This window comes from Apostichopus japonicus, chromosome 19, assembly GCF_037975245.1.
Source record: "Apostichopus japonicus isolate 1M-3 chromosome 19, ASM3797524v1, whole genome shotgun sequence".
NCBI lineage: Eukaryota > Metazoa > Echinodermata > Holothuroidea > Aspidochirotida > Stichopodidae > Apostichopus > Apostichopus japonicus.
This window is the reverse complement of record NC_092579.1, coordinates 26,548,834-26,693,012: the sequence shown is the minus strand read 5'-3', so window position 1 is coordinate 26,693,012 and position 144,179 is coordinate 26,548,834. Positions and strand designations below refer to the sequence as shown.

Here is a 144,179-nt window from a genome sequence, read left to right as displayed (position 1 = left end):
AATTAATCAATTGTTTCAATACAATACAACTCACTGATGTATGGTGTTGTCTCCTTCTTCAGCATCATAACTACTGTGTTTATATCTTCGGCATCAATCATTTTGTCTATATAAAAGAAAAATATGTAATGACAACCTAGACCAGTAGAAATATCATGGCTTGCTTGCACTACTGATCATTATTTTGCATGAAATGATAGTTAGTGTGAACTTCTCATTGTTTACCAACAATTAATCACATAATTAAATTAGTAAGGGATGAGTTTGCATATGATCAACCACCAATAGAAATGACTTCCTTGCCAAAAATGAGCTATTAGCCACAAAAGTTGTTAATTAATTAACTTTTACTAGAAAGTGCAAATTGTTCAAATCTGCATTGTTGATAAAGTAATGATAATAATCATATTTACATGGGTTCAATCCAAATGGAAAAAATAAAATAATGTTATAGCCATACAGGAATTAACATTCTAGTTTAGCAAATTTAACAAAATGGTAAAATATTCTCCAATATGATAATTTCTCACTGGTACATGTTAACACCTACAGTAATCCACCAAGAAAATTTGGTAAAAAAACCACAATTATTAAATGTAACAGTCAATGTTATGTTTTTGGACTAATTGGAATTAGAATGGAATGATCCACACTACACAAATACAACTTTATGAAATGTAACAAAACATTCCCCCAATTATTGGCATGTAGAAATCTTGTATTGGTCCATAAAATTTGTTTTTACATTTATGTTTGAGTTATAATAAAGTTTTCAAATTTTGGTAAGGTCAATTTATGTTGTACAGCAGCACATTCCATGCTTGATGAAATTTTACCTACTTTATAGTTGTGTATATATTGAAAACTTAATTCATAATTAATTTATGGTATGAGTACCAACAATCCAACATAACATGGCATATTGGCTCATTTAACTATATAACTATATAACATAATATAAGATTCCATTATAAGACATACACACACATAATCACACACAAACATGCAGACTTCACTATGTCTGATCAAACCTCTCACCTCTAATCTAGGATTTTAACTTTCTTGCTGGTCTCTTCGCACGAGTCCCTTGAACGATGATCTTTGAGCTTTGCATGGTGATTGTCACACTGAAAATAAACAAGGTTTGAAGTTATAATGATGTATTCATAGTTTTAAACAGCTATGGACAACTTTTCTGGGAGTCATCCTGTTCCAAAGTTTTATCTCTCCCTACCCCTCCTCCACACCCATACCCACCATTCCCCAATAGCCTCCTTTACTCTCTTCTGCCCCCTCCCATACAAGATGACATGGAAAACTTGTAATATTGGACTCATAGACTGCTTCATTAGCACTACTATGCCAAGAGTTTTAAAATGTCTTTGAATCCTAATTGTCACAAGCAGTTGACAAACTGTCCATACTTATCATGCCTTATCGATAACATAATGGCAATCCAATATTTGCAAATATTTAAGTACAATCACAAACAACATTAGCAATGGCAATACATCCAGGCCAGCCAAGTTGGTGTGAGCAACAAAAGTCAAAATTATGTTTCAACTAGATTCTCGACTCTGATATTCTTGTCCCGGCCTTCACTCTGATTCTGACATGGCTTGGACTCAGGACATGTTGACTTGGACTTGATTTTGGACAAGTGAACCTGGCTAGAGCCCTGCTATATGCCTCACTATTTGTTGCTCACAATGCTCAGATCATATTAATTAGGTCACATGGGTCAATACTATATTTTTGAAATTTTAAACGGTAAATCTGAACTTCTTCAAATTGGCTGGCCTGGAGATACTGCTACTGAAGTTGCGATTTTACTTAGATATTTGTAAAACATTAGATTGCCTTAATTGTAGTTGTATAAACAATGATGAACCATATATAAAAGTGCTTTTCCAATGTAACAGCATGTTGGGCAAGGAAATGACAGCTAAAAAGGAAAGAGAACAGAATTAAAAATTACAGGACAAACATGAAATTATAACCACAAAAATTAAAAATTACAGAAACACATTCAACATTAATCAATAAGAAAAGCCACTGTAAGCTTGGATAAAAACAGTTCAGCACTGCAAGCAACAATTCCTGCTTTCCTGAAATGATGCAAGTGAAAGATAGTATAATTGACCCATGACCAGGAATTCCGATTCACAGCCTGACTGGACAAGCATAGCCAATGTTAGCTCACACATATAGTCTGTATGAAAAAATAATCAGAAATGCCTGCATGCACATAGCCACAACCAAAGATGTACAAATCATCAAACAAGAACATGAATAAGTAAATTCTGCTTAGGCGTACCTGACATTTATATAGGCTATCATTAATAAGAGAATGCTGAACTTGGTCTGTCATTCCTCCATAACCTGAATTTTCGAGACTCACAAAACACACATCATTTCTATTCATAGCAGACATAACTCAAGTATCCATAGGACACAGTCTGCCCTTTTACAGATGTCATGAAAATCCCTTTCTAACCCCTCTACTTCACCAATTTCTGGAAGGACCACTTTCATAATGCCACAAATGAGCTTTCTGCCAAAGTCTAACTGGACATACAATATATGGCCAAAAGGCTAGGTAATTAGACTACTGATGAACAGGACACTCTTGTCAAAATGCAAACATTCTACAGCCTCTGATATGGCAAGGTTCATCCTTGGCTTGCACAATGACAGACTGACTACCCATATCAAAGACATTCATTCCTACAATCTGACCAAGGATAATAAACCATACTCACTGTCTCAGACTGGAACTGTTTGTAAGTTGATCCTTAACTGCTCCAGCCATCTGTGAGTCTACCTAGGTCCCCATCTATCAGTCCTGAGACAAAAGACACACCCCTTCACAGACCATACTTTGCTATAATCAATTAATTCATTTTTCATTTCTATTTTATGTCTTTTTGAAACACATCAGTTCAACAATGTTTAATGCTTTGAGGATGAATTTGGAATTATGTCAACATACATCACACTTTTTACAAAATATTTAACCAAGGCAAGTGATGAATTTGATTTGGTATCCACCATGTTGTACGATATCAATATTTAAGCAGGTAATCATTTAAACACTTTAAGATGGCAGCAAAATGAATTGATTAGCTGCAAACTCTCCTGAGTCCTGTCCATGACAAAATCACTGCAATATGCCATATATTCAAGTCACAATTCATTTTCTGAATACTTTATTTCAACATACTTCCATCTATTTCTATCTTTGCAGGTTTTCCTTGGAGTGTGTCATCACTTAAATTCTTTACTCTTGTCGCTATCAAAATCTGAGTAACTACTGTACAGTATAGGATTGAACCTCTGTGGAGATACAAATAAATTAAAACATGGTTACTATCTTAGAAACTTACATGATGGGTTATTCAATACATTATGGGTCCAAAAGTGTGGCATTTTGATAAGATATTTACTTTCAAAATTCAACAAAAGTACTGTGAGTAAATATTATGACACAAAAATAGTATTTTTATTGCATGTGCTACCAAGACACCAAGCTCACTATCTCCAAGTTAATAAAAGTCTTCAGTCTCAAAACCTGGTTTAGCTTCACCTTTTTATAACATTTCATACTATTAGTATTATCTCAACACAAATTTGTTACAGTACTTGGCTATCAAAGATTTCAATAACTATCTGGGTTGAAACTGAAATTTCTTTACTTTTCCAGGATTTTCCACTGGACAAATCAAAGTTATCAACTGCCGAATAAAGTTACTGACTGACTGGAGTCACATCACACAATATGAAACATGGTCTAGCCACTTAAAGTACTGCATCTTTAGATCAAACAGGAGAGACCTTGTGAACTGTAAGGGTTTTTTTTAACAGGAGACCTTTTGAACTGTGAAGGGTTATATCTGAAAGTACCTTGGAATAAAAGTACTTTTGATTAAGGGCAGAAGTATAGGATGCTACTACAATTGCATGCTGATTGAGCAGAAAAGGAGAGAGCTAGATGCTGTCATTCAAATTGGAAGAAGAATGTGAGTTCCTTAATAAAAAAAGGCAGTAATTTTACTTGTCAAAATATTAGAACTTTACTTCTATTACATTGTGTGACTATGATACTTTACACAAACATTTGCTACTTACATTTGTCCTCACTAGTACTTAAGCTGCAATCTTTGGCCTTTGTCCTTCACCTGGTGTTGCCTGGCTACATGGTGTGCAAGGTAGAGGACATGCTTCTCACAACTGACACACTGTATTGCACATCTATTCTCCATATTTGCCTATAGGAGAATATACGAGAATAAAAAAGATTGCTGTATCAAAGATTATATGAGATTCTGTATGAAAGATTGTATAAACATTTTGCCTGTGAGTCAAGAAAAGTATCTCAATGGGACATAATTAAAGTAATCGTGTGTTGAAGCCGTGAAGCCTTGAGAAAAGTGAGGCAAAGAGCCAGATCATTTATAAGTCGTCATACATACATTGTCCATTCGACTTTGAAAACGGAATTTGATTTTAATTTTTCGAAAGAGTAGGTGTACTTTTCACAAGAGAGACGTGTTATGGTGACCAGATCAGAGAAGTAAGTACTTTACTCCTGACTTATAAGAACCAACTTTGAAACATTTTCTCGCCTCTTACGAGCAAGTGGAGTGCTTGATGCAACTTTTAATGTCTGGAAAGTGTCATTTCCGTTATCAGAGAAGCATATGGCAAACATTTTCTTGCTTGTATTATTTTAGTGCTCCACTCAGATAGTGTCATAGTTGTCCCAGGAAAATGCAGTGAAGAAGCAACCCTCCCTCCACCTTTCACCCTACTCCCCTCCCCCTATCCACACACCTACTTTTGTGTAATATTTCCATATTAGTCTGTGCATGCAGTTTTCAGTTAAATGTTAATGTTGCAAAGTGGGTAGTAGATTATGCAGGATAACAGACCCCACCTTATGAAGTGAGAGTGCAAACAATTTGATGCATATCTACATTCAGTCACATATTGTCATCAATAGGCCTAGATGAGATGTTATCACGAGTAGTGGCTTGAGTGTTTTGTATTGCCTACAAAGCTTTGTCCAAACATGGTAAGTAAATATCATTAGGCCTTTAAATCATAGTTGAGTAAATTTATGCAAATTGCCTGTAATTAAATTACTATCCAGAACATACCTGGCTATAGGCTTTGGCCTACCCTGGCCTACCTCAAGAGTCAAGACTCAGATTACTGGCTAGGCATTTAGCCCGGTCATACTAATTAGCGTCAACAGGCCGATTTCCCGACAACTCAAGCAAACAAGTGTAAAATACCATCAAATACAATGGTTGTAATCAAAGTGTATCTGGAAACACGTTTAAAACTGACTGAAAGTATTGTGCATACATATTTTTCACGGCAAAAAAATGTGTTTTTTGTAAAAACAGTCAACTTTCTCCATCTGTAGAATTGGACGACGTGATGCTATTGCGCCTGCTCTGATTAGCCTGCTTTACTGCTTAGGCCCTATACCCTTTTGCCACACTTACTTGTACTTTGTTGGGAATATGTTGCAAATGGAGAATGCGTTTGAATATTTGTACAATTCTAGTAAATATATTAATAGACTGAAATATTGTAGGCTTCGTTTAATATGACCTAGACAAACCTACGTTAGAATCTTACTCTTCACTTCAGTAGACCATGGGCAAGGTAGGATATGTAAATGTCATCTTCAGTTATTCTGGCATGTGGATCTATCGTTAGGGATAAAGTTTTAAGTAAAATGAGGTGGTTTTAATTGCTGTAATTAGGCTTAAGTCATTTCGCATCCAAAAGGACAGCCGTATAGCTGGTCTAGGCCTAGGGGCCTACAGTAGGCTAACTAGCCTACATCCAACTTTCCGAGGTCCAGTGAATAACAATACAGCACTACTCACTAGATCATTACATGGGCAGACGACACTACTAAAGTAATTATATTCCTATGTAAATGCTTCTGTTATCGCTTCTTAAATATTACCTGTGAAGCTGAAGTCCACTGCCACATTTTTGGCGAAATGCGGCACACGATATCACCATCTGGAGTGATTTATGTAAACTTTATCACTTTAGTTAGGTCAAAGGCATAGTGTTTGTACTTCGCGCTGGTACTTTCTAATTTATGCACAGGGGAGCGATAGCTCCCACTAGTCTATGGAACGCGAAAAGGGAAAACTTATTTCGTTGCTAGGTTTCACGGAATTTTAGACATCAACGTGAGTTTGAGCAACAGCATGGTAAAACAGCAGCAACAACTTTAGTTCAGGCATGGAGCTATAAAGCTCCATGGTTCAGGCAACAACAAAGTTAGATTAGACAACGAAATCAGTTTGCCCTTTTCGTGCGTGGACGCGCGAAAAGGGCAAACTGATTTCGTTGTCTAAACTTACGTTGTTGCCATCGGCGCTGTACAACAATTGCTTTACCACGTGGGCTTCATATGACTACTATACGCAGGGTATGGTTCTTACGAAGATCAAGAGAGGACATGGTAAAAAAAAATACGTACGTACGTAATATTTATTACGTACAGCAGCAACAAAATATTACGTACGTACGTAATATTTATTACGTACGTACGTAATATTTATAACGTACGTACGTAATAAAAAGTAGATAGTAAGAAGTGGCGGTTCGCGGTACGTACATACTGTAACATATTTGTCAACATGCAAGATACGTACACCACAGAAGTCAAGCCTATAACTATAAAATGCCGAAGACAGACAATTGGTACGTTCGTTCGCCTAACACCACAGGAATGTCTGTGCTTAGGCTTGCCACAATATAAAAATCTCTACATCCACAATGTATGAATGTTTCATGCGATGCAAGAAAAGGCTACTCAGAATGCGTCTGAGATGTCTTTCGACTAACTATTATCCTATGCATTGCTGTCAAAGTAATAAAGGATTTCCTTCTGGCTAAACCCCAAATTAAAGTACATACGAACAAGTTCATCCCTCTCCATCTTTGTTATGAAGATGTATCACCCGCAGTATATAACGTAGGCTCGCTTACGTTAGACAAGTGTTAACATAGGCTATATCACTAAACACGTACGTATACGTAGGCCTACATTCGTAATAATTATTAAATACGTACGTGATAATCCCTACATTAAGTACGTAGTAATTATTACGTACGTACGTAGTAATTATCACGTACGTACGTAGTAATTATGACATACGTACGTAGTAATATCACGTACGTACGTGATATTATTACGTACGTACGTGGTATTATCACGTACGTACGTAATAATTTTTTTAACCATGTCCTCTCTAGATCTTCGTAGGTTATTGCTGCATGGGTTTAGGAAAACAGTCCTGTGGACAAGGCCGTATGGCAAGCCGTTTTACTTTTTATTCAATATTTAATGATATCTTTAATTATTTGATGATATCATTAAATCAATTGTTGATATCAAGAATTCGAATTGTTGATATCATTAAATCAATTAATGATATCATTAATTCGGTTCATTTCTTGATATCAATAATTCATTTAATGATATCATTAAATGAATTAGTGATATCAAGAAATGATTTAAAGATATCTTTAAATGTATTTGTGATATGTACATATCACTAATTCGAATTAGTGATATGTACATATCACTTATTCGATTTAATGATATCAACAAATATGACGTCATATTTACTGATATCACTAATTCGAATTAGTGATATGTACATATCATTAATTCGAATTAGTGATATCATGAAATATGACGTCATATTTACTGATATCACTAATTCGAATTAATGATATGTACATATCACTAATTCGAATTAGTGATATGTACATATCATCAATTCGAATTATTAATTAATTCTTACTGACTATTTCGTAATTGGTCAGTAAATTAACGACGCGTATGTATATACAGCGCAAGTCGAATTTCGCGCGAAATGCCCATACTTTCTTATCACGTGATTGGGCAATTACGTTAGTTTAGACAAGTTTAGACAACAACGTAAGCTTAGACAACAACGTAAGTTTAGACAACAATTTAAGTTTGAGCAACAACATGATAAAACAGCAGCAACAACTTTAGTTTAGACAGCGAAATATGGTTGTCCTTTTCGCGTTCCATAGAAATATGGTTGCCCTTTTCGCGTTCTATATATCTGTGGTGACCGGACAACTCCCCCCTGGACAATTACCCCCCGGAAAATTACCCCCCAGACAACTTCCCCCTGGACAATTACCCCCCGGACAATTCCCACCCAGACAATTCCCACCCCGGACAGTTCCCACCCCAGACAATTCCCCCCAGACAATTCCCATCCCGGACGACTTCCCCCCGGACAATTACCCCCCGGTCAATAACCTTCCCGGACAATTTCCCCCCGGACTATTCCCCCCCCCCCTGGACAATTTCCCCCGGACAATTGCTATGGCGCGAGAAAGCGGAATATATACATACAAATATATATATGCTGTACTTGCGAAATACATACATGGTTAACTTCAAAAATACATTTTAGACATATTTGTTTACACATATATATTCCCTGAAAATTATATTTATTCCCTTAAAGTATATATTTATATATTCTCCAGGCGTACAGAAAGTATTTTCTTAATAACAAATATGTATTCTGTGCAAAAATATATATTCTCTTATAGTAAATATTCTGTCAAAAATATATATTCTCTAACACAAAAAATATTTTTTCTCTGCCAAGAATATATTTATTCTCTAAGAGAAAAAAAAGGTATTCTCTAAAGAAATATATATATCCTTTTCAAAAAGTATGTAAATTCTCTGACCGAAAAATATTTTTCTCTAACAAAATATATAAATTCTGTGACAGAAAATATATATATTCTATAGAAAAAGTTTTTGTTTGTACAAAAATAAATTTTTATTCTTTGTAGGAAATATTTTCTCTAATAACAAATTTCTATTCTGTGCAAAAAATATATTCTGTAAGAAAAATATATATGTTAAACAAAGTACGGTGCTCTGTAAGTGCCAACTGAGATGTTTTGTTGTTCAGTAACTTCAGTGACCAGCTTATTCATCATATTGCTGTTTTCTTCACATCCACTTTCTTTCCGTTGATGTATAGAGTCCTTGCAGAAGTGCAACAAATTATTGAAAGACTGTGGTTAGAGAAAAGCAAATAGTGGAATATATGCTAAGTCTTAGCCTAGTGTAAGTAATAAGTATGCTGTTTAGAGTAGTCTAACGTTAACATCACACTACCAACTATCCTACTAACGCGCTATATCTGGACGCAATGATTGCAGTACTGCTGCTATACGTATATGTTACCTATGTTATACCAGGGAGCTGCTACTCTAACAGCTCCCTGGTTATATAATATGTTAATGGGACTGTTAAGCCGGCTAGATACAGTAGGCTATGCTGTTGATCGTATCGTCGTAATATCATATGCAATGTGATGTCGCAAAACCACTAACTTTGAACTGCATTTCGGTTCTGAGCAAGAAAGTGCATTGTACTTGCACACTTATTGCCAATATAATGAATAAGCTGTTCACTGAAGTTACTGAAATACCAACATCTCAGCTGGAACTTACAGAGCTCCGTACTTTGTTCAGCATATATATATTTCTTACAGAATATACTTTTTGCACAGAATAGAAAGGCCTACCTGACATGTCAATAAAACATTGTATCCTAATTCACAAGTCAGTAATATGAGGCATAGCTTCGGCTTTTGTCCACAAACTTTCAGTTCTGTAACCAAATTGTTGACCCTTATTATGGCCAGCAAGAAAAGACGAAACTTTGAATTCATCGGGGGTGTTGAAGAAATTGGGAGGGTGGCTGATCATTGTAGTACTTTGCTGCTAAATGATCAGAACAACCCAGATTGCTTGAAGAAAATTGGAGTTTACAGTTTGTGAGTTTTAGATTCTACGGATGCCCATAAGCTCATTTCCAATGCCAATAGCCCCCTATTCGTACGAGGCGTAACGCACATGTTATCTGATAGGCTGGTCGGTGGGAGATACTGTAGCTTATAAACAAGGTTTCCACAACTTGACGTCTGGCGACTCAAAATGACCTTTGATCTCAATAAAAAATTGTAATGAACGTGTAACAACTACATACTAAATATGAGATTCGTTCAACATTCCCTTCTTGAGATATCGTGTTTACAAGGTTTACACTATTTGACCCCTGGTGAACCCAAATGACCTTTGACCTCCACATTAAACTAGAGGCTTTTGCTCCTAAATGTGGTCCCCTACTCACGAACTTAAATATGATATTGGTTTAAGCTTACATCCTTGAGATATCGTCTTTACAAGGTTTTTACTATTTGGCCCCTGGTGACTCAAAATGATCTTTGACCTACCCACAAAACAAAAGGGTTCTTCTACCCAATGTGTTACTCATATACACGAATATTAGATTGGTCAAAGCTTCACTTCCTGAGATATCGTATTTACAAGCGATGCGTTACACCCCCCCCCCCCCAACACACACGCATACACACTCTCCGCCCGCATGAATGCATAGGTTAGATTGTCATCGAAACCAAAACTGAAATCTCTTGTTGCACACCCTCATTTTTACTGGAATAATAGCCTTAACCCCGCCTACATCGGCTGTCAATCAATCGTCGAAATTTCCGAGGAAGGGGATTGTCCGGGGGGAAATTGTCCGGGGGAAAATTGTCCGGGGGCAATTGTCATGGGTGGGAATTGTCCGGAGTGGGAATTGTCCGGGGGGCAATTGTCAGGGTTGGCAATTGTTCGGGTGGGAATTGTCCGTGGGGCAATTGTCAGGGTTGGGAATTGTCCAGGGGGCAATTGTCCGAGGGGGAATCGTCCGGGGGGTAATCGTCCGGGGGGAAATCGTCCAGGGGGGAATTGTCCGGGAACCATATCTGTAGTTAGTAAGAATTGACCATAGAAATTGAAATATGACTTGACCATAGAAATTGAACTAGGAAGAACGCTGACACAGAGTATCGCTTTTGAAAAAGTGAGGGCGCTTTGCGTTGTACGGCAAAGAGCCAGATTATTTGTAAGTCTTAGTACATTGTGCATTCAGTGACTTTGAAATTGAATTTGGTTTTACCCGTTTTTTCTCTCGAAAAAGGAGGTGTACTATTCACAACAGAGATATGTTATGGCGACCAGAGTGGTTAGTACTATACTCCTGACTTAAGAACCAACTTTGAAAAAAATCCGTCTCTGATGACTCGAGCAAGTGGAATGTTTATGAAACTTTTAATGTCTGCAAAGTGTCATTTCCGGTATCTGAGAGGCACATGGCAAAATATGTTCTTGCTTGTATTATTTTAGGGCTCCATTCAGAGAGTGTCATAGTTTTCCATGGAAAATGCAGAGAAAAAGCAACATACCTGCCCAGAACATACCTGGCTAGGCTGAGTTGGCTTTTGCCTACCTCAAAATATGTTGCAAATGAATGATGTTTTTGAAATATTTGTACAATTCTAGATATGTAAATAGACTGAAATATTCTAGGCTTCAGTTATGACCAAGGCTAACCTAAGTTAGGGCAAGGCTACGTATATAGGCATAAGTTAAGCAAACCCTATTTTCCTAGTTTTGAATTGTTATAGTGACATCGTAAGCGTCATCCCTTCGTATTCTGGCATGTGGATCTACCGTAAGGGATACAGTTTTAAGTAAAATGAGTTGGTGATAATTGTTGACATTAGGCTGAAGTCATATCGCATCCGAAAGGACAGCCGTAGCCGGATTAGGGGCCTAGGCTAAATATAGCAAGGGTCCACTGAATAACAATACAGCAACTGAGAAGACGACACTAGTAAAGTAATTACATTCCTATGTAATTGCTTCTACTATCGCTTCCTAACAATTACCTGTGTAACTGAAGTCCACTACCCCTTTTTTTGACGATTTTGGCACCCAAATGCGGCACACTATATCACCATTTCGAGTGATTTATGCCAACTTTATCACTATAGTTATGTCAAAGACGTAGTGTTTGTATTACGCGCCGGTACTTTCTTGCCATTAGAGTTCCTTTCTCTATAATGGAACTCTGCTTGCCGTAAAAGCAAAGCGCCACCAGTTGGACGGCGTTGCATCCACAGTCTCTCTCTGCTGAGTCGTACTAGGTCAGGACGGCTACCTAACGATTCAATCCCCTGTAGGGACATGTCATTAATGGTATGGTTGGGAAGGTCCAACCGGGGTCTCGGTCTTCATAGTGTTGACTGGATTGGCTGGTTATGCGACCATGGAACCGCTTCTTGAGGGTGGTTTTGGTTTCACCAACATATTGGATACCGCAAACTCTACACGAGATCAGATAGATGACATTAGAGGTGGTTCAAAGTGATGTGACCCTTAATCTTGTGTGTGAGTTGGGGTGCGGTGGCTGGTGATAAAATTGGATGCAACAATCGATGCATCTCGATGCATACATAATACGATCACATTTGAAATTACCGTGCTGAATGGGTGTTGGATTAGAACTTAGACAAGGGCGGCGGAACGGGGGGGGGGAGGGGGCACATGGGGAACGTGCCCCCACTTTTCCTCAGGTTAAAACTGTGTCCTTTTTATATAACAATTGTAGCGAAACCCACGTCGAATGAAATATTTCGGGAAGCTTTAAATGTTTACTAGCACAAGGCTTCAAACATTCTGGTGAGTGCCATTATGCATATTCAATTTTCCAAAAAATCCTAAATGCATTTCCGAAAATGCATTGCTGATATTACATTATGACTTTGTAATAAGCAGAAGCCATTTATAGCCTACTATGAATAATGAGTATAGTTTTAATATCCCATAACCTTCCCCATCCTTTCGTATTTTGACATAATTCATTTGCTTTCATGCATGTATCGAATGCGTGTGCAGGGACTTGGACTTTGTAATGATTTCACCTCATTTTGTCTCGAAATAAAACTTGTTCCTGTATCCCAATTTGCACATTGGGTATTGAAGTGCTTGTATGCATTTTTTCCATGAAGGGGGGGGGGGGGACGTTGATGGGGTGATGTGTATTCGCAATAAGATAATATAATAAGAGTTATAAAGGGTACCAAATAACAGGCTGCATCAATCCATTCGAATTTCTCAGAGGAGCTTGTCGTTGCAATATCTTCCCACTTTGACCTTCACTGCCAATGCAAATGATCTGGATAGGGAGCGGAGTTCCTTTAAATAGTATGTAAGTAGCACCTGGGAGCACGTCACATGATCCTTCGTGGTTGGTACCTTTTCGTACTGTGGAGTGATCCCTCCAGGTCATCTTAAAAGACTCGCCCATATGGAAAGCCGTTTTAACATTTAATAAGGAATTTCAGATATCTCGAAATAATTTCAGATATCTCAAATTAAATTACAGATATCTCCAATTTATTTAAGATATCTACAAATAATTGCAGATATCTTAAAATCAATTTCAGATATCTCGAAATACCAGGGAATTTCAGATATCTGAAATTGAATTCGAGATATCTCGAATTCAATTTCAGATATCTCGAATTCAATTTCAGATATCTCGAATTCAATTTCAGATATCTGAAATAGAATTTTGGATATCTCGAATTCAATTTCAGATATCTCGAATTCAATTTCAGATATCTGAAATAAAATTTCAGATATCTCGAATTCATTTTCAGATATCTCGAATTCAATTTCAGATATCTCGAATTCAATTTCAAATATCTGAAATAGAATTTTAGATATCTCGAATTCAATTTCAAATATCTCGAATTCAATTACAGATATCTGAAAATTCCCGATTAAATGTTAAAATGGCTTTCCATACGTGTCATTTTAACATTTAATCGGGAATTTATGCATATGCATTTCAGATATCTGGAATTCAATTGCAGATATCTCGAATTCAATTTCAGATATCTCGAATTAGAATTTCAGATATCTTGAATTCAATTTCAGATATCTCGAATTCAATTTCAGATATCTCGAATTCAATTTCAGATATCTGAAATAGAATTTCAGATATCTCGAATTCAATTTCAGATATCTCGAATTCAATTTCAGATATCTCGAATTCAATTTCAGATATCTGAATTAGAATTTCAGATATCTCGAAATCTATTTTAGATATCTCGAATTCAATTTCAGATATCTCGAATTCAATTTCAGATATCTAAATTAGAATTTCAGATATCTCGAAATCTATTTTAGATATCTCGAAATCTATTTTAGATATCTGAAATACGAAACAATTTCAGATATCTAAAATTCCCGATTAAATGTTAAAATGGCTTTCCATACGCCCAAACCGAGTGCGGCCATCTGAAACTTGCAAATGACGTTTTGTGCGTGTCGCTACAAAATGCAGACAGTAATGAAACGTGATACCTTGTTATCTTTTAACTGAACCTGAGATGTCCACAAGCGCGTAGCCAAGGGGGGGGCGAAGGGGGCAGCCCCCCCCCCCCCCCTTGAGCATATTCAAAAAAAAATTTTTTAATGTTTTTATGATATCGCTAGTATTTTCAAAAGAGAAAATGCTAAGATGCAACTAAAAAGGCCTGGGAAGTGCCATTTCCAGCGATCTGGGAGGCATTTTCAGCCAAAATTTTCTTGTACGTTTCGCGCCAACCATGGTGGCGCTACGCTTAGATAGTTTGCAATGCCGAACCTAAAGTCCCCCCCCCCCCTTGGCAAATTCCTGGCTACGCGCCTGGATGTCCATTGCTGTTATGACGGGCAATCAGTCTCAAATCGTGGGAGATCGACATACACCAATTTTCTTCGACTTATACCAGTTTCCAGCAGCTTAAATAATTTTCTACCGATTTAAATCGACATGTACCAGTTTAATTCTACATATCATCGATTTAAATCGACATTTACCAATTTAAATCGATGATAAGTAAAATAAATCGGTATATGTCAATTTAAATCGATATATACCAGTTTACCTGCTATACGAAACTGTTTTGTGGTGAATGCTGGAGGTACGCATGATCACATGTTGTTCACATGGAGTAGACCTGACGAGCTTTGTGCCACAGACCAGTGGCGGCGGAACCGGGTGGGCTTGGGGGGGGGGGGGCTCAGCCCCCCAATGAAAAAGTTGAGGGGGCAAATGCATGATAAGCCCCCCAATATTTACCAAGGCTCCGAAACGTGCATCTGCCCATTTTTCAATGCATACTTGTCGATCTGTCCGATGCACACGTATACTATATAGGTGTAATAATTTAAGTAATTGCTGGGGGACCCTCGGCCCGTCCCCTGGCTATAGACCAAATTGTCACCCCAACCGCGTCTTCATGCCCCGTGAAAAGTGGAAGCAGTGAGTGTGAGTACCGGTAAGCGTAACACAACTTCGTCTTAGGCCAATGACTTGCCTCATTTCAGCCAGTTCTCCAACATCCCCTTACGTAGTGGCGGAGCGTCCATATATACAGTCAGGGGCGGATGCCCCCCCCCCCATGACGGACTCAAATGGACTGCTGGCGCCCTTTTCAGCTTTTCACTACTTTTCACTTATTCGCGATTATTGACTATTTTATTGCGCTCTCATATACCTATTGACATTTGTCATATTCTGTTGGTGTAATTTTCCGACAAAATGGCGACGAAACCTATTTATTCTCCGTTTATCTGCAAATTAACAAGGCCCGGAAAAGGTCATTTCCTGCAATCTAGGGAGTATCTTTACTCAAAAATTTTCTGTACGCTCCGCGCCAACCTGTGGTGGCGCTCCGCTTAGATAGTGTCGAAAGCGCCCCTACAGACCATTCCTGCCCCCCTGACCAATACTCCTAGCTCCGCCACTGCCCTTACTACACTCAAAAACGTCTTTGCGAGTACACTGCGAGTAATAGCTACTCTCTTAAAACACCATCGAATATACAAATTACAATGTTTTTACAGACTTTTTTACGTGCAATCTGAGAAATTGCAGGCTTGAGACCCATATTTTAGGACTAGGTATTCGCAGCATAAAACACTCGGGAAGTGCCGTTTCCGGCCATCTGGGGCTTTGAATAAACCCAAAATTTTCTTGTACGCTCCGCGCCAACCGATGGTGGCGCTCCGCTTAGATAGTCTCCACACATTAGCCCCCCCTTATACCAGTTTCTGCAACTCAAATTGACATATACCTATTTAAATCGACATATCATCGATTTAGCTCATTAAACATATTCAAAATCCCGATTTCGGTAATGATTGACATAATACATGCTATTGATCTTAGGAATACATCCTATGACGTCATTGAAATATGAATATATCATAGAAATTGATAGACCGATGTTTCATGCTCTGAAAGACTACGGTGGCTTAATATGGACATTGGAACAAAAATTATTTTCGACGCTTAAATAATTGTTGTCAATTTTGATTTACCGATGAAGCGTGGTTGTGGGAACGGGTCGATTTTAGACCGTGGCAGGTCGATTACGTAATCACAAAAACTCTCCTAGCTGTAGCGTGCTATAATTGCAGCCAATAAAGCAGATCATCTCAGTGGCGTAGGAAGGTACTTTTGACTACATAGTGACAAACTACGCGCCATTTTCTGAAAGCGCCTGGGTATTCGAGGCTATATGTATGTCAGTAGGGCCTGGGATTTGTATCCCTCCTGACACTGTGCTAGCCGGCGACCCAACTTTTCAACGAATGATCGTAAAGACCAGCGGCGACCCATAGCAAGGGCGTAGGAACCGGGGGGGCTGGGGGCGCCAGCCCCCCCCAGTGAAAAATATGGGGGGCGGAAGTATCATTCCGCCCCCCGCTCAGCAAGTCAGAAAACCCCTTTTTCATTTCCAAATCCGGAAAAAAATCTCATTTGGAGCACCAAATTGCATCTAAGGCCAGGTGAAAATGCAAAATTATTTACAAAATGGAGTGGGTGTTGAAGTGTGCTATATTGCACCAAATTGCATCTGAGGCCACCTGGAAATGCAAAAAAAATCCAAAGGGGAGGGGGACACCCCTCCCCTTAGACCCCTCCCCAGGCCGGCCATCAGTCTTCAGCCCCCCACTCAAAAGTACCTTCCTACGCCACTGATCCATAGCCAACGTCAGACACAAAAGCTTCCTTGCCCGCATTACAATGTAGTTATACTGTTTATACAGAAAGGCTCTACATGTATTACACATTAATACACTGTATCGTGTACTCTCCAATTATTGCAGAAATACAAAAACGGCAAGAATTATAGAGAATGAAAACCCTGTTAGAACCGTTACAAATGCAATATCATAATGATGTGAACTGCCAACAAGGCAGATCACGGGCGGGGTAGTTTTAGACTTGAATCAGGCCCTAAGCCTGGGCCTATAGCCTAACCTTAAGACATCCTCGAAAACAGCTCAAAGTGCTGGGATAGTATAGGGAATAACGTAGCTCCAAGGCCTACAGCTGGTCCAGCCTAAGTTTGCACAGTAGACCCTCTCACTGTGTCGACTGTTTCATAGCTCCCAACTCTTGCGAGGGCAAATGCTGGTCCATGCCACGAATCGCCGTCCTGGGGGAGGGGTTTATCGGGAGAGGGTGCCTCCCTCCCCTTTTGATTTTTTTTTGGAATCCTGGTGATGCCTACATGTAAAATGGTGGCACTTAGAAAGACCTTTGTCACCCAAAATTTTATGAGAAATATGCATTTTGTATCATGCTTGTGTATATATATATCTAATTGATAAGATTGGAGTTCCAGCTACTCTGCCTATGTTAAATAAATGGTCTCTATCACCATCTTACCAATGCAAACTTAAGAAACTTGTATTGCCATGTTCAAGTTAGTAGATGCAAGCAGTGGCGGCGGAACCGGGGGGGCCTTGGGGGGGGGGGGTGGGCTCAGCCCCCCAATGAAAAAGTTGAGGGGGCAAATGCATGATAAGCCCCCCCCCCCAATATTTACCAAGGCTCCGAAACGTGCATCTGCCCATTTTTCAATGCATACTTGTCGATCTGTCCGATGCACACGTATACTCAGTGGCGTAGCTAGGATTTTTTGAGTGGGGGGCCATGGGGGGGCTGTTCTTTCTAGTGGGGGGGCCGGAGGTTACTATCTAAGCGGAGCGCCACCATGGTTGGCGCGGAGCGTACAGAGAAAATTTGAGATTTCAGCACCCCCCAGATCGCAGGAGATGGCACCTGTGAGGCAAAATAGCAACCAAAAAGATGTGCAACTTTGGTGACAGAAATGCAAAAAAAGTTTTTTCTCTTTCATGCTGACTGGCCTTGCCAACTCAACCAGACTTTTAACTTGAGGGAAGTTGGCATCATTTGCAGGAATTTCAGAATTCCCAATATTTTATATCTCTACCAGTAGTGGAAAATCCTGTTTCGACAGTTTCGTGGCCATAAAAAAGTTGTTTTGTGGAATATTCAATGACATATATTCATTTGACTCGAGGCAATATATGAATACCTGCAGGGGCGGCGATCTGTTTCAAATATTGGGGGGGGGGGGACATCTGCTTGGATGCAGGCGAATTACTGTCAAAGCGGAGCGCCACCATTGGTTGGCGCGCAGTGTACAAGAAAATTTCTGGTTTTGATAGCCCCCCAGATGACCGGAAATGGCACTTCTCGGGCTTTAAAATGACCAACCAGATGTACACTTTTGCCTGAGAACCAAGTTTTTCCTAATAGTTTTTTTTTTCATTCATAACCTTTTGTCAAGATTGTCACCAGTCACACATCATGTTCGACCTCATTGCATTTGTAGGTAATTCTACGTAACGCCCCACAATACCCGTCAGCCCCACTTTTCAAGGTTTTAAGCCCATTATTTGTTCAGAATTTGAATAATAAATTCACTTCAAAACATACCCATAATGTTGCACTAAATTTCATCTATGGACAACCAATATAGAAAACCCCCCTCAACCACTAACAGACAGGTCAAAATTGTACGAGTGTAGAGGGAAGTATACTATGATGAAGAATGTTGGTCAAGGGATTTTCGAAATTTCAGACACAGTTAAATTATTGGTGTACAAATATTAAAACCTCTTATAACGGCTACTATAAAACTTCGATATCATAGAAAATACCAAAAAAATATGCTCGAGGGGGAGGGCGGTCTCCACCCCTTCACCCCCCCCTCCCTTGGCTACGCACCTGCGGTTAGAAATCTTGTAGGAAACAGGCCAAATGGAAACCCAGTGTACCCATATCGATGTGGATCCTATGTATGATTGTACGTACTTACACTCATACACAAGATGCAAACCAAATTTCATTACGGATGCGGTCCGTCTAGCTATTCATTTCGAGAAAAAAAAGTAAAAACTACTTTCGGTCATATATAGTAACAAATTGTGACACGGTTAGACAGGCGCTTTGCGAGGAATTTGCCAAGGGAGGGGCAAAGCTTGTACCCAGACTTTCTAAGCGTAGCGCCACTATAAGTTGGCGCGAAGCGCAAAAGAAAATTTTGGCCGAAAATGCCTCCCAGATCGCTGGAAATGGCACTTTACAGGCCTTGTAAGTTGCATCTAAGCATTTTCTATTTTGAAATTACTAGCGATATCATAAAAAAATACAAAACATATGCTTAAAAAAACACTATGCCACCAAATATTGGGGGGGATATAAGATACTATATCCCCCCACCTAAAATATTGGGGGGACATGTCCCCCCCCGTCCCCCCCCATGATCGCCGCCCATGAATACCTGATACCTCGGCTCAGAACAAACGGAGCCAATCTTTTGATAGATTGTTGCGCTAGGTGGAAGCACTGAACATATTTTCAGCAGATATCGCTATCACGCAGCACAACAAGGTTCGTGGTGTATGGTCGCAATCGTCGCATCGACCATTGCCATGCCATGCTGTGTGACCATTCTCATGATTACTACAGATATTGTATTATTCTTATTCTGCCAGATGCAGACGAGAAAATTGTGTAACTCTGTTTCATATTTCTCTATTTATTGAACAAAAAATATTAGCGAATCGCACTGATGAGTGTTTTTTTTTTAACCCATTCCCAGTGGGGGGGCCAGTGGGGGGGCCAGCCGATTTCATGGGGGGGCCTCGGCCCCCCCAGGCCCCCCCGTAGCTACGCCACTGCGTATACTATACAGGTGTAATAATTTTAGTAAATGCTGAGGGGACCCTCGGCCCGTCCCTTGGCTATAGACCACATTGTCACCCCAACCGCGTCTTCACACCCCGTGAAAAGTGGAAGCAGTGAGTGTGAGTACCGGTAAGTGCAACACAAGTTCGTCTTAGGCCAATGACTTGCTCATTTCAGCCAGTTCTCCAACATCCCCTGAAGGATATATCCTTCTAATGGTAGCACATTTCCCATGGATATATCCTTCAGGGACATTTCCTTCTAACTGGAGATGTATCTTTCGTAGGGTATGTCCTTCTAAAGTGCCCTTAAGTGTGAAAACTGGGTGCTCATTTCATTTGTGCATTGCATATGGAAAGTTTCGTGGGATTCCTTTCATCAACTACAATCACCACGATTGTCACAGCGGGAGGTTTTTTTCTTATGACATTTATTTAATTATTACATTTAATTGCAAGTAGTAATTTACTACACTCAAAAACGTCTTTGCGAGTACACTACTAGTATGACTACGAGTAGCTACTCTCTTAAAACACCACCGAATATACAAATTTCAATGTTTTTACAGATTTTTACATGCAATCTGAGAAATTGCAGGCTTGAGACCCATATTTTAGGGCTAGGTATTCGCAGCATAAAACACTCGGGAAGTGCCGTTTCCGGCCATCTGGGGGTTTGAAAAACCAAAATTTACTTGTACGCTCCGCGCCAACCGATGGTGGCGCTCCGCTTAGATAGTCTCCACACATTAGCCTCCCCAATAATTTTCCCGTTCTGCCGCGCCTGGATGCAAGGTTCAATGTGTGCTGATGAGATCCCCAATAACTACCGATAGTATCACATACCGTAGGTCTGTTTGTTTCGATGGCGGCTCAACGCCATAAATAATAACAAAATTAACACAGATTTCGAAGACTGCAATAAACTGATTTGTACGATTTTATTTTATTATTATTTCATATGTACATTTGGTGTGGAGATTTTGATCAATTTGGACACAACTAGTGACCCAGTTCATAAATCCAGTTCAAGCTAATTGCCATCCCTTAAATTACCAAATAAAGTGTACACACATATGTACATATACTGTTCATATGTGAATCTAGTCAACAAAGACCTTTTGTTTGAAACTTCAGACAATAAGAATGTAACATAGGGGCTATGTAAATACGGGATTATTAACTACATACATGAGAATAGTACAAAATTATTTATATCGTTATTCGGCTCGTTTTCTACAGAAAATATACTTTCAATATGTACCATATCCATCTTTCATAAAAAATTTAAAATGTAGCCATACTATAACTATAAATGGCATCAGGGAACCCTCCGTAAAAATAAACGAATCCATTTGATTACAGCATCAAATCTTAAGTGCTGTACCAGTACCGTACCCTAGGCTATAATAATATACAGTCCCAGGCAAAGATGGATTAAACTGGATATACTCCCTGCGGTTTTGGCTCAAAATGTATTAAATCGTTATAATTATTATATCAAAATGAGGTGACATACATGTAGTAAAATTTTTTCATGAGAAACTACACAATCATTTCCTACACAATTACACAATTATTACACTATTATTACACTGACTACACAATTATTCAAGGAATAATAAATAACAAAAATTTCAAAATAACTTTTGGACCGCAACATGCTGAGCCCAAGTAATGTTAGATATTTGGTGTATCCTAGGTACAAATTACTACATGAAAAGTTGATACGATAATACAATATATAGGTCTAGGCCAGTATGTCAATTCATCGGAATGTTATTCGAACTAGGAACACAGAAACCAGAAATAAACATGTTTTCTTTTCTTTATTTCAAAGAGTAACACGTAGATATTTTTTATCACTTCCGGGATTCCCGGGAATGATACCGAAAGGAATGTAATAACCGGTTGTTTTCCCACTCCCGGTAGTATTTACACATTGCACTGCGATAGGGATTAGTCAAAACCCGGATCAGGATACCGGGATTCACTTTACTACCAGGATCCCGCACAACCCTAACAATGGGCAATAGCTTTACAAAAATTAAGAAGGCTTTAAAGCAACTTCATCCATTGCAAAAGTGTTGTAAGACTTGCCATATGCATAACTTCATACACAAAATAGTTCTAGTAGCAAAAATATATATATTAGAATAATTTTAAAAGATGAAAAAGTAGCACATAACACAACTAGTGAAAAAAATGGCACACACAGGTAGGCAATAAATGGTGACAAATAGTAGTTAACTGAAAATTACACATTGATGTTTCATCACTTGACATTGCTCGAAAAATCTCCATTACATATCTCTACATAACTACTGCACTCTCACTGTTGTAATTCAAGCTGGTGAGGTGCTGTCTTACTAATAACTTGTTAAATACACAGATCGTGAAATCTTTTTCCCTTACAATTAACAAACAACCAACATTTTAAAAGTATTACATGTAAACACCCAACATGATAGCAATTATCAAACAAAACAGATACGATACTGTAGGTCGAATTTGCCTTTTACAACATTGGAAAGTATAGAAGGTGCAACATCCTACACATAGGGACTATCTCTACTGCAGTACTATCAATTATATGGACACTGCTGAGCCCTAAAGTACTTACCCACTGCCACCCCCTCAAATTACTACTTATGACATGGTACTGACATTGAACTGTTCAAATGTGAAGTAGGCTTAAAACCATGTTGAATGTCACTGAAGAAGATGATCATGACATTATTAATGACAAAGATTGGACTCCCTCTGTAGTATGTATTGTTTGGCTTTCAGTCACATATTGGCACATGAGTGAAAGAACGGGGTATTTCAAGGTGGGAGAATTATTTTCCCAACAAAGGTGGTTTAATCGTATCCTAACATTGTACTCTGCCCAATGAAAGTAGTGTTAAACATGAACAGGTGTTTCATTCCAGGTTGTGGATCCATGAATATGTCAAGCTTACATAATGTTTGTACAAAACCCAGAAGATTTTGTAGCTCTAGTTTCATCGAATTACTTTATAACTGACTGACAATTGAAGTAGGCTTTCTATGTTTGACATCCTTCATTTGAATAGAGAAGTATACATCCTTAAAGTACAGTATGTATCAGGGCGGCACCGGCTTTGCTTTGCAGATATATGTCTGTGTGTGTATGCAATACACAAAAATAACAGACTTAAGAACCCAGTACACTGCTATTATAATTACCAACATACAGTATTCAGGCAAACATGCAATTAGGTCATACATGAACATTCATGCAGTACTTGATCAACATCTAATTTTGAGTCCATATACTCAAACAATTCAAACCTGTGATTAAACTTACAAGAGTGAATCTGCATCACGTCTCAAGACCACTCAAAAGCTTGTATTCGTCTTAATTTAACAAGTTAAGCTTGCACAGGTTATTCTTTTTTTAAACATATAGCAAACATTTTTACCCTTCTGGTTGTGTGGTTGTGTGATCTAATTTTTCTGGTTGTGTGATCTAATTTTTTCTACTTGTGTGAACTATTTGTTTGTGCTTTTTTCACCATCTTGCCTTATTTCTGGGCTTGAGGGACCATTACGTACTTTATCTAAACTAGCTAGGACTTGTCACTTAACTATTGCTGATATAAGTGTTTAGTTGTGCCTTATGTAGTGCATCAGACAGGGAGCCATGTTTTGGTTGTACATTTGTCCTTTTCGGCGTTCGTTGCTGTACAAGGACATGCTACATTATAATAGATACGAACACAAAAAACATGAAAGCTCTGTAGTTTCAAATGTAGAGTTATAACCGGAGATGCTGCTTTGAAGACATGGTTGAGGGAAACAACCTTAAGGTGCTGCACCGTCCTTTTTGTTTTGTAGTTATTTGACATAATCTTGAATATGCTAAGTGAGAGAAGAAATAATAAACCCCTCAGCCACCAGAGCAAGCAGTGGTAGTAATTAGCACTCTCTCCTGCTTATTTATTGCCTGAGTATGCTCACAAATGATGTCAGAAGTGGGATCCATGCAGAACAACTATATGGCATAAACGAGATTAATTAAGGAAGGTGGCAGTATGTCGTCCAGGGCTCTTAAGGATCTCCATCAGCAGTTAGATGCGCTGGCTGCAGAACTGGCCAGAACAAAGGTAGGAAAAATAGAAGTGCCACAATTGGTTTTTGCTTTTTGCTTTTCGGGGCCCCTCGTCGGTTGCACTCTGATCAAGGAAGGAATTTTGAATCAGCGTTAATTCAACAGCTATGTCAGATTCACAACATTACCAAAACGAGAACTACTCCTTATTACCCAGCGGGTAATGGCCAAGCAGAACGTTTTAACAGAACCCTACATTATCTTTTGAAAACACTTCCACCCTCTAAGAAGAAACGCTGGTCTGAGTAGCTACCAGGAGTTTTGCATGCCTACAACTGCACTCCTCATGCCTCAACTGGGTTTTCCCCATTTTATTTGATGTATGGTAGGGAGCCTGTATTACCTGTAGATTTCTTGTTAAATCAAACCACACTCTCAAACCGCAGATTCAGTGGATGAGTGGATTTTTGCACATAATTAAACCCTCCAGATGGCCCACAAGAAAGCAGGGGAGACGCTAAAACATCAGGCTGCAGCACGTCAACGACACTCTGACAAACGTGCTGAGGAAAAACCACTGACAGTTGGTACCAATGTCTACACAAAAGCCATCCCGAGATTTAAGTTGGACTAACGGTATAGTTGACAAGATGTCAGAGGTAGACCAACTAAAACTAGAACTGGTTTCGGTGAAAGAGGCCTTAGAGAAGGAACAGACAAAATCCTTGAAGGCTGCATCCGAGGTTGAGGCTCTAAAGAAGAAAGCTACCAAATCGGATGGTGAAACTAGTGGAGATGGTGCTGCATCTCCTGGTCAGCGTATGGTGTACGTATCAGCTGACCGAAGAATAGAAAGGTTTCGTGAAAGACCTCAACGGCCTACAGACCCCAGGATTGAAGAGTGGATTCGGGATATTAAAGGGCAGATAGCTGCTAGGCGAATGACAAAAAGGGAGCAGGCCAACTACATAGTAGATCATCTTGGGGGGAAAAGCCAGGAGAGAAATCGCAGGCCGTGGAGATGCTGCACTGGAGAATCCAGAGCTTATCTTCAGCCTTTTGTCTAAGGTTTTTGGAGAAGGGGAAAGCATTGCTCAGCTGCAACAGCATTTCTTCTGGTACCGGCAAAAAGAAGATGAAGACTTGGTGACATGTTCTCTGGAGTTGGTAGATCTATATGATCGTATTGTGCTGAAAGATCCGTCATTCCAATCCGGTAGGGAAACAAATCTGAAAGGGAGACTCGCTGAAGCTACAAGGGATGAAGGGCTAAAAAGGGAACTGCAGAATGTTAACCTAGAAAGGTCGGGAAATGGATTTCTTTGAGGCGAGACATAAGGCTCTTGAATGGTTCGGAATGGCAAAACAAGTTAGTAAGACGACAAGGTATGGAACTGCGGAGGAAGTCAAAGCGGAAAAACCTCTGGCTGAATTAGTAGAGCGGCAACGCGCTCAAATCATTGCCCAACAAAAGCAGATTGAGGAGTTAATTAAGGCAGTACAAGCCCAGAGCCAATTCTCTCTAAGAATGGATAGAGGGCCAAGACGATGCTTCCAGGGTGATGAAATTGGTCATTTTAATAGGGAATGCCCTCGTAGACAAAGACAAAACCTGTATGGCATAAAGAAGAGTAGGACAACACCATACCACCCAGCTGGGAATGGAGGCTGTGAAAGGTTTTAACCGTTTACTAATCAACATGGTCTGCTCACTTCCTGATGAGAAAAAATGGCCGGGACTGATTTGGAGGCAGTTGAAAGATATGACACAGCAGATCTTGACAATTTCCTTTTGGGTTTTATGCCGGACTACGAAAAGAGTGTGGATCGCTATATGCGAAGAAATCAATGCAGGCTATACATTTTGGCCTACACCGTTACTTTCAGACTACGAAGGAGTTCAAAGAGAGTAACCGTATGTATAAGGCTGGTAAAGTTGAAGAAGAGTAGGAAAGGATTCGTAAAGTACAAGAGAGCTGTTAGCAAAGAGGACATTACAAAAATTCTGGATTCACTCAACATTTCCACACCTGAACAAGGTATTTGTAGATATTATGATTTACTTTGCCAATCGTGGCAGGGAGAACTTGCGCTACATCCAATTTTGAACGGGGGGGGGGGGGTATAAAACAAATAATGAATGGTTATGAGTGCAATAGTGCAAATATTTCATTCGTTGAAAGATTTGGAATGGAACATTCCATAATTTGGAATGGAACATAATTTGGAATGGAACATTCCATCTTTCAACTCATGAAATATTTGCACTATTGCACTCATAACCATTCATTATTTGTATACTTTTTTGTTTAAAGACATTCATACTACCATTTATTGTATTATGTTCAACTATACTGATGTCGTGGAAGATCTGATGTCGTGGAATACTTGATGTCATCAGCAGGCTACCTCACCAGAACAGACTTTTATATTAAGTGTATTTACTTTAACATTTGGGTGCGCACCTCACGACTGTAAGTTATTTTATGTAATTCTTTGACTGGACCCAGATCAGCTGTATATTGTTTGTTATTGATTATTATAATTTCTTTTGTTCCAATCCAGCTAAGTTTTCCATTTTTTGTATGTGTATTACTCTGTGTTTGGTCTTCACGCTAAACCCAGAGTTCTCTGATCAAGAACATTTATTTTCAGTGGCTAACAGCCTTACATATATATAATTTACTGACAATACCGATCATTTTGTTTACTGAAAATACCGATCATTTTGTTTATGACTTCTACCTTTATTCAGGCTGCCAAAATGATCTGCTTTGGAAAGCCAGCATCTTGGATTGGCACTGATAAACCTTCAACTGAGGAAAGTCAGAATGAAGAACAAGTAGAAACACAGGGTGATCAACTGGCAAAGAGGCTTTGGACAAAGAAATTCCAGTTGAGGTAAACTACCAAGAGGAAATTAAAGAACTTGAAAAAACATTGACAGACCTCATTACAGAATCAAACAAATGATATACCACACTACTTTCAAAGTATAACAACTTAGAAAGAAAATTCAAAGAAATGAAGAAAAAACAGACCAGATCCCTTGGAGGCGGTCCCAGTGAATATAATGGACAGAACTCCTGTCCGAGTGCCTCTGGGAGAGCTGGACCAAAACACACCACCACCACACCCTTCCGAGTCACCGGTTTCCGAGCCTATTAAGATGTCCTTGTCTGTTTTTGCAAACAACCCCAATGAGGTTGGGAGAAGATTGGCTTAGTTGTACTTTACAAGTGAAGAGAGAGCAGAACGCAACTGCAACGGGATTGGAAAACCAGCTCTCCCTCAGGACAAGCTCGCAAAATTGCGCCAAGACCTGTTTTCAATTTTACAAACTCCCCTCAAGCAACATGAAGCGGTTTGGAAGCAAGTGACGAAAGCCCTGGACGCCGAAATGAGGTCCCGTACAGGAAGAAAAAGCTGATGCTTGTTTGATTGAGTTTCATATTTATATATTTTTTCAATAAATTATATCATAATTGTTTTTTTTTCCTCTTTTTTTTTCTAAAATATACTTTCCCAAATGTAACATATTGTACTCATTCTACAGTATTGTATTTTACACCACCCTTTAGCAACCACAATATGTCCTGTTGTAACTACCAACCTACCCTAAGAAGCCTGGGGCTGTGGTCACTCTTAGGAATGTTTGTGTATGACATATGACACATGTTAGTAGAAGTAATTCATTGCCGCTTGCTCGTATTTGAACACATGCTTTTAGAAAATCATTACTCGAGCTCCCATAGCTTTATTTTGCACATAAGACAGCCTGCATCAATAAACAACCTTTTTCCGAGGGGTTACATGGACTTTTTTTTTTTGTCTTCAAAGATTTGTTTACATTCAAAAAACGGTCGTTTTTGACCTTTTTCTTCAAAGAAATTGTGAGAACAGTGAAAACCTTCAATCAACTAACCCTTTCGACTACAACTAGCTAAGACATACAAGGACTCAAATCAGGAGCCTCACAGGCATATGTAGAGAGATGGCTCTGTATTTGGGGAAAATATATCAAAAATAACGTTTTTCGGTCTATGTTAGGGCCAAAAAACGGTCAATTTTCCGAAAATATTTCTCATGAATGCCTCACCCTACAGAAAAGATTTTTAGCTCTCCAGAAGCGCCACACTGAACTTCAGTTCTACATAGAAACAATTTAGCAATAGCGCCTCCACTTTGTGAGTAATCCTTAGCAATTCAACTCAAGCATTTTTATGCAATAGAATTTCGGTCAACCACAGTTGAAATGCTCCCTGTAGTTAGGGTAAATGCTATCACTCACGTAATATTTAGCACTATTTAGCACATATTATCATGGCTAAATACTTCTAAGAGGCGCTAGACCTTCTTTTTATGGGCAATTTGACCATCCAGCCGTTAGAGGAAGAAGATTCTGACGATGAAATCCTGATATGGTAAGCCACACTGACACGCACACTGTATCATGTATTGTGTATACATGTACTGTCGTAGCGCAATTGGTATATATGACTAACCGTTATGCTTGACTACCATTGAATTACATAATCCATGTAGGTCAAGTAGTTTGGAGGGAGGGTGGAAAAACCAGTCATATTCCTCACACTCAAACATCAAATTATATTTTACTTATGAAATAACATGTCTTGAACTCATCAAACTATCAAAAGTCCAGCAGATTTCATCAAAATAATTTCAAATGGGCAAAAAAAAGTGCAGTGTATGTATCATAACCTCATTTGCATATTTACATATCTAATTATCTCAATTATAAAAAAAAATTATAAAAATTAAAACCTCATTTCAATACCTATCTGTCAATACTTGGGTCCCTATTGACAAAAATGAACAGATTTTAAGTAATTACAATGTGTAAATATTTTTCCCCCAGGGGGACAATTATATGATCACAATTGGGAATGAAGGAGTTAAGAACAATGAGTGCGTATATGAGAGACTCTGAATACAGAAGTCAAAGCTATAACAACTCCTCTTTGAATCATCTCTTGTATAATTATCATCAAGAATATTACATGGTGTCAGAAGTGAAAAGTTTTCCGTATTTTAAGAATTTTCTAATTTTTGTTACTGGAAATTACAAAATATGGATCAGCTGAGACAACCAGGCAAGTCGAGCCTTCAAGGAAATCTTGCAGAAAACTGGAGGAAATGGAAGCAAATGTTTCTACTATTTGTTTCTGCAAGTGGTATTGCCGCTAAAACAGATGAAGTAAAGAGCGCAGCATTACTTCATATTGCCGGGGAGGATGCAGTTGAGATCTACAACTCATTCCAATGGCAGGAAGCAGGAGATGAACATAAACAGTTTAATAAAGTAATGGAGAAATCTGAGGAGTCCTGTGCGCTCAGGAAGTACATAACGTGGGAACGCCACATATTCAATACTAGAAACCAAAATCCACATGGCACAATCGACCATTACGTGACGGAATTACGTAACAAAGCGAAAAGTTGCGAATTTGGAACCTCAACGGAAGGACTAATTCGTGACAGGATCGTGTGCGGGGTCAGTGATGACCAGATCCGTCGACGTCTTCTCCGTGAAGAGGACCTGACATTAAAGAAAGCTGTTGACATTTGCCGTGCAAGTCAAGCTACAATGCACCAAATGAAGTCGTTTACAGCGGACACAGAAAAGAACTTACAAACGGTAAGAACTTTTGCAAATTCTAATAAGCTAAGAAACAAAAAGTCTCAGAAGCAGGCACAGTCATGTTTTAAATGTGGCAGGGCGTGGACTCAGAATCATGATTGTCCAGCGAAAGGGCTATCATGTAGAAACTGTGGAAAAATGAATCATTTTGCAGTAGTTTGTAGAAGCAAGCAAGAAAATGCACCAAAGCAAAAACCAAAAGAAGTCAGAGTAGTCAAATCCCAGGGGAGAGATCTAGATTCTGACCGAAAAATTGATGATTTTTTTTTATTGGAATGACAAAGAACAATTTCATCACACACAAAGAAAAATTGGAAGTAACACTCAAGCTTGAGGATAAGCCAGAGCAATGATGAAAAGTTATTGTTCCAATCAAGATTTGATTGCTGTTGAAGTTTGTTACCTACAGGAACTGTTATTCCTCATACGTTAGGACACATGGAAATGTTGATGGAGCTACAGTAACCAGCAATCAGCAGAAAATCACCAAACTGACGCTGAAGCTTTTGAGGATCATGCTCTGTATGTGGAAGTAACAGTCATAGTGAAGGGGGGAAGTTTTGAAAATGTCAAAACTTATGGAACAATATATGGGCTTTGTTCATGCTAAATTCAGGACAGAAAAACTGAAAAAATACTGCTTGCAAGGTTTGGGCCCAAAATCACATTTTGGCGCCCCCAAAAAAGAAACAGATGTGAGTTGATTTACTCAGACTTTCTTCCAAAGGGAGCTTTGCTGGAAAAAATTATGGATTCAAGTTCAATGAGCGAAGGTGCAGATTGTACTGAAATGAGATCAACAATTCCAGGACAAAGAATACAAGTAGAGGAGACAAAAGATCTCTACCATGCTGCTCAAATTTTACGAGGAGTATGATGGATATTGGTGATGGACTGCAGTGGCCAAAATGTGGCCAAATGCGGAGAACTGGCAGGACTAAATGACAGCTCCGTCTGGCATCATATAAGGACCTAAGTCGACAAGTTCAGAGGGATGAGGAAGATGTCTCAAGAGTGACGGATACCATTGCAGGTTTTGCAAATCCGTTCACTGAAGATTGCAACCAATTAATGCATCTTACAGCAGGATATGTCCCTCCTCCAGAAGTTCATTTGTTGAGTGCGAAAGCCATTGATGAGGAAAGGTTTTTAAAATTTGTTAATGCATAGGCTCTTGACAAACAATACAGACTTTTATTCTACACCGAAGCTTTCGAAATTGAAAACTTTCAACAGCATAAAGAAAGTGGTAAAAAGTGTCTCCCAAAGTTAATGTCCAGGAAGATCGCAATCTCTTCAGCTAGATATTGGTCATCAATAACAAGCTCCAACGGAAAGTCAATCTTCAGGATATGTTCACCTACACTCTTGGAACCTATCCGTATTCCCTCGCCACACCTGGAGGATGTTTGGTAAAGACATGCAAGTCAAAACTTCTCCAACTCCTAGAAAAGGACCATGCACCAGTGGAAGTCAAAAGTGTAGCTGAAAAGAATCCTGTTTGGATATTTGATGCAATGGCTGTGTTACAGCAACTTGTTAATTGTGATGCTTCTACATTTGGTGAGTTTGCAGAGAAAGTCCTAAGCATGATTCAATCCATCCACAAAACAGCAGCAAGAACAGAACTGGAGGTGCCTTTTAAAGATTGTTCGAGCTGTACGTTTCCTACTAAGGCAAGGTCTTGCACACCGTGGACACGAAGTAAAGGAGGGCAACTCAACCAGTTACTCCTGATGCAAGCGATGGAAGACCAGGAACTGAAAGATTGGCTAGAACAAGACACAAACGTGACCCACCACCAGTGTGTAGAAGATATGCATCAACTTTTTGCCCACCAGATACTACAGACCATCATTGAAAATATCAGTCGATCTGTAATATTTGCAGTTATTGTCGATGGCACGCAAGATATAAGTGGTGTTGAACAGGAATGTGTGCATACGCTACGTGGATGATTTCCTCCAAGAACAAAAGGGGTTCATTGGGTTTCATAAGCTAGAAGAAAACCACTGGCAGAGCAATTTCATCTATGATATTCGATGTCATGCTGAGACTAGGAATCAACAAGGATAACCTTCGTGGCCAAACCTACGACGGCGCAGTCAACATGGACGGAAAGTACAATGGGGCACAAGCACTGATCCGGGAAATATGTCCGCTAGCCCTTCATTTCAGATGTGCCGCACTGCCCGCACATATACTTAATTTGGTTGCTGAACGCACATGTGCAGCTGACATTTTTGTGAGGGATGCTCTTGACTGGCTGAATGAACTTGGCAAACTTTACATGCAAAGTGGCAAATACACGACAAAGTTTCAGCACATTGCCACTGACCATGAACAAGCATCTCCAAGTCCAGCAACTTTAAAACTATTATGTCCAACACGGTTTCTTTGTAGGCGCAAGGCTATTATATTACATCTGCTGTAAGTCAGTACCCAGCTATATTGGAAAGTTTGCTTGAAATGGGACAGTCGGACAGGTCCAACACAGCAGTCAGAGCACTTAGTCTCTATGAGAAGACCTTATCCGGAAGGACTTACTTGGGACTTTCAGTAGCTGCCACTATTGTAGCACCACTGGAGCAACTAAACAAGATAATGCAGGCTCAAAAACAGTCGATATCCGGTATAATGGAATGTTCAGAACTGGTAATGGCAACGTACCAGTATCTCCGAACTGAGGATTCGTTCACTGCGATCTTCTCGGAAACAGAGGCGAGGATAACAGAGTATGGGCTTAAACCTCTGAAGTTACCTCGAGTCAGGGCACCCTCAAAGCGACTGTCTGGACCAGCTCCGAGCCACCAAGCTGAGAATGCAGAGGCTCACTATAGGACGAGTTGTTTTGCTGTTGTTGATATAGCCATGACCCAGATTAGGGAGAGATTTAGCAGAACATCTGATAATGGCTTGGGGGGTGTATGAATGCATGCAAGACATTAAACATGAGATGGACAAAGACCTGGTTGATATGTATTCTGAACTTAATTATGAGACACTGGACACTCAACTTAAGATATTCATTAAGAATTTCAAGCCAAATACATTATTTGATGTTCGCGCATCTCTATGTGGAATGTCACCAGAAATGAGATCCCTTTTTCCACAGGTTGTGCAGCTTCTAAGACTGCTACCGGTTTGCCCTGTGTCCTCATGTGAGGCAGAACGCTCATTCAGTGACCTCAGACGTATAAAAACTGGCTGAGGAGTACACTGACTAGGGGGAGATTAAACTGGGTTGCCGTGTGCAATGAACACAAACATCGTATGGAAGACATTGATATTACATTGGTAGCGAGAGAATTTGTGAGCATGAACAATGCTAGAAAACATGCATTTGGAAGGTTTTAGAAAAGATCCCATTTCTGGTGTGTTGGGAAAGACTTGGGATGATGTATTACCTATTGACGAAACTCTGTCCTCTATTGCTTGAACATTATTCAGCTTTTAATTGTTTAACCTGCCTTTGTTCTAGTGAAACTTATTATATTATATTATTATTGAGTGCACCAAATCGCTTGGCTTCCAGGGGCTTTGCCACCAGACCCCAACAGGTGATCTGGACAGCCCTCTTAACCCATGGGCGGCGATCACCCATGTCTTTAAAAGAGGCCCGCCCGAGTTGTAATAACCAATGTATTTACAGTTTTTATGTGTTTTCCAAAAGGCCTGTCAAAATCGCAATTAGTTCCCTAGCCGGACCACTTTCCTGACACTGGGACTACTTTCTGGGTCCCCCTGACGCCCGCTACGACATAGAGCCCCATGACGCGGAGGGGCACCAGCATATGGCATCCTACGGCTGCAAAGGGAAGAGCCGTCAGAATCCAAAAAGTCCTGGCAAGAAACCAATATATAAGTACAAATTCATTTGACATTTCCCACATAGGCCACAACAGCCTATGTGCAGAGGTGTCCCATCTCTCAGCAGAATCACGCAGTGTCAACAACAGTAGGAAGTCTTGCAGGTTTTGATGGCATTTGCATGGTGACCACCCTCATTGCTGGCTTGAGTGATACAGTGATAGCTTAATGAAAGGTTAATGTGTACAGTATCACTCAAATTTGATGAAGAATTAGCAGCACCTAGTTTAGATTTAGAATAGGCTTAGCCTAACACAGTAATCTGGAACTGGCAAGCATGCCATTATGTCAGATCAGGAGTGGATGGGCTGATGGCATAAAGAAACATTTGGGAAGCACACCTCAGCCACAACGAGTGGCACAAGGGGAAGCAGAGAGTGGACAGGTGCCTACACCATCAGTAAGCCAGGGGCACCAGCATATGGTATTATATTGTTATTATATTGTATTATTACATTTCTAAAATTTACTTGCTTGTTTTCTGAAGCAACACAATTTGGATTTGGAGACTTAAAAATTGCATTCTTCAAGTTATTTGATTGCAAGATTTAATTAACCATCATTGAGATTTATTAAATTGTTTCTTGTTAAGTATAGTTAGTAAATTGATATGTAATTCAAATACAGCCATTGAGCCCTTACATGAATATCAAGTCATATTGATAGAGCTAATCAAAACAGATCTTAGTCGGGAAATTGCAACCTTGTGCTCCCAAAATGTACCAGTGACTAAGTTTTTGATTGGAGATGACATCTTTAAAGAGCTCAAGGATATTGTAGATGCTAATAAAATGGCTGCCAAAGTAATGCCCAAGTATGGGGAGAGTTCTCGTCGGGGCAGAGGAGGCCTCAGAGGAAGAGGCCATTTTTTAGCCAGAGGCAAGAATATTATTTTGGTAGAAACAAATTCAAGTTATTTTCATTGGCAGAGATAAGGAAAGTTTTCAAGTTTCCAATGCCTCCAAGTTGATCTGTTGTTTAAAGCTTGTTATTATAAATTATCAACATCTGTTTTAAAATTTAAATTTAAACTTTATGGATGCTGACATTACCAACGTACAGTACCTTAAATGATAATTTTCAATCAGAAGTTGTAAAATTAGTGTACAATGTGTAGTAGTACTTAGGCTCAAGTTAGGCAAATGGCTGACAAAAGAGGGGAGGTCAAGGTCTACCATCCTGGTAAATGTAATCCAATGAAGGCAATTCTTACATTACAATGACTTCTATATGTAATTACATATATAAAGCAAACCCCAAGAAGGAGCACAATGGGAGGCAGAAATGTCAGGTGCCTACACCAACAGTAAGGCAGGGGCACCAGCATATGGCATCCTACGCACAATGCCACCCACGACAGCAAAGGGAAGAGCCGTCAGAATCCAAAACGTCCTGGCAAGAAACCAAATGTATAAATACATATCCATTTGACATTTCCCACAACAGCCTATGTGCAGAGGTGTCACATCTCTCAGCAGTGTTAGGATGCACTTGGGCTTTGTCCTCGTGCATCGCTTGCATTAAACCCGAGCATTGATTATTCTATAGATAACCTCACTCTAGACAGTGAAATAATCCATAAATATTGTACGGGTTATTTTTATTTTGTAAGGGGTGACTAAGGGGGATCACTTCTACCGTCCTTAATCTTGTAGACACTATATAAACGCATGTTTTTAAACATTAAGTAACTAACTAACTTTATGCTTTTTTTTATATCAGAACTGCTTCAAAAGTCCCTGTACAGTTCGGTACATGATTGAGAACAATGAAACTCAGAAACAGCAAAGAATCCAGTAAGAATGTTCTGGATCAAATTGAGCAGAGTGAGGCTTCATGTTCCACTGCTACTTCTTTATATTTGTGTCTTCAGTGAAGCACTTAAACGGTACCACGTAACTTATGGATCCAGGAAAAGGGTTTTCTTATGTTGTGCAAGTGATGTAGAACCAGAAATCAAATCTCAATTTGGGATAAAGAAATTTCGGCTTCAGGTCTTTGATAAAGACTTTGATGACTGGGTGGACATTGAGGGTGGTAGAGAAGAAGAGCAGATGGAAGATAATGCAGTTAAATTGAAAGTGATTGATGACAGAGATGAAGGTGAGTATAAATGCTTTTTGTACAGGATTGCAAAAAGATTGTTGTCCAGAAAAATTTGCCTATCAGCGACATGTTTATTACCATTTCATGAAGGAGCCTTATTTGCATAATGTGATGTGTGTCATGAAGGAGCCTTATTTGCATAATGTGATGTGTGTACCCATTTGGAACTTACTGGTAATTGGGCAGTTCCAAGGATAATATATGCACAAGTAAAAGCAGAGAGAAATGTATTAGGAATGCACACGCCCAAAAGAACAGATTAAAAAGGTTGAAGAGCAGTCCCACAAAGTATAAGCAGTTCCGTGAAAGAGAAACATTGCGTTCAATAAATTTACAGGATGCATCGCAGTGAGGAGGAACAAGAGGCAAAGGATAGAGAGAATGCCAGAATAAGGATGCAGAGAATGAGGCAGCGGAGGAAAGATGATGGTCTTGCTCCGACTACAGCATCAAAAAAGAAAACTCGCTCTGGCACAACCCAGCAGCAGGAAAAATGGCGGGAGTATCAAAGGCAGTACAGACGCTCACTGTCGAGCCAGAAGAAAAGGCGAATAAATGAACAGCGGCGACAACGACATGCCTTAATGACACAACAAACAACACCATCTGCTGAACCAGCATCTTCTAAGACCAATGCAGCTCAGAGGAAAGCACTATCACGATCGTGGACAGTGGCGCCGAAGTGTCCAGATCAATTTGCTGAAGTACTTGATGGTATGATTCGGAAGTCCACTCCGCGGAAAAGAGCAGCACTCAGAGGGAAAGGTATCCCTAGCCCTAGCAGTAGGAAGAGGATAGATTTTCTGGAGTAAACTTCGTTGAAAGTAGTCCTCGATGACATCTGAAATAGCAGAAAGAATCGGGACATTCAGTTGAGGCGTCTTCTGTACAGGTCGGTCTGTATCAAGCGAAGGATAAAGAAAACAACTGCTAGATGCCAGTTGGGGCTCAGCTGGGCCTTTTTAAGCAGTCCAGGCCCGCACACAAGCCATAGACTACCGGAAGAAAAGAAGAGACTCAGTCAGCCCAGACACACTGGCTAAACTGCTGGATTTTTATGCACACACGGCAAGAGAGATGCCGATGGCGCGATAGCTCTGGGTGGTCAGTCAGTGAAGGTTATGGACTGCACCATGAAAACCGCCTACTCTTGAGTTCAAATCAGAAGTGTTCTATCATCCGCTACATGATGTTGTCACAGCGGTCCGGCCACCAGATCTAGCTCCCCAATCAATGACTCATTATGTCTTTGCAGAGGATGATTTAATGAGAGTGCGAGCAGCATTTGTGGGGAAATGCATGCTCAGATAAATCCCATGCTCCCTCACAAGAGCATACCATTTTGAAGGAGGAAACATGATTATTATTAATTTACTAATTAAAGTATATTGTTCATTGCTTCTCTAACCTAACTGACATGCATTCTTTTATTATGTTTTGTTATATTTTAGCACTAGCTTAGAGGCCATAGACAACAGCTACTTCAGCTGTGTAGTTCTGATGACACACCAGAAAGATTCAGTCTGTTAATGCATGTAACATTGATGCATTAACATGTAATGCAATGCATGTACATGATGTTGTCACAGCGGTCCTTTTTACCACAAGGACTCAAGAGGGAAAAGTGCAGGCTTTATCAAGCTTCTCCATTCCAAAACCTTTGTTGACTTCATCCACTTCATGGTTGACATTGTGAACATACTGGCAAGATTGTCATTGCTCTTTCAAAAAGCAGACCTCAGCTATGCACAGCTGCCAAAGCTGGTCAAAGACACTGTAGCATCAATCAGCAAGGTACCCACACAGTAAGCATATAGATTATCCAAAAAGAATATGTAATGCTTGTAACTATAAATAAAAATATTTTCAAATATTTTTGGCCATTAAGTGAGAACACAGCATCATTTTTTTGTTGTCCGCAATTGGTAGCCTTGGGCCGACTCTCAGAGAATTTAGACGCAAAGTGGGTGAAGATGGACAATTCCATGGCATTGAATTGGATGGACCAGTTATGGAAAATTGTGTGATTGACTCAGTAGCAACAAGATTGCAAGAGTGCATTTCAAACAGATTTGATGTTGCCCACAATGAACCACAAGTAGCAGCTATGGCCAAGATTATCGACTTCAAGTTGTGGCCCATAGTGGAGGAAGAGGGTAAGCTTTTTATTTTAGCATCAGATAAGTTCATGTCTAAAAGATAATTTCAATCTCTTTAAAAATTTGGACTTATTAGATAGAATGTAACTTTGATACTTTAACCATCACAAAACTGCTTTGTTTAATTTTAGATTTTGGCAATGAAGAATTGGCTCTCCTCGTGGACTATCACGGTATAATGCTCCAGAATTGTGGAAATCCTGGCATGGTTGAGGTTGAATGGGCTGGAATCAGGAGCAGTATTTACAATCAGTATGTATCATTAATCATCCATCACTTTCAAAAAAGGACAAGTTCTACCCATAGATGATTTGAGCTTAACCATACATTAATATGCATTCTCATTTTACCTCTTCACACAGCTTCAAACCAGTACACACCACAACTTTGGATCAGGTAAACAACAGGTTCAGAGAGGATGGCCCCAACTTACTGTTCTTGGTGGGCCTCCTACTAACAATTCCTTCTCACTCTGTGGAATGTGAAAGAGGGTTTAGTCAGATGAAGAGGATAAAGACAGATTTGATGAACAGGCTCTCCAGCAGTACCCTCACCAGCTTATTAAGAATATTTCTAGAAAGTCCCAGAGAATCAGAATTTGACCCCTTTGACCCCTATCCATTACTGGAACAGCAGTGCCAGACGAGCACGCCGCCCCTTTCAACTGTGATATGGCAGCAGGCAGCAGCTCACCAGTGGGGACACTGAAAGTGATGATGAGGTTCTTGAGCAATGATGAGAGCGAGGGATGAACATAATTAATAATACCTGTACATAAGAACGGAAGGGGAAGGGAACTGAGAGGGAATGTCGTTTATGGTTAATGACATTTTTGTTGTAAGCTGCAAATAACTCTGATTTGTTGTTTTTTCACAGCTTTTTTCCGTTTTGTGCCTTATCTTTACTGCTATGTCTTAGACTAATTTGCCAAGTTCCCTGTCTTCAATATGGGGCTCTAAGTTAGAAGATGTTGTAAATAAAGTGATGAAGTTGAATGAAATGTATCTTTAATGTAATGTCAGACCCAGAATGGAACACACACATTAATATAATACAAGAATAAATGAGGAAGCACCTCCCACCTCAAAAAGAGACCCCAAGGGGACGCCTACACCACCAGTACCACCAAGGGGCACCACGATATGGCAATCAGTGTTATGAGGCCACACCTGGCAGAATAACAGTACAGCCTTTAGAGTGTTCATCTGTCTTCATACTGATGGGACACTGGGGATTATAACCTCTAATCGAACCCAAAAGGGTGGAACATCCCTAACATATGCTCGAATAGGCAATTATTTATTTACAATATATTATGCGCTTTTCATGGCTGACCTTGGTTTTATTTGTGGCAAACTTGTTTACGTTAGTTTCGTTAATTTATTGATTGATGTTTCTTCTGATTTTGCTTTGTCCACTTTATTCCTCTTATTACTCTGTATGTATCATACACTTGTTCTTCTTGAGATATTACTCCAGATACATGTTAAAGTGCTTTGAGATATTCGTTTTTATCTAAAGCACTTTACAAATACATATTTTTATTTATTAGTCTTAACCTTATTTTTTCATAAGTTTCATTAATTTATTGATTAAATTTCTGATTATGCTGAGACTGCTTTATTCCTTTTATTTAATCTTATTTATTTATTGTATATTTTTAATTCTTAAGATTTTACTCTCGTCCCATGTAAAGGTGCTTCGAGATATGTTTAATGTCAAGCAGTACATAAATATATATATTATCATCATTATTATCACCAGATGTAACAGATGACTTTAGTGACTTCCGCATTATTTCTATTACTATTCTTTGCTCAAAGACCAATGTTATCCACTCACAAACACCACCGTTCGCCAGAGAATACCAATTGGACAAGTTCTAAGACTGACATTGACAAAATAATGACCGACCCTGATTCTGAAAACATTGACTCCACGGATAAACTGGATGCTATTTCTACAAATCTCTCCTGTGCAGTCTATAACCAAAATGGACCTCTCAAAAAGCGAAAAGAGGAAAGTCTCTGATAAATAATATTCTACTCATCAAAGCCAAAAAAAAAGCTAAGGAGAGACTTCTGCATTAGCAAAGACCTCAGATTAAAGACAATAAATTAATTGATTAATTAATTAAGAAAGAAAGAATTTATCTTATTCTTCAGCAGGCAACCAATAAGTTTTAGACCACTCAAGCAAGATAGATCCGCAAGTTTTTTGGAAGAAAATAAAAATGTCTCTTTAAAGCCAAGCCAAGATCCAGACCCTGGTAATTAAACCAGCTATCTCATTGACAGTAAACGAATTGTTCACCCATAATCAAATTGATCTCCTCGTTAAGATCGTCATTAGCATATCTTTGATATAACTACAGGTCCAAATCATGACAGTGCCTTCAAACACTACACTGATAATTTTATAAACTCCAACCTGTTGTACTTTACTCCCAATTTTAATGACACAATTATTCATGATCACCACGCAACTGCCATTATCTGAATTAATGACTGGAATCTAGCACCTAGCTGACACAAAACATAATACCTCTCCGAGTCACGACCGCAATAGTCACTGTATTTTATGATTAAGCAATGCCCTACTCGCTTCACCAGTAACACCATCAGACTATTGCATGTCCTCACAAAGTGGGATTTTTTCTTCCCCCCTGGATGAGGGTTTTTGCTATTCCTCTTCCCATTCTAACCACAGACCGGGCAGCTGGTCGATCAGGTTTGGGGCGAGAAGTGAACCCCCCCCCCCCCTTGTAGTCTCAAGTCCAAACCGCAATGAAACTTATTGATTTAGTTAGTTTAATGTTAAAATGACGATTTTTATTATATAATAATTTTCTCGATATTATTCTCTATTTCTTTATTTTGATTGTTTTAAATTGTAAATACATTAATTGTTTATAACCATATACAAGCTTTTGTGTATCTAAACTTCATCCTTGTAATTGTAAGAGAAGCGAGTCAGTTTTGATACGTCACAAGGTGCATGATCATGTGCCTAACCCAGTAACTTGGTGCAGACAACCCACCACCTCCAAAGACAAATGTCCCCTGGGTGGAAGTTCTGAACCTTTCTTATGCTACTGCAAGGCAGGGAACAATGGAGGTCTTGGCTCCTTTGTATTCAGTTAACAGTGTTAGTGTACACACTGTGGGGCTTTCATGAATGGCTGAAGTGTGCCCAATGTAGCATTTTTTATCAAACAGTACAGCGTGCCATATCTCAACTAGGACGAAAGTCTGTCTACAGACAAATATCAAAAGCGGAGCCGATGCTTAGCACTGTACATAGATTAGATGAGGACGTCCTCCCGCTACAAGAGCATACAACTACTGGTATGTAACTAGTACATGAAACACAAGCGTATAGGACGAGAGCATCGGTAGGCATGAGACACTTCTGGTAATTGCAGTGGAAGAAACTTCCACATTTTAACAAGAACTGACAATATCCTGAGGTATTTCATAGAGCTGTTTGGCATGTAGCTTCACCTATGAATTCTACCGTGGTACACTCTGTACACTAATATGGTAGGGTACAATTGGTAATTAACTCGTTTGTACGGTTCAAACTCTAAATACTGAACCAGGCGAGAATCACATCATCTATTAAAGACTGAGTTACCCGGAAATGATTTCTGTAAGGTCACACACCAGGCTGCAGACATGTCTCACCTCACCATCTTTTCACACACCTTTCTTACTCTCCTGAGTTACTATGGTAACCTGGATACCAAACTCTTCTTCCAGTTCTTCTAACTCCTCCAGGCACCTCTCTCTTCTTTCTCTGATTCGCCTTATGATCCTCTCCTTCTCTCTGAGATAGGCTCTTAGCCCCGTCTGCAACAAAATATATAGTTAAATCAGAATGTAAGAAGTTTTGAGTACTCAGTTCATGGCAATAGACATCTGCTTATTCACCAGAAACAGCTATTATCATAAAATTGTCCTGATATCTACCATGAGATACTGGTATCATGTTTAAATGGTTTCCAGACTGCTGGTGACCCAGATGACCTTTGACCTCTACCCAAAAGCAATTGAGTTTTTCTATTTAATATAATGCATCCGCATGCCACTTATAAAAAATTCTCCATGCTTCCTAACTTGAGATATAGTGTTTACAAGGTTTTCAGTGTTTGACATCTGGTAACCTCAGATGACCTTTAACCTCCACATTAAACTATACACTTCGTTCTCAATATGATTCATGCACATGCCAAGTATAACAAGATTTCCACAATTTGACCCCTGGTAATGCCAAATGACCTTTGATCTTCCACCTAAAATAATAAGGATTTTGAACTCAACGTGTCACAACTACATACTAAATATAATATTAGTCCAAGCTTTCCTTCATGAGATATCGTGTTTACATGTTTTCACAATTTGACCTCTGGTGGCCCCAAATGACATTTGACCTCCCCGAAAACAATAGGGTTCTTCTACTCAATGTGGTATTCCTACACACCAAATATGAAATTGGTCCAATTTTCCATTCTTGAGATATCATGTTTACAAGCAATGTGTCACACACACACTCATCCGCCTGTATGACTACAAAGGTTTTGATTATCATCGAAACCAAAGAGCAGGATCTGTAACATTCTTGTCCTGAGAAACCCCTGGTGTGATGAAGTCTATCCTGGTTCTCCTCACAAATCGTATCCAGAGTTTCCAATATCTCTCACTACTTTTTCGCTTGGAAAAGTTGCCTCAATTATTTGAAATTGTGAGCATAGCCATATGGCAAGGAATCACAAAGCCAACTTTTTTTTGTATTTTTTTTTAAGTCTCCTTACATTGTTAGGTTCAAATATTAGACACAAGCATTATTTCTCAACAGAAACAGTGGTGTAGTGGTAAGTGTCTGTACCTAAAGAGCTCTATGTCTAGGGTTCAAACCCCAGTGAAGGCAGTTTTTCTTTTTCTATTCTTATACCTCTTTCTTTCCATCATGAACTTTAAATATGAGAAATGAGCATTATTTCTCAACAGTTACAGTGGTGCAGTGGTAGTGCTCTGTGCCTGGAGAGCAAGACAAACTCCTTGTCTTTGGTTCAAAACCCAGTGAAGGCAGTTTTCCTCTTTCTATTCTTATAACTCTTTCTTTCCATCATGAACTTTAAATATTACAAACAAGCATTATTTCTCAACAGTTACAGTGGCGCAGTGGTTAGTGTCTGTACCTGGAGAGCAAGACAAACTCCTTGTCTTGGGTTCAAACCCCAGTGGATGCATGTCAATGCTTCAAGTCCAGCCAAAGCCTTTTACTTTTCTGTTTTTTGGAGGGCGTGGAAGTATAAAGGTAAGAAACGAAGTTGATTCATTGGGAACCTTGTCAGGGGGAGGGGTGCCGGCCAATTCCCTTGTCCGCTTGGAACCTTGTCAGGGGGAAGGGGTGCCAGCCAATTCCCCTGGCCGCTTGAGAACCATGTCAGGGGGAGGGGAGCCGGCCAATTCCCCTGGCCGCTTGAGAACCTTGTCAGGGGGAGGGGAGCCGGCCAATTCCCCTGGCCGCTTGGGAACCTTGTCAGGGGGAGGGGTGCTGGCGAAGTCCTTTTGCAGCAAGCACTCACCCTGGACTTGAACCAAGCCGATCAGAAATGTCTAATCGCCTACGGTACAACCAATTACAAATTTATGCATTATTTATGCATTAGTTTGCTCAAGAAAGTTTATGGTAAATTCTGTTGTCTGTTATGAGATTATTTTCATTGGAAAATTTTGGGATCTGTCCAATATCATGTTTACAAGGCTTTCACAGTTTGACCTGTTGTCCCCAAAAGGAGCTCCACCAAATCAATAGGCTTCTTTTATTTATTTACACCTTCATACAAAATATGAGAACTGCCCAAGCTTCCATATTGAGATATCATGTTTACAAGGTTTTCACAATTTGACCTCTGATGACCCCAAATGACCTCCACCAAAAACAATAAGCTTCTTGCACTCAATGTGGTACTTTTACACAGCAAACATGAGGTCTGCCCATGCTTCCCTCAAGATATCGAGTTTACAATTTTTTCAGTTCAACCCGTCGACCCCAAATGACCTTTGACCTCCACCAAAAACAATAGGCTTCTTGTACTTATTGTGGTACTTGTACACACCAAATATGAAGTTGGCCCACCAACCTTCCCTTTGTGAGATATCATGTTTACAAGCTGGGCGTCACACACACATACACCATCATGAATGCAAAGGTAACGATTATCATCGAAACCAAGTTGTTCTTATTATATTTATTTGTTTTCTATCCGCCACGTTAATCGAAATTATACTGTATGGTAATGCTCAACTTCATTGTTATTTAATTTCTGCTATTTTTGAAATGGATACGTTATTTGCATATTATTGTACAGTTGCAATAAACGGAGAATAAAAAAAATAATATCATCGATACCCAAAATTAGTCAAATGTTCCCTTGATACTTATCTTTTCCAATTTCCATGTTTACAAACTCTTGTGTTGATAAAAAACACATAGTGGCTTTTGTGGATATGCACATGTTTAATTTCAAATCAAATGAGGGACTATCAGTACTACAGATCTCTGCACAGGGACAAAGCTATGCAGCAGATGGCAACTGAATGGTTGACTATCTGGCTAAATCCTCTGTACTATACTAATAAAGTCTCAACTTTGACTTTCAAAACCCTTTACAAATTCTACAATTTCAAGTACACACACAGCTAATCAAGAGATTTCAATATGGTAATGTCTTGTCTTACCTTATTATTTCACACATGGTCGTTATAACACAACTATTACGTCTAATAAATCACATTATAAAATATTAAATAGGAATTAAAGTTCAGGCAAGTTATACGCAACAGGTTACTTCTTCCTGGTTCAAACCACAGGCAAGATAATTGTAAATAACGAATACAAGCTGAGACAAATGTACAAAATTAAAAAAAGGCTGAATACACTATCAGTCCTCCCCAACCTCTCTCCTCTTCTCTTCTGTTTCATTCGTCTCTCTTAAAAATATCAGACTTTGATCACTTTAAGTAGACACAAACCCTACCATAAACTTTAGCTGATATGACAGACCTTTGCAAAATAACAGCTTCCCCTAAACAGCTGACAATAATAATCGACTCTATTTGAGAGATACGTTAGTTCAAACTTCATGTCTGGGAGCCTGTCGTTTTGGAAATCTATGTCATTGTGACACTACTACAATCTGAAACCCATTTTATAAAGCACATGTGGCTGGATGTCATATTTAGACTTCACCAAGTCTTCACCCCTTCTTTCTTTTAGTTCCATGGTATCTCCCAAATGGAATTAACAGTTTCCTTTGACTGTTTGTTCAAGACAGTTATCTCTATTACACAGTACTATAGCAAATGGTTGGGTTTGTGTCTACTTAAAGCTTTTTAAACATTTTCCTACCAAGTCCGAAGTAGTCTCTGTTTCCATCTTTAGTCTGAGAAAAAGAAAAAGTAAGCAAATGTAAGTTTTGTGGAAAACTGTAAAAATGAAAGAAGCAATATATATGCTCTGATCAAATATCTGTGTAAATCTAAATTTATGACCTTTGTAAGTTCTTGTTGGCATTTCGCAATCCTAACAAGATATTACATAATGCTAACAGTAAGCACATTAATGCTCCTGGTAACCTGATTCAATACACTTAAGCATAAATAAAATGCTAGCCGGCTAAATTTGTTGATTAACATCGGGCAGACTGTACAGCTATTGTCACAGAGCCGAAAGTGGCATAAAGAGAGTTCTCACAACTTTACAGCTTTGTATATCAGAGGATGATACTACATTAGCTACACTCCTTATAAAAATTTGGGGAAAGAAAAATACATCATTCATAATGGTACACATTTCTTTCAACATTATTAACCCCACATAGCAAATCTTTCAAACTTTGCTTCAAAATATTCCTGGCTGCAACCAACATCTCGACCCGACTGGATGTCTGGGTACATAGCAGCTTCACTCACCTATTGCACTGTGATAGAGTCTCCTTAACTGATGCTTGCAGCTTGTTGATATCATGTTGGTATTGCACGACGATACTGGTTCCATCTTCATTGCCAATTCCTGTGTATATGTTGAACAGGAACATAATGTTACACTTCAACATTTCCAAACGAACTGACAAATATTGACCATATTACATTGGAACCTTTTTTTGCCGTTTTTTTTTCACCATGGAAACTTGCACTACAATAACAATACGATTTAATGTCATGGTGTAATCAAACTTAATTCATAAAACATAACTCATGTTATGGTCTATCAGGTACACATTTGTATTAACATGGCTTCTCAGAAAGTAAGTCGACTATTGTTCAACTCATCCAACCCAAACTCAGACTGCTACCTGCACAGAATGACAGTTTGGTTATTTTTGTGATGTAAGAAAAGCCCACAAATAAACCAACATAACAATTATAACTTTTTTTTTTTTTAAACTTGTGTTTCAGTATGTCTCTTCTTTTCATTCTCTATCATGAGTCTATCATGCATATAACATGGGACCATAATGCATCTAACATGGGACCATCTATCATAGGACCATTATGCATCTAACATGGGACTAGGGCTGTGTCATTCCGGTTAATTCACTAACCGGTTAACCATTTCTATTAACCGAACGGTTAACGTTTAAACGTAACTCAGATTATAATTCCGAAAGAGCGCCCCCACTTTTAATGCGGAAGTACATTCTCAAAATGGCGCAACGAGTATCGTTTTCTCGTATCGTGCATGTCAAGAATTTGATTGTATTTACTTAGTTTTGACGATCGTTACATTTAAAAAGACTAATCGTACGTTTTCATGAAGTTTTTAACATATGTTTGTTTCATTTTTCGGTTCATCGGTAATTGTGACAGATTTTTGGAGCAGATATTTCTTTGCTAATTGCGTAGCCCCTACTGTAATAGCGTGGGCATTGTATGGTCATTCTAGGCTTATATTACTAGGCCTACTTAATATTGGCATTGTGTATTGTTCGCGATCATATGGCGTGTAAGACTACAAGACATTACCAGCTAGGCCAAGGTTAGGAAAGTCGGTTGTTAGGAAGAGATTACTACACGAGTGTAGGGCTAGGCCTACGCAATTACAAGTACAACAATGGGTCACAAATATATTGAATTTGTGTATTGTGGTGGGTTCGGCAGAGGGTAGGGTGGGGGGTTGCTTTTGGATTTGTAGGTCTATGGAGTGACTGGAGTGGTAAGGGACTTATCGAGAGGGGGAGGAAACATATTTTAAGGACGCAGAGAGTTGTGAAGAAATAAAAAGAAGGAAAAAATTCAAGGAGTTTGTTAATGTCAACATGTTGATATAGCATTTTGCAACTGTTTATCAAAGTACAAGAATTATGAAAGAATGTAAAGTAAACTTTGAAAAGTAAAGAAAGTTTGCTGATAGACATATCTGATAAAATAATTATAAGCTGATTTTTTTTTTAACTAAATGAAATGCAAGAATTAAATTAAATATTCACTGGAGGTTGAGTACTAAGATAAGACAAGGTGGTGAAAACATGCAAACAGTGATTTAACCATATAAACAGCATTTACACAAAAAATTCTATAAATTTTTGTTCAAAAAAACTAAAATATTTACATTGGCAGGTAATAAACAGCTTCTTTTTGAGTTTACAATGTTCCCAGCAATGGAAAAAATCCTCTCACTCGGGACTGACGTTGATGGTGTTCCTATAAACCTTTGAGCTAGGGTGGAAAGAATAGGAAAATTTGAGTGGTATTGCTTCCACCAAAGGTTAGGGTTGGAGTTGTGGCTGGGAGTTGAGAGGCCGATGTAGTGGGCGAGCTCCCTCTCGTCAACCTCTTCACATTGGGGTGTCTGGTCGTTGTCGTCATCACCCAACAAGAAGTCCATCGCGCTCCTTTGTGTATCTGAAGCGTTGCTGCTTCGGCGTCGCTTCTTGGTGGCGGGTTGCTGCTCAGAGATGAGTTCTTTCATTTTGTCTTTTACCATGACTTGCTCTTCCTTTGAAAGGAACTTCAGGCATTTGTACCGAGGGTCCAGGAACGAGGCCAGCTGGGCTCTGCTGACTTCCCCACTTGGTGTGAACCTGTTGAATATAAAAAAATAATGAAATGTTTATGTTGTACAAAGAAAAGCTAAAGTTGTAATGGGGGAAAAATTGTGGCAGGTTAGTGATACGCTGGCAGATGAACACCATCCAAGAAACTGCGTTGGCGATAGGTGATCTGTTGGAAATAAACAATTTTTTTTTATTCTCACCAGCTCACCTTCAGTTGATCGATCACCATGGAGATCCGAGTTCCTCCGTTGGGCATAATTAATCTGTAGGAAAGAAAATTTTTTTTTTCACATGCTCACCTTTTTTTCAAGTCACTTGACGTAGTAATCTTAAAGGCATTCACTGCAGGAATGTCCTCAACATCCACTTTGAGGTGCCTCTTCACTAATCCGCTGACTATTGGCAGGATACTGGAGAGGGAAGTGTTTTGCTCGGATGACAAAACAGTCGTTGCAATCTGCAAAATAAAAAAAAACAAAATTATAAATCATTTACTCTTTTGTTGTGTTAAAATTGACTGTAAGAACTTGGTTTACAGATTGTAAAAAAAAATAGTTAAAATAACTGAATTTGTAATTCAATTATAATTAACATAAAATACGGTCAAGTTTTCTGATATTTTTTTTATGTAGAATGTCATTAATAATTTCTGGAAGGGGGGGGGATGGGGGTCATGCAATCAATGTTCAAAATGCTACAAAATTAATAATTATAAAAAATCCAGTTTCGTTTAACCAAAGTTGCAAAATAATTCAAATTTATAAAACCTATAAAATCCTATTTACAAAATGTTAAAAAAAATAGTTGAAATAATTGAGTTTACAATTTAATTATATTTAACATAAAAAATGGTCAATTTTTCTGATATTTTTTTCAGTAGAATGTCCTTAATAATTTCTGGGAGGGGGGGGATGGGGGTCATGCAATCAATGTACAAAATGCTACAAAAAAAATATAAAAAATCCAGTTTCGTTTAACCAAAGTTGCAAAATAATTCAAATTTATAAAACCTATAAAATCCTATAGATGCAATTTTTTTCTTTAAGTCAAGAAAAAGTACCACTTATGAGTGTTGGAACTCTGTTAGGAGATGTTTGTCAGACTAAGCATATTATAAAGTATTTGGGAAGGGGAAAAATCAATGCAAAAAATATTACCTGTAGTGGTTCCAGGCAAACCAACAGCTCCTCCGCAATCCTCCAGTCTTCATCCCGAATTTCTAAACTCCTCGCATTAGTTAAAGGAGTGAAGTGACGGTCACTGAGCATAGCACAGACTGCCCAACGCTGTTCTATAAGTCTTTTCAGCATTTCAAAAACTGAGTTCCAACGGGTGCAAACACTCTGAATAAGTTTGTGCTTAGGCAAACCCAACTGTTCTTGCTTAACTTCCAAAGCCTTTGTAGCATTAACACTCTTTCGAAAATGTGAAACAAGTTTCTTCCCACAAGCAATCAAACGTCCGATTTGAGGATGAGCTTTAAATCCATTGTTAACACATAACTGTAGGGTGTGTCCAGCACACGCAACGTCGTCCACTCCTAGGGATTCCCCTAAATGTTCGACATTACTGGCGTTGTCGTGGACGATCGCATCAAGTTTATCTTCCAACCCCCATTCCTCGACGATCCTGGACATCTGTGTGGTGAGGGCGTCTGCAGTGTGGCGTACCACTGTGTCCTGGCCACCCTCTTGATTCACAACCGGTGTAGTGTCTAGGACATAGCTCCGATTAACCCAGTCCCCATCTAAACCATGTGCTGTGACGGTCATGTAGCCCTCTGATGATCTAGAGGTCCAACAGTCTGTTGTGACGGACACGAAGGCAATCTTCTCCAAATCAGTCTCCAAAGTCGCCTTCTTTTCCTCATACTTTGCTTTCAATAACGCTGAAATGGTCTTCCTTGATGGTATCACATAGCTTGGCTCGATGGCTTTCATGAGGGCACGAAATCCATCTCCTTCGATGAAGCTGACTGGTAGCGCATCCTTGGCTACCATTTCGACGACTAGGTTGTTGAGCCTCTCAGCTTTCTTCGGGTTGCAGACAGTTCGGTTGATGAAAGCGTCCATAGTTGATGACGGTGCCTTCTCTGCAACCTGATGCCTGAATTTCAGATGATTGGTCATTGACCCAGTCGAACCTCCTAGGTACTTCAATAAGGTGCCGCAGATCTTGCACTTCACCGACGACTGCCCTGACTTCTCGAAAGAGTTCCATACTTTGGAAGGCATGTTGAGATATTCTTGAATGTAGTTGAGCTTGAGAGTATTGACTTGCAATGAGAACCTCAAAATTCGTGCCTGTTTTTATCCTTCCTACAACCTTTCATCTTCCTCCGACATCATTAGAAATCTTTGAAAGGTTACCGCTTTCTAAGGGTGTTTCAGACTTCGTAATTAATTGATAAAAGAGAACCTCGTATACGTTTCGAACGTTCGAAAAGATTACCGATTACGAAGAGTATTTCAGACTTGGTGGTCAATTACTTATCAGACTTTGTAGACAATTAAAATGGTGTTGAGATAATTACGGAGGTTTCGAGATTATAGTGAAAATGATCACAAAATTTGAAAGGATTAGATTTAGTCTCGTCGCATTGTCGAACGGGGTAACAAAAGGCGCTACACGGGTCGCTTACCGCTTGGTAATCCCTTCAATCGTACCGCCGATCTTAAAAATCTTTTGTATGGATGCGTGATAAAGTTTGCCATTGTTACGTGATTTTCGGCAAGCAACTGCTGCGGTCTATTTCGGGAACAATGTGATGTGAAGACGCGCCGTAGCGACTGTGTAATTGGCATTACAAAAACGGTTAAACTTATACGATGTACGGCGGACGTTTATCCGGCCGTTCGGTCGGTTAACCGTTTAACCGTTACAGCCCTACATGGGACCATCATGCATCTAACATGGGACCATCATGCATCTATCATAGGACCATCATGCATCTAACATTAGAACCATCAACATCTATCATGGGACCATCATGAATATATCATGGGACAACCACAAAGGTTCCTATCATGGTTTGCATTCCAGTATAATTTTATCTAATCTTATGTCTTATTTGTAGTAAACTTTATGCAAAAAATAGCTCTTTCTTTTTTTTTATTTCCTTTTGCCCTATACAAGTTATGAAAGAGGAAAGATAATGCTTATATGGTTACTGGCTAAACTTATATTAATTGTACCAGTCAAATGAAGTCAATTTTAAAGGTTCTTCAGTTTTCACTAGTAGCAAGAAGGACCGCAGTGATCGTCTACCACACGTTGCTATATCATGCCATACATGCACAGATATTATGAGAATGCAACCATGGATTGAAAGGTAAACAACAAAATGTATCAGAATTTTACCTTGAAGTAACCTTTCCAGGTCTTCAATTTCTTTCTTTATAACATATTTGGTTCTGTTGCGATGATAATCACTGGAAGAAAAAAAAAACAGAAATCATAAAGTTTAAACCACAAACATTGGACATGTTATCTTTAAAAACAGACTTTTTTACCAGGATTTCTGTTCGAGTTTAAAACAAACAAAAGTAAACTTTAGGAAAAAATAAAAGTAAACCAACAGAACACAAAAGTGCAACTAACATCATGTGTCATTGTCTCTCAGAGTCAATGCACCCCATAACTTCCCCAAACAGAATTTTACGTTGATTTTATATTCATCTAATATGATTTTTAACCAGATGTAAGGACTGACAAAATATCAACGAGCCATCATAAACTACAGTAGCTGTTTTTACAATTCACCAATGAGAAGTAATGAAGTCCCCCATGGGAATCTGGCAACACAAACATTTTCTCCTCTAGAGAGAAAATAACTGGTGGACATTTGAATGTCTGTTTTCGTTATGTGGTTGGCTGCACACATGCGAGGAAGACAAGAATAAGAAAATGGGATCCAAAGGCTTTGAAGAATCAATTCTCCTTTCAAGAAAGCCCCAATGGATTGCTTCCTTTGAAGAATCCAACAAGAAATATTCCAGTAGCACATGTTTTGCTTGTTGGATCAGCCTCTTTTGAACTTTCTGTCACAAGCAAATCCTCTACTTTCAATTTTTCAAAGCTTTGTAAATTTGGTTTCTAACATTCAGAGGTAAATAAATGAAACAAAGTATGGAACATTTGATGAAAGAAATATTCAGCATACCTACTAAACACTACTTAGCGAATCTACACACAAGGTTAAACATGGTTGAACTCTGTTAAACAATGGTTCCAAAATTCTTATATCAATTTTATTAGCATTTATATATACACAGAATGCAATATTATGGCTGCTACACAGTATTTACCTGCCATCATATAGCAGCTTCCCATTCTCTCCGTATATTCTCTGTATCTCTGTCGGTTCGTCCACTCTTTTATGATTGCAGACATGGTCAGCCGAATGTGGTCGGTTCTTCAACTGAAAAGATGAGAGGGATTCAAGCACTTGATATAATTTAATTTAATATAATTTAATATAAACAGTTGAAAATTATGTCCACTTTTTTTTTTAAAACAACTTCTTTTAAAGTGTAACTAATAAAGTATATATACTGTCAGATGGTAACAATTCATCTTCTATTTCACCTTTGATATTGCATCCATACACAGAGGTATGGTGGAATGTTGTATAGATGGTGATTTATTTAGATAAACATAGCATTAATGTGGCAAACTCTTGGAATGCAAATTCAATGGTTACTCACCCTTTCTTCATTCATGAATTGGTGTTTTTTTGTGTTTTATAAAAGCTAGAGTGAACAATAGCCCATGAAGATTGACATAAGTCAAGAGCTAATATTTAGGCTGTCAGGCACTTTAAGAGAAATCCACATGGGCCAATCAGTGGTTCACAGCAGCTTAGGAACTACTGACGGGTGGGGGGTTGCTGGCCCCCTCATCCCAGAAGCACACCTAAGCGGTGCGGTTGGAGGTATGCACTATACATGACCTAAACTGAAAGCATCCAGAGATTTCAGAACAGTTCGGGCATCCAGATGGCAGATGAACACCTCTCGGTCAAGGATTGGGTGATCAGTGCCTATAAAATACACCACCCACTCCCTTTCTATTGTTTATTGTTTAGAGCTAGTAACGAGAGATAAGACATTATATCATACCTCTATCCACCTAGTATGCCGTATTTACATACATATTCTACGTTAAGTTCGGTAACCCTTGATTTGCGTGATATTTTATTAATCAGCACTATTCTACTGTACCTAATTAACAGGAAAATCCTGAAATTACTTGTACCTGAAGTCACAGATTTTTCATTGCTTTTATCCTGGCAAGCTTTTACTTTGTGACAAATACTTATACTAGCTTCAGAAATTTTTGAACTTGATGACAAGATCAGAAGTAATGTACATTGGACTCACTCTCAGCCTCAGAAAGTAAATCAAATCGAAGCTCAAGCTTCTTAGAAGAAATCAGCTTTGAAATAGGATGTTACAGAATAATGGCTACTTTTTTCATCAATAACTATCATAATTACTCAATTAAATGGTCAATTACTGTGTTAATAACATGTCTGCTGCTTGCAGCTTGTTGGAGGCAGTGAAACTTTATTTTCACTTTATTTTTATTAACTTTATTTTTTATAGAATATGTAGAAGTTAAATCTCACCACGTCATAATGGAATAACTTCTTGGGATCCTGTGAAATGGAAAAATATGAAATTAGGACCTTTTTCAATCCAATTTACCAAGTGACAAATTTGTTACTTGAAGTTAAGTTCTCTACTGATGGTGCTCCATTTCATTGAATCTTTTTTATCAAACACCACACAAAGATAAAAGTGGGGTTTCTAAGCCATCACAAAATATAAACATGTCTAACTACAAAGGTAAAGGAATCACAAGCTCTGCTAATTATATTTACACAGCATGATAATGCTCGTACTCAGAAACACTCAAACAAAATGCTACGTTATTGGTTGGATACATTACCAGTACACAATAGATCTTCAAACAACTTCAGAGGGCAAGTAAGCCTATTACTTATCAAACCAAATAAGTATCACTTAGCCTAGAGACTAACCGTTCCACCCTTCATAAGTTCATAACGTATGAAAGTTTGAAACTTGGCTTTATCATTTATATATGCATTGTGGCTGAAGATGGAATTAGCTGTTATCAATTATCTTTAACCTTCCAGGCTTTTAGGATGGTAGCATCAGATTTGTGGCTAATTTGATGCAAAAAGCAGAGCTGTAAGGGACATACTGTTGACGATCGAGACTACAGCACGAGTAAATTACTAACATTGGAGATAATAAGATTATCTGAGGCCATCATTGAGTAAAAATCTCAAGATGAGCTTGCGCAAGCTTTAAGAAACGTGATGATGGTTGAGACCGGTAAAAGGAGGATTTTAAAATCTGAGATAAGGATTTATTAGATTAGAGGCCATCACTGATTTCAATCTGATCATGAGAGTATGAGAGCCCTTCTACAATATTGGCATGAAGACAATGCAAATCAATGCTACAGTAGTATGTGTTTCATGAAGGAAACCAGCAACCTACCAGATTCAATCAGGTTTACTAGTGTCTGTTACAAACTCTATCAAGTTTTTCTTCTACTGAATAAGGTTCAAATATCTTAAAACTAAGCCCAACAGTTTAATGACAATGACTACTTCAATGATATAAAGCCAGTATCAACACAAATTGCTATGCAAGAAGGTCAATGTTTAAATGTTGCTGAAGACGATGTTCGTAAAGAATTTGCTGGCCTGAGTGCTGCAAAGGCTGCTGGTCCAGACCAGCTTAGTCCCCGGGTATTGAAATACTGCACCAATCAGCTGGCCTACATTTTTACGTTTAGTTTTAACCTTTCATTTAGACAGAAAACAATTCCCGCATTGTTGAAACAGTCATGTATCATTCCTGTGCCAAAGAAGGCAAACATCACATGCATGAATGACCTCCGGCCTGTGGCCCGGACTTCTGTTGCGATGAAATCCTGCGAGCGCATTGTGTTAAGGTACATAAAACCCTTAGTGAGTGAACACCTTGATCCGCTGCAATTTGCTTATCGTGCAAAGCGCAATACTGAGGACGCAATTCTTTATTGCTTAGAGAAAGTGTATTCCCATCTGGAAAAGTCAAATGCAGGTCATTCTGCTAGAATTACATATTTTGACTTTTCCTCTGCATTCAACACGATCCAACCACATGTTTTGGTACATAAGTTGCTAAACATGAACGTCCCGCATAACCTGGTCACATGGTTATTCAATTATCTCACTAATCGGTCGCTGTATGTTAGGATCAACCAGTCCAACTGTGTGTCCAACACATTAGTTTCGAGCACTGGTGCACCACAGGGAACTGTTCTTGCCCCGTTTTTATTCACTGTTTATACTTCAGATGCTAGATCATCACATGACAGCTGCCCTCTAATTAAATTTGCTGATGATACTGCATTAGTGGGTTTGATTACAAGAGATGATGGAGGTGAATATTTGTCTCAAATAAATTGGTTTGTAGACTACTGTGATCAAAATTTCCTTGAGCTTAACGTGGAGAAGACAAAGGAAATGGTGATTGATTTTAGGAAAGGAGATCATGAACCTCCTCCTGTTGTTATCAAAGACCTGGCTGTAAACCGTGTCTCGTCCTATAAGTACCTTGGCGTAGTTTTGGATGATCAGCTGAATTGGCATGACCACATTGATTATTTGGTAAGACGGATCAATCCAAGACTCTATTGCTTGCGGAACATGAACACCTTCAACATCAGTAGAAACATTCTTTCTATTTTCTACAATTCTGTGATTTTCAGTGTGTGGTCATATTGCATTAATCGTTGTGGAGGTAATGTCAATGGTACCGACAGAAAACGAATAGATTCTATTATAAGCCAGTCAGTGAATACCTCATATCATCTTCACCTTCAAAGTAAACTTGCTGGGGCTCTCAACAACAGTAGCCACCCTCTACACATTAATTTGGAAAGTGCAATAATACCCCGCAGTGGGCGGATGAGACTACCCCGTGCCGTTACGAATCGTTACAAATCCTCCTTTATCCCTCGTTGTATTAAACTTCATAATGAATCTTTTACTCGTTAGGTCAGTAATCTTGCTCATTGTGCAATCCAATGTTTCACAACTATCTCTGGTGCTGTTTTACTGTATTTTGTATTTTACCATTTTTACATATCTTGCCAGCTTTGTTTTAAGTCTTATGTCTTAGTATTTGAGAGTCTGATATATTTTGTGTGTATTTTATGTACTGTACGTATGTTTTATATTGTGAGCAATCAATTGCCCAGCTTGGGATGTAATAAAGAGAATCTGAATCTGAATCAAAGCTGTCCACATATGTGTAGCTGTTTCTTACACACCAACCGTAGTATTTTATGAGGACAGAAATTTCTGAGTCTTCAAGACTGTTTTGTTGTAACACCAAATGTGAAAACTACATTATTCTGTTCAGTCCCAGTTTTCATATGCAAAGCAGGCTAGGCAAATCTGCTATGATGAAAGTGTGGAAGTATGCAAAGCAGGATAGGCTTAGTGCATATGATGAAAGTGTGGAAGTATGCAAAGCAGGATAGGCTTAGTGCATATGATGAAAGTGTGGAAGGATGCAAAGCAGGATAGGCTTAGTGCATCTGATGAAAGTGTGGAAGGATGCAAAGCAGGCTAGGCTAAGTGCATCTGCTATGATGAAAGTGTGGAAGGACCACACATGTAGGTCTGGGACAAGTGTTGATATTTGCCATATAAGAAACACACTCTTTGACAAGATTTGTACCTTATGTTGCAACGTTATGAAACTCACTAACAAAACAATTTTCTATAATTGTACATATACCAGAGATAGCCATTTTCAGCAAAAGACAAATGAAGTCAAATATTATTATTTGCTGTTCAATCTTGAACACAATTTTAATGGTGAGAAAATTTACACAGCAAACAAAACTGCATGATTTAACACAGGTATTTCTCTTCAAATTACCAAATAAGAATTCTTTTTTTGGTACAGATGTGTGATAAAAACAAGTCACTTACGAATGGTTTCTGTTCTTTGATCGTCTTTGTATATCGAAGTCGATCCGCGGCATCTTGGACGGGAGGAACCACTGGTAAATCATCATAATTCGTCATGGATGGCAAGAATACTAAACAAGTGTCTGGATCTATTCCAATCCTAGCAGTGAAGTAAAAACACAAATGAACCAATTTATCCTGCCGTAACAACAAACAACAGATCTTAATTATGTGTTCACAAACACCACACCCTTACTAAAACTCATCTTGATATTTAAAAAAAAATGTTTTAGTCCATATTGCAAGTTTTGGGAAATGCTCCTTTAAGCGCCTCTGAGGTTCCTCAGTTAAAGTGACTGAACTGTGTAGTCTAATGCACAGACCATTATATATATATATTCCACAGATGCAACACAGCGATACGTGGGAAAACAAAGACTTTTACAGGGCTCCCCAAATGTCACATTTACAAGGTGTTACAGATTTGACAAGCAACAATGGTGTTGAATGTTATCCAAGGGTGCCCTACTATTAGTTCAGAGAACATGTTTTGGTTGAGTTGTTACTATTTATTAATCATTTTTTTTTGCAGCCCTAGTTATAAGGCTATGTTTAGGCTTGTAAGGCTACACCTTAAGCCTCACCTCTGTGACAGAAGCAAAGTATGATGGTTAAATTTTGCAAACAAATAGAACTAAAGTATTAAAAATTCAATCTATGGAAGGCATTAGCCTCAAATGAAAAGTGTGCTGCTCTTGGCTTGATGTAAAGCTTTGAGACCAGACTGACAAATCGAGACTAAATTGTTGAAACTACAATAAATTAAGCTCTGAATTTGACAGTAAATTACAGATTATAAAGATGACCTTAAGGTTTGCACAATCCAATTCTCAGAGAACTAGACTACAAATTAGACCACCAAACCCTAAATAAATTTATGTTTTCAGGACAGGAAGTATATCGTCTTTTCTATTTTCTTTTCGTACAGGGAAACCTGGAAGGTATGTTCACTATATTTAGAAAGCCCACTCAAAATTCTGTTCGTTCACAATAACCACTGCCGTGAAGAAAATTTACGAGGAATTGTGTTAATTTCCATATAATACACTTACTGCAGGTCATTGGAGGTTTGAAGTTGATAATTGTGGGTAATTTTCTAATGGCTAAGAGCTCTGTATTGAATTTCTCTCGCTTACCAACTACACACAGCTGGAATACTGTAGTAGAGTAATAGGATGCTCTGAATCACAAACAGTTTATACAAGTTTGTCAAGGTACAGCATAATGTTTAGTTACAGCTCATGGTCAGGTGTAGGACTGTGCAGGCATTAGCTAAATTTAATCCATTATAAAAAGTCACTATATTGGCCTCAAATGGTAGCATCTTAAAGCAAAACATGTGAAAACTTTCCAAATGTACTTTCCCAGAGGTTATGACCCTCCAAAATATTTTAAGTGGTGTTAATTTTGCCAACGACATCTCAGTCAGGTATAAAAAGGATTTGAATTTGAATTCACAGAAGTTTCAGCATGGGTGACCATTAGTTTGTTTTCTAGCATATTTTGTTGGGGTGGAGGGGGGATGAAACAATGACGTTTACCAAGAACCATTTAAATTCATTTCATTTCCCTATGAATTTCTTTTTTCTTTCAGAACAGTTGACATGTATTGGGTCTCCCCACATTACTACACAATATATACATTAAAATGTTACATAGAACAGTTATACTTACAAGCTTTGATCAACATTGGGTGTGAGCCACGGCTTCAAGGCTGCAATACCAACAGGAACTTCAAAACTTTGACCACTGTTGTTGTGCCTGTGTTCTTGTGATGATTTCACAGCCAGATTAGACTTTGATGTTTCTCCTTCAAGTTCAGATGAAACTGACAAGGTAGACTTGTTTGTAGCTTCTTTCTTTTCACTAGCTGTGTTAATTCCGAGGTTGAGACTAACATTCTGACCGGTCAATAGTCTTAAAAACTTTCCCGAGGGTGGTTTTGAAGTGTTTGTCTTCTCGCAGGAGTACGCCGCTGACCTTGGTCGTTCTCTCAGACCGTCTTTCTGAACATTCTTCCATAATCTCTCTTTGGCACTCTGAACTCGTCTCCTATTTAAAGGACTCCCTCTGTTCTGGGAGGTACCGCCAGGTGGTTTGGGTTCAAAGAGAAGCTGTCCAACTTTGAGGTTAGAAGTTGCTGACATGGTTGGCAAAGCATTTTCTGGAAGATGAAAACCAGCTATAATGAAAGCAAAGAATAAGTTTCGGTTTACACACATGATGATTCCATCATAATTATTATGCGAGCACTGAGTTTGCTTGCTCTAATGTGTTTGAATATATACATCTCTCTTTTCGATAAGGGTTCAGAGAGTTATGAGGCAGGCATGTAATTGTCACACACATTCCTGCTACAGGGACTGCCAGTCAACGTCCACATCCACCTTTCACCATCTCATAACTTACCCAAATACTGAGGTAGGTGAAGGCACCCCTTTCATCATCACTATAGTGCACCTAGTGTATGGTGAACAAAGTTGTTTCAAAAACATGGAAAGAATAAAACTTAGCACAATTCCTAACCTTCCAAAACTTACTTGTTTGAATATTTGCTTTGCTCCATGCTTACGTGTCTCCTCACAACCTTAGCACCTCGTTCTACCATGCCTATGAAGTCCTGGTAAAGTAATAACACTGTGCGCCCTCTATGACCGGACCCCCCGGTCACTGTCCTTCCTTCTCATTCTACCATTCAAAGTGTCTCACACAGATTTTCTTGTGGAAAAGTTTTTCCTTGGACTTCGTCTTTGGTATTTCGCGATGGTTGGAAGTTTTCTTTCCTTGGATTCCAAGGAGTGTTTACAGTCTTTCTACAGCCCGATAAGTATCCTTTTTATTGAAAGGGAGGGTTTTTGGGGACTGTTTTCCTAGAGCGTTTCCGCCCTTAAGTTTTCTTTTGCGGGGGAAGCAGTTCCGGAACTGCTTAGCTTGTTTCCCGTCATTTTCCCACGCAACAGACATATCGTTGTATTTTCATGTTTCATATTCATGTTTTTTTTTATTTTTCCTTCATTATTCTCTCTCCCCTATCGCTCTCTTGTGTTCTTTTTCAACTTGTGCTTTGTTTAGTTTTGTTTAGTCCACTTTCGTAGCGTATTCTGTAGGCCGCGAGCCCATAGTGGGTGCTTTGCTAGGTAATGTTATGTATCTCTACTCCCTGTTAGCTTACTTCCCTCCCCTTGTTATCTCCCGTTCTCTTGTTAGTTTACGTTTGTTTAGTTAAGCTTTGAGAGTTAGTCTTTCTCAAATTCGGGGTTTTTCAGTACCTGTCCCTGGGCGCCTAGAGGATCAGGCAAGGCCTGGCACCTACTTGCCGATGAGACAACGACTACTCCTCCACCCGATCGTCGTTTGCTCTCCAGCCCTAGGAGTGCCCACATCATCTTGGCAATTCCGCAGGTGGGGGGAAACTTGCAAACTTCACCCAGCAATGGGAATTCATAGGCAGGGACAAGCGGGTGTTGGACACAGTCAAACATGGTTACAACATAGAATTCTCCTTCAGCCCGCCTTTCAGGGGTGGAGTAAGGCAGATGCCTACACCCACAGACCCAGTCAAACGTTTAACAAGATTTTGGCCCTGCTGGCCAAGAAGGCAATTGCTCTTCCGGTCCTCATTCTTTCCGACAAAAAAACGTCCCATTCTAAACCTAAAACCCCTGAACTCAAAATATATCAGGCCAAAACACTCCCGCATGGAAACCTGAAATCTAGTTTTACCCCTGCTCGGAAAGGGCATGTGGGCAGCGACCGTAGACTTACGGGACGCTTACCTTCACAGGAAAGAGTCCCTACCAACTCCAACCCAGACGATTCAGTTCCTTGGGGCGATATTGGATTTTTCCGCCGGGATTCCCGGACCCTCAGAAGAGAGGATCAATTCAGTCAGGACAACCATGCAGCAAATCATCTCGCACCAGGAGTCACCAACTGTACCAACACTGACGTGGCTCAGAGTCCTGGGGCTCATGGCTGTTGTTACTCATCCCTAGAACTGCACCTTCTGAATCCACAAACCCCAGAGATCCAGACAATACAACACCGATCCACAGGTCAGAGGAGATAACCCAACACCTCCGATGGTGGCTCGACTCGGACAATTGGAGTCAGGGGATACCCTTCTCACCGGAGCTGCCAATGACGTCGGATGGGGGGCTCATTGGAGCAACCGCACTGCCTGGGGGACGTGGTCCCCAACAAAGGAAACATTCCACATCAACATTCTGGAGATGATGGCAGTCATCAGTGCCCTGGAGACCTTCCACGATCATGTACAGGGCAAGATGACCACGATATATTCACAGACCAGCGTCGGAAATACACGGGGGCAAAGGGCAATTCGCCCTCTTGAGGGCTAAAGAAGCGATCGATAGCACAATTGCCAGAGCGAAAACTATTTTAAAATATAAGAAAAATCGCCACCGGTAATATCAAAGGGGTCCGTGCATAATTTGACATAATTCTTCATTTGTTAACATTTACTGACTTAACCAAGATTCTTAAATATAAGGTTATAAATAATTTGTTTGCCCCAAGTTTTCCTTCTTAACACAACTTTTACCAGTTCCGTGAATTCCAAATTCATTGTTAGGCTGGGTCATTGTATAGCCCAATGATATACATACTGTAGTATCGAACGTGCCTGATACAAGACCTACTGTACGTCACAGCTTCATACTGTACGTAATGTGAAGCCATCACAATGAAAATTGGCAACAAAAAATTCTGGGAAACAGCGTGCATTCCACCTCCCACTTCACGAAGCGTTTATAAACATACAGCGGAACCATTTAAATTCTACTTTGAACAGTTTGAGCTTACGAAGTACGTAATGTGTTTTGAGGGCATTCATAAATATCTTGTGTTCATATATTAACCAATTAAAAAGTTTAGTGAACATCGATATCATGGGCAGGCAACCCCTTCACAGCTATACTGTAGTACTAGCTTCACTGTGTCATACACTAACAACAGCAGGATAATATTTAGGTTCATTAACACAAAAAATTGTTTCGTGTCAGAATACCATTGCACTAAAGGTGACCAAACACCCATACTGGAAAGTACTTTGACCATACGCCAAAGAAATACGCCAAGGTGGATATGGTTTCGGTCTGTATTTGTACACCACACTATCTAAGTGGAGCGAAACCATCGGTTGGTGCGGAGCGTACAAAAAAAAAATTTGATCAATAATGCCTCCCAGACCGCAGGAAATGGCACTTCCCGGACCATATAACTTACATCTGTAATTGTATATTTGGAGGTTTCGTGTAATGAAAATTTGGGTGAAATCATCATGCGTAATGGGGATAGTAATATATGAGTACCACCCTGGAACACATCACATGACCCTCCATGCATGATACGCACGTACGGCGTATTTACTATATGAAAGTTTCTCCAGATTTATTAAACTCGATGTTCTGAACCATGTTGCGTCACTTGCACTGTTGCGGCTGAATTTTCTTCCACGCTTACGCGATACGCCACGCCAACTGTCGTACTTTTCTCTGGGGCAAGGAATGTACGCCGTACGCCAAATTTATTGGCGTACATTTCCATGCGCCAAAGATCTTTGTGTGAAAGGTCGTACTTTCCAGTATGGCCAAACACATTCTAAAGAATTTCTTGTGGCATGTTCTACTGTACATGCCATCAGAGATAATTTGGAAAATTAGAGCACTGTTAAATATTCCCCTCTTCACCTTACTACTAAATTGTACTGGCTAAGATGTTAGAGTTACATATTCTTATTCATAACAGCAAAAGCAAAACTAAAAAATCCCCAAAATAGACTTTATTAAAACCTCTAACCAACCACAGCAAATTGTTGGAAACTCGGAATGGCAATGATTCACAGCAAAGCTTCGGCATTATTTTGGCCCAAGATACGTTATACATCTTGCTAGTGTAGCATATAGTCTAAAGTCAGCATATTATGTTGTCATATTTTACAGTAGGCAATGAAACAAACGTTCGGTTTGCCTATACCTACAAACACATGCGTAGGCTCAGATGTGGGCTTACACTATTTAAAGAAGGCTTGCATTATTAGTTATTACCATAGAAATAAAGAGAGGTCTTTGGTTATTACTAGTATATTTAGTCCTAGGCAGGCTAGCCATGACTAACACCGGCCCGAGGCTAGGCCTAGCAACGTAATTCGTTAGGCCGTCTCCGCGTGTGTTGCCGAAACCGTTAAATTGTGTATTTACTTGTTATCCTATTTATATTACGTTAAGCCATTTTACCTTCGATTTGAACTATTTCACTGCTAATGACACTGTTCTAGAACTAGAAAACTTTGGTTCTGAATTCCTGCGGCTGAACTGACACAACAGTAACGTCACTGCTTCTTCTTCTACGCGAAAAGCGTACAAGCTACACGCTGAGACTGGAGTCACTGGACCATACGCGTATGGCAAGCCAATTGCTCATTTAATCGAAAAACATGGATTATCGCTGATAAACATGGTTTTTCGGCGATAAACATGTTTTTTTTCAATCGAAAAACATGGTTTATCGGTCACAAACTGTGTTTTCAAGCGATAAACATGGTTTATCTGTGACAATCCATGTTTATCTGCGATAATCCATGTTTTTCGAGCGATAAACATGTTTTTTTGAGCGATAAACATGGTTTTTTCGAGAGAAAAACATGGATTATCGAAAAAAACTTGGAATATCTAATGAAAATCCCTGTTTATCTTTCGATAAACCATGTTTCTCAGAAAAACCATGTTTATCTGCCGATAATCATGGTTTTCGGTGAAAAACCATGTTTATCGGTCGATAAACATGGTTTTTCGGTCGATAAACATGGTTTTTCGAGTGATAAACATGGTTTATCGGTCGATAAACATGGTGTTTCGACCGAAAATCCATGATTCTCGATTTATTGAGCATTTGGCTTGCCATATGCACCTCGACTTCGGCCGCGTATATGGCAAGCCAATAAATCGAAAAACATGGATTATCGGTCGAAAAAACATGTTTATCGACTGATAAACTATGTTTTTCGATCGAAAAAACATGTTTATCGACCGATAAATATGGATTTTCGATTGATAAACACGGTTTATCGGAGAGAATCCATGTTTATCGCTTGAGAAACATGGATTATCACTGAAAAACATGGTTTTCGGCGATAAACATGGTTTTTCAGTCGAAAAACATGGTTTATCGGTCACAAAGTGTGTTTTCAAGGGGACAAACTAAAACGAATGACAGCGAATGACAATTGACTTTGTACAGGGTTAATTATCATTTGCGAATGACAGCGAATGACAACGAATGACAGCAAATGACAAATAGAATGACAACGAAGGACAGTATTGAGAAGAGATGGAATGATTAACTGAGTGGAGTAAATGCGGTTATTGGTTTTCTGCGCAAAAATGATTTGAGGAAAATCGCATTTGACGTGGTTGCAGGGTTTTGGTGTAATTTACGGATAGAAACCACAGGGAAAGTTTTTGTGTGAGAATGCGCTTGAGTGCTGTGCTTTTTACCTCTGTAGATTTATACAGAAAGATAACTGAAGCCGTTTCAAGATTATAGTATTGTTAGTTTCTAACAATTAATATCGGAAAAATGACGTTAAATTTACTTTTTCTACAATTTCGCTTACTATAAGGTGTGTTTTTATCTTGTCCGTACTTTACTAGATCTAGATACCCACGAAGTCTGAACTGTGATATCCGGTTGAGGCAAATGTCTGTGCTGTCATTACTGTCATTCGTTTTAGTCAACGCAATTTTTTAGTGTGTACAACATATTGTCATTCGTTTTGTGTAACGCAATTGTCATTCGTCTGTTTTTACCTCCTTGGTTTTAGTAACACCCTTTTCAAGCGATAAACATGGTTTATCTGTGCAATCCATGTTTATCTGCGATAATCCATGTTTTTCAAGCGATAAACATGTTTTTTCGAGCGATAAACATGGTTTTTCGCCGGTAAACCATGTTTATCGCCGATAAACCATGTTTATCACCGATAAACCATGTTTATCGCGTAAAAACATAGCTACGGTCCCGCACAATCCGCACCTGGACAAGTGCGCAATAATAATCGGCAACGCACAGGCTTAGTACACCGTCATCGATCTGACACTGATCTCACGACACAAGCTAAATCCGCTAAGTACTTCAGAAATCCGCAACCTCAGCAATAATCATGGAGGTTATTCAACCCTCGGTAAGTTCAAATGTCGATTATTGTCAGCCTGGCGTGAACAAGTGCAAGAGTTTTTTTCTAAATCGGTGTACGCTTTTAGTTTTCATGTTACTAGGCCTAGTTAACATAACTTAATTTAGGCCTAGGCATAGCTTATATAAATGCATGCTTAGTAGATTAGGGTCCATACGGACCCTAACGTGTAATGTTTAGCGTTATTGGGAGAGTAGGGTTGAAGGGTTAGGCCCTCATAAGGGCGAATTCACCAATAAATCTGCTCAGAGTTTCTAATACTACAGGGGCGTCAGAGCCGGTAGCCGGACCAATATTCACGGCGCAAAAAAGAAAAAGAAAAAAAAAGTAGAACTAAGAAAAAAATGGCATAAAATAAAGAACCAAAATGAAACTTCAAAATGTGTTTCAGAAGATTAGTCGGGTGGCAGGGGTCTTGTTTTCAAGCTCGGGAAGTGCCATTTCCTGCAATCTGGGAGACATTTTTTCAAAATTTTCTCCATTACGCTACGCGCCAACCATAGTGGCGCATAGCGTAGTTTGACCTACCAAACGTCCCCCCGATAATTATGATAGATGGCCATGCACACTCTGATCTGCCGTACCAATCCCAAATAGCTTCCGACGCCCCTGTACTATTGCTTTAGTAGTGCAGAGTTTGCAGACCATGAATACGATGTCCAGACAAAGAAGTTTTGCAATATCCTTATGAGATGATCTGGCCGGCCGTTCAAGGTAAAACCGTAAAAGAGGGTCTGGGACAGTGGGATGTAGGAAGGGTAGATCTGATATAGGGTTGGACTCCTGACATTATGGATTGATGAACCATTGCTTTCGACTGAAGGCTCGAAGCGATGGACCTGCCTACTTAAGGCTAGAAAGAAGCCTACCTACAGTGATCTTCTTACTGAGAGGGATAGAGTGATATTACAAATCTGTGCTAGCCTACTGTATCTTTTAAACCATAGGACAGTGAAGATCGATAGCCTGGAGGACTTCCAGCAAAGCATACAGAGGGCCATCTCTGGGCTGGAAGATATAAAAAAAATTAGGAATTCCAGTGGTGCAGCTGGATCCTCACGACGAGCAATCAAAGAGAAGAGGGGACCAAAGATGAGGGTAGTCACCAATAAATGGTACCATTTGCCTGCTGGGTCGCCTGTTCCCAATTTTAAAACTGGGCAGGAGCATTTGTTAGCACATAAGAGGGATGGCTATGGTAAGTTGAGACCATATAGGGGGAGATGACCTATCAGTATTCTCACAAATTTTTTTTTTTGGTATGCTTAAGATAAGATCACTAAGGGTAGCACCTTGGTCTGCAAGTGTATGTGGGATATATAATAAAGCAAAGGTCACCCCCTTTGACTTTCAAAAGTGATGAATTTTATATTTGCTAGTCTTGCTGTTAGATATACCGTGCAGTATATGTAGACCAATATTTTGGGTAACTTCCCATACAGTAGGCTATAGACATCTTATTTCGTGCTGCAGCTTCTAATTTTGTAGTTTCAGGCGACTGTAAAAAATCTGACATAGTGACATGCATGAACTTCTGGTCAAATTGGGTGGTTGAAAAAATGGATTCATTTCGATAGCATTGTAAGTGCATCACCCCCTACTGACAGGGGCTAGCCAGGATTTCAAAAGTTGTAGGCACGACTATCTGAGCGGAGCGTCACCATCATTTGGCGCAGAGCGTACAAGAAAATTTTTGGTTTTACAAACCCCCCAGATGGCCGGAAACCGCCCTTCCCGAGTGTTCATTCTGACAAAGTTGGATCCTAGTCTTTTTCGGCGGGTAGAATGTTGAATGAAACGGCATGCCAAGTCACCCTAAGTAAGCCATATTCTTCCGTTCATTTCAATAGTTTTTCCTGTCTAGACTCTTAAACTCATCCAGCAAGCTTATGGATTTGAATTATGGGTCAAAAAAAGTGTAGGCCCGGGCCTACAGTGCTACATACTGGCTACGCCCCTGACTGAGGGTGCATTCCTAGAATGGTTCTAGATATTGCTCCTATATGCATGGAGGAATTATTCACTGATTCCTGAGTTTCATATTTCCTGTACATAGTTTTATTGGAATATGTTCCATACATTTTGTACATGTCTTGTCTTTCAGGGTTCCCACCTTCACATTTGTGTGAGAATGGGGAAGGCATCCCAGTGGCCATTCAAGTAGACATGTCGACCCAACAATTTAAAACCAAGGCATACGAACTCTTTCCTAAGTTGAGGGGAGAGTTCCAATGCTTTAAATTAAACAGACAAAAGGAACTTGTTGCACTGGAACCAAATCACCCAGCTGCCCTTTGCCCCGGGAATTCTAAGGCTAGGTTCAGGGGAATTATTTTTGTGAAAGAGAGACAAGAGGGGAGTTATTTGTGATCATCTTTATTTACATGTTTGACTTTTTAGGTCAATGTGAAGGCAAATTTATGTCAAGTGAACTGTTCAAAACTGTAAAACATTAAATGAAAAACATGCATGTTTTTTGACAGGGCTATTCAAGTCAAGCAATTGTCAGTTCAGATGGGGCAGCTTCAAGCGCATTTGGCAGACATTCGCATCCAAGAGTAAGTATTGCAGTTGGCACCTATAGGTTGTTATGTAATGTTTTTTGTTTATTTATTGTTACTTGCCATGAAGGAATTCAATATTCACTGCTCATATATACAGTACAGGAAAATCAAGTTTTCGAGATGCTCTTAAATAAGCTGCCACCACTGAGCCCCTTGGACTAATGGAAAGAGTTGTTGACAATAACAGGATTAAACCAAGTTTTTTAATGTATTAAATTCGAATTGTGTTTTCAATGACAGGATCCCTGGCTATACCAATTAAAATCACTAATTTTAAATCACTCTCTGAAAGATTCTTACACCTTTATGTCTAAAGGAAGGCTGTTTGTTAAAATTCCTTTTAATCATGTGATTTAAGAAATCACCATGGTTTTTGAGGTTGTGGAAACAACATGTACGCAGTATATTACAGCTGCTAAAGTAATCCATGTGTTGACAAGGTTTTAAAGATTTTGACCGATGCCGACCATTTCCTGTCTACATCGTTATTTCACAACATCAATATTGGTTAGGTATACCAAAGGACATTAACAGACTATCCAAAGTGCACAGGGAAACACAGTAAATCTCCGACATCAGGGGGGTGTTACATAAGCACCTTAATTGTGCCAACAAATAAAATTGCTCAACAATAAATATCTCTTTGCATTCTTTGCTGTAGGAGCACCCTCTTGTGGACGTAGAGAGTGATGAGGGTTCAGATCTGGTAAGAAATATTGTACTTCACAATATGGTGAATTACTATGCAGTATTTCCAAGGCAGTTACTATAAAGTATTCATGTTCAGCAGCATTGATTATTTTGGTTTTCTTAAAAAATTACCAACTCATGGTAGTGCTATGCTTAGGTGGTTTGCCTACAAGCTTGGCCCCTTCCTTGGCAAATTCCTGGCTAAGCAACTGTCTAACCGTGTCACAATTTGTTTCTAAATATCACCAAAAAACAAGTTGTTTTGACTTTTCGAAATGAATTAGCTAGACGGATCGCACCCGTTAAATGAAATTTGGTTTGCCGATAAAAAAGGAAAATATAGGGCTGTAGCAACCAGTATATATATGTATATATACAAAATACCAAGAAGCGTGGGAACAATTTTGGGGATGAAAGTTGCTACGCGCCGGCACCTAAGCAAATGTTCCCCCCCCCCCAATATTTGAAGCTAATAGCCTAACTGCATTTAATATAAAGGTTTACAAAGTCCAATGGCTAAGCAAAGGCAAACCTACCGTTGAAATGCAGAATTTATCAGGAGATACAACCCTGAGCACACCATGAACAGTTTCACACCGGTAACAGGGGCCATATTTTGTTGTTCCTAATTATGGATAGGACAAGGCCCTTACGAAGTTTGCGTACGGCTCGCCCACATGCGGCTTTGGAACCAAAGATTTATCATGCAACATAACTTGGAGGGAAGACTTCCCTCCACTTTGTACTTTTGTGGCAAACAAATAAATAAATAACATGTAGAGTTTTGGAAGTAGTTCCGGTAAATTTTCATCAGTCGCCAAAAATAACAACATGAATTATTGCCGATTAACTAAGCTTATCGGTCGATAAACATGGTTTATCGCCGATAAACATGGATTTTCGACAAATAAACATGGTTTATCGCCTATAAACATGGATTTTCGAAAGAAATTTACATGGATTATCAAAAAAACTTGGAATATCTAATGAAAATCCCTGTTTATCATTTGATAAACCATGTTTCTCAGAAAAACCATGTTTATCTGCCGATAATCATGGTTTTTCGGTGAAAAACCATGTTTATCGGTCGATAAACATGTTTTTTTCGGTCGATAAACATGGTTTTTCGACCAAAAATCCATGTTTATCGATTTATTGAGCATTTGGCTTGCCATAGGCGTACAGTGATAGCTGTCTTTCATTGTCCGTCGGTCCGTTATCGTGCGTTGGTTCTTACCTAGAAGTTAGCAATGCAGTAAGTTTCTTCTTCCATTGCAATAACACTATAGGCCTAACACCTATGCACCCAGGAGGTGCCAGTGGTAACTCCCGTAGCCCTTTCAATTACCTTTTCTTAACCAGAATTTACCGAAAGCACAGAAGTATGAGTGGAATGATTCCACCAAGCTCAGAGTAATGTAAGCGGTACACTACCCAGGCTTAATTCAAACTATTAAAGTTTGACCTTGTGTCAATTGCCTGTAAATTAATACGCAGATTATTCAGGCTGCATACCTTTTCATTATCACATAGTGAATATACATATTAGTGACAATCAATGAATACTTATTAGTTACATTAGGTAGCAACCGTAGCATACGAGAAGAATATAACAGTTTCAATTTCAATGGTGAATGATTGGGAGCCAGTTGGGACAATTGCCTAATGCTAATACCTCTCTCAACTGTACCCCAACATCATGCTCTCAAAGCACTGGTATATACAAACAGTTCCCAACCTTGATCTGATAGAAACATGATATATTCATACTGCTCGTACTGACAATACGAGTGCTCTGGAGCGGGACTTATAACACTACAGTATGGACATATTTGCCCCAACTGGGTGAAATGTCATCTCACTTGTTAAATATGGAGCATGTTAATTTGCATATTAAAGTCTTAAACGCAATATAGACCGACATATATTTAGTCAGTCTCCGTCGCAATCGCCCCAGCAATCACACGGTCAACCAAACTTCCACGGCACCATGCACCCTCTACCTCTGTCCTTCTTCCCTGCAATTTGGTGTTGCTGGTCCATATAGTTTCAACTTTCCATGCTTTTCAAGAGACGATGACACGGCTGCATTAATATCGGAATTTAAACTTGACGTTATAGCTGACCGAGATTTATAAAGCAAGCGATCATATGCCTTTAGAGCAAAGCCATAGAGTTAATTGTCCTATATAAACCAAATTGGCTTCCTTAATTAGATTTATCATGGTATTTACTTTTATCCTATGGCCTACCACGCGACCTACTTTAGAAGCTATCAAGTGCTTCCAATATGACCGTTATCCTATACCGATGCTATGTCAAATAAAATGTCATTAGCTTGAAGACTCAAATTCCAAATTGGTTCGATGGGTAATAGGTTAATGTTCAATTCATCAGCGATTCTCTTTTCCAGAAATAATAATGCCGTATTTGGTTTCACAGTTTCTTAAAAAGTTTTACAATGATATCTTAAAGTGTACTTTGATCGATATTTTAAATCACAAGAGATCGCTCTGCGTTTAATAGATGGACACAGCATTCGCTTCACATGACATCAGTGGTATCTTTATGGTAGGGCCTACATACTGAAACCGCTTTATATCATACAAGCATGCATGTGCATCTTTTATATCAATGACGAAAGTAGGTTGCCTTGCTTTGACTGTATAATGTCGTACTTAACAGGTCATCAGTATTAAGAACATTAATAAATGTTCCTTCAAAATATTCATTCAACCTACGTAAATAGTGTGCAATACACAATTCAAAGTGCTTTTCTATAGCATCGCGTGCATTACGAACTGCACAATCACGGTTCATAGCATTTCTGCACGAGCAATCAACATACACTAGGGATGAACGAAGAAAGCCTGCAGCCTGCACGCAGAGATTACAGTCACCCTGCATATATACACCCACTCAAACACGCATACATACATACATACATACATACATACATACACACATACATACACGCGCATACATACATACATACACGCATACATACATACATACATACATACACACACGCATACATACACACATACACGCATACATACACACGTACATACACGCATACATACATACATACATACACATATATATATATATATATATATGAGAAGTATTCAATGTACTCGGCGTATAGTTTTGTCACGCAAGGCGCCCCATAGTATTGACATCAGTAGTAGTACGTGTCAATTTAGATGTAGCACACACAGACATTCCAACTCACACGCATTTGGTTAGTGACACACGCATTTCTAGCCCTTCACACGCTCACACGCTATGTGCACTTTATCACACGCAATCCACAAACAATCTCCGAAAAACCGTCCTGAAAGATGCTAATAAGGCTACATCTCTACAACACAAAGCAACTTTGAGTACTTAAACTTATAAGAGTAGTCCATTTGCCGTGGTGGTGGAGGAAAACGCCGGGTGGGAGAGGTGTTGGTGCTAGAGATTGAGAAGTGCGCTTCAATTTCCGATATCAATGTTCAATTATGTTAGCAAGTGATTACTTTCATCGATTCAAGAAAAGTCTTTGTTGAGAATTGTCATGCTTGTTGATTCAATAATATATATATGATGATGAAATTCTCAATTTAAAAATACTCAGAGAAACTGAAAAAGAATGCATCTAGGCATTCAAAAATATGAACAATTTTCCAAAGGGGAGGGGGACACCCCCTCCCTTAGACCCCTCCCCCACTTCCGTTGATCACACTCATATATTTTCCTCAATGTTGGAAAGTCTGCACACATGAATTTAGTAGTAGTAGTAGTAGTAGCCTACATGTCAAATTAGTAGTGGGACTAGTACATGTCAAATTAGTAGTAGTAGTACATGCCAAATTAGTAGTAGTACCTGTCAAATTAGTAGTAGTACATGTCAAATAAGTAGTAGTACATGTCAAATAAGTAGTAGTACCTGTCAAATAAGTAGTAGTACATGACAATTTAGTAGTAGTACATGACAAATTAGTAGTAGTACCTGTCAAATTAGTAGTAGTACATGTCAAATAAGTAGTAGTACCTGTCAAATAAGTAGTAGTACATGCCAAATTAGTAGTAGTACCTGTCAAATTAGTAGTAGTACCTGTCAAATAAGTAGTAGTACATGTCAAATAAGTAGTAGTACATGTCAAATAAGTAGTAGTACCTGTCAAATAAGTAGTAGTACATGCCAAATTAGTAGTAGTACCTGTCAAATTAGTAGTAGTACCTGTCAAATTAGTAGTAGTACATGTCAAATAAGTAGTAGTACCTGTCAAATAAGTAGTAGTACATGACAAATTAGTAGTAGTAGTAGTACATGTCAAATAAGTAGTAGTACATGACAAATTAGTAGTAGTACATGTCAAATTAGTAGTAGTAGAAGTACATGTCAAATAAGTAGTAGTACATGACAATTTAGTAGTAGTGCATGACAATTTAGTAGTAGTACATGTCAAATTAGTAGTAGTAGAAGTACATGTCAAATAAGTAGTAGTACATGACAATTTAGTAGTAGTACCTGTCAAATTAGTAGTAGTACCTGTCAAATAAGTAGTAGTACATGACAAATTAGTAGTAGTAGTAGTACATGTCAAATAAGTAGTAGTACATGACAAATTAGTAGTAGTAGTAGTACCTGTCAAATAAGTAGTAGTACATGACAAATTAGTAGTAGTAGTAGTACATGTCAAATAAGTAGTAGTACATGACAAATTAGTAGTAGTACCTGTCAAATTAGTAGTAGTACCTGTCAAATTAGTAGTAGTACATGTCAAATAAGTAGTAGTACCTGTCAAATAAGTAGTAGTACATGCCAAATTAGTAGTAGTACCTGTCAAATTAGTAGTAGTAGAAGTACATGTCAAATAAGTAGTAGTACATGACAATTTAGTAGTAGTGCATGACAATTTAGTAGTAGTACATGTCAAATTAGTAGTAGTAGAAGTACATGTCAAATAAGTAGTAGTACATGACAATTTAGTAGTAGTACCTGTCAAATTAGTAGTAGTACCTGTCAAATAAGTAGTAGTACATGACAAATTAGTAGTAGTAGTAGTACCTGTCAAATAAGTAGTAGTACATGACAAATTAGTAGTAGTAGTAGTACATGTCAAATAAGTAGTAGTACATGACAAATTAGTAGTAGTACCTGTCAAATTAGTAGTAGTACCTGTCAAATTAGTAGTAGTACATGTCAAATAAGTAGTAGTACCTGTCAAATAAGTAGTAGTACATGACAAATTAGTAGTAGTAGTAGTACATGTCAAATAAGTAGTAGTACATGACAAATTAGTAGTAGTACATGTCAAATTAGTAGTAGTAGAAGTACATGTCAAATAAGTAGTAGTACATGACAATTTAGTAGTAGTGCATGACAATTTAGTAGTAGTACATGTCAAATTAGTAGTAGTAGAAGTACATGTCAAATAAGTAGTAGTACATGACAATTTAGTAGTAGTACCTGTCAAATTAGTAGTAGTACATGTCAAATAAGTAGTAGTACCTGTCAAATAAGTAGTAGTACATGAAAAATTAGTAGTAGTAGTAGTACATGTCAAATAAGTAGTAGTACATGACAAATTAGTAGTAGTAGTAGTACATGTCAAATAAGTAGTAGTACATGACAAATTAGTAGTAGTACATGACAATTTAGTAGTAGTACATGTCAAATTAGTAGTAGTAGAAGTACATGTCAAATAAGTAGTAGTACATGACAATTTAGTAGTAGTGCATGACAATTTAGTAGTAGTACATGTCAAATTAGTAGTAGTAGAAGTACATGTCAAATAAGTAGTAGTACATGACAATTTAGTAGTAGTACATGTCAAATTAGTACACTTCAAATTAGTAGAAGTACATGCCACTAGTAGTAGTATATGCTACTGTGGTCCTCCTTTTTTTTGGTCTTTTTGTGGTCCATCAGTCAAATCTTCGACCGCTGCATCTCTATGGTTGACTGACTTCAGGCGCGTAGCCAAGGGGGGGGGCGAAGGGGGCAGCCGCCCCCCCCTTGAGCATATTTTTAATTTTTTTTTTTAATGTTTTTATGATATCGGTAGTATTTTCAAAAGAGAAAATGCTAAAATGCAACTTACAAGGCCTGGGAAGTGCCATTGCCAGCGATCTGGGAGGCATTTACAGCCAAAATTTTCTTGTACGCTTCGCGCCAACCATGGTGGCGCTCCGCTTAGATAGTTTGCAATGCCGAATCTACAGTTTCGCCCCTCCCTTGGCAAATTCCTGGCTACGCGCCTGACTGACTTTGATGAATAACCAAACAAGAAACGTCCATATTAATGAGGTATGCAAGGCACGCAAGCTAGAGCACGCGGCAAAAGTTTGGTTGTGTCAGAACCGTATGGCTTTCATGAAGACGTTAATGTGTTAACTTTTGGACTGCGTGTGCTGATATGCTGTGAATGTTAGTAAAATATTCCAAATTGAACATTGAAATATGTATTGCTAGTCATGCAGACGTCAAAGTGAACTTTAAACCCGAACTTGGAAAAAATAATACTTAGCCCTTTCTTTATCTTACTTAATGAGTAAAACAAAAACTGATATTTTTTGGGTACACTTGACAAGTCATATCTCACAAGAAATGGTTGCTCACATTTATTTTCCGACTCAACAGTGTACTTTTCACAAACGCTGGTAATTTATGGTTTTAATACACTTAATGATTAGACCCCAAAATACCAAAACTTTGCGCTGCTGTGGCTTGAAAACTCCCCATATTGATTAGAATTTATCCTTTCAAACATTTCTGATGGCAATCACACCAACTGTATTATTGGGAGGCATCTTTTTTTAATGTCAATATGGGAATTTGACTTAATGTCAAAAGGTCAAAAGGTGGAGTAGAACAACAAGGTGGTGTTTTTTTTTCATAACTCGATGTTTTGTCTCGGTTGTTATAAATCTATCCGGCTACTGTATACGTGGCAGAAATAGCAGCATTTTATTGCATGTGTCCATGCGATTTGCAGTGAAAGGGCGGAGGGGGGGGGGGGGGTGGGGTGCAGGGACAATGATGCAAGGGACAAGAGAAGTAGGGTTTCAGGAGCTTTTGTATCCTTCCAGAATTTTGGAGGTTTTCATAGACATTCCTGTAATTTCTAATGCAAATAGCTCTTTCAAATTTTCTACTGCCCTTTTCCCTAAGTTGTCAAGTTTAGAGGATAAATCTGTTCTTCGTCTGGACAAGGATCATATATCTTTCCGCAGGTAGGCGTAGTCCCTCCATATATGATGGGCTGTAATTGTTGTACTCCCCTATCCTTACTCCTGTGAGTCCTGTCACTGTACCTGGCCCAAATCCCTACCTTTCTCACCCCTCTGGAATCCATTTAACATTCAACTGTTAGACCACTCTGCTACTACTGTAGTTGAACATTACAGTGGATTAATTGCACACGTGAATAATCAAAATAGAATATTTTGGAAAACAAAAGTTGATAATAAGTAGTTTATTATATAAACAGTATCAGTAAATGGAGCAACAATACGCTGTAACAGAAACCAACAGGGTAGGATGCATAGATTATATATATTATATATTGAAAGTTTTTATTTAATGCAGTTTGGTGCCTTAAATCAGCAATTGTAGTTTTTACCTAAGTACCCAGTTTATTAATGTACTCTCATTAAGAATCCGGAGGGGCACAGCCACTATTTCGAGGGAAAGAATTAGAAATTGTCTTTGATTTTCATTGAGATAGCAGGGGCACTACTGCAACTTTGTAGTATTACTTGGAAAATAAGGCTATTTACATACACTTGTGAAAAGGCACCAAGTGGCATGGTTTCCAGAGTGAGAAAAAACATGTAGAATTGACAGAATTTTAAGAGCAACTTTTCTTACAGTGGTTTTTTAAAACTGTACATCAAAACCTTAACATTTGCCGCAGCTGCTCAATATTTACTGGCTCTTGGCGCAAATTTCGCTGGAGTTTTGGACAGTCTTAGAGCCATGACTTAGTTGTAGGATGATCAAGAGGGCACCTAAGGCATTGAAAGGGTTAAAAGGCATACCGCAGTTGTTGCTATCGGTGATGGATGATTTTTGAGCTCATTACTGCAAGAGGTATTTGCCATCGACCTGCTTCTTACATTCATTGAGTGTGTTTTGTTTTTTCTTCTTTCACCCTCTGTCTGTCTACTGTACATTGTTGGTTCTCTTTTCTTTCATCTTCCGCTGCAGTTTATTCTCCCTATAGAAAATTTAGGAGATACGGCTCAGTCCGAGTACAAGCATGGCTCCTCTCTGAACACGGAGTCCAGTGGTAGCGATAGTTACAGGGACATTTTAACCAGTCATAAGTAAGTTTCACTCTCTAAACATGTTTTATTTGAAGCAAGGTTTTGTCAGCTGGCAACATATTATCTATGTTTTATTCTTTTGTAAAACAATTCAAAATAAGAAACTGACTGGGAAAAGTAAATGCAATGTACTTTATTGAGACAAGTTATTGGATAATCTGAAAGTTGTCGTTTTGAAAATTTGTATCTCGGCAAAACGTCAATTTTCAGATTTTTCTAATTTTGACGAGTTGTCGTATCTCAACAAAACGTCAATTTTCAGATTTTTTTCATTTTGACGACTTGTTATATTTCAGCTAAACGTTAAAATTCAGATTTTTTTCATTTTGACGACTTGTCGTATCTCGGCAAAACGTCAATTTTCAAAATTTTGTCATTTTGACGACTTGTTGTATCTCGGCAAAACGTCAATTTTCAGAATTTTGTCATTTTGACGACTTGTTTTATCTCAGCAAAACGTCAATTTTCAGAATTTTGTCATTTTGACGACTTGCTATATCTCGGCAAAACGTCAATTTTCAGAATTTTGTTATTTTGACGACTTGTTGTATCTCGGCAAAACGTAAATTTTCAGAAATTTGTCATTTTGACGACTTGTTGTATCTCGGCAAAACGTAAATTTTCAGAATTTTGTCATTTTGACGACTTGTTGTATCTCGGCAAATTTAATAATTTTGTCGTTTTGACAATTGTTAAACTCGGCAAAACATCATTTTTTTGAATTTTGTCATTTTGACGAGTTTGTTTCTCTTTCATCACCATGTCCCTTCTACGCTTCCGTTATTTCTTGCTGTAAAGCAGAACTGCTTGTGACTTTGTGTTGAGTTTGTTTTGATCTCATCTCCCTTCATGTAATGAAGAGGGAGATGAGATATTGTACTTCACCCCACCTCAAAAATGTGAGTGAGTAAGTGTGTGTGAGTGTGTCTGTGTGCATGAGTGAGTGAGCAAAATTAAGTATGTCGCAAACTCCTCCTAGACCCCAAGTCCTGTCAAGTTCAAGCTTGGTGGGTGGGTGCCTGACCATGTTGTGATTGATGACGTCAAAGAGGTCGAAGGTCAAGAAATCTAAAAATTGGTTTTTAGCCATTTTCTGCATGCCAACTTGTTAGACAAAGGCATTAAACCACATTATATGTAGAGAATAAAGAGACAAAGTTTAAAACAAGACAGATTTAGCTGTATAGGCTTGTAGTTAACAGGTCAATTGAGTTAAAGTTAAAATTGGTCTAAATTGTGCAAAAGAGTGTGTCCTAAACTGGTAGTCCGATCATGGTTCAAACTTGGTGGGTAGGTGCCTGACCATGTACTGTAAACTTGATTCTTTGGTGATTGTCTAAATGTCATAGGTGGAAGGTCAAATACCCAGAAAGTGTAGCCATTTTCTGCTTGTCAGTATGTTGGAAAAAGTCATTAAACCACAAAATATGTAGACTATAATGGGACAAATTTTAAATAAGAACTTATGCAGTTGTTAAGGGTCAAGGTCAAAGTTCATTGTAGATCCATTCCATCATAGAAGAGATGAGTACCATAGATTGCCATCTTGTAATTATGTTTTAATCGTAATAGATGCTAAGATCCCATAACAAGGAAGTTTATTAGGCAAGTTTCAGGAAAGATATGATTGATAAAGATGGCTACCTTCAAGGTATGCAAAGAGTTAAGATGACTAATGAAGCAATCCATGACAGAATGAAGGTGAGATGACAAAACTATTAATTAATGGATCATTCAACTGTCAATTTGAGTATAGTTTCATTAGTTTAATGTAAGTTTAATTGCTTTGTTCAAGGGCTGTCCTAACATGTTAGTGTTTAATATCATCAGATGCAAGGTTAAATTGCGACTAACATGCAACATCATGTAACATGTTGAAGATTTCAAGTTTCATTGCTTACACTACATTTCTTGTTTAATAAGAATGCTGAGTGAAACTACCCACTGCTGTAGGTGATGAAACATTTGGTGTTTAATCCGCAAGCTCCAACTCATTCATTGGGGCTTAAATTTCAACTCCTACCCAGATCCCAACGAAGAGAGTAAGTGACGTCTGCTCTGGTAACGCGACAATAGCATAAGAGACGGTGGTATGAACAGACCTTATGGGGAAAAAGTTAACACGTCATTTAATGAAAGTGAAAATATTCCCTACCTTGGTGGGGTGGAATTCATTTCCCCTGTGGGTCGTATAACAAAAGAGAAATCTGTAAGCAATGATGATTTTTAATGCATCTTTGCGTGATTGATTACTAATCCATCTTTGCTTGATTGATTATTAATCCATATTTGCATGATTGATTATTAATCCATCTTTGCGTGATTGATTATTATACAAATATTGAATGGTTATTTTATTAACCACTCTCATTCCATATAATATTATACATATAATGAATGGTTATGAGTGCAATAGTGCAAATATTTCATGAGTTGAAAGATGGAATGTTCCATTCAACGAGGCGCAGCCGAGTTGAATAATTACATCTTTCAACGAATGAAATATTTGCACTATTGCACGAATGGAAACCATTCATTATTTGTTTTATACGACATATTATATTAATATGGGTAAAATGCACTCATGCAACAGATTGTTTTGAACAGACATGTTTCTCTGCTTTCTAACCATTGAAAAAAGTACTACCAAAAAAGTATAACTCATGGTCCTATTTCATAGAGTGGAATAGAGCGGATTTTGCATGCAATCAACGAGCAATTGACCAATCAAATGACCAGAATAAAATTAGGTGTTGTATAATAACCCATATTTGCATGATTGATTATTAATCCATTTTTCTGCTTAGATGTTGAAGGACAGCGTAGTAAAGTCAGAGGATTCCGTGAAGAGACTGGTAGCAGAGATCAAGATGCTAGATCAAAGGGTCATTCAATTTCATAAAGCCGTACAGAAGGAGGAAGAGCCAGGTACATTTTCAAGTTTCTTCCTTTTGGGTTTGGTACATTGAGAGTACAAGATGGATATGATGCTCGCATTGTATAAAATTATTGGTAGCAGTATGCTGGAGACAATGGGTTGTAGGACTATTGTTTGCGAGCGGGTCACAGATATGGTCATGTGCGAAGAAAGTTGGAATGAATTTCAAAACTTAAACCGATGAGTCTGTCTTGTGTAGAAAGATTTACTTCGCTGCTAAATAAACCAGAAAGCGTTTAGCAGGAGTGTCAAGCATAAATCAGGGACGTTGAAATTTGGTTAAAATGTTCTATTTATGGTAGTTCGCAAGCGAAGATGTTACCTAACTTATATGGAATTGATACCAAGTTTTTGTATTGAATGAGTGCAGTTGTTAAATTTTTTGTCCCCGCCATCCCCATCCCACCCCCCGAAAGAAGTATCCCTAACCATGATGGAATATCACTTAGTAATATTCAGTCTTACCGAAGGCGATGGAGTACAACAGAGTTGAGGAGAGTGGAATTTTAAAGAATACATCAAGTTTATTTCCTTCGTCCTCAGATTTAGTGTAAAGTTTTTTTTTTGGTGAATATTGTAAGGATAACAAGCTCGTTCCCTTTTTCCTAGAACTGAATAAGTATTCAAGCAAAGCAAATTGCTCTTTTGTTTGTATTGAATGAGTGCAGTTTTTAAATTTTTTGTCCCCGCCATCCCCACCCCACCCCACCCCCGGAAAGAAGTATCCCTAACCGTGATGGAATATCACTTAGTAATATTCAGTCTTACCGAAGGCGATGGAGTACAACAGAGTTGAGGAGAGTGGAATTTTCCGAACGAATAAAGTGTCACTGTTCCCCTGACCAACACGGGAATAGTGCTAACTTTGTTAATTAAGGCGAGGATAACAGCTAGGTACTTGACTCCATAAAGAACTGGGACATGTGGGTGTATAAAACAGAAAAATATAGTTATAACCGACTGAAACACCCGTTCATATAGAACTCGGACAAGTGGGTGTATAGAACAGAAAAATATAGTGATACAATTACCAACTAAAACACCCGTTCATAAAGAACTCGGACGAGTGGGTGCATACAGTAGAACAGAAAAATATAGTGATACAATTACCAACTGAAACACCCGTTCATAAAGAACTCGGACGAGTGGTTGCATACAGTAGAACAGAAAAATATAGTGATACAATTACCAACTGAAACACCCGTTCATAAAGAACACGGACAAGTGGGTGTATACAAGGGCGTAGGAACGGGGGGGGCTGGGGGGGCGCCAGCCCCCCAGTGAAAAATGTGGAGGGGCGGAAGTATCATTCCGCCCCCCCGGATCGCAAGTCAGAAAACCCCTTTTTCATTTCCAAATGAGAAAAAAAATCTCATTTGGAGCACCAAATTGCATCTAAGGCCAGGGGAAAATACAAAATTAAGTTTACAAAATGGAGTGGGTGTTGAAGTGTGCTATATTGCACCAAATTGCATCTGAGGCCACCTGAAAATGCAAAAAAATCCAAAGGGGAGGGGGACACCCCCTCCCCTTAGACCCCTCCCCAGGCCGGCCATCAGTCTTCAGCCCCCCCTCTCAAAAGTACCTTCCTACGCCACTGGGTGTATACAGCAGAACAGAAAAATATAGTGATACAATTACCAACTGAAACACCCGTTCATATAGAACTCGGACAAGTGGGTGTATAGAACAGAAAAATATAGTGATACAATTACCAACTGAAACACCCGTTCATAAAGAACTTGGACGAGTGGGTGCATACAGTAGAACAGAAAAATATAGTGATACAATTACCAACTGAAACACCCGTTCATAAAGAACACGGACAAGTGGGTGCATACAGTAGAACAGAAAAATATAGTGATACAATTACCAACTGAAACACCCGTTCATTTAGAACTCGGACATGTGGGTGTATAGAACAGAAAAATATAGTGATACAATTACCGACTGAAACACCGGGCCCTTCACGTAAATCACACCCTTCACATAAATCACAAATTAGGGAATGATTGAATTATAACATTAGGAAATTCTAGAAATTAAGAAACTTGATCTCTTTTCACATCTTCTGATACTTAAAGTTCAAATGACAATTTCAATCCAAAAGTTCGGTAAGCTTCAGGTCACTGTTTCACCAACTCCCGTCTTTTGGGCCACTTTCTCTTTAGGCCAGCGCCCCTTGTCTCTCTTGCTCCACTGATGATGGTCAAGAACTGCAGGGTACAAAATACGTTAACTAGGATTTTGTCTATACATGCTCTGGAATTATCCCGAGGGAATTTGTAATACGAACCCTAACCACAGTGAATCTTCCTGCAGATGTGAATTTCCCTTTGGGATATTGAAAACGCATAACACCTAATAACATGAATAATAACATAAACCCACCACCAAGTCCTAAATAATCACAAGGCTCCCAATTCTATAATGCCCCCACTAACTGCTCCAATACAACACTTACTATGTACATACTATCTCTACCCTTAGGGCAGCTTCAATGGCCAGGATTATTCTAGAACATAATCTCTGTATCTAAAATATCATGCCATACCCCAAGACACAATTCTCCTCTCTAAAGTGATCCCTGATTGCATTATCTTGTAACACATATTACTAAGTATTATTGACATATCCCCTAGGCTAGAGCCAAAGTTACCTAGGTCAGGATACGAACCCCCACAATAACAGGGACTCTTCAATAAGCAATGAATAGAATAAACACATTCTAATACCTTGAAACACCAGTCTCCACATGTTTTTAGCAAGGATAAATAATGTGACTTACTTCACTGGGCTTTGACTTGCTCCAGCTCTCCAGGTACAGACTGGCGCGGCCACCATACATCCATACAGAACCGGTTACTGGTCAAATTAACTCAGGTGGTGACAATAAATAACATATGCATTTTTGCGTATAAAATGTTGGCCTCGCAGGCTAAGCTTCAAGCATCTCAACAAGCCTGAATACAACTTAGTGCCCTCACAGGGTCTTACCACAACAGCAATAATAACCACACACCACGCCCACAGAGGACACAGCCACTCTGGTACAACTGTACCTTTCAAACCATGGGAGTCAAGTGAGGAATATTCTCCAACTCTGAAATGAATGCATACCATGTACTGCTCAAAACAATACATAACACAAAACAAGACACAAACAAGACAAATATATGCAGGACACAAAGGGATAAAGCTACTACCTTCAAGGCAGGTTCAATCTAGCTTTTGCCATTCAGAGTCACTCAAGTGATACATAAGGCAATACAATAGGGACTAGTATCTGCTGTGACATAAAGAATACATCAAGTTTATTTACTTCGTCCTCAGATTTAGTGTAAAGTTTTTTTTTTGGGGTGAATATTGTAAGGATAACAAGCTCCTTCCTTTTTTCCTAGAACAAAAACAATCAAAAACTTTTTGTTTAACACCTTTTTTTTTTACATTTTATAATAATATTCTGCAACTACTGTAGTTGATACAACAATACTAGACATTTTACTAGTAGATGGGTTATAAATGAAAAAAAAAAATTGACTTTTCTGACATTACATAAGTTAGGGAAATCATGTAATGTTCTTACATCTCTGTCTGTGGCTCTGACCCCCTCCCACCAAGAAATCCCCCACCCCCTCCCATCACCCAAAGCAATCCGTTTTCGCCCTTAAAATTATTGGCCATCGTTGACTCATTTGAGTCTTCAAATGTAACATGCATGATCTACACTTTATGCAGAGTATGGTACTTTCGTCTACATGGCTTGTGTATTCCTATCTAGTAATTTTCTTTCATACTCTTTTATGGACAGAACCACCTATGGTGTCCACCATGGAACAGCTCCCCGAGAGACCTCCAGAAGACTTAAATTTGGAAGAGACTTGGGAAGATGACGAAACATCAGACAGAGACAATAAATTGGAATCCCAAACCCCTGTAGCCGATTCAGATCCCTTCTCTAGTCTCATTATGGACATAAAAGCCTCCATCTCACCCCCGAGTTAAGTACGGTCTGACTCTTACCAGATCAGGAAAGGCTTACAAGACGATAACCTCCTGAAGGCAGAAGAAGACAGAAAAGTTTGTTCCAATTCTGGTAGCGATTCGCCGAACGCTTCATCAATCCAAAGAGACAAGCCGATTGAAGTTTCCTCCAAAGGGATTAGAAATAGGACTAAAGTTGAAGAAGAATCGGAAAGTGATTCGATCCATTTCAGGATCACAAACTTTTTGAGCCACTGATGTTGCAGCTTCTTAAAAGATATATTTATTATTATTATTTGTTTCATCACATAGTATTACAAGGTGAACAAGACAATATAAGTACAAATAAGTAAAAAATGTGAAAGGAAGTCAACTAAGAAACCCTTTTGGGCTTAATCGAATAGAGTACTCCCTATCTATATATACATATATATATATATATATATATATATATATATATATATATATATATATATATAATATATATAATATATATATATATATATATATATATATATATATATATATATATATATATATATATATATGTAAGCTTTTCTACTTCTTTTTTTTGTATCACCATGTGTGTAAATATTGAAGCACTAAGATATGCAGTTTTTTTTTCCTTGAAATAGCAAGAGATAAAATGGAGAACACTGTTATGAAAGCTGTACTTAAAACACTTGAAAAACTGCTTTCCTAAATTTTAAGGAACAGTTTGGCAAAAAATTTTTCTGGGGAAATCTATCTTTATTTCATGCATAGTCTTGAATACTTCTGCAATACCATAAGACCATCTCTGCCCTGCACCTAAAAATACCGGGTTTTTTTTATCTCTTGCATGTTCTCAAAAGTGCTCTTCTCAAGGGTATCATGTTGAAAATTTTCTCAGATTTTCAGATGGAAATTATGAAAGGTTTTTCGTTAAGGATGGTCATGTGATGATGCTAAAAGATAATCTAATGCATAAAGAGTCTGTAAATCCAGAAGAGAGGAATTAATAAGTATCCTATGCCAGGAATCTTTGATTGATTCCTTGCCAAAATGCAAAAGGGAATGTAGGTGTGTATGTATGCAGGTAAACGTATGTATATGTGATGTTCCAACTTGTAAACTGGATGACTCACCAAGCATATCTTGCATGAATTTCAGGAAAATTAGGATGTAAATTTACGGCACTGAATTCTTTGGCTGCTCCAGTTATTGAGCGGAGTCAAAGGTCAATTGAGGTCATCAGCGGCCAAAATACAAAAACCTTGTAGTCGAGTTTAGTTAACATCTGTAGCATCGGTAAAATGTCATAATTAGGTGGTAGGTCCCCTCACTGAGCATTACACTTTGAGCAGTTCTGTTAAGAGGTCAAATGTAAATTGGAGTCAGCTGCCAAAAGTCTGAAATCCTTGTCGACATAGCTTCAAAATCAAAGCTGCGATTATCCTCATGCTCAGAAATGTACAAGAACTGAATGTTCTATGAAGAGGTCAAAGGTCACCTTGATCAGGCGCGTATCCAGGGGCATTGGGGGCACGTGCCTCCCGGGTAAGAAAAAGAGGAGAGAAAAACAAGAGAGAAGAAAAAAGGGAAAGAGAGGGGAAAGAAGATGAGGAAGGAAGGGACAAGAAAAAGAAGAAATAGAGGAAAAGGAGAGAAGGAGGGAGTAGAAAACACGGCAAGCAACCAGGAAGAGAAAAAAGGAACAGTGACATAATTACAGAGCTGATCCCTATTATATACATTGGGTAGCCAGTGACGGATCCATGATTTCAGAAGGGGGCGTGCGCCTCACCCTACCCCTTACACCGACAACTCCATTTTAACATTTTCATATTTCCTCTCTCACTAGTGTATATATATATATATATATATATATATATATATATATATATATATATAAACAATTGTACAATTGTGCTATGAAACCAACTGTGGCTGGTCTCGAACTCGACCGAGTCATCGGAAACATCATGCATTTCGGTATTAGACCAGGATCTATATGCGAACTGCACTAGACATATGCCCTTCGATGCAACACTGCCATCCAGAGATAAAATGTTATACTCCGACCTGAATGCTAATTTTTACCCTAAACCTAGTACCGTAACTCATACAATGAATCTAAAAATAAATTACGCATGTGATTGGAGAATTGAGCACATCTCCTGTGAATATCATGTAGTGCATGGGGGAGGGGGGGCAGGCGAACGCACCTATCACTTCCTGAGATTGTTCCAATCTGAATGAAAACGCCCCACGCCCCCCCCCCCACAACCCCTACGCCCACCCCTCTTATCGCTTCCCGATGAGTTACAAAACTTAATTAATAACCTTCACCCGTTGTACCAAAACCTTGACAAAATCCGGCAACACACCACTTCATCGATAACGAGTCTAGTGATCGGGCTGTGTATTAGTGACGTCTAGAGGCCGTGCACTGACCTAAATGGAGTGTGACCACTCCCGATTTTGCAATTTCCCAAGATCAGGCCCGAAAAATCCCAAGAAATACCAAAAGCACTGTACTGTATGGATTTCCAGCAATATCCAGCGATATGTAGGGATGAAAATCCCAAGATCTTACCTAAACTGAAGGCCGCAGATAGAGAATCGAAACTTTCAGTGTGTACTGAACTTGAAACTGAAATAGTGAGAAAAAAAACAAGGTAATGTAACTCATTAATTATTAAAAGGTGGCAGAGCTGCTTTTCTTGCTCAAATTGATCAAAGAATATGTCCATGTGCTCATACATAGAGCATCTGTATGTCTTTATTTCACATGAAGACTGTTCTCTCTGGGTATTGAAACATTTTGGAATATAAATTCTACATTTTTTAGTCCTTAAAAGATCTTAATTCTTTTGATTGCCTAGTTGCTAAAGTAATGGTCAAGACAACGTTTCCTGAATCTGCATAGCTCATGTCGCGGAGCGGTTGAAAACTATTAATATACAACAACCAGTTAAAACAACAGTAACAGGCAGTATTTTATCACCCTCCGTTCCATTTTTGAAGAAAAAATTACGATTAAAACATTGAACACTTAGTCGCTTAGCATACAACTTCCGAGGAAACAACACCGTAAAACTGGAGAACATATATGAATAAGAAAGGTTTGATATAACTGCTTTGAAATCACGTATGACTGGCAAGATGCGTCGAGCGCCCTCTATCGGCCTCTTTTTTAGTCAGTTTTGCAACTTCAGAGGAACAATAGAAACCCGAAAAACTTTTAGGACGAACAAAGGATTCTCAAACCTTTGTTCTGCCTAAAAGATTAGCAGAAAGTTTGGTTTATTGTAGAATTGTGTGTATGCGGAATTAGCCCGATTAATACGGGGAAAGGTGCGATTATCTATAATTATTTCGAAAATCATACCTAAGGCTGGGAGGAGACTAATTGGTCGATAGTTTTGAATTTTGGTGCGGTCAGTGGCGTAGGAAGGTACTTTTGAGTAAGGGGGGCTGATGGCCGGCCTGGGGGAGCGGTTTCAGGGGAGGGGGACACCCCCTCCCCTCTGGGATTTTTTTTTTTTTTTGCATTTCCAGGTGGCCTCAGATATAGCACACTTCAACACCCACTCCATTTTGTAAAGAATTTTGCATTTTCACCTGGCCTTATAGATGCAATTTGGTGCTCCAAATGAGATTTTTTTCTCATTTGGAAATGAAAAAGGGGTATTCTGAGTTGCGAAGTGGGGGGGGGGGGCGGAATGATACTTCCGCCCCAGCCCTCCCGGTTCCTACGCCTTTGGGTGCGGTCTTTACTTGGTTTCGGTATTAAAATCTTTTTGGCGGATTTTTCCATGGGGTTGGGAAATAATGGGTTAGGAAAATATGAGGGTTAATGAATATCGGCTGGGAGTTTTTAAGCGTGTGGTCATTTATGTTGTCAAGACCAGTGGAGGATGCATTTGTTAGTGGCACTATACCAATTGTTTATATCTATTTTTTTGAGTAGAGGGATGTTTTCGTTGAGACATCTTAAGGGGTTGGGGTTAAAGCTGGTTGCATTACTGATAATTGTACGGTCTATTTCGTGTTTACAGCTGATATCGTATGGGGGCCATCGAAGATGTTGAATATACTTTTAAAATACGACTCAATTAGCTTTATTTGGTCTTGGGTTTTTGTGATGAGGTTACCTACGTTATCTCTAATGCCTTGGTCTGTTTTACCTGTGTTTGGGGTTGTAATGGGGTAAATGATTTCTGTTTTTATTTTCCAAAAGTGTTTCGGGTTTTTATCATTAATGATTGAATCGCAGTTGTTTTGGACCTGGTTTTGTTCATCCGCCAATATTTGTCTGTTTATTGCTATTTAAGTTGGTTAATTTGGGTTTTTAGAGTTGGGTCTCGGGAGATGATTAAGTTCTACGTAGGCGACGTCTGAGTTTCATAAGTGAAGTCATATTCATCACTGTTTTGTACAATGACATTGTCACTAAACTGAAAGAAAATAACACTTATCATATCTCTTTTCTTTCTTCAGGGAGTCTTCTACATTGTTAAGCTATTGTATGCTTTATAGAGGACTTCCTTTCACATTGTATGTTTGCACGTGAAAAAAATAAATCAAATCAAATAAATAAATAATAATTATTTCTAAACAGGAACAGTGGTTAGTGCTATGTATAGAAAGTAAGACAAACTCTTTGTCTAGAATTCAACTCCAAGAGGATTTATTGACTTGGTATTTCTTTTCCTCATTTTGCAGTTAAAATATTAGAAAAGCCTATCATTTCTCAATTAACAGTTACTGTGGCGCAGTTGTTATGTTCTATAATTTTGCATATTTATTATTGTTTTGTACAAAGAAATTGTCAATAAACTGAAAAAAAATGAGACAAACTCCTTGTCTTGAGTTCAAACACCATAGGATGCATTTGATTTTACTATTTATTTGCCTCCTAATGTTGTGAAGTTTAAATATTAGAAACGAGCATTAATTCTTAAAAGTTGTAGTGGCGCAGTTGGTAGTGCTCTGTAACTGAGAGAGACAGACAAACTCCATGTCTCCGGTTCGAAACCCAGACAGAGCATTTTGAATTTTTGCTCTTTTACTGATTTCTTTCTGGACTTTAAGTTTAAATATTAGAAACGAGCATTAATTCTCAACAGTTCTAGTGGCACAGTTGGTAGTGCTCTGGACTGGAGAGGGTCAAACAAACTCCATGTCTCCGGTTCGATTCCCAGACAGAGCATTTTGATTTTCTTCTCTTTTCCTTCTTCCATTCTGGACTTTGAAGTTTAAATATTAGAAACGAGCATTAATTCTTAAAAGTTCTAGTGGCGCAGTTGGTAGTGCTCTGGACTGGAGAACTCCATGTCTCCGGTTCGAAACCCAGACAGAGCATTTTGAATTTTTGCTCTTTTACTGATTTCTTTCTGGACTTTGAAGTTTAAATATTGGAAACGAGCATTAATTCTCAACAGTTCTAGTGACGCAGTTGGTAGTGCTCTGGACTGGAGACACAGACGAACGCCATGTCTCCGGTTCGAAACCCAGACAGAGCATTTTGAATTTTTGCTCTTTTACTGATTTCTTTCTGGACTTTGAAGTTTAAATATTAGAAACGAGCATTAATTCTCAACAGTTCTGGTGGCGCAATTGGTTGTTCTCTGGACTGGAGAGAGACAGACAATCTCCATGTCTCCGGTTCGATTCCCAGTCAGAGCCTTTTTATTTTCTGCTCTTTTCCTGATTCCATTTTGAGTTCTGAAGTTTAAATATTAGAAACGAGCATTAATTCTCATCAGTTCTAGTGGCGCAGTTGGTAGTGCTCTGGACTGGAGAGAGACAGACAATCTCCATGTCTCCGGTTCGATCCCCAGACAGAGCATTTTTATTTTCTGCTCTTTTCCTGATTCCATTCTGGACTCTGAAGTTTAAATATTAGAAACGAGCATTAATTCTCAACAGTTCTGGTGGTGCAATTGGTTGTTCTCTGGACTGGAGAGAGACAGACAATCTCCATGTCTCCGGTTCGATTCCCAGTCAGAGCCTTTTTATTTTCTGCTCTTTTCCTGATTCCATTTTGAGTTCTGAAGTTTAAATATTAGAAACGAGCATTAATTCTCATCAGTTCTAGTGGCGCAGTTGGTAGTGCTCTGGACTGGAGAGAGACAGACAATCTCCATGTCTCCAGTTCGATCCCCAGCCAGAGCATTTTTATTTTCTGCTCTTTTCCTGATTCCATTCTGGACTCTGAAGTTTAAATATTAGAAACGAGCATTAATTCTCAACAGTTCTGGTGGCGCAATTGGTTGTTCTCTGGACTGGAGAGAGACAGACAATCTCCATGTCTCCGGTTCGATTCCCAGCCAGAGCCTTTTTATTTTCTGCTCTTTTCCTGATTCCATTTTGAGTTCTGAAGTTTAAATATTAGAAACGAGCATTAATTCTCAACAGTTCTAGTGGCGCAGTTGGTAGTGCTCTGGACTGGAGAGAGACAGACAAACTCCATGTCTCCGGTTCGATTCCCAGACAGAGCATTTTGATTTTCTGTTCTTTTCCTGATTCTATTCTGGACTCTGAAGTTTAAATATTAGAAACGAGCATTAATTCTCAACAGTTCTAGTGGCGCAGTTGGTAGTGCTCTGGACTGCAGAGAGACAGACAAACTCCATGTCTCCGGTTCGATTCCCACACAGAGCATTTTGATTTTCTTCTCTTTTCCTTCTTCCATTCTGGACTTTGAAGTTTAAATATTAGAAACGAGCATTAATTCTCAACAGTTCTAGTGGCGCAGTTGGTAGTGCTCTGGACTGCAGAGAGACAGACAAACTCCATGTCTCCGGTTCGATCCCCAGACAGAGCATCATGTCTGCGGTTAATGTCCAGACAGAGCCTTTTACTTTTCTGTTCTTTGGAGGGAGTGGAAGTATAAATATAAGAAACGAAGTTTTTCCAGAGGGAACCGAAATGGTGTAATTGGTTATTCCATCGTTCAGTAAGCGATTGGTTTGGATTGCATCGGTTCAAGTCCCAGGTGAGTATTCGCAAAAGGAGTTCTGACAAGTGGATAAGGTGAATCCCGAAGGCGGGAGGTCCCCCTCCTCCTGACAGGTGGACAAGGTGAGTACTGAAGGTGAGAGGGGCGAAGGTGAGAGGGGGTGAGGGTGCGGACAAGGTGAGGTCGCCACCCCCCTCCCCCTGACAAGGTAAAGGCGCGGACAAGTGGAGTTCGCCGCCACCCCTCCCCCTGACAAGGTTCAACGCAGACAAGGTGAGTTCGCCACCACCCCTCCCCCCTGACTAGCTAATCGGGGGGTGAGGGAGTAGTGGAGAAAATGTTTTACAAAAAAGACTAAGTCCAAACAGCAGGATCTTTAAATATTTGTAAAGCTTTTGTAACCAGAGCCCCATCTAATGGTCTAGTGGTAAAGACTTTTGCTTTTGCATCTCAAGGTCCCTGGCTCAAACTCAACCTCTGCTTTTCCTTTTACAACACTCAAGTAAAAGGAAGAAAGAAAAAAAAAGAGTGATACTTGGAAATAACTTCTTTTTTTTTAATGACAAATCAGTTCATGGGCAGGATATACCTTCATCCCTCCCACCAATGTTAATACCCTTCAACTACCTGTCCAGAAACAGGTTATCCCTTATCAAATTATTATGCAAATACTAATCAAAACATGCAATACATCTTTCATAAACATTCTTAGTGATACCTGCATCTACTATTGAGATGGTTGGGTGACAACAGACAGTTTCTATAATGTTTCTATTATTTATAATATCAGCCTGGAGGGCAGTTATTTAATGATGCTAAGCAGTCACATATACATATGGGATAAGCCCTATGGCCTTTTTACTTCAAACCAGGTGGCTATCCAATTCACACCAGTACATTCTTTTTGGACATTTTTTTTTAAACATTTGGAAGACCATTTTCACATGAGGGGAAAAAGAATGGATTTCTCCTAGATAAAAATAAAAACCCCATCTTACTTTAGCCAGACAGTGCTTGGATCCATAGGTTTGCTTGACAACAAGTTCCCAATAAAAAGGAGGTGGCCTTCCATGGCTGCTTGAGTTTACAATACCGTGGCACCTCTGATACCAACAATATCATTTTCTTTAACTTTCATTTATTAACTAAACCTGATTTTGAATTAGTTTTAGACAACTCTTAATTTTTACATTTTTGCCCTCCAGTTTGAAAAAGGAAACGATACTACCATAGCACAAACAACATAAATGTGGAAAGGTTGCTCCCTTTCATTGCCAACTCAATCCCCCCCGACGACTACCACACCCCCAATAGTGCATTATTGGCAATTTCTTTAAACATAACCTTATCAGTAAACCTGTGCTACTGCAAACTGAAAATTCAATTAAAAGATTCTCCCTCTTCACTTTCAACACTTTCATTTCTCCTTCTCGATCCTCCCCCCATCACTGGTCCTTCCAACTACCATCCATAACTCCTGCCAATATCAAATTCAGTCACCTTAACATCCCCATAAAGTGTCAGTCGGTCGAGCACCACAATGTTTGTAGACCAAGAAATCATCAACCTAAACCCATTTTTAAAACTTTATAGCCCCATAAAATAAAGATGCTGTTTTTTTCTTCTTTTCCTCTAAATGAGATAAACACACAAACACCAAATCCAAAATATATAAAATTCCAATTCCCATTTTGACTATTCTTCAATTTTTTTTTTGCCAAGCCACGTTAAAAAAGTGAGTGTTTTTCTTTTTGGCCTTCCCCCATCTTTGTGTTCAGAAAAAAAAAAAATCAAATAAAACTTAAATAAAAGATGATGACAGCACATGCAGGAGAAGAGTGAGAGCCCTCCCAAATACTACCGGCTTATGTATACAAAAGACCTCACGGAAGCAGATTAAGGGTGAAGGAGTTACACCGATTTGAAGTTCCAAATAACCTGGACTAGTCCATTTGACCTGACATGTGTCATTCCTGTGGTCTTATGATGGATGTTTACGAAATGTGATATATCAATCTGTGGGTGCCTCACCTGAATGCACCCGGAACCACGACATGCAATACATGCAGATATAATCATGTAACTGTATAATGCCAACACATACATACTGTAACAACGAAGACCAAAGAAGAGAGTAAAAAAACATGGTTGGTAAAGGCTATCACTCCTATTCGCCTGCTGACATTCACACTGGGGATCGCATTTGATCCCGGAGAGACGCTATCTTTTGATCCTTTTTCCGACATCGTGGCAAATCGAGAGTTACTTTTCACCTCCGCTCCACCATCCATGCAGGAACCCACCCAGACCCCCCTGCGCGGCCAATTTATTCTGTTCCAGTTTCTCGTCCAAGGAGGGTAACTCCATATGGTTCAGAGCTACGTCAAAGAGGAGCGGTTTGCACGGTGACGGCTTAAAGTCCGGTGGGAATGCCAGGAAGTTGGGCTTGGGCGGCCAGGTCCGGCTGGTTGGCGTTGTACCGGTCCAGCCTTTCCACCAGCGGTCGATTGTCCTTCAGACCGAGTTGCGCCATTCCTTTGCTGATGGAAGGTTCGTTGGAATCTGAAAATTAACGCAAAGAGGTTCTCGGTAAGCCATGGCCTTTTTTTTTAAGTATTCTTGGGTGGAGGGTATTTTCTATGGGTGAGAGTAGTGGGAGGGTGGGGGAAGTCAATTCAATTAATTGTGAGAAATGTCTTTCAATTAGGAACCACATAAGGCCTATTCTCATCTTTGTAGTAAGTTTGTCAGCTTGAGCTACCTGACAGTTCATAAGTAGGGGGGTATATTTGAGTGGAATTTGAGATTTGAATCCCTGAATAGAGAAAATTTACAAAAACTTGATAATTTGCAGTCATTTTTTGTTGTTGCTGTCACAAACAGAAATGGTTACCCACTTTCTGTTATTTTTAGAAAGCAGAGACTGGTTCAATCGCAGTCTACAAGGCCAGATAAACTCTTTTTATTTTGGCTTTCAATTTCTTTATTGACAAATTTCGATAGTACAAAAAAACGGCATTTTTGATCGGGCTTTTGATACTTCCTTGTGATCCCTGGACATCATACATTCAGCTACGAGCAAAAATAACTGTTGTCTTTCCTGTCCACCACAATACTCCTATTGTAATATTTTCAGACCCTAAGGGTTAATAGGTCTCCCCCTGCTTCCAACCGAATGAATCTTTTCACTCATTGTTTAACCAAAGAGAAAAATTTGGGAAAGAAAACAACAGATTATTAATATAAAGGCCAGATTTCTCTGAATCATTGTCTATGCTCTGATGGAAAACATTTGTTCCGGTAGCAGGGTTCAATTCCCAGGTTCCAAATGGACACGGCAGTTTAATCTGCATTTTCCTGACGATCAGACCCAAAAGAGAACATCGATATGTCTCTCCACCGTTATCCCAAAGAAGAAACCTTTCAGAAACTCAAGGGTACTAAAGGGATTTCTTCCTTTTAAATTAACCAGGGTCCTACACAAAATTAACAGGGTAGTAGCATGATGGTCTCTGCCTGATTGCCCCTCCCCCAACCCAATTTCTTTTCTTAATTTTTTGGTATTCATCCTTTCATATATAGTCCATCTTGCATTTTGCCTTTTGAAAAACAAGAATCCTTATCTTCATCCAAAGCAGCAAAAAGTTTATTTCCAAACACAGAAAATTGATTATTATTATTATTATTATGATTATTATTATATTATTATAAGTACATACCTAGAATGGAGGCTACCTGAGCAGAGTACTTCAAGCCGTTGATATCTTGCGCAAGAGTGTCCAATTCCTCTACCTCCACCTATCGATTAAATGAAACCAAAATCTAATCATGATGTCTTCCACATTAAGTTTTTTAGGGAGTGTCACTACCCGACAAGCCCTATAGGGTTTTTTAGTACACTTCCTTTCACAAGTTTTGTTTCTTATCTCCTTCTATGTCATATGTCATACTTATGTTGTGATAGAACAAAAATAAATAAATGAAATGAAATAAATGAAATTTGTTACCTTTTTTTTTAATTTGAGTAAAAGTTTTGTTTTTGTTGTTGTTGATATGGAATCAAAAGGAGTTTAACCCCTGGTCGACCTGGCGAGAGGTCCTACGGGGGATAATAAGTTTGTTTTTATAGAATAGACATTTTTTTTTTTTTTTTTTTCTTGGAAAAGTTGTCTATGTTCAGTCAGGGAATTGCTGGTAAATGATGTCTTATATATTTACATTGGACAGGATAGCCATAATCATACCCGAGGTCGGAGTCGAAGAGCAAATGAGGAGAGGAATTTTTTAAGTACTGAGGATTGTGGAGATGGAGTGGTTTCTATTGTTTGGGTAGGGAGTGGTTGTGGTTTCTATTGTTTGGTAAGGGAGTGGTTGCTACTTTATGTTTTAATCAATCGGTCATTGTTGGAGTTGTTTGTTTTGTTCTGTATATATAAGTATACTTGGAGTCGGGGGCCTAGACCCATTTAGGAAAGGATTTTATTTAATGGAATGAGACTTTAAGTGGTAACAATTGTGAATACAGAAAGGGTTTGGTTTTTGGGTAGTGAGTTGTTGAGACTTTGTATTTCAGGGGGAGGTCTTCAATCAAAGGGTCGTTCTCGAGGTTGTTTTTGTATAACTTGGTGTTGAATTCTTCAAGTCGGGTGAAAGTAGATTTTGTGTTTCCTGCACTGAGAACGTACAAAGTAGCAATAGGGATTTTGAGTGCGAGTCGATAAGCTGTGGTGTGGATTCTGTTTAAAATTTGTTTATTGGGATTAGAGATGGTAAGCAGGGAGATGCTCCCGTAACTGAGAATCGGTTTTACTTTGGATTTATAGATTTGGATAATGGTTTTCGGAGGGAAGTTATATTTGTGTAAGAGGATTTTAATGGATTTAAGTTGGGACCAGCAGCGTCCTGCAGTTCTGTTACAATGTAGATTAAACGATAATTTGCTATCGAAAGTGGTACCGAGGAAGGTTGCATTAGGAGTAGCAGTGATCAAGGTGTTGAAAAGATTAATTTTGGAAATATGGTTATGGTATTTTGAGTTTATTATGGAGAAATTGGCTAAGTTAGATTTGGAGGGATTTATTTTTGTTCTCCACATCGAGCACCAATTTTCGAGATGTGTAATTGCTTTTTTAATATTTAGTTCCATCATATAGATATTTTTACTGGTGCTCCAAATGGCTATGTCGTCAGTGTACTGACTATAGTTGCATTTAGATAGAGGATGTTCAAATCATTAACAAATAGGGTGTAGGGGAGGGGGCTGAGAACAGCGCCCTGTGGGGTACCTGCACGAAGTGGAATAGGTTTTGATTGTTGGTTTTTGTAGCATATTTTCTAATTGCGCTCACTAAGGAAAGAGGAAAGAAGTCTGGTGTAATTGGAGAGGAGATTAAAGTTAAGTAGTTTAATTCTTATGCCGTTGTGCCAAGTTTTGTCGAAAGCCTTTTCGGCATCAAAGAAGAGGGCAGTGGTATCATATTTTTTTATGAAGCTGATGCAATTTTCTTTGGAAAGGCGGAAAGTTTGGTTTATTGTAGATTTGTGTGCGCGGAATTAGCCTGATTGATACGGGCAAAGTGATTATTTTGCTCTAGGTAGGTTCTGGTGCAGCTATCTATAATTCTTTCGAAAATCTTACCTAAGGCTGGTAGGAGACTAATTGGTCGATAGTTTTTAATTTTGGTGTGTCTTTACTTAGTTTCGGTATTAAAATCATTTTGGCGGATTTCCACAGTCTAAGGAGTTCGTTAAATCATGGGAAAATATGAGAATTAATGAATATCGGAGGCCGACGGAGGGGAATCTTTTAGCATTAGGTCATTTATGTTGTCAAGACCAGGGAAGAAGGCATTTTTGCATATTTAGTGGCACTATACCAATCGTTTATATCTATTTCTTTGAGTAGAGGGATGTTTTTGTTGAGACATTCTTAGAAGTTGGGGATAAAGCTGGTTGCATTACAGATAATTGTACGGTCTATTTCGTGTTGGAATCTGTTATCGTATGGAGGGCCATCTAAGATATTGAATATAGTTTTCTAGTAGGATTCAATAAGCTTTATTTGGTCTTGAGTTTTTGTGATCAGGTTACCTACTTTATCTCTAAGGCATTGGTCTGTTTTACCTGTGTTTGGGGTTGTAATGGGTTTATGATATTTTTAAAATTTTCCAAAAGTGTTTTGGGTTTTTGTCATTAATGATTGAATCGCATTTGTTTTGGACTCGGTTTTGGTCGACCGCCGATATTTGTCTATTTATTTGTTTTTTAAGTTGGTTAATTTTGGATTTTTAGAGTTGGATCTGGGGAGATCACATAGGTTCTATGTAGGCGAACGTCTGAGTTAATTAGTGTAAGAATATTCCTATTTAGTTTTCGATTTCTCTTTTGTTTTTAAGGGGCAGTGTTTTTTGAAGGTATTGAAGATATGTTGGGCAATGCTGTCACAATATATGCCGATGTAATTTAGCTTGTTGTTGTGGTAATTGGGGATAGTGTAATTTTTTACGAGTTCCCTTTTAAATGATGTCCAGTCTGTTTTATTGTAATTATACGTTAATTTGTTATTTTGGATGCGACTAAGGTTTATGTCTAGCTCAAAAAGGAGTGGAAATTGGTCACTGATTAGGTCATCTTCTAGGATTTGAATCAAATGAGTTTTAGTTGCAAGGTGGTTTGAGGTTATGGCGTAGTCAAGTAGTTCAGTATTGTTTATTGGGTTTATCCTAGTTTTGGTATTTTGTTAATTATTGTTAAGTTGTGTTTATCACATATTTCTAAAAGGGATATGCCTTTTTCAGATATTTTGGTGCTACCAAAAATGATGTGGTGGGCATTTAGATCTCCTAGTAGTATTGTATTTTTATTAGAACTTTTTTTTATTGTGGATATGGGCTCATTTGGGGACTATAAAAGCTAATAATGTGGAGAGGTTTATTGTCTCTTTCGAGTACAATTTCAATTGTTTGATTGTTTGTTTAGGTTGGGTTTGGGAGGAGGGTGGCTTTGAGGTTTTTTTTTTTCAGCAATAAGTACTCCTCCCATGGAGCGAGAGATATCGTGTCTGAAAGTTTGGTAACCAGGGATGCTAAGGTGGGAATTTATATTTAGTTTAGTTTCGTTTAACGAAATGATATCCGGGGAGTGGTTGGTGAATATACTAAGTAGGAGGCTTAATTTTGGAAGGATAATGTTGATGTTTAGGTGGAGGAACTTGACCGAAGGAGGGAGTGTGCTTGTCATGTAGGTGATTGAGGAGAGCTAAATATTGAAGGTTGGTGGAGACGTTCCATAGTTACAGTTTCTGGGATATTTAATTTTAGGTGTTTTAGTGCTAACACGGTGGCGTAACTGGCAAGGTCGTCGGATTTAATATTAATGTCGGCTTTTTGGAAGGTGTATTGTACTAATTCAATTACAAAGGTTGCGATATTAAGTTTTTCTTCAGTGGCGATTTTATTTGTTATTTCAATTTTAGGGGTAGATTTGGTTACATTTGCATAGGTTCTTTGTTCTTGTTGTTTGTTATTAGCTTCAGTTTTAGCTTCTTTAAATTTTGGGCATCCTTTGTAAAGGGCGGCATGAGTCCCTGAGCAATTGGCACATTTTGTGTTTTCTTTTGGTTTGGGACAGTCTTTAACTCTGTGGTTTTCACCACATCTGAGACATCTGGTTTGATTTTTGCAAGTATGGTGGGTGTGTCCAAAAAGTTGACATTTGAAACATTGAGTGATTTGGGGGGGGTTCGTGGTATTCTTCTGTTTTGTGTTTAGAGTATCCTAAGTAGAAACCTTGTTTGATTAGGGATTGTTGAGGCTCTTGTTCTTCAAATGTTATTTTACTTTCCAAGTTGTATTGTTTGTGGCATGACTAATGAGTCTTTTAGTTTGTATTGGGGTGTATTCTTGGTCTTTGAGTTCTTGTTCAATATCTTTGATTTGAATTTCAGTGTTTATGCCACAGGCTACTACGGAGAAGTTTCTTTGTCATACTTTTTGGGGGATTCTTGGTTTGGGGTTGCCTAGTTTAGTCTTTTGAGTCCATGGTCTAAGGAGGATATTTGCAGATTTAGGGTCATGGGGGTGATTAGGATGTCGTTACTACGAAGACGGTTTATATTTGAGATCATGGCATTTGGTTTTTCTTCATTGATTAGTTTAGCAAGTGTTATTGGGTTTTTTGATAGTTCTGGTAAGATTCCTGATACAATGATTGTTGGAGCGGACTTTTTGGTGGTTGGTTTGGAGTTAGGAGATGGGTTTATTTCAACAGAGTTTGGACGTTGTCTTTTTCTGCTATTTTTGTACAGGGATCCAGTCATTAATGTCTATGTCAAAATCAGAGAGGTTTAGGTTTTTGACTAGGGGGGCGGTTATAGGTGGGTAAGGGGTTGTCATACTGGCAAAACAGCCCCTCCCTACGGGTTTTAAATGGCTTCTATACAATGAAATTGATCATAGACTTCACTTACCAGAAAGAATTAGTCTCCAGCCTAAGACGGCGGACCGACTGAATAGGCACTCCTTTTGAAGAGACACACTATGAATCGAAAGTGTACTCGGTAGCGTTGTGTCGGTATCCAAGGACGCGTACGTTTTGTAAATGGCGGGTAAGTAATACAGTGAAGGATGATGGGGTGGCGCTATGTCAAAAAGCTAACTGTTGACCAACATAATCCTCAGATCCCTAATGAAAGGAGAGGAATGCAAAAGAAATTAGCCAGTTTTCTTCAGAGTAAGTCTCGTACATTTAGCACAAAAGATTAAACACTAATTAGCAACTAATTCCAACAAAGTTTAGGCTGTGATTGAAACTTTACTGGTGGAAACATAAGTAAATATATATTACATTTTTGGGAACCTTTCTTTCTTATGACTAACCTTGACTGTATATTGCAGCTTTCCAGCTTAGCTGGTGTTTTTCCATCAAATCAGCTCATCTTTGAGTTTTCTGATCTTGACAACAATCAACTGTCTTTTTAATTTACCACAACCCAGACCACACTAATTGGCAACTCTTTCCAACAATCTAAGGCAACAATCCTCAATTTAAGACAACCAAATTACTAATTACAAAATGATTCCAACAAACTAAGGCACCAGGTCTCATTAATTTAGCACAAAACCGACCACACTAGTTAGCAACTCATATCAATAAACTAAGGCAAAACTTATAAATTTAATACAAACACACCACACTAATTACCAACAAATTATCACAGCACTCCTCTTCAATTAGGCACAAACAGACCATACTAATTAGCTACTCATTCCACCAAACTAAGGCACAATGTCTCTTTAATTTATCACGGAACAGACCACACCAAATACCGACTGGTTCCAACAGGCTAAGGCACAGTATCTTGTAGGTTTAGCACAAAAACAGACAACACCAAATACCGACTGGTTCCAACAGGCTAAGGCACCGTGTCTCGTACATTTAGCACTGATCTTGACAGCAATCAACTGTTGAGAGGACAAGAATGATGTTCATGATACTGGCTCACACTGATGTTTCTCTTGAATCTTACTTTTTCTCCAAGTACTCTTAAATCACCTCAAGATAACACTTCCAGATCTCTCTGTAGACGACAGGCTTGAAGGATCTTCTTATATTTGGTGGAGTTTATGATCTTTCAACCACTTGTTCTAAACCTGATCCAGCTTCATTACAGACATCAAGCCAAGACTCACAATTTTCCTTCCATATTCTTCTTTCACCTGAGACAGTACTGTAAAAGATCAGAAGATTTCATATACTGGAAAGCAGATAGACATTGCAACTGGACTCATTTTTATACACTCCCTCCCTTCCTCCCCTCCCTCCCCCTGACTACCTAAACAACCCTGACTGCTGCCTCATTGATATAACTATGTATAAAGAAATGTATATCATTGTGGTTTAATGGCAGAAATAAACCAAACGAATACCAGAGCTTAAATATTTCTGTGTTACTATAGTAAACTGCATACCCAAACGGAAGCATTACAGAATCTTCAATTCTCAGACCTTCAGCAGGATGTTACAGTCACGGTTCATGGAGTCTTCTTGTGAATCAGTGTGGCCAATGCAATGCTGTAAAGACAAATATAAAAGCAATATGTATATATATATACCTATGGTGTGAAATAAATTTTAGTAGTTTTATTAGTAGTTTAAGATCATCTTCCAGTTTGCATATGCAGATACCTTTCCGATGAATGTTTACAAACATGAATAAACTATACCTCTTTTTGTTACTAAGTGCCTGTTTAATTCGGACACTTGCAATATATGACTTATTAATGAACCTTACTAGACATTGCTATCAAACCTACATATGGAGTACTTCATAAAATGCCAAAACTTCCTTTGATGTACATTGTTCACTATAATGGTCAAGCCAATAGTAAGGAATGAATTCAACACAATTTTGAGAACATTTCATCAGCCAAACGATTTTGAGAGCATGTACTAGTTTAAACAAACTTAGCAAGCACATTCATGAAGAACTGGAAAATTGAAAAATTTCTGATATAAACATCAGTCTTGAAACAAGAAACTTGGCAAGTGAAATAAGGACCGACACTTAAGCTACAACATGTACACTTAGCAAAGATGAAAACTGGCTTTTCAGCCTTACACAAGTACCAACAACATATTGGTATATTCATGGTAAACCCTCATGTGCTTCCATGACTTCTAGCACCTGTGTTATAATATCAACAAGGACAGAGATACTATATATTGTACTTATCTCTCAATACTCTTAATATGTGTTTACCATGAGTTGTGTTCCTCACAACTTTCAATGTTTTCAAATTAAAAAGCAAATTAAAGACAATTATTCAACAATGAGAGGTCGCCTTAGCAAAGTTTGAATTCGGTTTAATAATAATCGAAGTTTCAGTGAAACAGTTCTGCCAACCATAAAATCATGCCTTAGGCATCAAAAAAAGTCTATGATCTGAAAAAGATATGCCAAGAGTTGGACCAATACTGTTAAGCCTAGCTTCAGGTCAAAATTATGCTAGTTGATCAAATTAATACATGTATCAATTTAGTTGCCTACGCTACAGTAGGTAACATCAGCTTGCATGGAGAGTTTTCTCCATACTTGAACCATCACCAACATCAATTAGACCACAGAGCTAGGCCTAATTGCTTGAGAATTTCATTTTACAAAGTACCGTTGCTTGTATAAGAAGCCTAGGATAGGCTAGTTCGTCCTCATCTCTATCTAGCCTCCGCTTTGATAGGCTAGCCTAGGTTTTCCCATTTTCATTTGGTGGTAGGCCTAGCCTGGGGCCATTTCTTCCCTCCCCTAACAACGTTATCTTCCTCCCACTAAAAAGTTGAATAACTTACCTCTCCTACTGTACGTACATCATAGGGGAGTCAAGTACGTTTTCATGGGAAACTAACAATTTCAGGGGAGTTAACTAAGGTTTTTCATGGGAGGCATATTGGCTAGGCTATGTGGAAAGAATAGATGTGGTAAGTGGACCAACTGTAGGAAAAGATTTAAAGGAGAAAGGTAACGTTAAGGGTGAAAAATAACATGGTTAAGGAAACTAACATACTATTTTCAAGGGAGGAGACTGTTGTTCTGTAGGCTCTGACGGCATATTTTCTTTGTAGAGTAAGCTAAAGAAAGTTGTGATAGTATGAAGGAAAATAGAAAATGTGACCAGGTACCTTACTGTACTTGTGTAACTGTTCAGTGATTGGAAGATGAAAAGTGTTTGTGAATAAGCAGGTTTGTTTGCATAGGATTGTATGCGAACATGGGTTGTTTGCTTGTATGGCATTCATTGTGGGAATGAATAAACATAGAAACTTTAGCCTATAGGTATGCCTTCCTTGGTTCCTCCCCTAAAATTGTTGTTTTCCCATTTACCAGTTTCTTCATTTACTACAACTTACAAGTGTCTCTTTGAAATATCTTCCTTTCTTTCACCAAACTCTCCATATCACAAGATACATTTACTACGTACAGTTGCTTCACTACCTAAATGAATTCTTTCCACAGCCAAGCCGTCTGTCTCTCCTCCCCTGAAAAACGTTGGTTTCAACCCTATAAAAATAATTAAATATCTAACAGGAGCCGGCCTTGCCTGTCATGATGGGGGGGGGGGGGGGGGAAGCAAAGAGAGAGAGAGCTTTCATCCTAAGCTAATTTGTCCGGTTGCGAGTTAGTTTCTTGAAAATGTGTTACTGTTAAGTGCTAGATGGCATAGCCTAGGCTATGGTAGGCTACTCTGGTAGGAATTTAAAGACAATTAGGAATTAAGTTAGGCCTACCCTAACTGTACTAGCCTTAACCAGAAAGTAATAAGGCCCAACCAGCTAGGTCTAGTATTTTGTCGGAAGATATAAAGTGACTTACTTTACTTACGTAAATTGTCTAGTGAATATCATATTAGGCATAGGTTAGCATTCCAACTTACTAAAGACGCCAATGCCTACGTGAGCTAGCCTATCATTAGGCCTAAGCGATACTATTATATGATAGGCTAGCCTAATTTCTCAGGCTCGCTGACTCAAACAATGTGAAGTACTAACTTGCTCCACAAAACTAATGAACAACCTTCGCCATTCACATTCTTTGGCAGTTACTCCCCATACAGAATAGGCTACAAATTACAATTACGTATGAATTGTTAGCCAACGGCTGCCAGGAAGCGAACTGCACTGCTCGTGCAACCTTTCGTGAGCTTGATATGTAGATCATAATTCGCGCTCCTTAGCCTAACCTTTGACCAGGACCGTTTGCGTCTGACCGAAGATAAACTAACATGTCATTAACATGTTGGTCAAGATAATTTATTGAGTTCGCTGCGAATCTCGTCACAAAAGTTGTTTTAAAATCAATATAGCATTACCCGAATGGTTGGTCTGGCATTAGGCCTAGGCGTGACAGTAGGCCTACGGTAATGATCAACTCGGGGGGGGGGGGCGGGGGTGTAGGTCAGGCGTATCCATGGGACAGACATTCTAAAGATAATAATTTACACTTTTTGAGGGGGCAGGACTCTTGGGGCGAATCTTGACATAAAAATGTCAGCCTAAAATTGTTTAGCTAGCTACATGAACATTTCCAGATACAATAAATTTTGGCAAAAACTGCTGGAATTTTGTAATTAAATGTCACATTTGAGATTTTAAGATAAATTGTCTGAATTTTTAACCCATTCCCCAAAATTAAAGAAGGTATTAAATGAAATTCACTGTTTCTGTGATCCATGTAGAGGTTTTGTTCTTAAATTACAGTGTTACCTTTTCGTGCATCTTCATCAGAGTTCTAGAGCATCTGTTCCTTATGCATGTCTTGAAGTAGAGGTTTGGTAAAGTAGAGGTTTGCTAAATTTTATTAAAATCAATATTTATATCTACTTCAGTTGCTGTAACTGTAACTTAGGTGCCCCCTCACCCCAGGTGCCCCTTCACACCCCCCCCCCCCCCAGGATGAATCACTGATGCTGTGATCGAGTGGATAAAGGCAATGACATTTCAAGCAATGAGGCTTGGCAATCAGGAGGTTCTATGTAAGGTGGGTTTATCATCCAAGAGCAGTCTACGGTTTTCCCATCTGAAATGAATTTCTAAATTTTATATAAAATGTTGAATTGGAAGCCACCCGAGGTGTAAGTTGTGATCCATACGCCTGTGCGGGCTTCTCCCACATTTGTGTTCGGTTAAGCTTCGTAAAAATAACTGCTGATTATTATTATTACAAGGGCCGTGTAACCCCATTCTTATCTTTGGAGGGGGGGGGAGGGGGATATCTGCACTTTTGGATGTGTAGTGCAATTGGACGCCAAGATTAAGAAACAGAAAACCACATTTACATAATATGTTACAGCTCTGATATAAATCTTAGCTTTATAAGAAACTCAAAGGACAGCCATTTATTTTACCACTCCATACCGTGGAAGGAAACCTTTTTATTTATCAACAGCATACATACACACCATAATTGAATGATAAAACAGTAACATAAAAGATAAAAGTACTAAAACTGAAAACATGATAAGAAAATGACATCCCTTGATGAAAGTACAGTGAACTGGAGCCTCTGGAGAGAGATGTATACTAATACAAGCCTTTTAATTAGGTTGTGATATTGTGTGTTCAATCACATGTATCAATAATAATCAACAATGTGGGTAATCATTAATAAGTACTCATTTGAGTGTGAAAATAAAGCCTACAGGTTGTCAAATAATTCATTGTTAACAGTTAGATCATATAGCAAACAGAACAAGTAGCTACAAACAAGGGCGGCGGAAGCACTTTTATTCTGGGGGGGGGGGGGGGCACCGACGTCGAAGGACACTTTGCAGAAATTCGATTGGACTGATGCAGCCTGATATTTAGTACCCTTTGTAACTCTTATTGTATTATCTTATTTGCGTATACACATCACTCCATCAACGCCACCCCCCCCCCCTCAAGGAAACAATGCATACTAGCACTGCAATATCCAATGTGCAAATTGGGAAACAAGGAACAAGTTCACAAAATGAGGTGAAATCATTATATAAAGTCCAAGTCCCTGCACACGCATTCGATACATGCCATGAAAGCAAATGAAATATGTCAAAATACGAAAGGATGGGGTAGGTTATGGGATAATAAAACTATACTCAGTATTCATAGTAGGCTATAAATGGCTTCTGCTTATTAAAAAGTCACAATGTAATATAGCAATGCATTTTTGGAAAATACATTAGGATTTTTTGGGCAAATTAAATATGCATAATGGCACTCATCAGAATGTTAGAAGCCTTGTGCATGGTAGTAAACATGGGCGTAGGAGGCGCGGGGGGGGGGGGGGGGGCTGGAGCCCCCCCCCACAACTAATTTTGTTTTTGAAAATTCGGGCAATATGCCGAGAATTGTTCGGGCACCTACTGAAAGAAAAATAATTTGCTCTGTGTTTTTCAATGGTTAAACTGATATTATTATGATCATTATTATTGTAACGACTTTCCCAATAATTATAACCAATACGGGAGGGTAATAACACGGCAAGTGATTGTATGTTTCTGGCATGAGATGTAATAACCGACGCATGCCTATATAGTATGCATCTTAACGTGACGAACGCGCTTAGCGCGCGAAAAATTTTGGTAATATTTTTCGGGCAAGTCGTTACAGCCCCCCAAATCAAATTGGGCTCCTTAGCCTATGGTAGTATACATTTAAAACTTCCCGAAATATTTCATTCGACGTGGGTTTCACTTTGTAAACTCTTTTTTTATTTAGAAATTTTTATGTAGAAAAAGGGCACATTTTTAACCTGAGGAAAAGTGGGGGGGGGGCACGTGCCCCCTGTGCCCCCGGTTCCGCCGCCCTTGAGGTGAATGTATTATGAATAATTTCAATTTTCCATGAAAATTTCTGCTATGTGAAAACTATCTTGGTGCATGTTCTATCTCAGAGACAGCTATTTCAAGCTTGTTGGGATTTAATTGAATCTATCTGCAGGTCAACATCATTACAGCAATGAATTGAAATTGTCCTTCTTTTCCTTTGATGTACAAACCTGCAGGGCTCACATGGTAAATGACATTCTTACAGAAACATTACAAATCAACAAAAAACTATTAAAGGAATGTAAAAGCTTTCGAAGAACATATTTGACAAGATGACATCACAGATCATCCACTGTGATATCTTTCCTGGAGTAGCTATAGGTGGGGCCCGCAACATATTTCCTGCAGGAACGAAACAATGTTTTGTTATGGGAGTTTCAGCTGGTAATGTGGAACCAATTCTTCTTTACTGTTAGTCGCCCATAGTATTCCACCTGAACATACTTTAAAGTATTCAGCAAGCTCACTTACAGAACATATTTCTATGGAATGTTCTCAACCAAGGATGTTGCTTCACATCAAGTTCACCTTTAATCGTCTGTAAAGGTCCCAAATTATTGCGTGCTATAATTGCTAGAAGTTTTCAAAAAGTTCTTTCCTGGAGCAATTTACACTCCAAATTGTTCTTAGACATTCTAACTAAACACACACTATCACAGAATGTCCCAGTGAGGTAAATTCCCTCTGAAATGGTAATAAAAATAGTTTAAGAATTTGACCAAGTTGACCATATTGAAAAATGTGGCATATTTGGAACCAATACAGCATACCTATAAGAGCAATATACATGCAACCAACATGCCCATCACAGAAGTCCCAAACTGACTCAAAACTTGTATGTAGGTTTTCATTTTGCCTGCAGTAGGCTAGACAACTGAGAAGTAACTATAAGTTCATCAAGATAAGTTTACAACAAACTTTTGCAGACACTTTCCCTGCACCAACAAGTTAAGTATACTTCAGCATATTTACAGTTAGAAACACATCATGCCACTGTGATCTGTCAAAGTCAAAACATAATATCTTATTACAGGGGCGTATCCAGGATTTTCCACTAGGGGGGGGGGGGGCGTCAGGCATGAATGATCGCCGTCCTGGGGGATGGGTCTAAGGGGAGGGGTGGAAAATTTTTGCCTCGATAGAGTAACCTCACGTGTTATGCACGGAGCTATTATGGGCTTCCCTCAGGCAGCCCAGAGGCCTTATACACGCCCTGTGCTACGCGATAATACAAACACAATTACCATCTATGTTTCTAAAACTATTATGCCGCCGAACTTCGCCAGAACCTTTTTTTGGCAAACAAAAAATAAAGCATACGGGAGGGGGGGGGGGGTTGAGCGATCACCGACATCTCACATAAAGGTCGTCATCAATTTTTTTTTTTTTCTTTTTTTTTTGCTAAACTTTTTTTTTTCTTGGTGACGGCCAATAGGGGGGGGGCGCGCGCCTGTTGCGCCCCCCTGGATACGCCCCTGTTATTAGGAAAATTTGGTTTAACACATACTTCATGACTACGATCTCTTGCTCACTCGATCACAACTAAATGTAGGACATTCTTACATATAATTCTATATCGGTTAGTTCATGTGCGATCCAGAAGATCACATTTCATATGCATGCTATCGACAAGTACCAAACCAATGAGATTTGTTTTCATGCGAATCCCAAGAATTAGGTCACTTATAATAAGTTTGGTGGAGATCCCTTTAATATAATCTGCATGATAAGATTGGACAGAAATCATAGAAAGTAAAGTACATACAGCAAAGTTGGAAATATAGTTCACTTACCCGTATTTTGCCAGACATTATCTCATTCAGGTGTTGTACAATATCAGCCATCTAAGTTAAGAAAAGGTAGAGCTGATTATGTCACGGCAGAAAAAAGTAAAAACATTTTGACACCCATACTTATCTGTTAGAAAGGATGATATGACATGAAGGTTCCCAACATAAGGTTGTGTGAAGTGTTATACTTACATAGTGAACCAGCTTAACATTTCTAGTATGGACTTGTACACCCTCCTCTTAGTCGTCCATGCAATCGTTATCTGGTACTTTGGAAGCAACACATAAACAATCAGAAAGTTAATTAATTCTGTGTCATTATGAGCAACTCTTTATACAAGATTGTGTGAAGTGTTATACTTACATAGTGAACCAGCTTAACATTTCTAGTATGGACTTGTACACCCTCATCTTAGTTGTCTATGCAATCATTATCTGGTACTTTGGAAGCAACACATAAACAATCAGAAAGTTAATTAATTCTGTGTCATTATGAGCAACTCTTTATACAAGATTGTGTGAAGTGTTATACTTACATAGTGAATCAGATTAACATTTTTACTATGGACTTGTACATCAGAAAGTTAATTAACTCTTAATACAAGACTTTTCACCATTACATATTGCTATGGCCAGACGTGTAAGGGTCTTAGCATTGATTGCTATGTACATAACACATATAAGGCTAAAGTTCAATTTCTCTCTTCGGTGACCAGACTTATTCATCTCTTTATTTACCTCAAGTGAATTAAGTTAATTGACCTCAATGAGAAGCAACATCTACTTTACCACTGCTACCTACATACCATGTTTCAAGTTCTAGCATTTTTTCTTCTTGAAAAATTGTTCTTATATGCAGTTTTTGGACTTTGACCTCTGTTGACTTCAAATCAACCTTTGACCTCCATGAAAAACAATATGGATCATCTCCAATTGCAGTCCATACCTGCAAGTTTGATGTTCATGCATTTTACTTCTTGCAATGGGATATCAATGATCATATGTTTACAAAGTCTCCAGAGTTTTAGCTCCTGTTTCATTTTGACCTCCATAGAAAATGTAGCAATCATCAATTCACAAAGGGCTATCTAACAAGTTTGAAGATCAGGCAAAAGTACATCTTGAGATATTGTGTTTTGAAGTTTTCAGACTTCACCCTTCGTTGAACTCAAATGACCTTTGTCCTCCATAAAAACAAGTCAAAGGGATCATCTTCTCACCAAGGTCTACCCTACATTGAGGTTAAAGTTCAAGCACCTTTAACTTAATGTCTGCAAGCCAAAGTCACTCACACACATACCCACAAATGCACATACAAACATACACACACACCACACTCCACGCATTGACACGCACGAGCGCAATAACACACCCACACAACACACAGTGATTGTTGCAGTCGATTACGTTTATCCGAGTACCAAGTACTTCCGAGTACTTGAGGTACCCAGTACCATAACTATAGAGTACAACAGAGTACCTAGTAAAAGTACTCCTTCATCCGGGAAATTTTCGAGTGTTCTTTTCTTTCAATATCAAAGAACTCTTTGGCTATAAATGCTCCCTGATTGTTCTTGTAAACAATGATACATCAGTTGAATGGGGGGATAGTGATGTGATCTGGAATTATTATTCGTCAAATCCAAAATGTTTCAATATTATGAGAAAAATATCTGATATTGGTATGGAAAAAAGGGCGGTAGCAAGGAGACTTTAACGTGCACACCTGGTTGTTAGACTAATAGTATTACTTTAGTCAGCCACCTAAATTGCTCGTGCATTCAGCATCTTCGTGCAGTCTCTACGTAATACATTAGACTATACATGTGATAATCTGCTGCAATATAAATACTTGAGGATAATAAGTTTCTATTGAACTTTATACAACACCTAATTGTATTCTGGTCATTTGATTGGTCAATTTGCTCGTTGCTTGCAAGCAAAATCCGCTCTATTCCACTCTATGAAATAGAACCATGGGTAATACTTTTTTGGTAACACTTTTTTTCAATGGTAAGAGAGCAGAGAAACCTGTCTGCTCAAACCAATCTGTTGCATGAGTGCATTTTACCCATCTTAATATAATATGTTGTATAAAACACGTAATGAATGGTTTCCATTCGTGCAATAGTGCAAATATTTCATTCGTTGAAAGATGTAATTTGTTCCATTCCACTCGGCTGCGCCTCGTTGAATGGAACAAATTACATCTTTCAACTCATGAAATATTTGCACTACTGCACTCATAACCATTCATTATTTGTATAATATTATATGGAATGACAGTGGTTAATAAAATGATTCGGATTGCTGTTATAACGTCAGTTCTATACATAGGTATATATTTTTTCGAAGAAGCCGTAAAGTATACTCGTGCCGATCGAGTACCGAATACTTTAGATTGAGTACAATTTATGAGTATACTCAAGGGCGTAGGAACCGGGGGGCTGGGGGCGCCCGCCCCCCCAGTGAAAAATGTGGAGGGGCGGAAGTATCATTCCGCCCCCCCCGCTTCGTAAGTCAGAAACCCCTTTTTCATTTCCAAATGAGAAAGAAAATCTCATTTGGAGCACCACATTGCATCTAAGGCCTGGTGAAAATACAAAATTAAGTTTACAAAATGGAGTGGGTGTTGAAGTGTGCTATATTGCACCAAATTGCATCTGAAGCTACCTGGAAATGCAAAAAGTTCCAAAGGGGAGGGGGAGACCCCCTCCCCTTAGACCCCTCCCCCAGGCCGGCCAACAGTCTTCAGCCCCCCCCCCCACTCGAAAAGTACCTTCCTACGCCACTGAGTATACCAGTACTTTGGCATTCGAGTACGGAATGAAGAGTATACGAGTGCTTTACACGGAGTGCGATTACCGAGTACTATACCGAGTGATACTCGATTACCCAGTACTTTTCGAGTACTGCAACAGTGAAGTTTGTAGACGTTAATGCACAATTTACCTGATTTACTTTTTAATATCGTGTCTGTCGTTATGATATAGTTCATACACTGTATATGACATTTGTGTACTTGTCTTAAACTACATGCACACAGAAAGGTGTATCTAAAACTGATACCGAAGCTGATGCCGAAGATAACTATGAGTCACTCCAAGATTAATGTATGTCGTCCAGTTACAGAGTTGTTGAAAATTTACAATATTCATAATCACGGACGTTAAATATGAACGTGAGAGACTGACTTCGGTCTGCTTGCGGCTTTGATAAGCCAATGAGGCTTCTTCGCGAGTTCCTGCTTGCAGGAGGATCTAAAATACATATACAGTGCATACATGATAAGAAAATGTGTCTAGAGTTACGAACAAGCATCCCACTTCAGTCCTCACAGCTTGACAGTATCTTCCCAATTATAATCTTTTATAGCAGTCACCGATATCCAACCGTTGTGCTTTGGTGTTTTTTTGGTCTAGCGCTCTCACATTTCCTTCAACAGTCTTGCATGCGTAGAAGTCTTGTAATTTTGTCAGAAGATACTGCCCGTGAGAGAAGACCAAGCATCTCTTCAGATGCGTAACGAACAGGAATCTTCAATTTTGATAAATCTCGCAAAAGCGATAAACTGATGGTCGAAAAACAACTTCGATTTGTGAGACTTTACAAGAACTCGTGTGAAATAATATATGGAGAAGTAAAATATGATGGGTTTATTTCACATCCTTGACTTTTCGAAAAAGTCCTAGCTATAACTCAAGAAGACGACGACGTCACATTTGATAATGTTCATCTTCGGAAGATGTAACTGCTTCTACAACAACGGTTGCATCTATCACTCTGAAGTCGTTCTATTGTAAAGGAGTTGAAAAAGATTATCGTTTTGGTTTTTGTTTGGATTTGTTTAGTCATACCACAATGGCTTCGATCGAAATTTCAGAATATGGCGAAACAACGGTAACATCTCTTGGATATAACGGAGCCAGCGCCTCCTGTTCAGGAACTTCGAGACCATCATCTTCTGGTTATCATTTGGGAGTTCAAGCTGACACTCATCATAGTGTAAGGAAAACTTTACCCAGCAGACCGGTGCAAGAGAACGGTGAATCCAGTCGTGCAACCAGAGTGAAAAATTCACGAGCTCATAGAAAGAATTGCGAAGAGAATACCGCTAGAAAAATAACCTGTTCGTTTTGTTCATTGCAAAAGCGGTTTCACTTGTTTTCGATATTCAGATACATTTTCATCGGAGTGGTCTTTACAACATGGCTGTCAGTGACTGTGAGTATATGCGTTATGGCTTTCACCTATTCTTTCTACTTGGGATTGATCGCTTTGCTCATTGTGTTCCTTCAGCTTCTGCCGGTACTGGTTATCTGTATCGCCACCTACGGTAACTGTTGTGGGATATGTGACAACCGCCAGAGGAGTGGGTATCGATCACACGTGGTGACCCGCCCAAGACAGAATGAGGAACAGCGGGCCATGATCGCGAATTATACGGTAGTCATGCCAACGGTGGTAGTCAGCCAAGCGACAGATTCACCGAGTGTGACCGCCAAGGCAACTTCTTGTTAATCCGGCGAAGCTAAACGTTCGGAGGCTATAGTCATTGAGATATTCATAATATATAGGTTATATACGAAATTTAACTATATGTAAAAAGAAACTATTGACAGATTAAAACAATGGGTGTTTGTTGTTAAAACATTCTTAAACAACTTACATTGTTTGGATAATTGCATTGTCATGCCTACATGATTTTACCCAGTGAAACAAATCCGATTAAAACATGAAAAAACTTCTTTGTTTGTCACCAATGAGGCACAAAATAATATATATATATTGATGACAAAATTTGTCCAAAATAGAACAATATTTTACAGCGAACGGACTGAATATTTTCATGGACAATTAAAGCAGAATAAACAAGCTACGTTTTCCACCGATGTAAGCGAAAAAAGGAAGGATTGAACAAGTTTTATGTGACAATGTTAAATACTTTGATAAATTTATTTTCATTATTTTTTTTGGATTATATAACTTACGTGTAAATCCTCCTTTAATTCGCAAAATGTCTTTGTTGTCAGTTAATTATAATAATAATAATAATAATCAACATTTATTTTTACGACGCTATAAGCGCCCACAAATGTGGGAGAAACCGGTAAGGGCTTATTGATTACAAATTATACGTCGGGTGGCTTCCAATTCAAATTCGGAATCTTTTCAATTTAGAAAATCATTTCAGATGGGAAGACCGAAGATTGCTCTTGGATGGAAAACCCAACTTACTATGACCCGGCTAGGTATCGAACACGGAACCTCCCGATTGCTAAGCCTCATTGCTTCAAATGCCACCGCCTTTATCCACTCGATCACAGCCGTGGCACAAATTTACGAGCGATTGTGTAGGAAAAGAATCATGCACAATTTAAAACAACATGCCAACGTCTTATAGCTATACAAAGTGAAACCAAAAAAAAAAAACCGACAAGAATTATACACGTTTACTTTCATTGAGCTTCGTTTTGTGGAACTGTTGAAAAGTACATCTTGTTAGCTATACACTGTTCTCTCTATAGCATTTCACATTACCGGTTGGCGTATTACTAAAGAAGCGTCTGTAATATATGTTACTTTTATTTTGCGTTTTAATACATGTTAATTTATTGGTTTTGGAGTTAGCATTGGTCGACCCAATATTTAACTATACTTTCGGATGGATCTGTATAATGTTTATCAATGCAACCTGGTTAGGATTATAAAACTGGAATCTTTAAGTGACAGAAACGGATAAAGTTTCATTTCGTGTTCTCTTCATGCTTATAACGTGACACTCGAGGTGAAAATGTCAGCATATATATGGTAATGAACCCTTTTACTATAATTACTTTTAAACTGCTCGAATTTGTTAATGAATAAATCCTTTCAAAAATTACTTTTTTTTGTGATATATCATATATTGCTTTTTATGATAATAATAAAAATAATATTGGAGATAATTCATATTATTTTCACCTTTAATAATTGTTGTTGCGATTTTTCTTTTTGCAGTGACCAACAAATATGATATATTATGATGATTAAAACAGATTACTGAGCAACCTTGGTTTACCTGAGAGGATTATATAATACGTGTATTAACCAGAATATAGAAATGACAAAAGCCATCCTAAACATTCATTAATGAGCTGAAGTACGCTCTGAACAATCAGTGTCTGATGCCAATATAAATTCAATTTAATCTCTGAATTGATTTTTTTTTTATACAGGTGTACTATTTTCAACTATTGTTACTGCAAAACTAAAAACGTACAAGTATAAGACAATTTTAATACCTGTCTAAGGGGGGGGGGGGAGGGGTGGGCTCGTCATTTATGAACTGGAAAAGAGTCTCAAAACAGGAGTAATATTTAGGCCTTATATATTTTATGATTATTATATTCAAGTACAACTGAAAACCATCTGCACGCGCAATTTCATTTTAACGAAAGGTAATTATAAAAATCTGGTGACACAAGAAAAATATGATTTGTAATTAATCACAAAGTGCATCAGATTAATTTGTTAATTAGTTCCTTTTACATCAAACTATCCCTTTGTCCTGTTTTTTAACTTAAAGCTAAAATCACGCTGTCCTCCGATTATACCCGAAAAAGAACGAAGTTGTTACTTGGATGGTTTTGACATATTCATCCCGTTATAATATTATCAAATTTGACAATCATGGACGCTTAAAATGCACTATGAACAAATCAAGTGATCCATAGTTATTCCATAATCCGTCGGAGTTTCGAATTTTAATGTGGACATTAATATTACAAATTTGAACACAAAGTATCGATATTGTGAAAGAAAACGTCACAAATTTCCAGATAAATAAAAGCATTCACAATTTTTGACATAAAATGTGGAAAATCCGTAAAGTTTTTACAAGATCGAAAATACGGGAATAAAGATTACTGATGGTAACATTTTCAAGATCGAAAATAGAAATTCGTAGATAAAACGTCGAAATGTCAACATGAAAGGTTATAATTTAATGATTTTCGAGATAAAACGTCGCAATTTTAAAGTCAACGTTATACCTTCGGGATGGAGTGTAGAATTGTCTAGAGAGAGCGTTTCTACATAAACATCCTCGGCATATCGTGATTAAATGTCAAAAGTCAAATTAAAGAGATCAATCTCCACAGGTATGAGATAAATTGTCAGCATTTGAGCAAGACAAAATATACAAAATGTTCAGATAAATAGAGCAAATTACAACAACCTTCGCTCTGGCCGGACGAAAGCTAATGTCTATGAGGGGTATGTTACATCCCTATACACCCCTCCCATAGTATATATATATATATATATATATATATATATATATATATATATATATATATATATATATATATATATATATATATATATATATATATACAGGGTTATAGCTAGGAGATTGTGAGTGCTGGTTAAATAAATTTGCGAAGCGTAGCGAGCGTAGCGAGCGAAGCTCTCGCATCTCACGGCCGGGGGTCCAGGGGCCCGCTTAAGGGTGATTTTTGCTACTTTTCAGATTTACAATTGGTAAATAACAGAAAAAGGTGACGTTCTTATCATGTTTTACGGCAAGGGAAAGATAAATTTGTTACTTTTGTTGTATTTCACAAGCATTTTACTATTTTTTTGTGCCGGCCGGCACACGCAATGCCGGCCGGCAGGCGTGAGTGGCGGTTACTACCGGCCGCCGCCGGCCGGCGTGGCTATAACCCTGTATATATATGTATATATATATATGTGTGTATATATACATATACATATAAATATACATATAGGTATATAAATATACATATAGGTATATATATACACACACATATACATGTACATATACATATAGGTATACATATACACACACATATACATGTACATATACATATAGGTATACATATACACACACATATACATTCTTGGTCAGGGGGAATTTCTAAAACACTACTACTTGTTTATCAATATTTCTCGACTTTTTCTAATAATAATAATAAAGTTGGCAGACTTTTTCGAGGATGTAAAAATCGTTTAATTTGTTTGTAAGATTTGACACAACACACTCTTGATCTATTTTATGTTCTTCTTCTGACGTGGCAAGAAAAGGTTCCTTTGAAAGTATAACCCGCAGTTTGTAGTTTAGCGACGGAATTCAGCAAGGATCCGATTATTCAACTATTTCAATCTATGTCGGCATTTGAGATGTTCCGGAATTTTCGGTGACATGAAGGGTGTATGGAATTTCATGGAAATTGCTCTGTAGTGCTTGAATGTCTCACAAACCGATCGTAGAAAATCGATTTATTTAGGCTTATAGAGTAGGTCGAGTTTTACAATTTTCTCTCGACTGTATAATATATAAAGCACGTTTCTTACTCTAGTATATACTTCACGTGAAGAAATATTATTATTTTCTTTTTGCTTATAATTCTATCAGGGAGTTTTCATTTGAATGGCAACTCACTGGATCAGTTGAGGTTGAGAAACGCGTGTATGGTACACATACGTGAGGTACGGTCAATTGATCTCCTCGGCCTATAAGAGTATAAGTGAGAACCATTGTGCGCGTGTGGTTTTATACCATTACAACGCATATAATTATAAAATGGCGTCTGGTTTTCTAGCGTAGAGAAAATGGTGTTAAATTACTGCCCGCAGTGTATTAACGTCAACCGGAAATGACGCCAAAAGCCATGTCGGGCACGTGGACAATTCGGTCACCGGGTTTTTCTTGTTTTGAAGTCTTCAATTAACCTTATAAAGCCTAATTATGCATTCAATCTCGTCGGTCTAAAGATTTTTTTCTTTTTCAAAAGCATTCCATGTTTGTGCACAAAACAGTTCAAAACAGTACGGCAACCGGCCGGACGCATGCGGGAATATGTATTGATCTTCCCGTTCGGCAGACTTGTACATTTTACGTACGTATTTCGACGCAACCACCACAGCTAGCACTATTACATAATATCTGTGGTAAATTTCAACAATTTAGGTCAAATTAAAGGATTGGTTCAGGTGTTTGACATGTCTTTTTTGTATGAAAGAGCACAAAAAGACAAAAAGAACAGTTGAGAAACTACCATGATAGCATGCTCTGATAAGGAGATATGACATTTTGAAGATATCAAAATTTCTTTGAAAACGACTGGTGTAGAAAGACTTACTGTGAGGGTTTGACGTCACATCCTCACTTCCTGAACATTTGTGAATATATTTCTTTTTAATTATTTACATTTTCTAACACATTTGAAAATAATATAATTAAAAATTCTTCAGATGTTTTATCTCAAATACTTCCTTTGACAAATATGAGATCTCTGACATATCTTTTGGTTGAAAGTCATGAAATCTCACAAAATATTTAGAGAAAAAAACAAAGACTTTTCAGGAAAGTGAGGATGTGACATCACAGCTAGTCAGATTTCAGCAGTTTCTACACAATCTGATAAAACTTTACACTTGAATATCTCTTTAACCGAAAAAGATATTTGAACAGTTTTTTTCACCATTGTGTTTCTTTTATTGTCCTCTTTCATATAACATAAACATGTATGACAACTGAACCAATCCTTTAAGTTTCCAGGTTCTTCGAACCTGGAATCATCAGTTGCTTATAACTGACCTGCATTTGAATGCCAAGACTGTATTGGGACCAGCTGTACAAATTGTTTTTCAGAATTACCGTTATCGTTCGGAAAAAAATCTGCGGAACGAAATGTTTTGGTTTGAATCTTTTATTCATTCATTCTCTGCGAGATGGGCCCAAATGTAATTTGGAAAAATTCCTCGTTGTGATTGCATCATTATTCACTACACAATAGTACCAATTAAACCATTTTTAAACCATTATTCTTTGTCTCGTAATTTCCCCATATGGCCCCGTAATTAAGCCCAGTACAAAGACTGTAACCCACTAGCGGGCCTACCCCCCTCCCCCTCCCCGTTCCTCTCATCAGTCCTGTCTCCTTGAGAAATTTACGCATATTTGCTGTTCTGGCTTTTGGATGATATATTTTGTATTCATCCTGTAAGATATCACGTGTCCTCGCTGCACGAAATACGTGTAGGAGTGATGGTCCGTGCCGTTTGATCAAACACTGGTCATATTTAAGGCACATTGTTGCGCAAACAACACGCAATTGTTGGTTGCACAACTGATGTTTTAGAACCTCATGAATAATACACTACATAACTCTGAAATATCAACACTTGTACATAAGCCAATACAACACGGTCAATTAAGACACATACACCTTGACCTACACTGATTTGTATGTATAAGCAGAGAGCGTTTTTGTAATTACTGGTAGAGCTAACTAGCTCGATTTCTTCCACATCATTCGGCGAGTAGGAATGCTTTATATGCGTTTTCACTTGTCCTTTCTGTGATTCATTCCAATTCCAGACCATTTGAATATGCAGTAGCTTGACCTGTAATATGTAACATTAATTATTACGTATATTTTCTACGTGGACGAAAGGAAACTTTTTGGGGGGTGGAGGGGTGGGGGGGCGGATATCTAGATCGAACAATGTATTATGTATCGGTCAGACCGGTATATAGATTACTGAAGCGTCAAGCATCAAGAGTGCCCATTACCCATTAATTGACTGTGTGCCAATTTGTTCTTCTTAGCGGTACGGAATCAAATCTTTTCGCGGGCCGTATTTTGGCCCCAAGGTTTCGTATACAGTAACCCTGCTATATGGATCTACGCAACGAAATGAAGCCAATGCCAACTATAAATAAAACAGCAAGGATATTCTCTGTCAGTCTAGAAGGCGGTGTTTGAGCCTTTGTAAATAACTTCAAAATGAGGTAATGCCAATGTTGACACTTTCAATGAACGCCGAAATGGCAGGAAGCGCAAATATTGGCATGCTGCCAAATACACGAGCAGACCGGGGATGTGCTCTCATTTCAACATTTTGTGGAAACAAAACCTATATTGAAACAGTGAACATACGTTTTTGAAAGGTAAATATTCAAGAATTTGATTAAAATAAAAATATAGTAAACGTATTTGTAGTCAGTAATATAGTTTGTATCATATATCTTTGGATTTTTATTTTATTTTATAATTGAGTCCTATAGTACAGTGTCATTTAGAGTCCTATAGTGATTCAGCATGCTGGGATCGATCAATTGCACTGTTCATCATGTTATGTTGTACCCAATTATAAGCTGCCATATACACACCTGCTTGCGATACGATCACACATGACTAGCTTTGATTTCACTGAATTAAATGTTTCTTCGGGTGTTTTGTAACAACACTATCTGCATCTACTTAAGAAAGCATTCGATCAGTATGCGTAGATAGGCAGAGTCCTTGGCGATATTAACACTGTCGAATTATTTCAACCTTGCTGAATAATTACTTGTGCTTGAAATCATTTAGGCATGAAATTAGACGCTTAAAGTACATATATCTATACGGAGCGAGCATGTTGATGTGCTATTTTCATCTTACAAAATTAACGATTTCGTTTTCCAATACATTTAACTATTTTGGAATGATTTCATATCCTAGTTGATCTACATATTACAAAGGCTGTCAGAAACTCCTTTGAACATTACATATCTTCCAAATGGAGCAATATTTTCCGTATCTGTTTTGTTGAGTATATCTTCACAAAGATGTCCGTATATAAGCTAAAAATGATGGTTGGGTTTTGCCTCCCCCTTTCAATCTATGTATACGTTTTAATGCAAAGAGAACGTTATAACTTATTCAACCGAGAGCGGATGTCACATCGAGTTAGTTACACAAATAATCCGTTTGCTTAAAGGTATAACATCAAGCAAATTGTTAAGGTATCGTTCCACAGTATTTTGCTAAATCAGTTCGTTATGTATTACCTTTTAAATCTATACTGGAAGTTACGTTTGTAGCGTAAAGGTACATTCTCTCGTCACCAAGTATATCCAGTGTAGAAGTAATTGTTAGATTAACTGCCAATACAGATATTTAATTTCTTCAGAAAATCAGTAACTGTTCCAAAAAATAATAATAATAATATCTATAAATTAATCCTATCGATCTACAGCTTGTCTTGTAGCTGATGTAGCTAGTCTGACCTGGTCTACCCTATTTTGCATATAACAATCAGGGCGGAAAGTTCTCATTGTCAGTAACTATACCATTTTAATAAAATATATATTCTTTTGGAAACAGAGGACAATATATATATATATGTGTATATATATATATATATATATATATATATATATATATATATATATATATATATATATATATATATATATATATATATATATATTTGATTACATTTGATAGCTATCCGCGGTTTTTGAGATCCTGATAAAACAAAATACGTTTCTGCTCGGCGGCGACGATATTGCGCAACAATTTGAAAACCTAAACTGATGTATATATTCATCTTACATCTAAGCTCATGAACTTAATAAATTTAACAGAAGGGAGGCAAGAATGTTATTTCTCAATTCCCAGTACAAGTCAATAAAACAGAAACAGGGTGCCTCACCTCATTCAGGAGAAAATTATTATCAATACCAAGACTGAATTATGACCAGTTATCGGTGAAGGTGTCTCCTCTTTCACGGAGAAGCTTTCATTAATTGATATGACGTCATTAAATCGACGGGAATTGTTTATGGGATCACGACAAATCATTGATAGGTTGCGTAGTCGTAAACTTCCATTCATTAATGTATCTCTCTATAAATGCAGTAAACATAATGTTGCCGAAACAACACTTGACGAGTATATGCATTTGCGAATAACGGATTGTTTATTGCAATTATATTTATGGAAAATGAAAAAACACTCCAGTAAGGATGCATTCAGTCACTGAGTGACGCCATTTACTAAATTGGTTCAGCCAATTTAACCATTAAACTTAGACATGTGCTGAACAGTTATTTATGATACTGACGCAACAGTAATACCCAAAAGAGACATATTATATACTAATGCATGCTGCCGCAAAATAGCTCACATCTGCTTGTGAGATGAATGCCTCTTAAAATGAGACATGCGCTAACATTACCACTCATGGACAGGGACGCAACTACTCCTTTGTCTTTACTTGGGGTGGGTGGGGGGGGGGGTTAATGTCTTAAGCGTCTATTGGAGGTGTCGCAGGTGAGTGGTGCTTCATCCCATTGAATATATACATATATATATATATATATATATATATCTAGAGTAAGGCAAAATATGTCACCAAAAACAGAACTAGTATTGTTCGATACAGGTGACAAACGCCTACAGTGGAATTACGACCTTCCTTACCGGTTTCGAACCTCTGGACATACAATCAGCGTCCATAGCCTAGTGGTTAGGGTGTCCGCGTACAGAGCGGAAGGCCCGTGGTTCGAATCCCGGTGGAGGCTGAAAGTTTTTTCACTGTTCTTGATTTTCCAACTCATTACGATTTTCATTTATATATATATGCATTTGCCTTTGTCGTTTACCTCCATTGCATTAACACACACACACACACATATATATATATATATATATATATATATATATATATATATATATATATATATATATATTAATTTGTATTGTTCTGTTCAGTTACAATTCCTGCATGGGCGGCCCGGACAGTTATATTCAATCACACTTGCATCACACTTAGCATTATATCTGCAGCTTAAGATGAAAGTGATCATTGCCAAATGCAAACTGTGGTCAGTTATAAAACCTCTTAGACATATCAATCCGTTTGTAATGGATTTTACCGGTTAATGTCGTCACTATATAGTTTTACGAATTCCTCCGCTGTCACCCTTAGCAAGAATTTAGGCTCAGTGAATTGTTAAACCGTTTAGTTGAAATAAATATCACGAGATTTTCAAAGCGATCGATCTTAATTGAATGCCACTGGATAAAGAGGGTACCGCGTCATTTGTTCAAGTAGAATTACTAAAACCACCCCACCCCCTCCCATTATTAAATTGTCTTAAATAAATATAAAATAAAAGTAATTGCAAAGTGATAAAAAAAAAATCAATAAGCAGTTCCAGCATTTTTTTCCAGAATAATAAACTTATCAGGTGATAAATGTAAGTCAAGAAGCAGATAAATCAGTAAATGTTAATGACTTTTCCAGAGTTTATATTCTCAACTTATATATTTTGTTTAGATGTCTGATATTTGTTTGTCTATGTTTTTACCGTCCTTTTTTTGTGCTTTTGGATGTTTACCGTTTTTCTACTGCATAATATTGTATATGTGTTTTGTATTGAGGGTTCCTCTGATAAGCAGTGCTTCTGTTCTGAGCAGGACTACTACCCTCATTAAAGATGACAATAATACAAAATAATATATAAAAAAAACCTGATACAGCGAAACCGAAAAGTTATCCTGCCAAGAACCAGGTTAGATGAGGAAAACAAAAACGGTTTCAAAAATCACTGCAAATAATTTTAACATAAGTTGAAAGAGAAGTTAACCCAACGAGTATATTGAGCTTAAATGATGTATAGAGGTCGGTGTGATGAACGGCCCTCCATGTAAACAGCTTAGTAAAATATTGATCCTATATGTCATTTATGAGATGAGGCTGGAGGGGAAATAGGGAGGGGGAGTGGAAGTTCGAAAAATAAAAACACCGCACATGACATTTTATATACAAAGATATATGTATACCTCCTCCTTCAGCCCCCTTCAGTGCCTTTCCGCCCACACAGATGGCAATCTCGAAGCTGTATACATCTGTGGGTTTGCTTCGCTTAAATGATTGATGTTATATACAAGAAATAGCTATTGCTACAGGCGTCGTCCGTGTAAATTTGTGTTAGGATGCATGCAGTATACGCATGCACAGAAGACTATATTTATATACCCTGCCCCAAGCCTTGCTTTCTCCCGTTCAGCCCCCGTCACTGTGGGTACTCGAAGGGGACAGCGAGCTGTATATGCCGCTAAAAGTGAAGTTTAATAGTTTATCGGAAGAGATTTGGTCTCTGTAAATTCGTGAGACTCGTGAGAGAATGAAATGTGGGCAGCGCCCTGCTTCTACTCACCGTTAAATATATATGTGATTCTGAAGGCAGAAAAGCTCCGACAACAACCGGCAGCTTTATTCTTAACACTTTCTATATTTGAAGTTATTTATCTATATTATTACAAGTATATATGATTGATAATTTCCCTTTTACCCTGCGTGTATCTGACGAACTAAAATGGATTAACTATCGTGTTGATGCGAACACTTGCTGATGTGGTAAAGAAAAGATGAATGTGCGGTGTTGTGTATGTATTTATTCTGGAAAGGCTTATAAGCATACTTTAATCAGGCGCGTAGCCAGGAATTTGCCAAGGGAGGGGCGAAACTGTAGATTCGGCATTGCAAACTATCCAAGCGTAGCGCCACCATGGTTGGCGCGAAGCGTACAAGAAAATTTTGGCTGAAAATGCCTCCCAGATCGCTGGAAATGGCACTTCCCAGGCCTTGTAAGTTGCATCTTAGCATTTTCTCTTTTGAAAATACTAGCGATATCATAAAAACATTAAACATTTTTTTTTTAAATGTGCCCAAGGGGGGGCGGCTGCCCCCTTCGCCCCCCCCCTTGGCTACGCGCCTGACTTTAATGTATGTTATTCAGGGGCGTATCCAGGATTTTCCAATAGGGGGGCGCCAGGCATGAATGATCGCCGTCCTGGGGGATGGGTCTAAGGGGAGGGGTGTACAATTTTTGCTTTCAAAGAGGAGCTGAAATGCAAAATGGTGTCATATGCATGGGCGGCAATCCGTACTTCCGAGTGGGGGGGGGGGGGATATGACCTTGTTGACTATCTAAGCGTAGCGCCACCATGAGTTGGCGCGAAGCGTACAAGAACATTTTGGGATTAACAAACCCTCTAGATGGCCGGAAACGGCACTTCCCGAGGTTTCCAAGCGGCATATACCCAACTTTAAAATAGGGATGTCATGTCCGAAATATCTCATAATCAGGATCCAAAATACTTTTTTTTTAATTTCAGGTGTTATTTTGGGAAAATTGCCCCTGTCAATCTTGTTTCAGGCGCAACGTTAGAATGTTCGAGAGCTCTGTTATATTATTCGATGAAGAAAATGGCCTCATGCAGGCTATTATAGGCCTATACACATGCAATACACAATTACACATAGTTACATTCCTAGGTACCGATTGCTAGGGCATCCAGGTGAAACGTGTATTAAGCATTACCCTGGTTACATGAGATTCTCAGCTGTTCGAGGGAACATGTACGTGTGTAGGCCTACTATAGGGCCTATATGAATACTATGAGGGTGCATATATGTACTATATCAATACCGTGGGCGCAATAATACATTTTGTTGTTATAGGGCCAATGAAGCCTACAGTCAACTATTTTTGCTTTACAAAGACGCTTTATTTGAAAAGATCGCATTGCGTTTATGGTAGGCGAGAAATGAAGCTAAAAAAGAGCCGTACATTAACGAAGATGTATAAATGTAGGCATGAAAATATTCTTATCCCTGGCATTTGGTGGTGGGGGGGATATGGTGCATTACATCCCCTCCACCCATTTTCATGGAGGGATATATCCCCCCTCCACCCAGGATCGCCGCCCATGGCCATATGTGATCCATTTTTCGACCTTAATAATAAGCAACATTTCCAGTAAATATGGACACAAAATGCACAATTTAGTATGGCTGGCATGTCATTTAGTGTTTATAGTGATAATACAAACACAATTACCATCTATGTTTCTAAAACTATTATGCCGCCGAACTTCGCCAGAACCTTTCTTTGGCAAACAAAAAATAAAGCATACGGGAGGGGGGGGGGGGGGGTTGAGCGATCACCGACATCTCACATAAAGGTCGTCATCAATTTTTTTTTTTTTTTTTTTTGCTAAACTTTTTTTTTTTTTGGTGACGGCCAATAGGGGGGGCGCGCGCCTGTTGCGCCCCCCCTGGATACGCCCCTGTTATTATTGCTGATGTCTTCCGGACTCCTCTTATTATAGCATACAGATAAACTAGGTTGGGTATTTTCGTTGATTACAACCCGTAACGCTACAACGCGCGCATATACCGTTATATATATACACACACTGCATAATTTAATGGAGAGGTTCAGTCATTGTACATGGAGATGAATGTGTTAAGATAGATTTATGATCAAATAATGTTTGCTCTTTTTTTTTCTATCTTTTCCTTTCCTTCCCTTTTTTCCCATCTTTCTTTGTTATTTTTTTGTAATGAATAGTATGTGTATATGGATAAACAAACTTTATTTCATGTGGCGTCTAAGTGTCTGGAAAGCACTAACACTAAACAATATTATTGCGTATAGCTAATTGGATTAAATATATTCACACGATCTGAATGTAACTTCATGCAACAGGCAGGACTGGTGCGACGATTATTCAGTACTAGTTGTGGTATATATATATATATATATATATATATATATATATATATATATATATATATATATATATATATATATATATATATATATATATATAATACTATAGAATAAACACATTAGAATGTATCGACAAGGCGACATGCACGAGCCATAGTAATAGGTCTATATAGCATTCAGATACAAGCAACTCACTGGAATCTCATTTCAAAAGTATCTAACCAAAGGTTACGTTTGTCAAGCAATAAATCAATAACATCTGATCCAGCTATAGGCCTATATTGAAGATCAAGCGGGATCGATGATGAAAGAACAAGAGTCTTCTCATAAATCAACATATAGGCTGTCGGGTATGACGTCACACATTCGCATTGTCAGATATCTATAAGAAAGCACCGGCCTCTTAAAGAATAAAAAAAGACTTCTAGTTGTATATACGTATTCTGCGAGAACAACCTTCCTAAATTGAGAAATTGATGTCGTTCCTCAGGTTATGGTTCCCGCCTATATAGTGCGGCTGATGGTAACAAAGAGACGGGAGGGGGGGGGGGAGAGGAGTGGGTGGCGGATAAATATAGAGAAGTACACTCGAAGTATTTAACAATGCTACTGATTAAAACTCAGCATAAGACTACATTTGATCAATCTACCGGTAAGAAACAGGTCTAGTTTATCTTCGCCAAGTGTCGGTCTCGAAGGCAGTTACGTTATGACGCTATGTAGACACATAATGCATGTGATAGAAACCGAATGGCTTATTAACTGCGCAACATGTGGAGTGGCTATACAATTTCCTTTTTTTATTTTGTGTGCTCATTTTAGATTTTTTTTCAATTTGGAATACCATTTCAGATGGGAAAACCGTGGAATTCTCCTCTATGAAAAACCCACCTAAACATTGGCCCGGCAGGGGTCGAACCCACGCCCTCCCATGTGTTAGGTTTCATTACTTCTAATGCCACTGCCTTTATCCACTCGAACCCTTGTTTTTTTTTTAAATGGAGGTAAATCAGCGACTATATACTTAGTGTGCATGATTCGATACCTATATGCGTTTTGTCGCTCAGAAAATTTATTCTATATAATAGTATTTTAATCATATGCAACAAAACCAATTAGGAGAGATTTATTCTTTCTACTTCAGTTAAATCCATATAAAGATTACTTTAATAGGTTGTAAGGTTGTATAAGACCTTGTAAAACCTATACAGCACTCTACGTCCTTCAGTTATAAAACCTCGTTATTGTCTCTAAAGTGGACGAGTAACCTAATTCAAGGAACTGAAGTCGTAGATAATGATAACATACAACAAACGGAACCGTTCGGGAAGCGATGCGTGGTGTTTACGATGTGTACAATAAAATAAGAACGATCAATATACTATATTCTTTCTTCTGATTTAATACTCACTAAGTTCCTCCTATAAACAACATGCACTGGTAATTTTGAAGACACAGATATTAGAAACGAGTTTAAAGCTCGCTTGGATTCCAATAGTGGAGAATCAGTTTATTACGGATCGAATTGTAGCTATATTTCAAAAGAGTTGCCTCTGGTCGTAAAAGAAGCCCGCATATATCATGATGTACATGACATAAGTGCCGTAACAATGTGTTATATATGAATGAGTGTGCAGGGAGTGATTATGGTAATATTATGCTTCTGCGAAGGTGTACATTTTGATATTTTATATACATTCACACACACACACACATATTATATATATATATATATATATATATATATATATATATATATATATATATATATATATATATATATATATATATATGAAGACAACGACTTGCCTAACTGATCTCATTCCTGGGGGGTTTGTCTCCCCCCCCCCCCGCCCCCGTTCTTTTCTTGGACTGAATTTAAGGGAGCGTTCAACAATGTGAGTATTATCTGATGAATAAAGGAAATATCAAAATAGATTCCATCGGTCATATAGATTTGAATCCCGTTTTTTTTAATGGATGGATATCGTCTCGAACCTCAGAATAGTGCACGGCCGTGTATAACATCAAGGCCAATTTCCCATGTCTTGTGTTCACGTTATATCTATTCGGAGTGCAGTAAGCTATATGTATGCATGAGAACTCCTCTCTGCGCTCGGCTGGTTATGTCAAGCATGGCATGTTGGAATTATGTTGAAACATCCGAATTAACCTTATTAAACACTGTAGAAATGACTCAGTTGGGCATATACATTCCTAGTCTCGGGTCTTAATGAATCTTCAAAACCCACAGATCCGTGCAGGAGAACATACAATGAAAAAATAAATACAAATTACCAGTTAAAACGTTCAATTAAAACAGTAACGTATTATCGTTGTATTTACTAGTCTTCGATAGATGGGCGTTTGTACTTTTTTTTTTAGATGATTGGCTATAAATATATGCCTTCTCACGAAACACATTGATCGATCACTAAGTTGGAACTACTAGTAAGCATCACGCCATTAAATGCATTTTCCAGTCTTGTCAAGTATATCCTGCGTCCCTCATATTTCTTGCTCGTCTCTCTGGTGTTTAATGTTGCAACACTGCGACACAAAGTAACAACAAAACCTTGATAACACAACCAGTGCTTGCATGTGTAGACAGAGGCCATTGAGAGGTATGTATAGGTCTCTATGCTATACAGTTATTCAATGGACTCATCCCCACGCCTTACAGCCTTTCTATACAAGCTTGGTGGATCCTACCACGTTATGCATCGATTCCTCCTATATATGACGTCATATCAGCGCCAATACATTTGTGTTGGGTTATTTCCACAAGCTAATAACCCTTTCAGCAGTCAGGTTTTAAGTATAAGAGGCCTAGTCTTTCAGTTTGTCATAAAAAAGCTCTGATATTTTATGGAGAGTCACGAGTCACTATGGAAGGGGAATTCAGTCTGCATATGCTCTGCCTTAAGGCTGGTCGGGGCCTTCACGGAAATGACTTTAAGATTGTCTATTTAACATTTAATCGTCGGTTGTTTTTTGAGTGAAATTTGTTTTGTTCCAATGTAAATATATCCAATCTAATATATATTGATTGCTTTATAAATGAACCCACCCATCCCAGTCCTCTTTCCATACTACAAAGAATACAAAAACACAAACTACAAAACAAACAAAATGGATTGATATACTTACGCCCACGTTATATATACTTCTTACATTCATTTGAAAGCCGTTCTGGTTTGCTGCATGCGCGATCGCTCATTCGCGGTAAACGAAGTGCACATTTTAAATGTTGGCTCGTTACGATATCTCACATGTTATGAGCTTGGCTACAGTGTGATTGATCTCTATGACTTGAGCTCATTAAGGTGGAACGATACCATGCTAGTCAATACGCTCCAAATCTCAGAATTAGCTCCTTACATCGTTTTGTTGTAATCATGTTGGCGCGATGTATACAGGGCGTCGTGCGCATGCTCGTATATGGTTCTGAACGAGAATCACTCGCCCATGTTACAGGGCAATGATGCTCAGGGGCTCTATAGTTGCCTCGATAAAGGTGTTCCCATGTTGGCTTGTCATAAGACGATTGGTGAGCAACCCCTCCCTCCCCCACACCTCCTTTCTTCGTCTATGTCTATTAAATATTAGCAGCATAATAAAGTGCAGGTTGATTGAAAGAAAACATTGTCAAAGGTATTATTCAATCCAAAACTTGAAAAGTGTGAACAATTGTTTTTGGAAAAAATGTGTTTGTATAAACCCATTGGTTGGAATTGCTTGACCTGTTCCTATATGTGCACTTCTGCAACATTGTCCTGGCCACATCCTGCCTGTACATAAAGATTGTCCCTGCTCTTTGTCTAAGAAATCCCACTATATCCTATAACTGCGACCGCAGCCAGTTTGTAATCCTGCAATATGAAACGTATAAATTCAATTCCATCCAACATCTCGCGTGGAGACGATTTTTTGTTGTTGTCATGTTGTTATGGGGCCCATCTCATAACCCATACTAAAATTGGTGATATACTGCATAATAGGACCCCGTTTATCAGTCTAACAGACGCAAGAGACACTGTAGGGGAGACAATACGTTAATCACGACCAGGGAAGTGTGAGAGCTGCCTCCAACTCACATATTGAGAGGTTTTATCGCACAATTTGAAGGTTCCGTTCGTTGTAAGACTGTTTAACGATAGAGACGGTTCGAGGCGTTGCAATTACTCCCTCCTTTTTTTTTAGCTCATCATCCCGAATGGGGTACAGTGTCAAACACTGTCTTGTAAGGAGTTATGAGCTCTTCTCAATGTCTATTCAATCCCCAGATTTACTTATTAATGAGTCTCTAAGCATTCCCGGAGACAAGGAACCTAATTGCATTTCTATCCATGTTTAAATAATGTTCCCCTGTCTAAATGTGAATAATTTTTCGGTTCCTGCAGGGATTCAAACCAGTGAGCTTCCATTTCCCTTGTATGAGCCTAAACTAATGAACTCTGTACGACCTGTATAAATGATCGCGTTATATATACCTGCGTTTTGCATGCATTCCTTGAGACGGTTCCTCATAGTGAATCATGCCATATACTAGGTTCACATAAAGATTAAGCTTAAAAGGTTGGTGTGAGTCTCCCACCCTCCTCCCCCTGCCCACCGTGCAACATTGTGTTTGGGGGAGGGGGACAACATAAACAAGTCTATATTTGATACTGTTTAACCACTGACTAAGCCACTGGAGTGTACTATTTAAAAGAGGCCAATGTTTGCAGTGACTTGGCAATAAATCACCTTTCTTTATTGAGATCACCGTACATCTTTAAAGCCCTCGTTTCCCAGACGTTACCTGAAGGAATTTCCGTTGTTCATCTCAAGTGGATGGCTCTGATAAAAGTCCACCGGATAAAACTAAACGGATAGTCTACCGGTAAATAGCTGCTTAACAGTATTACTTTTATTATATCTAATGAAATTGAACATCTTGTTGTCATTAGGCAAAGTGTTGTTAATCAGTGAGACCTGATTTCCAAACATCGATCGTCGCTTCCAGGCAGTATATATATATATATATATATATATATATATATATATATATATATATATATATATATATATATATATATATATATATACATATATATATATACATATATATATACATATATATATATATATATATATATATATATATATATATATATATATATATATATATATATATATATATATATATATATATATATATATATATATATATATATGGCATTCTGTGCTTCTTTTTGTTTTGCTCGTTTGTTTATTTGTATTATTATTATATCACTACTATTGTTTTGTTTTTGTTGTTATTGCTTTTATTGTTCGTCTTGTCCATGTCCCAGTCTCTGTCCCTGTCCCTGTCTCTGTCCTGTCTCTGTCCTGTCTCTGTCCCTGTCTCTGTCCTGTCTCTGTCCCTGCCCCTTTTGCTTTTCTTTATCTTCCTTTCGTCCTTGTTACATTTCTTGTTTTAATAATTGTTTGGATATCCATATTTTGGTATTTCTCCATCTCATTTAGGTTGCAAACCATAGACTAAAATGAATCCCAACCAAGAAAATGAAGAAACGGATGTATAATAATACGATATTTTTGCACAAACTATATACAGCTTATCAATATTTAGGTCATGTCAAATATGACTTGTCATGTATCTATCTATTTTACATTTTATTCATCACCGCCTCCATAAAGTGCATTCATTCTTCCCCTGTATATAGCTTCGTATAACACAGACCATTTTCGCATCTCGCCACGTCATGGGAAGTAAGTATGATCTTGCCTGCTAAGTATAAAGCTTCTAATTAATTTTTCATATCTTTATTGCTTTAAAGAAGTCAGGACTGGAATATGAGATATAATGTGACAGAACCCAGACTTAAGTGAATATATTACTCATTTTATATTAATATTGTTGAAAAGATCTCGCACGATCCGTTTCAAACTAGGAGAGAAATTTTAAAGTTGTTCTGTCGCTCAGGGTGTATAGAATAATCAGCTGAGGTGCCCCTTACATCACGATCTCAGGGTACAGATGTAATACAGAATATGCTAGAATATCCATTCAATTACGACATTACTATATATATGTTGACATTTTCAAAATAATACATGAATTCTTTTTTTTTTACTGAGTTAATAAAAAAGTAAAGGGATGAGGCAGAGTAACGGGTCTCACTTGAGTCACAAAATTAAACAGCAATGTTATGCACCATTAGACAAAATGAAGCGCCTGATTAGTGTGTGGTACATATCTTATCTCGCAAATTTCGAATTTTTGTAGCAATAATGTTTAAGGATGCGTGGTTACTTTCAAATACTCTGGCTTATTAATACACGATTACTGGGAATACATTTGTTGTTGTTTTGTCATCTTAGCAACGTATTGTTTGTCGCAGTGATATACTCTTTCAAGTTTGAGTCTTATTTGAACATTTCTCCATGCATGCGTGTCGTTTCCGTTTTGCGAATAAATTGCATTGCATAGCCAACTGCAACCACCAATTTATATCAGTATCACTATGTAATAAACATTCTTACCCTATAGTCACAGGGACTCTCACGGTAAAACCGCTAAAAAGTTCTTGCAAAGTTCGATGCATGCTATATTATACATCTCTAAGATGAGTGACATCATAGCAATTTTTTGTTGTTGATATACCGTAGTATAGAACATTGAAAAGAGACACCCCTGTGGCCACGGGGCTTATACTTCGAGATATGTCAGTGAGGGACACTGTCGAGGTTGACCAATCATGAAATGGCAATCGGTGTCGAATTTTAGATGAGGCTGACTTGATATATGTATGAAATGGAGAGAATTTTATAATTGTAGGAATTTCAGGTTTCGAAAAACAAATTAACCCATGACTTTAAACAGACCAGCTTATGTTATCACAAAATTTTACTCATTTCACCGAACACCTCACTGATCATGACTTGATGCATACTGCCTCGTTAATATGTTCACATTGCTTGAACATTTTGTAGAAACAGTACAGTGCGACGATTATAGCTGACGGCATTTAATATCATCTCATAGAGAGTGGAATTGTAAGTAACGTCAACACAGTACAACCATATACATTACAGAAACTACGTCAACTCCGAATGGAAATGTCCTTAAGGTAGTACTTGGAAGTGACGCTAAAAGATGCAGTTATAATCATATCACATTACATCCACATCACATCCATGCATCACATCCACATCACATCCACATCACATCCACATCACATCCAAGCATCACATACACATCACATCCACGTCACATCACATCCACATCAGATCACATCACATCCACATCACATCCACATCACATCACATCCACATCACATCACATCCACATCAGATCACATCACATCCACATCACATCCACAACACATCACATCACATCCACATCACATCCACGTCACAACACATCCACATCATATCACATCACATCCACAACACATCACATCCAGATCACATCCATGCATCACACCCACATCACATCCACATCACATCCACATCAGATCACATCCACATTACATCCACATCCACATCGCATCCACATCACATCACATCCACATCACATCCACATCCACATCAGATCACATCACATCATATCATATCATATCATATCCACATCACATCCACATCACATCCACATCAGATCACATCACATCCACATTACATCCGCAACACATCACATCCACATCACATCCACTCCACATCACATCCACTTCACATCACATCCACATCACATCGCATCCACTTCACATCACATCACATCCACATCACATCCACATCACATCACATCACATCCACTTCACATCACATCACATCCACATCAGATCACATCACATCCACATTACATCCACATCACATCCACATCACATCCACATCACAACACATCACATCCACATCACATCCACATCAGATCAGATCACATCACATCATATCATATCATATCCACATCACATCCACATCACATCACATCGACAACACATCACATCCACATCACATCCACTCCACATCACATCACATCACATCACATCCACTTCACATCACATCCACTTCACATCACATCACATCCACATCACATCCACATCACATCACACCCACATCACATCACATCCACTTCACATCACATCACATCCACATCAGATCACATCACATCCACATTACATCCACAACACATCACATCCACATCACATCCACATCACATCACATCCACTTCACATCACATCACATCCACATCACATCACATCCACTTCACATCACATCACATCCACATCACATCACATCACTTCACATCCACAACACATCACATCACATCCGCATCACATCCATGCATCACACCCACATCACATCACATCCACATTACATCACATCCACATCACATCACATCACATCAGATCACATCACATCCACATCACATCACATCAGATCACATCACATCACATCACATCACATCACATCACATCATATCATATCATATTCATATCATATCATATCATATCATATCATTGATCACCCACTGTCATTAATTTCCACTTTGAGGATTGTTCAGAGTTTAAAAAACACAAACCAGGTTATTGAGATAAACTTTTCATCTATACTCAGTGTGTAATAAGTTATGTCTTCTATATGGAAGCCTTCACAAAAATATAGCTATATCGTATAATTTTTGCGTGGAATATATCCCTTTAATGATACCATGAGGATCAAACTCCCTAATGAACCTCATACATGCAGTGACCTTTTTTTTTTGTTCTTAAAAAACGTTTCTTCTTTGTGTACTTTAAATAAATACCTTGAAACCCCTATCTCAATATCTTCACCTATTTCCCATTTGGGTCTTATTTTGTTTCCTCTGAAACTGTCAGAATCTTTAAATATATTTTTTTTAGGGCAGACGAGCGAGGTTTGTTATTCTCGCTTTTTTGCAATCAAAGGAATTGGAATGGAAAAACAGGAAAAGTTTGTTTGTTTTATCATTCGGAAGCTTGTCACCCTTTTTTGTTTATACTGTAGAGTTCTTAAATACACCTCTGGAAGTGTACCGTGTTTATAACTGGGAGACTACGATGAATCTATATGCGTATGCTAATCCATGCATACATATCTTATGTTATCTTTATACTACCTAAACCCTAAAATATATTTTTGATGTTGAAAATAAAATCAACATAAGCGACCTTCGATATTTACAGATGAATCTAATAATGGCCTTTTAGTTTGGGCTAAAAAAATAAATTATTACCGCAGAATAGCGATGAAATCTGATATGACACACATTTATAACCTGTCAAGGATATGATCCAGCTAATCAAAAACCATATAATCTGCGGTATGAAACAGCTGAGCCAAAAGTAAATTCATTTTGCAGGCGGGTAAAATGATCTAGACTGAATATCGATAACAATTCAATGAGCTCAACGTTAGTGCTTAGTTCACAGAGAGTCCATAGTGTAAATGCCGAGGATGGCTATATGCCGATGGGAAACCCGCGGGCAGACCGTGTGTTTACAGTAGCTGAAGATAGGGAAATACTGCTGATAGAAGAATTTCCGTTGCCTATAGGCATATTTGATTTATGATTATGCTAGCGTGTCGATAAAATCTTAGCTCATGTGACATTAACGATGTTTGATTTTTTATTAGGAACATTGTACCGGTTGGCGTTGCAATGGCCATTTGCTATTACTTTTATAAATATATATATTTATATAAATATAGTCGAATCATTAATACTCCAACAGAATTGAAATGAAATGTTATGTGTGTTTATGCTATGCACTAAAGTGGATTCAATTTTCATGTTTGTACCGTTAATAATAAACTGAGCATAGATAGCGAAGCCAAATTACGTCACAGAAAGGAATATAAAGAATCGCTTACAGGGTGACTTTTAGGCGGGAATTTGAGTGTCGATATGTTATAGTTCAAGAAAACAGAAAAATATGAGGTACTAGTTATGTTTCTATAGCTATCGATGATTCCAACTCTGGAATGCTCCTTTAAGGCTTCAAAGACGATGACGTCAGTTATTCAACTCATGTTTCAATGTTAATGTTAATCCATAGTTTCAAATAACTTAACCCAAACATGTTCTTTTAACTTCATACTAACAACAAAATATCATTAATGGGTTGATATTCAACACCATTTGTCCTTGAAAAAATTGTAACCTATAGTTTTAACATGTCATTTGAGGCTATACATAAGAGTCGTATGTTTTACATCATTGACTTTAATGTTGCATCTGAGGACCTGACCTAACGATTGGTGTATTAGACTTAATAGTCCAGTCACTTTAGTTGATGGTCTTCACTCGTTTAAAGTGTCATTTCTAGCAAAAATAAAAAATGTAAGAGAAATCCAACACGGACTGTTCATTTATCTTTATAGGTACGATCAAGTTATAGTATTGTATCATAAGTATAGGATATATTCAAACCATATATGTTAGTTTACCTAAGAGTTTTGATAAGGATTTTTTGCAGATGATTACCCCTGTCCTTCGTTGTCTCTAACCCTCCCCACCCCTCGAAAAAACCCAAATATACCCCACGATACACGTCCTTCTTCAGAGCCAAACCTATAAATGGCAATTCCCAATTTATAAAACAAAGAACACATTATTATTCAAAGCTTAGCCAGGTCTGTGTTGTAGCTTTGATCTTACTCTCGCACGATCAACATCAGAAAGTTGGACGAGGTTACTTTCTTTTTGCTTCTAAAAGGAAAAAGAGATGTTTATATCCAAATTCCGGTTTTAAATCTCATCCATTCGACGACAGAACTAAATTAGGACATTTAAGCCAATTTAGTTATACAACGTGATTAATGGTCGACTGCCTCGGAACAAAACGTAATTTGCTTAATCGAAAGAAATGAACTTCTTACGTATATTTTATAGAGAAACACCACAAGCCTATTATGGTTAATACGTCATTTGGCTTCTACTCCCTTAGTCAAGATGTGTTTTTTCACGAAGGAACATTTAATTTCTGACTACAGAATTTAAAGTATAAGCTAGTGACGTCATTCGGGACTATTAAAGACGCATGTGTCTATATAGGTGCGCATGTAGAGATATTCTTACGCTGAAAGCGAAGACAAAAACGTTATCCACACATATCAGATTACATACCTTATAAATTGATTGTTTACGTTGCTTAACTAAAACTAGTGTGTTTAACCTCTGTGATGAGGTTTCGCCAGTTTTTATATATAAACTACACTGAGGCATAATGTAGGGAAATCAATTCTTTACAAAATGCAAACTGAACCATCGTATAAATTGTTGTGAGTTTATGGGAGAATAAAATTGATCGCAAACCGAGAATTTATAGAATAACATGGCCTCAACTCATCAACAAAACACGTTTGCCTGAAGGTAATGGGGTTCAATTTGTTTATCGTTAAAAGAGGAATATGCTTTCAAGGGTCCATATAATCTCCAGTTACATCTCGCCAGTCAAAAGTTTCGGGGACAGTATAGAATTATAGAGAACTGTATCAACTTGCTTCCGGAGTTGGAAAGGATATCGGTTGTTTAAACAACTATTTACTTCGGTTGTTCTCGATTGTTAGGGATAACCCTGCAGCCTGCAGCAGGTTAAGGGGAAACGTTTCAAACTATAAAATAAAATAAATATAATGAAATTCATCAGATGTATAAATAACCGGTACATAAAACATTTGTGGGTTACAATTAGAGTATCAAACTATTGGCTAGACATGGATGTCAGAAAACTAATGGAAAACATTACATCGAACTTCTCACAGGTCATATATATATACATATATATATATATATATATATATATATATATATATACCACTTGGCCACGGTTCTCCTATATATATATATTCTATATATATATATATATATATATAGAATATATATATATAGGAGAACCGTGGCCAAGTGGTATACCCCGGGGTTCCTTTGCCTGACGAGACGAAACCTGTCTAGAAGTGGAATGTTCTGGTGCGCCATTCTTGTCACCTATTTGTCGCTATATTATGTTTTATCTTCAAGCCATTTTTCCCCATTACTTAGGCTGTCATTGAATACAATTCAATGTTGTATAATGTACCGTGTAACGACTCCGTATATAGTGATGCATGAAAGGTCTTTTAACGTGGCCTATTTCGAATTCACGCCGCGGTGTACATTATATATATGCCTACCGTATATATGGTTCATTTCATGTGACAGTTTATTTACATTGAAGTCATGAATTGATTACAACCACTTGGCATGTTTTCGTTCTACTGTGACTGGAAGCCAGCACATTAATATTTAATCCAATTATATAGTGTGCTATAGATCTAACATGTTGACGGCTCAGGAGTGGCATAGGCGCTGGAGGAAAGAGAGAGAACCGAAGCTGCGAAAAGACTCGAAGCTTGCTGAATTGTAAACATAAAACTAATAACTATACGGCCAATCTTGCTCTGGCAAGCCACTCATCAATTCATCCGATTTGATTGACTCGACTGAATAGTGACGGGGAGAAATTCTTTACCATAAAAACTTCCTTCCTACTTGAGGTTTTGCGGAATTGGGAACTCCAAAAGTATTTACATCAACTAACTTTTTCTTTTACCTATAACATTTGAAACAAATGGCAGTATTGTCCCGTCCCGACATGATGGATTTATCTACGTCAGACGGACATATTGATGGTCCGCGGTTACTATGGCAACGATAATGTTTCGTCAAAAACTTCAAGATCTGTCATTTAAACTTGTTATCTTCTTCTTCTTCTTCTTTTTTGGATCCTTTAATATATTTTTGATCAGTGAATACTTTGCAATAAATTTATAAATGTCGAACTTCAAGTTGTGAAAGGTCATCATTTTGTCTGAAGCAAAATAATTACCACGTGATTATGTTTATAAAATTTTGCAGCAAAATTGTCCGAAATTATACAAGTAGTCAGTTCGGCTATATACTGTTTATTGTTGGAATGTAATATTAAAAGTTCAAAATGTATCTTAAAACTGTTAACATATAGCAAACAGCATGCAGCAAACATTTTACCATTCGACATTACCTCATATCCTTTTCAACAGGTAACTGAGCAGTATCAAGTACTTGATAAAAACCGTGGAAGTAACATATCATAAAAACAAGCTACCGTACGTATAATATCTGTAAAACTTTCTTCCCTTTAATCGTCCCTCATTATCAAATTGATTAGGCCTTATTGAAGACAAAGCAACCCTGAAGTAATTCACAGAAAAGAAGGTAAACGTTACGTCGCTGTTTAAATTACGTTGTGGTGAAGGTCATCGGTAGGATATATGTGTAAAGCAGCTTTAAAGCAACAACCATACACGTTATGAGAAGATGCAGTTGATATGTACATATATGTATATGTATATGTATGTATATATATATATATATATATGTATATATATATATATATATATATGTATATATATGTATATATATATATGTATATATATATATATGTATATATATATGTATATATATATATATATATATGTATATATATATATATATATATATATATATATATATATATATATATATATATATATATATATATATATATATATATAGCATGCAGTGAAAAACGTATCAACGTATCAGAATGCTTGCCAGAATATACATACGTATACTAACAACGTATTAACCAGGTAGTAAGTAAGGTTGGGTGAGGGATGGGACGGGAACATATTTTAAAGTATTTTGTTAGTATCGCACAGTTATGGATCCCCCACCCCACCCCCACCCAAGTACTTGTGGTCACAAAATAATTTGTCCTCACGTTTGGACGCTACTTCATGTAAACAACAATCATCCCTGCATATATAAATCAAACGTCCAACACTTTGGTCTTAAAGATGTTTTGCAGTGCGCATGACTGGAAACCTTCTGGCAGGGCGCGTAAAACCGCGCAGGCGGCATTTTGCCCATTCCTGAGTTAGACTCATCCCCAAGGATGGCACGACTTCACGTCGGTCATAAGACCACCCCACAACCCACGCACCCTCACAACCTACACACCGCATCGCCAACAACACTGTAAGGAGCATGTCGACGCATTTATGATAACAAAATATACTTATGATGTTATTAGTATTTAAAATAAACAATACATTCCGATTAGCATAATATGGACTGCACTCGAAGAGTTGACGTCATTATAACATTTTACTGTAACGATTGTTTACATATTGACTATTTCTGAAGGATTCTAGGAACATAATATCACTAAAGACTTCTTTCTCTTATTTCTTGGAATATGACATCAATCGACCAACATTTCTGACTAAAGTCATCCTGTGACTCTGAATAATTGAATTCGAGAGTTTACGAGTCGATCTTGATTTACGTTCTTGCTGTATACCCTTCGCCACAGTAATATATATGATTTACCTATAAAACTATAAGTAATTTATATACTTTGAGTGTAAACGACCCCCCCCCCCCTAAATCCTCTATCAAACTTGTTTGTCCGCCATCAATTATTGTCCAAGGAGAGTTAATTTATTCTGCTCAATATCATTCTTAGTTTTGTTCTCTAATTTCTCGCATACAGTGTATGTATACGGTATATCGTGACTAATAAATGAAGACACTTGACCTTTGAAAATTGGAGACAGAGATAGAGAGAAGGTAAATTTGTCCAACGAGATAAAAAGTAGGTCCAAACTAATGAACAAATTGAAAATAGAAAGGTTCGGTTACACATTCAGGAGCAGATATGTCGGTATATTCATTCAAAAAAATAGTAAGAAAAAAGAAAAGAGAAAAAAAAAAAAACACGTGAAAGGTATACTCAATTGAGCTAACTTTGAAAACGAAAAGAACAGAAAAATGATACGATTGTGAAAGTGACCTAATTGTAATGTCGAATAAAGCAAGTCAATTGTAGTATTAAGGTACATCATGCATATTGCTAGACATACATATATACATATATATATAATATTTCGAATTGCCTCTGTAATGATAGATTGCTTCATTTCCATGGCAACAAGTGGGAGCGGGTGAACGAAGTCTTAACGCGGTATTTTATAGTGAATATGCAGAATAACAAACAACATATATATATATATCATCATGTTTGATCTCTAGAGTAAGGCAAAATATGTCACCAAAAACAGAACTAGTATTGTTCGATACAGGTGACAAACGCCTACAGTGGAATTACGACCTTCCTTACCGGTTTCGAACCTCTGGACATACAATCAGCGTCCATAGCCTAGTGGTTAGGGTGTCCGCGTACAGAGCGGAAGGCCCGTGGTTCGAATCCCGGTGGAGGCTGAAAGTTTTTTCACTGTTCTTGATTTTCCAACTCATTACGATTTTCATTTATATATATATATATATATATATATATATATACATACATATATAAATATATTTAATTCCAAATTCCGGGACAGTCCTAATATTTGTAATCTCTCTTGCCAATGCAATGGATGGCGATTCCAAAATCATTAATTTTTACATCAATCTATTACACCTTGACGATACCGGAAAATAAATCCTCTCAAATGCGCCCAGCCCTGATAAGGGCCTTTCAAAACAAATCAATTAGCCTTGGTTACGTCTTACTGTGCTATCAGGGTTTGTGAATAATGAATTATATACGAATTGATCAAGAATGTTAGGTCACAGTAACTCCTGCCTTGGTTTATACCATTGGACTAAAAGCTTCTTACAAATTAATGATGCATTGACTGCCGTGGAAATAGGTCTAATCAAACAGTAGAAGGGGAGACAACATCAAGCCATTTGGGGAAAAGAAAACGGAATTTGATTAATGAGCGATGCATCCGTAGGCAATTTTTTACAACATTATAATTCTAAGTGTACAGATATTTTGAGTTCCTTTAAAAAACTACCGCAATATTTCAATAATATTAACTTTGGATGAATGTTTTCTTCTTTTAGATGTTGTTTAGAGAAACCAGCACTTTGAGAAATAAAATAAGAACACTTCTGATGTTATTGTACTGCAAAGTAACACACCTGGCAACTTTTATCCAATCCAACCTACGCCAACTCACTACACCCGAACCTCCGATTCAATCCAAACTAACCCAAACACACCCAAGCCAGTCGAGTTTAATCAAACCAATTGGTTCTAAACCTACATATCATCTTATTCAATTTATTCCTTAAAGTTTCCAATCAGCTTAACTCCAATTATTCCAGTAAAAAAAAAACAACCTCAATTCAGTATAATAGAGCTTTTAATTCAATTTCATCCAATCGAATCAAATTAATGATCGATCCACTGCAGTTAATTACAACCCAATCCAACTCAATCTAAATTAAACTTCATTCAGCCCATTAAAAACCCAAGCAAGCCCAACCTATTCCAACCTAACCCCGGTTAACATTATCCAGTCCAACTTAACGTTTTCTAAATTAAAGCAAACGCAACACAAGCCACATGAATCCAGTCCAGCTCTCCACTCAGTGCAACCAGTCCGTCTTAACCCAACCCCGTGAATCCACTTCAATCTAATTCAATCCAATCCAGACCAGCCTATTCTAGCTAAACACAACTGCACCAAATTCAGCCCAAACCTAACCCAATCTTACCTTATTCCAATCAAATCCAAAATCAATCTTATGTAACTCAACCAAACCTTACTCCATCCAATCCATATTATTTCAATTCATTTTAAATACGACAGTGAAAATAACATAGGATAGGTGGCAGCAGACAGATTAAAGGAGATTGTTAACGTGAAAACACAAATATGACGTAGCAACATATACTTTAAAACTGGTCATTTAAACCTTTTCATAATTCGTTTATAACTTCACAAGAAACGTTATAGGATAAAATGCTTGTTAAATATATATTTCTGTCTTACACCTGGTAACCGATTCTTCACCAATTCTTCCGTAATTTTGCATTAATAAACCATTAATACACCAAATTTTGATTGTCGCTACTATTGAAAAACAATTTCAGAACATACGGCTGTTTGAAACTACGTACACTTATACCACTTGAATAATTTCACACCACACGCACATATAGGAAGCAGTTGTTAATGCTTTATACACACAAACTCATCTCTAGGTTATCTTAGCATTACTTATGGATTTTTTTTTTTCAACAAAGAATGGCTGTTTCTTTTTTCTTTACCATTAGTCACATAGATGTCGTACAAAGTTAATGGAATTTACAAGTCTCATGAGATGTAACTTCCACTTACTTGGGTTGCATATCTCCCGTATTTTGTCTGGTTTCCATTACTCATGTCGCATAGAAACCTTAATGACGGTTGATTATGAACAAAGATATATAAGTGGTTTCTCTAATGGCAGAGGCTTAGGATAAAAAAAAAAATGTATCTTATGGGACTGTGATAAAAAATATATAGTAAGATGGTAAAATCTCCCTTCATATATATATATATATATATATATATATATATATATATATATATATATATATATATATATATATATATATATATATATATATATATACATATATATACATATATATACATGTATATACATATATATACATATATATACATATATATACATATATATACATATATTTACATATATATAGACATATATATATAGACATATATATACATATATATACATATATATATATATATATATATATATATATATATCCTCTTGTATATATTAATGACATTATAATGCAATCATAGGTGAATTAAAATGAACCGAAGGCAGGCACGTCTATCATCCCTAAAGCTAAGATAGACGATGTATACCGAGGCTATAAAGGTGACATTTTTACAAAGCTGAGATACTGACAGATGAAACCAAATTAAAATACCGACGTGAACATGACAGAAATTAGAATCTCTATATAACGTACGTTCCCCGCAGTAGAGGTACAAATGTAACGATACTTGTGTATGTGGCTACAGGCGACATGAATTCAAGTGGAGGCAAACACAACATCAATTAGTATCCTATGTGACAGGGTTGGTTATGATAAACAACCACCACAATAACAGCTAAGATAAAATTTATTCCGTTTCCAAGATGTCTAAAAGTTGCCTTCACATATATACTATAGAGTGAAAATTGATCTATTTCCCCCCCCCCCTCCCCAAAAAAGTTAGTATAAACCAGTGGTGTTTAAATTGTTAATGTTTATTAGTTTTTATTGTTTTTAACATTTTCTCTGTAGTAGTATGCTTGTAATATTTGTTATCACGGATAGTGTTCATATCACGTATACAGTACTAACATTATTATCAGTAGAGAAATCATGCTTGTACTTGAATCAAGAATACGTTCGGTGTTCAGGGAGATAGGACTGATGTTGTTCTACTTCAAACCTGTGATGCTGAAAGATAAAACCGATTTTAATGGACTTCAGATGTACGACCCTCGCACAAATGAGGATATTTTCCGTCAAAGTCATTTAGAGGAGGTCCAGGGGGAGACCAGGTCACCCGACGGTTATTGTTATTGTTCTCAATTATAATGGTAACAAAAAAGAATAAAAAAATATGAGAGATATTTTGATTATGTTAAGTACTGTGATATACAATATATCTCATGATGGGAAATGTGCTTAGATACTCCGTGGGATTAAAATCCCATCAACAAATTGGGCAAAAATTGTCATAATAGAACATTCCATTGTCATAAGGGCGGTAGCTATGTAGTATGTTGCTGTTTTATCTTATGCAACGAAACTGAACTGGAATTAAACATTGTGGACAAAACACACTGGTATAATACGCCCGTCAAAAGGACCACTATATTGTTTAGGTAATGTCTTTTTTTTTTTATCTCGAACAACTTAAAAACAAAGCAAGAAATATAGAAAGAAAACATCGCAATTTAATCTAAGGAAAAGAAAGAATCATTTTCAACTTACTCCTTTTATCAAGTGCAAGGAGAAACATCAAAGCAGTCTTGCGTGTATCAATGTTTAACTATGTTTTCAGTTTTTCTTCTTTCGAAGTAACATTAATTCCAAAGAGCCTCTCT

The 144,179-nt window shown here is 38.1% G+C and overlaps 4 protein-coding genes and 1 long non-coding RNA gene across 17 annotated transcripts; 2 read left to right on the top strand and 3 right to left on the bottom strand.

Moving 5' to 3' along the window:
• Window positions 1-23,499: 23,499 nt before the first annotated feature.
• On the bottom strand, window positions 23,500-63,437 carry LOC139959562 (uncharacterized). Of its 3 annotated transcripts, none has more exons than XM_071957280.1 (9): window positions 63,279-63,437; window positions 58,696-59,203; window positions 56,983-57,121; window positions 53,587-53,616; window positions 52,265-52,377; window positions 51,318-51,388; window positions 45,874-45,973; window positions 45,311-45,344; window positions 23,500-41,745 (listed from the first exon to the last, which is right to left on the bottom strand). In XM_071957280.1, exons 2-9 carry the CDS (start codon window positions 59,166-59,168, stop codon window positions 41,593-41,595), a joined length of 1,113 nt encoding a protein of 370 aa, XP_071813381.1. In that variant the 5' UTR covers window positions 59,169-59,203; window positions 63,279-63,437; the 3' UTR covers window positions 23,500-41,592. The 3 variants fall into 3 exon arrangements, with proteins under 3 accessions (XP_071813381.1, XP_071813383.1, XP_071813382.1); XM_071957282.1 differs by having other exon boundaries at window positions 58,696-59,185; window positions 63,279-63,426; XM_071957281.1 differs by lacking the exon at window positions 63,279-63,437 and adding an exon at window positions 59,562-63,268.
• LOC139959564 (zinc finger protein 862-like) lies at window positions 37,405-38,602 on the top strand. The gene is made up of 4 exons (XM_071957283.1): window positions 37,405-37,540; window positions 37,665-37,891; window positions 38,026-38,146; window positions 38,257-38,602. Exons 1-4 carry the CDS (start codon window positions 37,416-37,418, stop codon window positions 38,600-38,602), a joined length of 819 nt encoding a protein of 272 aa, XP_071813384.1. The 5' UTR covers window positions 37,405-37,415.
• Window positions 46,334-51,283, bottom strand: LOC139959561 (E3 SUMO-protein ligase ZBED1-like). The gene is made up of 3 exons (XM_071957279.1): window positions 49,115-51,283; window positions 48,257-48,414; window positions 46,334-47,984 (listed from the first exon to the last, which is right to left on the bottom strand). The coding sequence occupies exons 1-3, from the start codon at window positions 50,189-50,191 to the stop codon at window positions 47,477-47,479; spliced, it is 1,743 nt and encodes a 580-aa protein (XP_071813380.1). The 5' UTR covers window positions 50,192-51,283; the 3' UTR covers window positions 46,334-47,476.
• Window positions 63,438-64,186: 749 nt separating the features above from the next.
• Window positions 64,187-84,199, top strand: LOC139960444 (BRISC complex subunit Abraxas 2-like). 7 transcript variants are annotated; one of them, XM_071958805.1, is made up of 8 exons: window positions 64,188-65,224; window positions 66,184-66,434; window positions 66,951-67,055; window positions 67,720-67,794; window positions 76,710-76,812; window positions 78,429-78,513; window positions 79,620-79,740; window positions 83,562-84,199. In XM_071958805.1, exons 3-8 carry the CDS (start codon window positions 67,022-67,024, stop codon window positions 83,753-83,755), a joined length of 612 nt encoding a protein of 203 aa, XP_071814906.1. In that variant the 5' UTR covers window positions 64,188-65,224; window positions 66,184-66,434; window positions 66,951-67,021; the 3' UTR covers window positions 83,756-84,199. The 7 variants fall into 7 exon arrangements, with proteins under 7 accessions (XP_071814903.1, XP_071814906.1, XP_071814904.1 ...); XM_071958803.1 differs by lacking the exon at window positions 66,951-67,055 and adding an exon at window positions 68,462-68,506 and having other exon boundaries at window positions 64,192-65,224; window positions 76,694-76,812; window positions 83,562-84,198; XM_071958802.1 differs by lacking the exons at window positions 66,184-66,434; window positions 66,951-67,055 and adding an exon at window positions 68,462-68,506 and having other exon boundaries at window positions 64,187-65,224; window positions 76,694-76,812.
• Window positions 84,200-87,804: 3,605 nt separating this feature from the next.
• On the bottom strand, window positions 87,805-103,405 carry LOC139960048 (uncharacterized). 5 transcript variants are annotated; one of them, XR_011790289.1, is made up of 7 exons: window positions 103,224-103,405; window positions 100,652-100,754; window positions 100,236-100,410; window positions 100,003-100,144; window positions 99,151-99,365; window positions 94,403-94,481; window positions 87,805-93,245 (listed from the first exon to the last, which is right to left on the bottom strand). It is a non-coding gene; the product is annotated as an uncharacterized lncRNA (long non-coding RNA). The 5 variants fall into 5 exon arrangements; XR_011790291.1 differs by having other exon boundaries at window positions 100,010-100,144; XR_011790290.1 differs by having other exon boundaries at window positions 100,079-100,144; window positions 103,224-103,404.
• Between the last annotated feature and the right edge of the window lie 40,774 nt (window positions 103,406-144,179).

Coding starts and splice junctions, on each gene's coding strand:
- LOC139960444 (XM_071958799.1), top strand. CDS start 66,329: ATGAGGGTAGTCACCAATAAATGGTACCATTTGCCTGCTGGGTCGCCT. Junction 67,795..76,709: donor GCAGACATTCGCATCCAAGA/GTAAGTATTGCA, acceptor TTCTCCCTATAG/AAAATTTAGGAGATACGGCT. Junction 76,813..78,428: donor GACATTTTAACCAGTCATAA/GTAAGTTTCACT, acceptor GGCAAGTTTCAG/GAAAGATATGATTGATAAAG.
- LOC139959561 (XM_071957279.1), bottom strand. CDS start 50,191: ATGCCTTCCAAAGTATGGAACTCTTTCGAGAAGTCAGGGCAGTCGTCG. Junction 48,415..49,114: donor TTTGCCTGGAACCACTACAG/GTAATATTTTTT, acceptor TTTATTTTGCAG/ATTGCAACGACTGTTTTGTC. Junction 47,985..48,256: donor TCAAGTGACTTGAAAAAAAG/GTGAGCATGTGA, acceptor TATATTCAACAG/GTTCACACCAAGTGGGGAAG.
- LOC139959562 (XM_071957280.1), bottom strand. CDS start 59,168: ATGTCAGCAACTTCTAACCTCAAAGTTGGACAGCTTCTCTTTGAACCC. Junction 53,617..56,982: donor TCAAAGAACAGAAACCATTC/GTAAGTGACTTG, acceptor TCCATTTCACAG/GATCCCAAGAAGTTATTCCA. Junction 45,345..45,873: donor ACTCTATCACAGTGCAATAG/GTGAGTGAAGCT, acceptor TCTTTTTCTCAG/ACTAAAGATGGAAACAGAGA.
- LOC139959564 (XM_071957283.1), top strand. CDS start 37,416: ATGGTTGACATTGTGAACATACTGGCAAGATTGTCATTGCTCTTTCAA. Junction 37,541..37,664: donor ATCAGCAAGGTACCCACACA/GTAAGCATATAG, acceptor CGCAATTGGTAG/CCTTGGGCCGACTCTCAGAG. Junction 38,147..38,256: donor AGGAGCAGTATTTACAATCA/GTATGTATCATT, acceptor CTCTTCACACAG/CTTCAAACCAGTACACACCA.